Source organism: Scardinius erythrophthalmus, assembly GCF_964197995.2.
Source record: "Scardinius erythrophthalmus genome assembly, chromosome: 10".
In the NCBI taxonomy this organism is placed as follows: Eukaryota; Metazoa; Chordata; class Actinopteri; order Cypriniformes; family Leuciscidae; genus Scardinius; species Scardinius erythrophthalmus.
The window spans coordinates 14,738,659-14,882,837 of record NC_138230.1 but is presented as its reverse complement, the minus strand read 5'-3'; the positions used below and the strand labels follow the sequence as shown (position 1 = coordinate 14,882,837).

Here is a 144,179-nt window from a genome sequence, read left to right as displayed (position 1 = left end):
ACAGAAACGTCCTTGATACCACAATGTAAGATTTCACTGACAAATAGTTAAGTAGAGTGGTTAAGGTTGCTATTTACAGATGCTATTTAAATGTGAGTTATGTGTATTAGCCAAATTTAAAGTCCCCTTTTGATGTCATGGGGGCATGTCAAGTGAATTATGACCGTGGATGTGCATGAGGGGCGCCTACAGTGTCCTTGCAGGTGAAATAAATACATTTACATTTGCATTTATTCATATGAGAATTTTACGTAGTGTTCTTCAAGTGAAAGAAAGATGTGTATTTGTCTTTTTTACTATGTCTAGAACTATTCTGGTTAATTTCATGAATTCTCAGGCAGTTAATTCATGGGGTTATGAGACAGTGATGTCATTTTAATCATAGGCAACAACACACACTGCGTCGTCACGCGTATTATGTGCTATTCTGTACTCAATAAGAGTTCAACAATTTACTCATGAAATTTAAAGGTGCAATGCGCAACATTTCATGTTAAAAATAGCCGTTTTTCTAACCCATACATGCTTAAACAATTGCCTGATGGGCTGAATGAGCCCTTCTCTGATCACTGCGATTGCCTCTATAATCCTGTACAGTAAAATAAATAAGAGGGATTCGGGACGGAATTTGAGACTGGGCGTTACGTCATGAGCGTGCACACCTCTGGTTGCAGTTTCGCTTGTCGCCAGAGGGGGCATAGTTCTGCAAAAACTAATAAAAAGACAATAAAATTTCCCACAATTCGCTTTGGCTCACAAATAGCTCATACCAAACATGTTAAACTCTAGACATGACACTCTTTATGCAGAGAAGACAAGAGATAAGCTATTATTTATCACTATATCAGTATAAAAAGTCATGATTTTCTCTGTTTTGAAGAGTTTTTGCCCAATTTGAATCTGAATGAGATAAAATATTTCTCAATTTATCATTTTTTTATGGGAAACAGATGTAAGTAGAAGACACACATGCTCATTCCTTAAATGAATGCCAATTATTAAAAAGGTCAAGATTTGGCTGGTTAGCCTATTAACCTGCTCGCTATCCTGGTTAGCCTGCAGTGTCACTTGGCATAAATTAGATATCTTTCGAAAGCTTAAAAACTCATGCAATTCATCCTGTTTAAATTTGTGATATCTTCAAATTTTGAGAACAACTTGGTTCGACATATGGCTTTGATTTTTCTAATCATTTTAAAGTCGAAATGATTTTCCAAAATACCAAATTATAATTTTTCCAAATTATTTTAGTATGTTTGCTTTACTGTCAACTTTAAACTTCTATACATTTTTTTTTACACTTTCCTTTTTTTTGAAGTGCTGTCATTTTCTGCTGAGTGTCTTCTTTAGAAAGAGACCAACTTGTATTCCAAAGCATTGTTAAAACGACCATTTAAGTTCGGATCTAAGCTCAAAAAGGGGGGTGACGGTTCGCAAAACGACAGCCTCAGTCACCGTTCACATGCATCATTGCATCTTTTTTTTCAATATTACAGTACAGGTACTGTACAGGTGTTACTAACATCATCTTTTTGAGAAAAATAACAAATAGGTTTGTGTTGATGTGAAGATGAGTAAATGATGGCAGGTGAACTATTCTTTTAAATATTAAACTATTCTGCTGTTGAGATGATTGCAACTTCAACATGCTTGCAGTCCAATCTTTATTCAGTGCTTTCAATGGATCTATGATGTACTGACATGGGTGATGCTCATTTGTATTATGTAGCCTTATCAGACCGACAAGAACGGAGAGGCAGCGAGAAAGAGACAGACAGTGTGCTGCAGTCTTATGTGCTCAGCATGGCAATGGCTCTGGTTTGTGCACTCACTAACCTCTACAGAACCTCTACTTCACCAACACTGACCTGTAGGTGGCGCCAGCAGGCAGAGGTGTCTCAACACGTCTCCAGAAATCCAATCAGCCTATTAAACAAGGTATAATATAACAAATGCCTATTTTTATATTAGCTGTCAGTGACAGTGAATAAATCCTTTATAATTGGGGTCTCAAACTCATTTACATTTATTTATTTAGCAGACGCTTTTATCCAAAGCGACTTACAAATGAGAACAATAGAAGCAGCTAAACTAACAGTAGGACAACAATATGCAAGTGCTATGACCCCTCTCAGTGTAATCTAACGCAGTACATGTTAAATACATATATATATTTTTAATAGAATAGAAGAGAAAGTGTTAGTATTACTGGATCAAGTGCTGTCGAAAAAGAAGCGTCTTCAACCGTTTGACTCAACTCAAATGATGTATGTGCCACTAGCTAGACAGTTTCCACAGGGGACAAATACAAGCGCTTTTAAAAGCTTAAATTTGAAGTACTGTTCAAGTCAGTAAAACATTTTTTTATTCATACTTTTATTCAACAAGGATGCCTTAAAACGACAGTAAAGACATTTATAAAAATCTATTTCGAAGTAGGCTAAACGATGTTCTTTTGATATTTCTATTCATCAAAGAATCCCGAAATTTCCACACACACAAAAAGGTTAAGCAGCACAACTGTTTTCGACATTGGTTATTAACAAATAAATACTTCCAAGTCGGCATATTAAAATGATTTCTGGAGGATCATGTGACATTGAAGACTGGAGTAATGATGCTGAAAATTCAGCTTTGACATTACAGGTGTTATGGAAGCAGACTGGAAGAGAAGGAAATGGAAGTTAACAGGAGTTTATTAACAACACAGAGCGGGAACAGAATGCAGGTAAGTGATATGAACAATGATAATTTGGAGAGCGGTGTGCAGGCGATGAGTGGAATGGTTCTTCTTACAGGTATGATGACTGATCGTGGGTGAGATGGATGAGAGGAACAAGGAACACCGAAGACACTGGAGACACAGAGGAGAGACGAGATGCTGGAGATGGAACACTGGAGAGAATGGAGACTGGAGAATGGTCGTTGGAGCATTTAGGAGATACGGGTTTGGAGATAGCAAGGTAAGTAGTCCTCTTCATGTGAACGAGACTGGACAATGAACAGAGGTGAGGAGTGTGTCATACATGTTATAGTGGTAGTGATGATGGTGATGATGAGGTGCAGGTGTGTCTGATTAGTATTCAGGTGAGGGAGTGCGCTGTGATTGGCTGGTGTGAGAGCCTGGCTGATCTGTAACAACAGGACTATATTACATTGTAAAATATATTAAAATAGAGAATTTATTTTAAATTGTAATCATATTTCACAATATTACTGTTTTTACTGCATTTGTGATCAAATAAATGTCGCCTTGGTGAGCACAAGAGGCTTCTTTCAAATACAGTTGTTATCAAAATTATTCAACCCCCATTGTAAATCACTTTTATTGGCAAAATTAATAGACTTTCAGCTGTTTGCAATGAACAAATCAAACAAAAGTGGTTTGGTTTCCCCAAATTTAGCTTAAAATGCAACTTTTAATTACTTTTATTCAACTCCCTGAAAAGAATTCCTCACAACAGCACTAATCTGCATAACAGGTGTTGTCTCAAGCAAACCTGATGCAACTAATCAAGGGCTTCATTAGTTGCACCAGGTGTGCTTGAGCTAGAACACATGAAATATCTGAACTGGCAAGGTTTGTTGAGTGTCACGTTTGACTGCATGTTAGGAATATTGCTAAGTCAAATGAATTGTCCAAAAGTTAAGAAAAGATATCATCCTTCACAAACAAGGAACATGATACAAAAAGATACCTAAGGCACTAAATGTTCCTAGAGACACAGTTGGAAGCATAGTTCGCAAGTTCAAAGTTAAAGGAACAGTGGTTACACTACCTGGACGGGGCAGAAAAAGGAAGCTATCAACGGCAGGTTCAGAAAAACCCTCTAGTCACTGCAAAAGAGGTTTCAGCTTGCACAGTAAGGCACGTAGTAAACTCATACGTACACCACTACTGACCCAAAAGTACAAGAAAAGTCTGCTCCAATTTGCTCAAAATCATATAAATAAGCCATAGAAGTTTTGGGATTCTGTTCTGTGGAGTGATGAAACAAAACCGAACTTTTGGATCAGCTCTAAGGACAACATCAGCCGAAGGAAGCATATGCTGAAAAGAACAGTTCTACAGTTCTGTCTACAGTTAAGCATGGTGGTGCTCTGTGATGCTCTGGGGCTGCTTTGCATCCTCTGGCACTGGAAACCTGCAGCAGGTGGAAGGCAAGGTGGATTTTTTGACGTATGTGGTGGGAGGAGCAAACTACAGACACAGTGGGAGGGGTGTCAGGCCTCAGAGAGGCATTTATTAAAGTAAATAAACATAAAATGTCCTGGTCTGGGGCTCGTTCTTCGTACGTCGCTAACTCAGTTAGCTGGATTTGATTGTTGACGATTTAGCATGATCTTGGATCGTTTGGTTCTTCGAAGCTCATCCTGGACTTGCTGTCATAGCAACAGCTGCGCAAGCTTAAACCTGCTCAGGAGCAGGCTTATTTCATGTAAACAGGATTAGTTTGCGGCTTCATAAGCGGAGCTGATACGGGAAGTCCAGCGCAGCGCGATAGTGCACTTTCTGAGATGTTTTTTTTTCTCGTGACTCGTGAGATTGTCGTTTACATTATTAAATTGTTGGAAACGCACATTTATTTTCGACTTGTCGGAGTCTGGCTTTAAATACAGCACAAACTGTTTGCATTGCCCTAAGATTATTTGCGAGTGGCTCTTTCCTTTACACTGGAGATGCGGAGAAGTTGATGGAAAGTGCTGTCTGTCGTGTCATTTGGAGTTTACCTGGAGCTTTTAGGTTTAAAAAACAGTTGTTTTTTTTGGCATTTCCAAGCCACTTCAGACCCAATGTTGTAAAGCAGTTTTTTTTAAAGCAAATTTTTTTTTAGGCTATCATCTTTTTTTATGAAGATCATACAATCATGACCATGCCGATTACAGTATGTCACTCAGGCTTCACTAACGTGATTGGTACCATAGACTATAGGCTGCCATCAAGGCCTCAATGAAGGGGATTATGTGAACAGAAAGGGGGTTCACAATGTAAATGTGCAGCCCAGTTACTATTGTGATTCTTAATATTCCAGATTAATAATATTATATCAAATAAAAAAAAGGCAGTTGACAAATCTTCCATAATCACAAATGTGAAAGCAAAAAGGTCAGGATCTGTGCATGACTTAAGAATTTTCAGAGATTCACATTCCTGCACATTATTTGAAAGTGGTAAGGAAAGTTCCACAATTAAATATCAAGCTCACTGTATTACATACACTTATTGATCCTAACAGAACTGCATTTTTTCATAGGTGATTATGACATGTTCCTGCAGACAGGTGTTTTATGACCCCATTCCCTGACCCAAACCAGTTACAATGCAGCCAGGACAAGGGCACACAATGAAATGAACTTCAGCTAACTAAAGGGAAGATTTCAGTGTCTGAAAAGTCTGAGGGTTGCACACCTGTCAGGGCCTGTGACATTGCTACATGTGCCATATTACACAACATTGCCAAAAAAAAAAATCATTAAATGTTTAATAAAAGACAAATATGCTTAGTTCCTTGAGTTTTATTTCAATTGTTCTTTGTAAAGAAAAGCCAGTGGTCAAGTGCCTGCAACAAGATATTAGACACATGCCTCATGCAACAAATAAAAAGGAGAAGTTGTCTATCCACTGCCCACCTGTAGGCCTGTGTCTCCTCTGTGTGTGCAGACTCTTCTGTAGGCCTTTCTATAGATGTGGAATCCTGCAACTTATATTGCAGCCATAAAGCATACAAGTATAAATGAAGTAAAGTTATTTATGCACTTGCAGGTAGGCTATTCCTCCATATGACAGTTATCTGAGAGGGGTTATTCAGTGCAATGGAAACAAATGGACATTACAAGGTCTTATACTTTCTTTCCTTTGGAAAGTTAGAAAATGTCCACTTACTGCACATATTTCAGCCACCACTTTCTTGGGAACAGATACAAGTGTTGGTGTATTATGTAAAAGTGCACAAAAGAGGAAAACACAATGTCATTACAGTGAACTACACTCGGGAAAATGTGATCAATAACTCATGGCAAAATATTTTTACATTAATATAAGTTTATCAGTTTTCACTTTCACAAGTCAAAGCAATTCATCATTACTTTTAATGTGGCCTTCATTTAATGCAGCAATATTTGTACAATTATTTTACAGTGTAGGCTACTAAGATCTTTTCTTTTTTTTCAGCCTTTTTCTTGGTTGCTTTTATAAACAGACAACCATTTATTTAACAGTGCCTTTTATAAAAGAGAAGAGACTATAATATAACTAAAAATTACCATTAGGCTGTGTAGAATATTTTTGTACTTCACTTTTATTTGTTCCCATGTTCTAGTGTGGTGACTCTGACATTACAATGAACAAAGTAGCCTAATTATGCAATTATTAAAATACAAAAAAGGCTAATAAGTGATAAAAACATCTAACATGGCCACTTCTAACAGATTTAAATTGTCTGCTACTTTTTGCCAGCCCTCTCTCCCGGCTTTTGCAGACTTTGTGTTTCCTGGCGTTTTGATTAAACATTAAAATTCCGAATAAACTTCGACTATCTTGCTCTGCTGAGGAGAAAAACTGTGCGTGCTCTTTGGCCACGCTGAACAGCCAATAGCAGCGTTGCTGATCAATGTTTCTACGATCGATACACATCCCCTTTTAAGCCAGCGCATGAACGCGCAGTTATCTCAGATAACTCAATCCAGCGATACTAATCATAAACAACAGATGAGTTCGAAGAACCCAATTAGCCGGATCATGATTAGCACGATGATATCATCTTGGATGTGTCATTTGATCTCGGATGTAATAAGCAACGTACGAAGAACGAGCCCCTGGTGTCCTCGTCGTGTTAGGGAATCATGAAGGATGGGTAGTGAAGAGATGGGATGGGTCCAGGTTAGGGGGCGGTGTCCGGCGGTCGCTTCCCTCTCTCTTCGGTCTGAGGCGCGAGGGGCGGTGGGTTAAGGGACGGGGTGGCACTGATTATAAAGGAGAGGCAGCCGTTCCGTCACACGTATCAGGAAATCCTAGGACAAAACAGCATGCTGTCAGTGAGGAAACTGAAGCTTGGGTGTCATTGGACCTTCCAACAGGACAATGATCCCAAGCATACCTCAAATTCCACCAAGGCTTGGTTGCAGAAGAAGTCCTGAAAGATTCTACATTGGCCATCACAGTCACCTGACTTGAACCCCATAGAAAATCTCTGGTGGGATTTGAAGAAGGCGGTTGCAGCACGCAAACCCAAGAATATTACTGAACTGGAGGCCATTGAATGGGTTAAGATTCCTCAGAAACGATGCCAGAAGCTGGTGTCTGGTTATACATCTTATTTGCAGCAGGTCATGACAGCAAAATGGTGCTCTAAGTAGTACTAAAGATGTTTGCCATGAAGGGGTTGAATAATTTTGAGACTGCAGAAATCATTAACAGTTGCATTTTCAGTTGAATTTGGGCAAACCACTTGAAACATTTGTTGTGTTGAACGATTTCAGTTACTTTTTTTTTTTTAATCTGTTCCCAACCCAAAACTTTTAAATGGTAGTGTAGCCCCAGTTATACAGTTATTTAGTTAAGTGTAAAGTGAGTTAAGTGACTCATCTTTCCCTTAAATCTAGCATGCTGCTCTACAGGTTAAAGATGCTTGAGAATTTATGACTTGAAAATTGAATGTTCCCTTAGCGTTTGCATGATCAAAATATCAGTCTTTGAAAAAGGTCGATTAGTTTAACATTTTTGTCTTATAGTGAGCGCCCTAGGTTTGCTTTTTTTTGCCATTAGTGCAGTTTCAGTGTTTTGTAATTGCGCACATTTAATGCAATTCCACTTTCAATTCCATTGTGAAAGCAAAAAAGAACTGGATTCTTTTTCACTCAATTCATAAATTCAGCATTGATCAGCCATTGTGGATAATGGGCAAAAAGGTTAATAGCCCACCCTGCCCATAATGCCTCACTGCCTCCGCGTGTGCCATCCAAGAGTGTCCGTTTGAGTATTAGGCTTTGTCCTGACGCATAGGAGAGAAAGAGATAAAGAGATTACTGCCTAGCTTCATACAATGAAAAACTCTGTTGTCTGATTTGCTGCCTAGTCATTCTCATTCATGTCATTCTCTCCATTCTCATCTCTTGAACAACACTACAGTACAGATAGCGCATAGAGCGAGTGATTAAAGGTACTTTAAGAGTCAATTCGGGGAGTCACCATAACTCTTACTAAACAAAGGAGAGTGACCTACAGACTGATCAGTGCAGGAGCTGTTAATTAAGGATCAATTACATCTGTAAGTGGATGATTACACAACACCAACAACCGAAGCCATTCACCTGATCCTGAACTTACAATAGGCAGCAGTTCGATCAGGAATCTCAAACGTAATCGGATAATTTGCTGAAGAAACAATACCAAAAATTGTACGGAGAAACACTAATGAATCGCTCTCGCTAATAGCAACATTTCACCATACATTACTGTCTGTATAAGCCTGGTTAAAATATTCTTCTCCATCATTCGATCATAATCTGATTAATTAATGCTGCAAATCAGTGGTGTTGTCAAGGTCATACAGTATGCCGTTATACACTGTATTCTTATTTTTTTCTCCAGGGCTGTTAGCTCCCCCTTTAACAAGCACATTTTCGCTGCGTCCGAAGGCACATACTACAGTAGGTTTTTGAATTTCAACTAACTTCGTGACCATTAAAAAAGTATGTTCTATATAGTATGAATGTGGGTAGTATGAATAAAATTGGGACTTACTACATCTACCATTTTGTTACTGTCACGTGACCTACCTGTGTCAGTTGTGTCATTTCACAGACACTTCCGTGGCTTCATGGAATAGTAAAATGCACACTTCAGAATCTTGGGAGTAGTAGGTCAACTGGAGACTTTTCGCCTTCTGTTTTTAGAATACTATGTATTCACAAAGTCCTTTTAAGACAAGTCATTTCACTCACAAGCGGCCATATTTTAAACACCTCTCGGACATGCGAGCGCATCCTATCTCTTTGAATGGGGAAACAAGCCAAGCTTACAATTAAATTTCATATTTGAAATCACCAATGAAATCTGACAACAACTGTCTCATACATTTTGTCTCTAAATGCTCGAATCATGACAAAAAAAACCTGACATTTTTCAGGCTGGACCAAGCTGAGCGTGCATCTCAGAACACTGACTGTTCAGCTGCAGTGACACGATGACTTTACCAATCAACATTGGCTCATTTCATTTCCATATTGCGTGTTACACTTTCTCCCATTCATAGTAGTACGAGTGCAGTCTTTCTATATAAAGTCTTTGGTATTCAGACATACTACTATGTCGGTGTACCTACTGTTTTTTGCATGTTATATAAAATATTCGATTTCAGAAGATGCAACATTATTCTACCGTTCCCCCGCCCCTGACCCTTACCATATTAAAGGCCCAATGAAATCAAAATTACATTTTTTTTTTGCTAAGTATGTTAGCCTTAAAGGGGGGGTGAAATGCTATTTCATGCATACTGAGTTTTTTACACTGTTAAAGAGTTGGATTCCCATGCTAAACATGGATAAAGTTTCAAAAATTTAATTGCACGTTTGAAGGAGTATTTCTGTGCCAAAAATTGTCCTTCCGGTTTGTCACAAGTTTCGGAAAGTTTTTTTCGAGTATGGGTATGTGTGACGTCAGATGTAACGGAATTTCCTAATATGGGTCCTAAGGGCACTTCTCTGGTAAGATCGCGGGCGCGCGCGCATCCGTAGACCAGAGAAAGAGAGCGAAAGCAGTTCGCCATCAAAGCGCCCTGCCCGGCTTTTGGGAAGCCAATGTCACCAAAGAAGTGTGTTTTTGGTTGCCAGGGCAAGACAACCCTGCACAGATTCCCAAAGAACCCGGCGTTAAGGCACCAGTGGATGGAGTTTGTTTTTCCTGAGCATAAACGGAGTTGTGTAGACTGTTTGTTCCCTGCATTTCGACGATGATTGTTTTATAAACAAAGCCCAGATCGACGGATTTGCAGATCGTCTAATGCTTAAGGATCGAGCAGTCACAATGATAAAGGTTCGGTGAGTAAAACTGCTTCTAATCTATTGTCTCTGTGTGTTGTCACTAGCTCGGCGTGTTAGCACAGCTTTAGCTTCGCCCACACGGCCCGCCTTCAGCCGCTCGGTTTTTTCCAGAAAGACTCGGTACATCCTATCTTTCTTAATATAATATAATAAAACTAAAGACTTTTTGGAGATATGAAGGATGCAATACTACTCTATAGGTACTCAAGATTAACAGGAGATTGAGTGAAAATGAGCATTTCACCCCCCCTTTAATGTTATCTATAAGTCAGTGTGCTCCAATTCAAAACAATGACAAAATTTGCATTTATAAGATATAGCATTCAAAACTTACTCTCACTTCCACAATATGGATCAATGATTTTGATGACATTTGAGTATTGAGCTGCTTGATATGTCCTGTCCTGTGTCTTCCTGTTTCAGTGGAAACGACATCAACACATTGAATGCTGCGCGTTTCAAGGCACCTCAGTGGGCCTTTAAAGTCGGCATGAAACGGAAGTTGCGATTAGTCTTTTCTTCCCTGTTGTGACGTTTATCCAAGTGAACAAGAAAAATATAGGCTGGGACTTGATTTTGTCATCCGAATTATTTTGATTGTTGAATTATTGTGGTTTGCTATGGACCCTTTTCACTGATTGTGATGACATGTTTCCACAGTTATCAACATTGCATCTAATCTAGTAGAGTTTTTCATATTTTAATTATAAAAACATTTAGTATACATTTACAATGCTATAATTTGTGCTATATTACCTTGGCAGTTAATTACATAAAACAAATTAACACTGCTGTTAGAATGTTTTTAATACAACTGCTAAGGGAATTTTACACCATTAATGTAGGTATCTTTTCATATCTGGAATGGAAAACGGTTAAATTCTGTAAAGAAGATATATGCATCTTGTTTCATTGTTTAAACAATAATCAGTTCAGAGTCAGGCATCAAATTCAGTTATTGCTGTCATCACCATTATACCCCTTTCAACATTTTATTTCCCAGGGTGCATTTTCCACAGCTGCAGTCTATTCCCAATCTAATAGAAGGTTCTTTACTTAAACTCCAGAGTGCCTGTGACTGAGGAGGATGTTGGCAGACCACTCTCACTAGACACATGGGATTCTGGTCTCTAGCAAGTTCACTCTTCATCAGTGTGTGCAAGGTACTCGCTCATCCAATTTAAAAGTAGTGCAGCAAGCCCATATGTCCAAAGTTAAGATAGAAATTACTCAGGAACTAGGCTTCCATGCACTAGGTGTAAATGGGCAGATGCCTCACTTGGACAGGCCCCAATCTGGAGCATTATTGGTGATCTGTATGCTATTTGAGACAGTATCAGCAGTCTTTGAGGCAGATTAGAACCAGCAGATCCTCTGGTGGTGTTGTTTAGGGGTTGCCCACTGGAGTTGTGGCATGTTTTTTGCATTGTATATTTTACTTAAATGAAATTTGGAATGATTCATTTTGCAATACGTTTGTATATATATTAATAAATTTCTTAAATTAACTTTGATGATTAAAATTTGGAATGATTCATTTTCCTACAGTGTACATTTCTATATATATTCAGTCTTGCGGTTCAATACTGAATACCTCTCTTTCTTTCGCTTTTTAGGCCAACTGGCATCGGATGTGTGTATGTGTGACTTAGGATTGATGCTCATTATATCATGGATGGTTAGTTGCCAGCGTCCATTTTCACATTGAAATTTCATTGTTACAAATGACAGATTACAGTGAAAAACCAAATGTGAAATAAAGAAACGAATTTTTCCATTTCTTAAAAGAAACCAAGATTGGTCCATATTTACCTCTGCTGAAGTTGGCAACTCTATGGGTGTTCACAGGTCACCTGAGAAGAATCTATTACCAGGATGTTATAACCAGGCTGTGTAGGGTCAGCTGTGGCTAAGTCTAAGTTTAGCACCTTGGCCAACATAATTAGTTTGAAGCAAGGTGGAGATTTGGATTGTGAAACATACTTAGGTACAATTATGGGACAGTATGAGATCAGTCAGTGATCTGGATTTTCACTACATATTTATTACTGCATTTTGTAACCACAGCTAAGGTTTAAACTTAATGGCACAGATGAGATATTTCATAGATATTACAAGTAAGGATAATGTTCATCCTGTCGGTTGTTATCTCAGCATAAACCAAGACAGGGTGATCAGGTCTTGCATCAGCCTGAAGGGGTTTATTCTGAGAAAACAACCGACTGGATGTACATTATCATCCCTCTTATTACATGGCTACTTGCCACAAAAGTAAATAATTAGACACAAAATATTGATCTGAGTCAAAATATTTCTTTAAACACAAAGCTTCCGCGGAGAGAGCAGTTGCTAGCAAGCGGCAAGTTCAAACTACATTTAATAATAATAATAATAATAATAATTCGTTACATTTATATAGCGCTTTTCTAGGTACTCAAATCGCTTTTACATGAAAGGGGGAATCTCCTCAACCACCACCAATGTGCAGAATCCACCTGGATGATGCGACGGCAGCCATATTGTGCCAGAACGCCCACCATACACCAGCTTACTGGTGGAGAGGAGACAGTGATGGAGCCAATCAGTATATGAGGATGATTAGTAGGCCATGATGGACAGAGGCCAAGGGGCAAATTTGGCCAGGATGCCGGGGTTACACCCCTACTCTTTTTCGAGGACATCCTGGGATTTTTAATGACCACATAGAGTCAGGACCTTGGTTTAACGTCTCATCCGAAGGACGGTGCTCTTTGACAGTATTGTGTCCCCGTCACTACACTGGGGTTTTAGGACCCACACAGACCACAGGGTGAGCACCCCCTGCTGGCCTCACTAACACATTTAAGGGTTATGGGTTACGGGTTTAAGAGTTACGGTACAGTCATACCACTTTTTACACAGCATTTCGCCACATAAATAAGTATGCGGGTAAGAGATATTGATTTGAGATGAAACTGATAACTGCATTTGAATGAAACAAGAGAAAGCGAGTCCACAATATTGGATGACATAATTGGTTAAATAACTGTCCACACAAAATATTGATTTCGACTGAGTTTTAATATTTTATTAGCTCACCAAACGCAAAACTTCCATGAATAAAAGCAAGCGTATAGCGCTGCTGACTTCAGTAACCTTCAGTGAGCCTGTGTTATCTGTTTTCAATCAGACCAATCAGAGCCCAACCAATCAGAATCAAGTATTCCACAGAGCCGTGCAATAAAAAAAATCTAAAGCACTGTAGAAGTGTTGTTATTATTATTTTTTTTAAACTAAAACTATTGAAAGTCACGTTTGTTAATTGAAATAAAGCTAAATTCAAATAGAAACCCTAAACTTAAACAAAAATTACAAATATTTCCCTGGCAATTTACTAAAATAAAATAAGTTGAAGTAGCCTACTAAAATTACAAACAAACAAAAAATCAATAAAATTAATTTACAGATGAGATATAGTAAAGATTAGACATTACAAAAAAAAAATAGTTTAAAGCACTGTAGCAGTGTAAAAAAACAACTAAAAGTATATAAAAAATATGTTTGTTAATAAATAATAAACATATTTGGAAGGAAACCTAAACAAAAAGTAGAAATGTTGCTTTTGCAACTAACTGAAATAAAAATAATATGAAGTTGAAGCACTAAAATTCCTAAAACTAAAAATTAAATAAAACAGAGAAAAATATCTAAATAGAAAAAATAAAAATGTACAAAAGCACAAGATTAAAAATAAAATGAATGAACATATATATTCATATATATATTATATATCTTATGCTATGCATAAGTTTAGACACCCATGCTAAAGTTGACTAAAAAGAGGAATAAAAAAACATCTTTTGGAAATTGAAATTAATGCCTTAATTAAAAAAATTAGGAAAAATCCAACCTTTAAGGACACCAATTTTCTTTGTGAATGAATAATGTATCGTAAATAAATAAATGTTCTTCCTTAAAATACAGGGTGCATAAGTTTGGACACCCCTATGTTAAATTCCCATAGAGGCAGGCAGATTTTTATTTTTAAGTTTTTTTTGTTGTTGTTGTTGTTTTTATGATACTATGCATCCTGATAAAGTTCCCTTGGCCTTTGGAATTAAAATAGCCCCACATCATCACATAGCCTTCACCATACCTAGAGATTGGCATGGTTTTATTTCAGTTAGCCTAATAGCTGGTTTGATTTGCATTGAGAGATGATCTTATGGAAAGTACTCCATGCCAATCTCTAGGTATGGTGAAGGCTATGTGATGATGTGGGGCTATTTTAATTCCAAAGGCCAAGGGAACTTTATCAGGATGCATAGTATCATAAAAACAACAACAACAACAACAAAAAAAACTTAAAAATAAAAATCTGCCTGCCTCTATGGGAATTTAACATAGGGGTGTCCAAACTTATGCACCCTGTATTTTAAGGAAGAACATTTATTTATTTACGATACATTATTCATTCACAAAGAAAATTGGTGTCCTTAAAGGTTGGATTTTTCCTAATTTTTTTAATTAAGGCAATAAGTTCAATTTCCAAAAGATGATTTTTTTATTCCTCTTTTTAGTCAACTTTAGCATGGGTGTCTAAACATATGCATAGCACTGTACTGTATATATACATACTAAAACTAAACTGCATTTTTGATATGGTATTAAATCGTTTAATTTCTGTTTAACTTTAAATTGCCTTTATTCACAGTCTTGTGTCACACAACAGATCAGTGTTTAGGAATAGGTAGTTAGGCAAGTACTGTGGTGGTGTTTGTTGCTATTTAGTGTTTTACGAAATACAATCAAAAGAACCATTAAACTTGGGGGACCTTTGGCCCCTTTGTACCCTATAATTTGAGTTTATGACTGTTGGATAACTGGTGACCATCTCAACTCACTATCCTCTCAGAAGTATCTCTACACTAAGGATCTTTTCGCTTTCTATAACCATCCTTTGCTCTTGCTCTCTCAACCACAAGCAGAATTAGTGTGCTGCTTTTAAAAGCTTCTCTAGTTTAAGCATATAATCCATCACATTGGTAACCAGTCATTATTCAGATTCGTATCTGTATCTGTGACCCTAAAATTAAAATTACTGCAAAAATTTTACCCAAACACAATGTTAAGATAAACATCACAGTGAGGCTACAGCAATTTAGGGTATTAATCTCAAAACAAATGTGAAAAATCCTTGATAAATACTTAAAAAATCCACCAGAAATCGTTGTTTAACAACACACATCAAAGCTGCAAAATTAAAAGAGGAGTGATAGAAAATGGAGGGGAGGGATGGGGGGAGTGGATAGAGTTAAAATTATCTTCCCTAAAGCAAATCCCTCTCAAGCTGATCAGTGTGTTTGGAATAGTCTAACTTGCCTCAACTCTTACTGACTGCAGGTGAGGGACCTTTTTTTCGCTCCAAAATAAATAAATAAAAATACAACACTCATAGGCAACTATCTGATGGAGGTGATTCGAAATAACATCAGCAGGTATGGTCCCGATTCTTCATCAATCAGTGTCGTTTAGTGACTGATATAATTGTGGCATTTATTTGAAGGATTAATGTTCATTTAGCTTTGCACGGCAGATATTTTACTTAGCAGATGTAATGAGTAAAACTTCTGTTCAACAAGAATAGCCATATGGTTTTAGGAAAACCTTATAGAGAAAATCTGTTTTCGCTCTTGCAAATATATATTCCTTTATGTTTGTTTTTCTTAGAGAAGGTTTTAGATGTTGATTATATTGGCTAAAAATAGTTTGCAAATGTCTTATAGTAGAAGAATGCATGCATATTTGATATGTCATGCCTATCAAATACACAGTGTTTTTATATTTGTATTCTTGTCAAATGAATATGCAAATAATTGAATGAATCGTCTGATGACTTTAACAGGACTATTCAGTATTTTCCAGTACCGATGGTATCATTTTGCGTTTTCGCTTCACTGAGCTGTTTGCAATTACATAATAGTTAGGTTTAGTCTTTTCTCGCTCTATTTTCTCGCTCTATATACACACAACTACAGCGCTGTTTTCATCTGCCTTATGTAAATATGGAAGGTTTTTTTTGTAAATATAAAACGATTGTGGTTACTGGACGTGTTAGACTTAATATGTCATCAACAAAGGACACTGTTCCTCATTAAGTACTTTGACCTGATACATTAGGTGAACAAATCTCAACTGTCTTTAAGGACACCTGTTCCTGCTAATGTCACAAACTCTGAGCAATGCCCTCCAGGTTTTGGTTACATTTTACACTACAGTGTTCATGTTAATGTAGAGTGATGCTTACGGACAACATAATATGGTTACGTGGATGCTCTATGGAAAGTGTTAAGAAAGTTTTCTTGGACTTAAGGGAGTTTGGCATTGCCTCACATTTGATATAACCAGAAGAACAGTCTTTTAAGCGACTAGTAATGCATACTGAACACTTCTGGATTCTGCATACTGGAATAGTATGGATGATTTGACCTGTGTTTAAGATCATATTCACCTTCTGAAGCTAACCTGAATCCAAATATTTTAACCATCACAGTCTTGCAGATGTCAACTCTTTTTGGTCTCTCTAATGATTCTTGTTTTCAAACAAGAATGACATCCATTTTGTCATTTATTTGTATTTTTTTTTTAAACCAATGGCTTGCTGTGGCTGGATGCTATTTCTGTTTCTTGCTATTTTGTATTTGTTTTTGGTCCAAAGTAACTTAGAAACAGTTTCCAGAGCAAAGTAGGCTACAGTAAAATCGTCACTCTTCCTGATTCACCATTCTTTGGTATTTGAACTTACGTGTTGGTGAAATTTTAACCATTAGTCTACTGTCAGTCCAGAGCCTTAACCTTTAGCCTATCTCCGAATGCTTGCATGCACTCAACCCATGTCCATTTCTTTGAAGATTAAAAAAACCTATAACAAACTGAGTAAAAAAATATGCCTCAAAGATATGTGAATTCATTTAAAAAGGTGAAATCGGGAATGACTAGTGCAATGACGCTTTGTTGGGATTTGTTGAATTGCATTTCAATGAAGAAGAAGCTGATCATGTATACAAGTGCATCCATCACATCTGTTTGTGACATGATACAGACAGATTTAAGGAGCTTAGCAGCAGTCTACATCCCTTCATCTAATTACACTCTTAATTAGCCAACAGACTATGAATGATTCAACAAATTAATTTAAGTGTCCATACAATTAGGTTGAGATACAACAGGACAGGTGATCGTGCGATTCATGAGACAAAGTGAACGTATCCGCTTGGTGATGGCCCATGTTAAGATTCTTTCAATAGTTTCCTTCTTGAAATACTTGTAATAATTCTAAGTGACTGATGTACAAAACAATTCACAAATACACTTGTGCATTGTTAGTGACTGTTCCTAAGAATTAAGAAAGTTTTATGCCTTACAAAATATGAATTTTCTCTGCCTTTAAATCATCAACGCCACCACTTTCAGAGCAGCACACATTTCACTGAAATGTACTGATTAAATCTTATTTTGTATTTTTCCTTTTAATTCTTTGAATATATGTCTGTCAAACGTGCCGCATGCTCATGTTCACTTGCATTTAATCCTAACTGTTTTTTAAAAGTTGGTGCATGTTCAGATGGACATCTTTGTCTGTAGCAACACTGTTTCTGCACTTTGCCCCATAAACTTTGTGTTAAGGAAGTGTGAAAAATTCTGTGTGAAAGGCCCCTAAGAAACACGCCTGGTGGAGGTCTGGTGGACCCTAATTATACAGCTGACTAGTCTGTAAAATCCAACTAAGCTGACAGGCAAAGTGTCCTCTGCAGTCTCCTTGATTTTTCACATTCTGTCTCATTCTGTCTCAGCTCAGCCATGAGCTGTGTCTAGTGATATGTCCGGGGTGGCGTGCCATGCTGCGTGAGAAACACATTTGGGCAAGCCTCTTAGAGACTGCTGGCCACATGTAGGTAGAGTGCTTCTGAATTGGCTCACAAGCGCTAGACTACAACCAAACCAATCCACCATGGCCTTTAATCCTTAGATCCAATTAGACAGTTAACCTTGGGGACACACCAGTGAGATCCCCCTTCCTGTGACGTAATAGATCCTTAGGCCGATTCTTCCAGATCTAAACTTCTTGGATCTTTAACCCATCTATCTATCTATCTATCTATCTATCTATCTATCTATCTATCTGTCTGTCTGTCTGTCTGTCTGTCTGTCTGTCTGTCTGTCTGTCTGTCTGTCTGTCTGTCTGTCTGTCTGTCTGTCTGTCTCCATCCATCCATCCATCCATCAGAGTCGATTCTTTCTTTTGGGAGACAATAACTTTATTTATCGTGCACTTTCGACTTTACAACTTTGCAGACCGTTTGCATCCACTGACAGCTTTATTACACACTGCATGAAAGGGTATATTTTGAAAAACCATAAAAGGGGAACTTTACAGTTTTTCTCAGTCGCTTTGGTGCATTTCTCATAACACTATTTACATTTGCACAACAGTTAATGCAGTTCTCAAAACAATTAGTACAAACTGCAAAACCTAGTTGATAACCTGCAAAAGCGTGTCACTTGCTCAAAATGGATAGCCCATTCCTCAAAAGCAAGTATTTATGTCAATGAAAGTGTCAGTGTCATCAAAATAAAAAGTCCTGACACCATCGTTTATGAACAAGATAGTCAAATGGTTTTGTCGTGTTTTCATTATGACAGTTTACTCTGTAAATGTTTTCCAATGATAAAAGTCAGATCTTGGTGATACTACCTGAAAATGCTCAAGACAGCACTATATACTATTTGCACAGCCATTTGAAAAATACAGTAAAGTTACACATTACTGTATTTATGAGGTAACTGAGTACAAGACACTGAATATGTATGTTTCACATTTTTACTGCATATGCTCTTTGCAATTCTAATTTGTTCACAGCATTGTGCAAAAGAAAAAATACACCATTATTTACAACAAACATAAACTCCCTTTGGGTAGAGCTGTGCACAACTGTACACAATATTGCAGAACATATTGGAACTGAACATACAACATACATGGTACTGTAATCATTCATGCACATCCAGACGTTCCTCTCTGTCTGGTCACATAATTTACAGTAATCTACATCACAGCGAATATCATCTCTTGCTCAATTGCAAATTGTTCAATTTAGGAGACTTTTTCAGGATTTTTTTTTTTTTTAAATGACAAATTTTGACAGCTAGTTCAACATTTTTGTATGTAATGACTCAAGCAATGAAATGATGACTATTAGTTTTATATGGAATGACTATTCAGCATTCACAAGTATAGTTAATTTTGACTGACATGACATAAGCAAATGATAATGTTATAAAACAGCAGAGAGTTGTATGAAAGCAATTGATGCATGTCCAAAAGCATTTGCAATTTGTTGGAAGGAATGAGAAACTGCTACTATGATGTGCACAAATGACTAAATGTTGTGGAGGTTGAACTAACTGTTGTGCAAATGTAAATAGTGATGTGAGAAATGCACCAAAGCGACTGAGAAAAACTGTAAAGGAGAACTCCGGTCAATTTTAACATTGAGCTCATTTTTTTGTAAATTTGGAGTGCTGTCAATAGAGAGAGCAACGACAAAAATCGGTGTTGCCTACACCGTGTTATCCTCTTTTTAAAATTTGCACCCTGTTGACTTCAATGGGGCAAGTTTTAAACCCGCTTTTACCCTCTTAACATCCTTGATGTGTCATTACAAGTGCACAGCTAATGTGATGTTATAAAAATGATGTTATTTCAGCCAGCGCACATACCTGTATTTACATCCTGTTTTCGGTCGAAGTCCATAGTAATCGATTGTCGAGTTCACTCGCGTGATCATAGGTAACTAAACCTATGCGTGTGAACTCGACAATCGATTACTATGGACTTCGACCGAAAACAGGAAGAAAATACAGGTATGTGCGCTGGCTGAAATAACATCATTTTTATTCATATCTTTCACATCTACTGCAGTCAGATTCACCCGTGTTAACTCTGAAGGAATCACTCACATTAGCTGTGCACTTGTAATGACACATCAAGGATGTTAAGAGGCTAAAAGCAGGTTTAAAACTTGCCCCATTGAAGTCAACAGGGTGCAAATTTTAAAAAGAGGATAACATGGTGTAGGCAACACCGATTTTTGTCATTGTTCTCTGTATTGACAGCACTCCAAATTTACAAAAAAATTGACCAGAGTTCTCCTTTAAACAATGTTTAACAGTGAGCTGTGTCTCCATATTTGTTTTGTTTGACAATGTGTGAACTTCATATTGCCTCTGCTAGCACTTCACTTCTAGCATTAGCTTGCGATTCTCTCTATGCATCCTTCATTAGCTACCTCTGGCTGTGGGCTTTTTTTAAATTGCTTGGGTGCTCACATGATTTTGAAAGCCATCGTTCATCATTTGCATCAAGTTCAAGTAACAATAATATGATTACAAAGCCGAGGGGATTTTCAGCTGTTAGCGTCATTCACCTCAGGGCCGCGTCTGGCTCAACAAGACCATGGTGTTGACTGATCGACTCAGTAATTAGAACTGAGATATATGTGATCCCACTACTGCCCCCAAAAAACATGCTCGTTTGTTTTGTTAGAATCATTGTAAAAAGGTCACAGCTTCATTGTGAGTGAAATCTTGTCTTCTAATCTGCAGGGATGCACTATGGCCTAACAGAATCCGGAAATTAAAGGATTACTCATAACTGCCAAACACTGGAGATCTGGTGTGCCAAAGATTTCGTCAGACTGCCCTGGGTGAAAGAGCGGTCAACAAGTCTTACTTCTGCTCTGCTTTGTTGACATGTACATTTATCAACTGGAATGCCTGCGATTGGTGGATTTATAACCGTTCACAGTGGAAATAAACTCTTGAGCTCACAAAAAGAAACAAACACACAGAACAAACAATGCTTTTTCTGGACATTTATTGTGGGTTTCTAAATCCCCTGATTGGTCTCCCTGCATGACCTCCTTTCATGGTGCGCATCCCACTGCTGTGAAGAAGAAAACGATGATGACGAAAAACACAAATTATGCCATCATGTCGCTGCCTTTCTCAGAACACATATACTGGGGAGGGATTTTTCAAGGACTGTATCCACCCTCTCGCTCCCTCTTTCTTCTTCTCCTATTTTTATTGCCCTCGGTTACAGTTAGTAGCGTGCCAGGTTTGGAATATGACTGGGGCACGCAACCCAAACTTGTTTGCATCCCTATCCCTGCAGATGCAGATCCTGGTTGTTTCACACCAGGTGGAGCTTCCCATGGGGCTTCGCATGGGGCTTCACACGGAGCTTCACATGGGCCAAACAGCAATGGCCACGGGAATGGCCATGGGAATGGACATCATGGGCCAGTTAGCAGCCCGCCAAGTAGTCACAGCAGTAGTAGTAGCCGACATGGCATATCCGATGAGGCCAAATCTACCATCCTTCATCTGAGGGAGAGCCTTGTGCGACAGAAGGAGACCATCTTGGATCAGCGAGAGACCATTCGGGAACTGACAGCAAAACTGACTCTCTGTGAGAGCTTTGGGAGAGGACATCATGATGACAGCCATCATGGGCCTTCACATCACAACTCCCAGCATTCCTCACACCCCTTTGACGGCCATCATGCTGACCCACATTTCCCTTTAAACGGGCACCGCAGTGACCATCACAGAGGGAAATCTCCATATCTGGGCAAACATGGAGGCTTCTCCCCAGAACAGACTGGAAAGACCCTGCAGGCCCTGAAGGAGAGGCTGGAAAATCTTCAGGTGGGTGGATTTACAATCTTAAACTGAAATGTAAAGCCTGTAATTTGATTTAAACACATTAGATTGGGTCCGTGAGATTTTTAAAATGTTTTTGATCTTATTTGATCAAAAAAGACTATTGAATTATATTATTACAATTTCAAACAACTGTTTTTGTTTTAAGACATTTAAAAATGTAATTTATTCCTGTGATCATAGCTGAATTTTCAGCATCATTACTCCAGTCTTCATTGTCATATTATCCTTCAGAAATCATTCTAATATTCATTCAGTTGTTCCTCTTAATATTTTTGTCGAAACTATGATTCTTTTTTTTAGGATTCTTTGATTAATAAGGTAATGTACATCCAGCCGGTTGTTATCGAAGAGTAAGCCTTGACATGGAGATCAGGACTTTTTTTAAACTGTCTTGAAATCTTACTTGTTTATCATCTTATTATCCATTACAGTGTGCAAAACAATGAACACAGCAACAATATTACGGTACTTTTAATACTGAAGACCTCCGATTTAATTTTCTATGCTATCAAAAAATACAACCGAGAAGGAAAATGGCAGCAGCTGCCTTTGTATGAACCAGTCCGTGGCGTGAAAAGAGAGACACAAAAGACTCGCAGGCCTTAGATACGGATACCCGGATGAGCTCTATGTTATTCTGTTTTGCTCTTGAAAATGGTTGTTATTGGGGATTAACACACCTCGGAATCAAGCAGTCCAGAGACCCGTGTAATAAATAGATTTAGCATCACATCGCAGCATTTACAATATTTGAAATCTGTCACTTCACTGTCACTTTTGAGCAATTTAATGCATCATTTCCAAATAAAAGTTTTAATTTCCTAAAAATAATAATAATTTTAACGGTAGTGTGCAGTGCATATGTATTTTTATTTTTATTCTTCTAGGAAAGTCATGGAAATTATTACTTTCTAAAATTCCTTGATATTTTTCAACTGCTTGGATTTTTGTTTGCAGGGGTTATCCTGCGTGTCAATACTTCTCAGGATGACATAAGCTCATTTATAGTTCTGTAAAGTATACTTTGGTGGCTTCCTGTGCCAACAACAGATCCTTGAAAAGGCCCAGCCAGGATTTACTTATTAAATTAGCCAGATCCCTACCCTTGTGAGAACACATAAGATGAAAAACAAACTATCTACAGTACAGTAACGCATCACAAGTAGCATGGTTGCAATGCACTTAGAACAGTAAACAAGCCGCCATGTGACACTATTATTGAGTATATAATTCAGTTAAACTAATGATATGCAATTAAACTCTCCCTTTTTAATTGTTCTGTAGTACAGTAATTAATTGCTGACATAGGGTTTGAAGTTGTAGAAATTTCATCCAAGTTTTAACTTAACTCTGTTCTTTAGAACTCAGACACGTTCTTTCTATTTCCCAAAGTGACTTAGATATCACTCCAAGCTTTATCGGAGAGGAAGTGCACACACAGCACGCTGGTGACGGCACTCTACAATGTGATAGTTACTGCCATCAGCAATTAGCCCCATCTGCTTTGATGAGCCAATAAGCGCAGAATGCTGTGGGACTGAGTAAAGCTGGATTTGCGACGACTTATCAAAGGAAAGAAGCTGACAGTGAAGGAGGGGCTGGCTTGTGATGTCATAACACTCATCTGTATATTAATACACTTCCGGTCAAAAGTTTGGGGTCGGTAAGATGCTATAAGAAGTCGCTTATGTCACTAAGGCTGCATTTATTTGATGTAAAAAAAAAAAAGAGTAATATTGTGAAGTATTATTAAATTTTTAAACAACGGTTTTCAATTTGAATGCATTTCCAAATGTAAATTATTTCTGTAATGGCAAAGCTGAATTTTTGAAATACTCCAGTCTTCAGTGTCACATGACCCTTCAGAAATGATTTTAATATGCTAATTTGGTGCTAATGAAACATTTCTTGTGCTGCTTAATCAGTGTTGGGGAAGTTACTTTTAAAAAGTAGTGTTTGCTCGTTACTCGTTACTTTTAAAAAAAGTAATCCGTTACTTTACTTAGTTACCCCATTTGGAAAGTAACTTTTTACGTTACTCGTTACTATTACGTTACTTTTATGTTGCTTGACTTTGGGCAGAACCCAATATCTGTTCCTAAATATGTAGACATAAAGTTATACATTGGAGGACATAACAGGTAATTATTTTTTGCTCTTTATTATAAAAAATAGTATCAATTTCGAAAGAAAAAAAGTCCTTCTCATTGGCGCTGCTGTGTGCGGCAACTTTTATTCTCAGCCGGCTCTGCATCATGGGGTAGAGTGCGACACTCCGCGAATGAGCAGCGCGCCCGCGCCACTTCTCTCCGCTCCGCTCCCCCTATCCACCGAACTTTAAATTTCGGCAACAGCCAATAAAGCGCTCCTGCTCTCTAACACCGGTGCGAATCGCGTCTTGATAGCATAGGACAAAATGATATAGAAGACATAAGCTTAGTTTTCAGACATACGACTCACTCTAAGGGAGTAGGAGAAAAAAAAGAGATTTTGAGAAAAAAATATATATTTTGTTTAAAAGTACACATATTCAAGCTTTCTATATATTTCTCAGGTCTTTGAGAGTATAGCTTATCTGAAAGTATAGCTTATCTGAGTTTCGGTTCATTTACAGTATGGAGACGAGCTCCAGTTCACGCGCTGGTGCCGTCATGATTATTTTGCATGCCATATTTACTTATTAATTAAATTCAGGCAATTAATTGGTTGGTAAAACATTGATTAAAATTAAGATACAATTAATACACAACGAAATTCGTTTTAAAGAAAGTCTTTCTACAAAAACAAACTTAATAAAGTGGTCTAAATCATGTCTGCCCACTCCATTTGTCTCCCGATATATTGCACAAAATTATGATCTTACTCATGCTTTTCACTTTTCATATAATCAACATAGATTAAATTATTTATTTATTTATTTTATTTAAACATAAATATGAAACTAAATAGTTTTCTTTAATTTACTTCTTATTAAATTCAGGCAATTGATTGATAAAACATTGATTAAAAATAAGATACAATTAATACAAAACGAAATTCACTTTAAATACAGGTTTTCTACAAAAACAAACTTAATAAAGTGGTCAAAATCATGTCTCCACACAAAATTGTTATTTAATTTAATTTAAACATAAATATGAAACTAAATCGTTCTCTTCAGATCTCAACCGTTCTCTTCTCTCAAGCGCGCAGCTGAGGCAGTGTCGCTGTCAAATATATCCATGGGAAAAGTAACGTTGCGCCGAATTGAAAAAGGAACTACGTTTCGTTACCAAATTTTTAGTAGTAACGCGTTACACTACTTTTTACCCGAAAAAGTAGTTACGTTACTGTAACGCGTTACTTTGTAACGCGTTACACACAACACTGTGCTTAATACTTTTTTAGACACTGTTATATGATTAATTGATGAATTGAGTTCAGAAGAACAGCATTTATTTGAAATATAAATATTTTGTGTATATACAATTTATAAATATATAAATTTTATGCATCATTGCTAAATAAGATAATTTATGTATTTAAAAAAAAATCTTACTGACCCCAAATTTGTCAATTGTTGTGTATATTGAATGTTAATGATTAAAAGGTTTATTTTCTCTGCAATATACTTGGTCTGTTGTTAAAAACATGGTGTGCTATTTATTTGGTTGAATTTTCATCTATAAATTTAGCTTTTGATTTATGAAATTAAACATTTTAAAATATTTGTAGATTTATATGAAATAATAATAATTATTATTATTATATTATATTTGCATGAGATTGTGAGTCAGTTGCCCGGTTACCCTATTTTCAAGAAACTGTACATTACCGTATTATATATTGTTTTCATTGAATTGTAAACATTGTATTTACAATCTTTCCAAAACTGTATACTGTTGTTTATTGTCTTAATTTTTGTTCTTATAGGCAAGAAATTCATCCAGTTCCTATTCAAGTTCATTGAGAGACCTCCTACAGCGCAAAATCAACACACTGGAAGAACAGCTCCATCATCACTATGACAGTCACTACGGCCACCATGAAAACCATCATGGATATGGTCATCATGAGGATCATCATGACCATGATGACCACCATAATACCCACAACAATAACCACCACGATGACCATCACGATGACCATCACGATGACCACGATGACCATCACGATAACCACCAGGCAAACCATCACGATGACCATCACTCCAGCAACCATCGGAACAACCATTATAATTATCACTATGAACGTCACAGCGACCACCATGATGATCACCATGACAATCATCAAAATGGCCATGATGATCATCATGATAACAACCACCATGATGATCGTCATGATGATGGCCATCATGGTAATGGTCACCATGATGATGGACGCCATGGAAATGATGACCATGTCCATCATCCACAAACCTCTTTCAAGCCAACTGGGCCAAGAGCGCCTGTCCGTGGAGCCCTCAGTAAGCTAGATGCAGTGCTGAGTAACCTTCACCACAAGATTCCAGAACCAGGTGATATGCCCTAATAAGTAGCGTATAGGACAACTCTAGAGAAGTGTTGTTGCAGAATCTTAGATTTTTATTTAACCATTCAAACTTAAGGTCCATTCTTTGATGTTTTGTAATGGTCTTTGTAATTTTGTCCTACCCAAATATATATTGACATTTTTTTGAGGGGAATATATGCATAATATATGTCTGTATACACACTATCGGTCAAAAGTTTGGAATAATTAATATTTTTTAAAATATTTTTAAAAGAAGAATCTTATGCTCACAAAGGCTGCGTTTATTTGATCAAAAACACAGTTAAAACAGAAATATTGTGAAATATTATTACAATTTAAAAGAATTGTACTTAAGATATTTGAAATTTAATTTATTCCTTTGATGGCAAAGCAGAATTTTCAGCATCATTACTGGCTTCAATGTCACATGATCCTTCAGAAATTATCATATTTTGATTTGGTGCTCAATTATCAATAATGATTCTTTATATTATAATTTTTATGGAATTTGTTACTGGTTTGCTCATGACATCATGAAGTGAAGCCACCGTGCCTTTGTGTAAAGTTGGGAATTTACCCTGCTTATTAAAAGTTATGTTCATCTTTATTATAGTAGTGAATATCAGATCAGCTGATGGATGAGACACCTCAACATTTGTATTTGAAATGTCAATGTGTTTTCATAACAGCATGTATTTCAAAGCAGTAAAGATAATGACTTAAATGTTGAAGTGCCCCTATTATGCTATTTTAAAGTTTCCTAAAGTTGTTCTGGAAATCCTACGGCAGGTTTACATGCAAAGGTCAAAAAACTGTTTAATTTCCTCATAATATACATTTGCACATCACCACATTTTCAATGATTCTCAAACGACTCGTCAAATGAATCAATCTCTCTAAATCCCTCCTTTCCGCGAGCTACTCTGCTCTGATTGGCCAGACAGCTCAGTATGTTGTGATTGGTTTACTGCGTACAGCGCACACGTCGAAAACAAAAACGCCCATTGCCATAACAACGTCATCTCTGCTTGTCCTGAGGTTTCCTACACCGTAAGCTAAACACAGTAATGAACAATGACGTTGATTTTACCATATCAATCCAAGCGCGGGTCCGATGATGAAACATTGGAAGAACTAGTTATTCAACCCGAACCTCCATCGCAAGGACGACTCGAGCAGGACGTTTCTCAGTGATACACTAGTCAGTTTGAGGTACATTATGAGATGTTGCAACTGTAATTCCTCACCATCAGCATGAACAAGTGCATGTCCATCAACAAACCGATTATTTTACTTGCACTAATTTATTTACAGAGTATTTTTCTAATATATTGCGGTGAACATGTGGAAACTGTATCAATAACAGTGCATGTATGCAATGTATACATTAGCCGAGCTCTAGCGTGAATGACTGATGTAACATAAACGTTGGTAAAACAGATCTTGCTCCATGCTTAATCTTTCCTCAAAGTAGTAAGAACAACAGACAATCTGCATTAATAGACTCAGTTTTAGGTAACGGTGGCCCACAACTGATTAGCAGAAGAATTTCAGTAAGACAGTAATAACGTGAGTTAACCAGTTAGCTGGAGACCTACACAATATAAAAGTGAAAGAGCTCATCTTTCAAGAGCAAGCGGTTTGCAAATCCTGCATTGAACTCCGAGATTTGAGAAGTCGTCGTCAGTAAAATAAAGGGAACACAGCAAAAGTTTAGGATTATACTGCTGTGATATCATGGTAAAGATGAATTTTAACCACTGATTCTACACATGCTCGTCCTTGGGCAGTGAAAAAAAACTGGCTTTACCTTTACATTATAGAGCACAGCGTCTTCTCGACATGATGCTATCCAGTATCCACAGGAATCAACTGCCGGTTTGAGGGGGTTCAAGTTTTCCCTGGTCTCTGCGCGCGCAATAAATGGGCAGGCAATATGCTAATGTTTCATCTTGACGTCACAACGAATACTCTTGTCTGTGAAAACTCCCAGAGCTCTTTTATTTCTCGGGAGAGCTTGCTCGATCCCCTACTATAGGCTCGAGATGATGGCTTTTTGGCTTGGTTAGTTGGAGACTCTTAATATTCTGCAATATTATTGACTTAAATGCACTGACACTGTTGGATGAGAACTGAACTGCATTTCAGCTGATTAATGACTGTTTACTGTTGTCATTTTAGAGCTGCTTTACAGCTTAATTGCATTCTGTTTGCGTCATTGAAACACTATTTTCCAGTTTATCACTGTAAAGCTGCAATAAAACATTCTTAATTGTATATGTAAAGCACTATATAAATAAAGTTGAGTTGATTACTGGAGGGGCAACAGATGAAAAAGTAGGACACTCATTTTCACACTCATTAGTGATACAGTCCACATACTCTGTCTCCTTCCTTGCAGACCTTTAGGGAAGCGGTTGATATACTTAAATCTCCAAATGATAATGTACTGCAGGGGGCAACAGATGAAAGAGTAGGACGCCAATGGCGATGAAGTTCATTTTCTGCTCTGTCAACACTGCCCACATCGCTTCCCTCCATCTGGGAAGAGTGTTTACACCGCCTCCAAATGAATTGTCAGCAGGATGCCTATAATGAACAGCATTTACCTAGAGGACTGAACAGACATTGTCTATATCTGTTTCTTGTCCCCAGTTGGAGAGGGCGATAAAATACAGGTCTCAGTTTTTAATATGGCACTGACCTGTCTGTAAATCTGCCACTTGACTCTTTCATGGGAAAGTGCCTTCTCAAAACACAAACTCCAGCTCTCGTGCTGGATGGTGGGATGGACTGGGTGTCGCATAAGGAAATGATAACTCATGATTGCTCAACTTAGCCACTCATGTGCCTCCTCATATGAGGAGACCTAGTGCAGGACCTCAAGGCTTTGAGTCCACAGACCTTCTTCAGGTATGCCACCTCAATCCCTGACTCCTAGTTTCTACAAGAAACTAGTCCCTGGCAGTGGGTCAGAGAAAGGCTACGGGGGTGATGGACCCTGGTCACGGCGAGGGATGAATCTCTGGAATGCCGCAGAAAGAACTTTTTGCCTCTCTAATCCTCTCGACTACCCAATCAACAGCAGTACAAAAGAGGCCAGAGGGTGACATTGGGTCATCAAGGAGAAATGTTTTCTTCTCCTCCATCCCTGTTTAGTTCAGACACAGATGCTGCTCTGTGGCAACATTAGCAGTTGGAGATTGGCCAATTACATGTTCCGTCTGCTTCGTGGCATGGAGGTTCCAGGACTGCCTCAGGTGCCAATCCCTCAACATGATCCAGGTCCTTGAGAAGGTCATCCTGGTACACCTGCAACACTGCCATTGTGTGCAGGGCTGCACTGGCCTGACCCTCCGCCGCATAGGCCTTGCCCTCCAGCCGCAAGGTGGTCTGACACGGCTTGGATGACAAGACCGAAGCCTTAAGTGAAGATGCCGCACCAGAAGAGAGGTAGCTAGCAAGCACCTCTTCTACCTGGGGCATCTTCACATATCCTTGGTCACATAACCCCTGCACATTCAAATAATTTGATGGTTTATCCCACAATCTCGACAACTCCTTATGGATATCGGAAAGAAATGGAAGGCTTATGAGAGCATCGATGGCCCATGAGTAATAGTTAGTCTGCCCTGAACGACCTCCTGCTTTTCCAACATCCAGTCTAGACTGAGTCTAGCCGTGGTACAGGTCATCACTTCCAGCAACTCCTCATACGAGGGGCCACGAGAGGAGGCGGTAGATATAATGTCCGGCTTTAACTCCCTCCACATCTAACTCCTCAGATCTAGCCAATAACATGCTTTCAAATTAATCAGAAGAGGCCACAGAGCGGGCTTCCTGATCCAGACTGAGAGCCTTGGAGCTAGCGTTTGAAATCCAAGAAAGAGATGCACACATCTCAGATGCCTACGATAGCTCCACCTGTGACCTCCACGATCTGAGTCACCAAACCGTGAGGCACAGTTGACTGGCTCCCTTCCCTCGTAAAGAGAGCCAGATGGGAGTGGAGCTTCTTCACTGTGAAGCAATCACAGTGAACACAGCCAGCTCCTTCAAGAGCAGACAGTGTGTGCTCCACTCCTAAACAAATTAAACATATATTGTGTGATTGTCACCCATAATGAAATGGGGACACAGCGATGCACACTTTCTAAATGCATGTTTGCTTGTCATCCTAATAATCGTTGAGACAGATAATAAATAAGACTTGCTACACACAGAGCTTTTCTTGAAGACAAAGAAGCCGATGAAGTCTAACGCAGTCGCCCTTTTATAGTCATGTCAGCACGCTGAGTGATGTCACTCAGCCAATAGAATTGTCATCTTTTTTACGCGTGCTTTAAGGCCCTTTCACACTGGACGCGATTTTGACGCACGAATAATTCGCGCGATGGGTTTATTTTTTGATCAGCTGTTTGTGTAATGAGTGCTTTCACACCGAACGCGAATGTGCTGCGGCGAAAAAACGACCTTTATTTTTTTCGCTTCAATGTCAATTTTTTTTTACTTTTGCGGCGACAGAATAGGCTTCAGCCAATCACACACTACAAGGACAACGATTTGAAAGACAATGTGTGGCGTAGCATTGCCAACCAACTCGGTTATCTTGACTGTGAGTATGTTGTGTGATAGTTTTAGTCGTTGTATAGTCCTGTGCTGTGTAGGCTAGCAGGCCAAACTACATTTTGGATAGAAAGCTAACACTATTATCGTCAAAGATATAGAGACAGAGACCGTGTTTACTTTGAACACGTAACAAAATGTAGTGAGACTATTTAGGGCTGCTTTTAGTATACTATTCTTTGTGTGATATCTACAGTTTCTAGTCGAATGATTTTTAACTTACTTACTTCGTGTGTTACATGTAATGTGTAGTTACATTACAAAACGCATTGTGTTTAGTTGAAGACGCAAAAAAACTGCGCATCCGGTGTGAAAGGGCCTTTAGACACCGGCACACACTGAAGGCGTTCTCATAGTGTCAGCAACTGATGCAGCATTGAGTACCCCCCATAGGGAACTTAAGTAGGTCTAATTTTTTATATGGTCTTATTTTTCATGTTCTGAACAGGTTAAATAGTCTTCTAGGAGATCTGTCTTCAACTGTCTTTTGAAGATTTCAGTTGAGCTTTTATATGTTATGCTGCAGAGAAATGAGATCCTGTTTTTTAATTTCTTTATTTTCACCAACAGGTCCAAATAAGAAACCCAAAAATCCTGACGCTTTTCAGATTGGCTTCCCGATGCGCACCAACTACATGTATGGGCGAATCAAACGCACGCTTCTGAATGAGATCTTCGCCCTCACAGTCTGCCTTTGGTTGAAAGGGGGCTCAGGTCCTGGGATCGGAACCCCGTTCTCCTACTCTGTCCCTGGCCAGGCCAATGAGCTTGTCCTGATTGAGTGGGGCAACAATCCCATGGAGCTGCTGGTGAATGACAAGGTAAAGAAAAATCACCTAATTATAAAACAGGGCTTGTGTAATGAAAGATTAATGTCCTGGTTTTGCAAAACACAGGCAATCTGAAAAAAAAAAAAAACTAAACCCAAACAAACAAAAACCATTATAATTTAGAAGTGTATTTAAATAGATACAGTAAAAATCAAATATGTCATAACATTGGACAAAATAGCTAATAAAATGCATTGTATTAAAATGCTAGACAACACAGTTTGGAAAAGGGATCACCAGACTTACACGGCCGATGACCTTGTCCTGCCATTGCAACGGTCTGCAAAGCTCTCTCTTCCTCTTGGCTGTCCAGCCATTGCATCATCCTGCCTAATTAATTAATGGCTTATCCTTGGTTGACGTGTGAATTTTACTGTTCTACTGTTTTTTTAAAAACCGAAACAAGACAGGCCTCTTGACTGTTTACATGCTGTCAACTAAACTGTTTACAACTAATGCTAGCAGCTAATAAGAAATAATGATGAGGTTTGTCAGAGTGCAGACTATTCCACAAGGGAACTTTGTTAAGGTATACAAGCAAAATATAAACATTTAATGGCAAATTAATGTTCTGTTGCAAACAGATTGCAACTGATGATTGCAGTTGGTTGCAAATATCCAACTGGGTCTATTTCTCTCTTTCTTTCTTTTTTGTTCTAAAATATCCTGTTACTGTTTTCTGGAGAAACTTTTGAAATAAATCACAGTCAGTGAGTGAGCTGTCTGGATGATCCAGATTGGATCACAAACTAACGCCGACCATTATGCTTGTCATTTATATGCGAGCTGTCCATATATATATTTTTTTATTTATTTTTTAAATTCATTTATAGAACTCTGACAAGCATTGCTAGTTCTGATTCTAAACAACTGACAGACAACATGGGACATACAGTACCGTGCAAACGTTTGGGGTCAGTATGTTTTTTTTGTTTTGTTTTTTAAGAAATGAATACTTTTATTCAGCAAGAATGCATTAAATTAACCAAAATGACAGTAAAACGATTTATACTGTTACAAAAGATTTCTATTTAAAATAAACATTTCTTTTTTAACGTTTTATTCATCAAAGAATCCTGAAAATGTATTACTTTTTCCACAAAAATATACATATTTATCGGCACAACTGTTTTCAACATTAATAATAATAAGAAATGTTTCTTAAGCACTAAATCAACATATTAAAATGATTTGTGAAGGATCATGTGTCATTGAATTCTGGAGTAATGGCTGCTGAAAATTCAGCTTTACCATCACAAGAATAAAATGGCATTTAAAAAATATTAAAATAGACAAATTGTATTTTAAATTGTAATAATATTACTGTCTTTACTGTATTGATCAAATAAATGCAGCCTTGGTAAGCATAAAAAACGTATTTTAAAAACATCGTCCTACCCCAAACTTTTAAACGGTAATAATGAGTATGCTGAAATATTGCAAGAGAAAATGTTTATCAGCTCAGTATCTGTTAATCTCCATCATCAGACAAGGATACATCATTAAAACTGAACTTAATATATATAAAAAAAAATGAACATGCGAGAGTGTGTAAGAGAATTCCATCTACTATACTAACAAAACAATTGCTGTATTGTTTAAAGATGTACTCTGTTTTTGCCCTCTCACAGGCAGTCACTCTTCCTATTTCTCTGACGGACAGTAAGTGGCACCACCTCTGTGTAACATGGTCCACACGTGATGGCATGTGGGAGGCTTATCAGGACGGTGTGAAAAGGGGCTCTGGAGAGAATCTGTCCCCCTGGCATCCGATTAAACCAGGAGGAGTCTTTATCCTGGGACAGGAACAGGTACATCTCACAGAATCAAACATAAGTGAATCAAAACAAACTCGCACTAACTAACACCCGACTCCTTTGTACCCAGGACACTCTGGGCGGCCGTTTCGACGCCACACAGTCTTTTGTGGGCGAGATGTCGGATCTGCAGCTGTGGTCGCGTATGCTCACCTCTACCGAGATCTACGACCAAGCATCCTGCTCCAGCCACCTCACCGGCGACGTCATCACCTGGAGCGAGTCCATGGTGGAACTCCACGGAGGTGTCACAAAGTATCCGTTCGACCCTTGTCATTAAGGATCTAACCAAAAAGATCGCCTCTACTTAACTTGCAGCTGGAAAGGTGGACAGGTTTGAATCTGGACTCGTACTGCAGCTGCTCAATTAACTAAGCACTTTATTAGTTTAAGTGTCTAAAAATTACACTCAGGATGTCAACAGACTGGTTGAACTTTTTGGTTCACTTCCAGACACTGAAAGCACTTCAGTATCACTACTTTAGTATAAACGTGCAGAAACACTTCACATGTACTATTAAAAAAAAAGGCGAGATCATGTGGACTATTTTTATATCTGTACAATGTCAAGTGAATTACACATTTGCAAACTTCTTTCCTTTTCTTTGGTTGGTTAGACCCATTTGTATTCGCTCTAGCAGCATGGGGGCAGCAGTGAGTTTTAAAGGCCTACATTTCATTTATGCTACATTTTTATAAGCCAGGACTTCAGTGTAGCTTATAACCTGAGGTGCTCTTTTAGTCTTGAAAATCAAGAATAAATTCTGCTCATGTAATTTTTTTTTAATGCATGTAATGTAAATTTGTATTATTGAAAGACGAAAAATGTGCAGGTTAGATTAGATGTTTGAAGAGTTGGAAAAGATGGTATTTTTTCATACGTATAATGACAAGTGATGTCTGTGGGCAGGTGGGCTGCTGGTATGGGTTTACATACAGTACGCACATGCCAGAAAACTAGGAGCTGAAAGAAAACAGTGAGGTGTCCATGGCAACATAGCTTAAAGGGGATTAAAGAGCTGAAGAGCAGTCTCATTTAGACTCTGTCTCTCTTTTCTCTCTATCTCTCTCTTGCTATTCGATTTCATAATATTTAATGCACTTTTTGTGTTTAAACATGCACATCTGTAGCCTATCTGAAGAAATCTATATAAAGAGTACATCAAGTTGGTTGCACCTTTCTTTTTGTTATTCTGTGAATTGTTTTTTTTTTTATTGGATAAAGGCATGTGCTGTAGCCATTTGTGAAAAGTGACATTGAGCAGATCTGTTTCATTATTGATTAATGAACTTAAGTACAATATGGTTTTAAGCATTAGGTTACACTTATATATACATTGTTTTGTGTCATATGGGGCAGTGAAAAAATTTATTTTAATATGCAGTGTTTCCTGCCTACTGTGAAATTTCATTGGTCCAAAAACCGAACGGTGTCTCATTAGGAAATGTGTTAGTCTGGATGTATGAACCCTTCTCAGAATTCATACCTCCAGTTGTTTATTAAAATGCTTCTTCTTATTGTGAATTTAACCTACAATCTGGAGGCATTTATAGATTATGCATTTTCACTATTTAAAAACCCATTTATTGTTTCAAACTTTTTTAACTAGATGGCCAAATGTACATCCCAGAGATAGCCTGAATTTTTATATAACCCACCCCCCACCCTTCCTACCAAAGGAGACTTTACAGATTTACCAGTTAGATAATCGTCTAACCTGACTGGTCAGTTTTATGTATGCATTTGCTTAACTTCGCCTTTGGTGTATATCTGTATCCAAATACACTAATTAGTTTTTTCTTTGTTTTGTTTTTTTTCCTTTCATCTTTCTAATATAATTGGTGTATATAGCAGTTATATGTATATATCATATTTTTACTCATTATTAACAATATGTTTGGGCATGTCTTTAATGCCTGTAAGCCAAAATGTACAAGCTTAACTTGAGACAAGCATGTATTCAATTATTTGTAAATAAAGTAATGGTTTTGAACTAATCAAAGTGTTTATTATTATTATTTTTAAAAGATGTCTTTGACATGGAATTTCAAAAACATGATTCCACTGATTCTATTTCAAATTTCAAGATTTCATCTGTTTACGCAAGTATGATAAATATAAAACAATCTAACATTTTTAATAATTAATAAATAATTATAATAATACTAGTTAATAGCTGATCTAATAATCAATTTTTTTGATATCTTAAATGGCAATTGTTTTTAAATCGTTTTGTTTTTTGTTTGTTTTCATCAGCAATTAAAGAAAAAGTGCAGTAAACTTTGGTTAATGAGATTTTAAAGCTACACTGTGTAACTTTTTAAGTTGATTTATAGGAAAAAAAAAAACCTTGTTCTATCAAAAGTATATGTGCTCATTCATGTGTAATTACTTCCACCAACAAAGTATTCTCGTAAGAGTAAAATCTGCCATTTAGAATACATACGAGCGAGTCGCTCGAATGGCGGCAGCCATGTTGCGCCTCCATCTTGAAAATACAAATTCAAAAAATTCAAGCTTCGCCTTTCGCGTTTTACACTCAGTGACACTGTGACGAATGCAAGGGGGAGATTACTCGCGACTGACGGCAGATTTGAAAGATTGCTGAAGATGGAGGATCACGCCTATTTTCGAGGACATGTAGAGTCGAGAGAGAATTAAAACGGCAACGTGACAGACAAATCAGCAAGACCAAGGTCAATATTGGAGTAACTTTTCCCAGATGGAAAGAGCTCATGAGGAGCAAAGATTTCAAAACGTACGCCGAAGTTGCCTGCTTTCTTCTCGACAGGTAATTCAGCCTATTTGTGTGAATTCGAAGTTTTATAGTTGCTTGTCTAACCATAGCATGATTGTGCATTACGCCAGAACGACCTCTAGTATAACTTGCGTTACTTTTCCTCGCGTCAATGGTGAAAAAGTATTGTTTACCTTGTAACATAAATCTTTGCTGCGACGGATCACAGGTGATGAGTAGTTTTAAAGGTGCAATTTTTTAAGCTATATAAAAAAGGATACTGTAAATTTTAGTTATTTTTAATTTTCTAAAGTAACCTCATCACTTGAAGGGACACTCATGGACGAAGTCGAACTGGAAGCCATGTTAATCTTGGAATAATACGGCCACCGTAGGAGTTAAAACGCCCTCGGAATTGAAAGGAACAGAAACTAATATTCACTGGGTAGTCATATACAATTTCACCACTAGATGGGGGAAAATATCACACCCTGTCTAATACCCTTATTCACTAAGCCTATTATAAATGTTTCTATTTTAGACCGGTCAGGATGGTTTTCGCAGGTAATTTGCGTACATACATCACTCACCAGTGCGGGTCTCGTCATATCCATAAATAGGCTATAATATTTTCATGATTTGTTATCAAAACTTTTTATCTTTTGTCAGATCAACTTAGATAATTAATGTGGTTAAAGATAGCCTAACATAATATTTTGAGTTGCTATTTATTAAACCAATCTCCTTCATTGTATTAACTCATTTTTTTTATTTACTTTAATGAACTCAAAATCTTAAGGCAACCAGGTAACTTACTTTTTTAAGTTAAACCAACAATATTTTTTTACAGTATTGACGCGTGTATGGTGTGGGAGTGGCACGGGTTAGTTGGCACAACTTGTGAGAAAGGTTGACATGATGCTAAATTTCGAATTTCTGGGGAATCGTTTTTTAAAACGCTGAACAGAGGAGAGTCTGCTTGCAAAAAGGGAATGCACAGACAAACGAGAATCAACAGTGGCTTGGCTTTTTTTTAGGTATTTTATTAAGTATATAAATTGCCATATGTAGCTCTCTAACAGAGTTGATTGTAAAGCATTATCTATTTTGAAGGGTCATATTAATCCGCAGTCATGCAGAGCCGAAGCACACCACTAAAACAATGCTCTTCTGCAAAATGTATACAGTTTTGTTTTCTAACCGCTAGAGGGCCAAAAGTTACAAAAAAGAGCCACTCATTAAAATGTTCAGTTTCATGAAAATCTTTCAATAAATGTATGGTTATAGTGTTATTTCAGCACTGTGTTTTAATAAAATGTGATTTTTATTTTCTTCTATTTTAGTTAAAAATTATTTATTAAAGGCAAACCTTGCAGAGTATACAATTATTTATTATTATTATTATTATTATATAAATACATTTTTATCAGAATTTACTAGTACTTTATTACAGACATCACAAATCTCCTCACATCTTGTGCTTTTGATTCAACCATGAGAAATTCATTTGGTCTTTATAACAAAGAATGTTCTTCATAGTCAAAAATTGAAGCTATTATCCATAGCGTCTGCAAATTTTGGGACCAGACACCCAAAATTGCAGATAACCAGTTGCATTGTGTCTGGTCTGGCACCCAGGGGACATCACCTCACCAGCTGGTGCCAGCAAAAACGGCCCAAAGAGGGTCTTCTGTGTGTTATAGAGAATGAAATGCAACAAAAGCCCTTTCCCCTCCTGTCTGTATAAAGGATTAAGTAAAATAATCTATATTATCATATTTTATTCTTTCACATCACTTTCGTGACAGTATTCTCACAACCTCAGCATGCGTTTATCACTGCATTCGTCACTTTTAGGGAATGAATATCAAGATTTCTCCACAGAATCAATAAATTCATAAAGGGAAAAAAAAGCAATTACTCTACTCCATACGTGGAGCCACAGCAGAGGTTTCCTCATGTTTAAAAATAACGGGCAAATGAAAGAAAAAATTTGCATAAGAAGTGGCCTTTTGTTTGCCTGACCTTTCCTCTCTACTTTGCATTTTGATTCAAAGCTCTCAGTCTCAGGGTTTAGAAAAAGCATATGACTAACTAACTGGACACGAGAAAGCCAAGTCAAAATGATTGCAACTATATTGATGATTGTGAATAAATATCGATTTGGCTTCCACATTCTAATGTGTGTTGTAAAAGGAGACAGCTGGTTTCAATATATGATTGTGTGTATAATATATAAAATCACATTTTTTATCGGGATATAGTATAGTGACTATATAATGCATAGCCTAAAGTGTAATTTCATGACTTCTATCAAAAGGAAAACACATTTAATAAAGGTAAAATAATAGTTTGGTAGAAAAATCTTAGATGTCAGCATATTTTTTGAGTGTTCCCTTAAGTGGTTAGTGGCATTAGACCGCAGAGGCTGCAAAGACGCTAATGCATTTTTAATTCTTAGCTATTGCCAGTAAATATGCCAATGGAAATTACTTCACAAATGTGCACACTTCTGTAAGAATTATGTGCACTATTATGAAAGTGTTATTGAATTACAAGTCAAGTCACTTTTATACAAGCTCTAATGGTGCAGTTCCACATTGTGTACTGAGGATGGCGGAAAAGTATCTTTATTGAAATCCCATCCTATGATGTGGCTGAACACTTCTTGTAACACAAAACCATATTGAAGATTTTTTTTCTTCTTTTTCACTTTATATGCCCATTTTGCTTATTTATGAAAATATATCATAAATTTAAGTAATCAATATAATTATGTATTTAAAAAAATAATAATAATCTGGTTTCATTAAATGCAAATCTAAAAATATGGGACAATATTCCTTACCCCAATACTTAATAGCAACAACCTTAATGAACATAAAATATCTATACTTGACTGCATGTCTAAAAAACAATTATAAAAGTTGAATTATGTTTGTAGGACAAGAATATATATAATTGTTAGGTCGCGGCAGGTTGTGACATTAATTTTGGGGGCAAGTTGTCACACGTGTTGTTGCCCAATTATGTTGATTTTTTTTTTCCTCTTTTTGTTCCCTTTTACAACAGAGGCTTAACGCTTAAAAGCTGTTCTAAACACAGATGTTTCAAATACAGAAGTTTACTTGGAATAGTTAGGTGTTTTTTATCTCCTGGGTAAACAGTGGAAATGTTCAAAAACTAACCAATACTTAAACATACAGTTTGTGTATGTGCCTACAAATTAGTTAACTTAAAAAAAAGAAGAAAGAAAAAAAGAAAATGTATCCTCCCTTAAAAAAAGTATGACAACTAGCCCAGTCTCTCTTTTTTTTTATGTTAAGTGGATTTAAGTCAGTAAATAGTTTGGACAGTGTACATAAATGACATTTATAAAGTGATGCAATCTTGCAGTTTTAAAAATCATCCAGAGAAGCCTTGTGACTCCTGCAGTAGAATTTGGGCTGTTGCACTGCAGAATTTGATACTGCTTTGACTCACGTGCCTTTTTGAGGCCTGAATAAACAGTGGGATGTGCCCACTGCTGTTTTCTACGGATATTCGTAATTAAAAAAGAAGAACGTTGAAGAAAATGTATGCCTAATTATTATATCCTTTTTTTACTCTACAAATGAATGTCAGTCAGTCGAAGCCTAGTCCCTGCATCCTTTGGAGTTTGTGGTACCCGGCGCTGCATCCATTTGGTAGCACCCATCAGCTGATGCTCTATCAAGGTCACCCGCGCAGAGCATCATGGGCGTCGGGTATCGGATGCGCTTAGTCCCACCCCACGATCACAATTCGCATCCTAGCCTAAACCTTGCCGAATAAGGTATTCCCGCATCACGAGGCGCTATGACGGAACAGCTGTCACAAGGCGTGATGTGGAATACGCGTCGTAGATAAATAAAGGGGCGTGGACGAGGTTTTACGTGCTCAACCGCCGGTGTTTCGTCAAAGAGAAACGTGCGGTTGGTCGTGTAACCTATTTGCTACGTGTGACGAATGAAAGAATACATCATTGACAGTGCGCAATTTCACTTGACTCCAGTCAGTGCCAGTGGGTCACCGGGATACGTGCACGCAAACGGGTGGTCACGACGCACGAGAAACACGGTAAGGCATCCTCAATTGATGATATACATTTAAATAGTATATTTAAATAGCATGTGAATTACCATAGTACCATGATGCTGGTTATTGTCCTCTATGGTCTTATTTGGTTAATTGTAAATACAGCTTATTCCTTAAAAGGAAAATAGTAGCCTATGACAACGTATTTAATTGTTAACTAATACAATGCACAGCGGGATCAAAATTATGTATGAGACATGTACGTGGGGCTGAAATGAAATGACTAATAAAATGTGTCGTTTTAAAAATATATATATTATGTCAACCAAAATAGATTTGCTGTGAATATTACGAAAATAATTATGTTACACTTGTAAAATGTTTAATGTAAAAAAACAGGTTAATAAGAACATGACCAAACCCACTTATCCAAAAGTGGAGTCAGCAATGTGCAGGAGCACCTGTTGAACAACAGTGTAACTAGATAGGTATATAGATATTTTTTTATTTTTTTTGTTACCTTTTAATTTATTTATTTATTTTGCGTTTTTGCTAAAAGATAAAGGAAGGTGCTTGCAGGGTCATCACAAAAGGGTTGGGGGGAAGGGTCAAGAAAGAATATATTCTCTTCTTCTTTTACATGCAAGTAGGCTACATATTTTTACCCAAACATTCCTTCCAAAACGGGTTTAAGAAATTCATTTTATCACAAAAGTTTGCTTAGCTATGTAACACAACAGTAGGTGAGCGCTTGTTGTAGTTTTATTCAGGATATAATATTGGCAAAAACATAACTGTCATTATAGCCTACATTTTAATATCCCATAGGCTTATATGTCTCTACAACGTTTGTGTTTTGTTTAAAACATGTAGGATACTTGCTTAACTGTGAGGAGCGCTAAAATATGTTGCGCGAGATGATGCGCAACATTGTCTAAAAAGTCGTTGTAGGCCTATAATTCTCACACTGCTTGAAGGACGCAAATTTACAAAAGTTGTACTATTTTTTGCGTTTTTTTAAAGGTAAAATAGTCACGAACAGCATCGCATTTCGGGTATAAGGAGATTGTGTGCCAAACCTCACGTCCACGCGGAATTCATCAATCTTGGACGTTTCCACTCTGGCACGATGGAGGGGGAGAAGGTTAGTCCTGCGATAGTGATCTGTTCCTACAACTCTGCGTGTATTCAAACATGACATTAATGCATTTCACTTGTATATAATGGTATACAAACACAACATAATGCGAGTCATACTATAGCATCCGAGGAATCAATGCAATTACTGTGATGAATGTGCCTACCATATGCTTGGCATGTCTTTGATGAACTATTTTAGCTAAATGCGAATAGCTCATGTGATCTTTGTTTCAGCATTGAATGTATGTCAAAAGTTAATCAATATGATCAATCAACAGTGTCATGCATAATCCCAGTATGTTGCCAGTGTTGTGCTGTTTGCTGTGTGGTCTCATTGAAAAGTATGTTAATGCAGCTGTTTCCCTCAGGATGTTGCTATGACAATGAGGGAGTGGCAGAGATGCTAAGACCTTATTGATTGAGATATAAATGTTTGGGAGAGACCAAGAGAGAGAGGCAGAGGGGTGATGAAGTTGTTTAAATTGGATGTTTATTTAAATCCTCTCAATGCTTTCAACATCAGCAGATTAAATCATTTTGGAGTATAAGAGGTTGTGAGCAGATTAGATGCTTTTTATAAACAGCTGTCTACAGATTTTACGACTTTCCTGAAAGGTTGTCTTGTAACATTACCTTTCTCTCTTTAAAGGGACTGTTTATCAAAAAAATTAAAATAAATTTAATTAAAAGACTTAAAATAAGTCATCATTTACTTACCCTCATGCCGTTCCAAATCCGTAAGACTTTCGTACATCTTTGGAACACAAATGAAGGTCTTTTTGATGAAATCTGACACCTTTCTGTCCCTCCATTAACAGTCTATGCAACTACCACTTTGACGCTCCAAAAAATTCATAAAGAGATCGTAAAACTAATCCATATGAATTGAGCGGTTTCCACATTTTCTGAAGAGACTGGATCATTTGATATGATGAACAGATTGAATTTAGGCTTTTATTCACATATAGACGTTGTTGATCAGCGAACATAAAGAGAAGCTCAACTGAACCTGCATAACACACAAGATCAAACCTCATTGGTTCTTGCGGAAGCTCAAACGTGCTGCGTAAAATACCAGAATGAACCTCATTGGCTACGTTTACATACAACCAAATAATCCATTAGTAATTGTATTGACGGCTCAATCGGACTGAAAAACCTTCATGTAAACACCTTAACTGATCCGATTGAGCTTGATCTGAATGAAATTTCGATTGGATTGAAAGGTGGTTTATTCTTTTTCTAATCCGATCGAGAAAACGTAAACACTTGATCGGATTGAAAACCTGCACATATGCAATGATGTTGAAATAGAGTAATGACTTATGATGCGCGGAACAAGCTGTTGTTCCTGTTGAATAAAGTGGCATATTAATGAGTCATTCTAAAATTCTCCTTTCACTCAGCGTCTGTGAAGTGAAGCAGGACAACGTCCCACCATTCCTTGTTTCGGATTCTCATCCACAGACAACTTTTAGGGTTTAGGGCGCGGGGAGGGGCCCTAAATATAAGCAGCACGCTGAGCACAACACAATGGTTCATATGTTAATTTACTTCAAATTATGACCAGAAATGGATAAATATTAAGTCTGCTGTTTAAAACAAATAAAGAACCAATGTAGAAAAATAGTATGCGCAAACAGCGGGAAACTCTGTATTCGTGCAGTGTGCGCATGTCAAAAAATAGGATATAATGCGACTTGAAGCTTGTGACATATAAACACGCACATCAACCTGATCACATGTTTAGCATTTATGTAAACACTATGTTCAGATTCATCAATCGGAAATTCAGTCCGATTGAAACAAAAGTTGTGCATAAAAAACGTAGCCATTGGTTTCTTGCGGAAGCTCGAACGTGCTGCGTAAAGCCTGTTTTATACTTCTGCGTCAAACTAACGCCGTAGCTACGTCGTAGGCTGTGTGTAGCGCACGTACCCTTCAGCGTACCCTGACGTGCACCTCTCCAAAAATGTAACAGCGCGTCAACTCTACGCGGACACAAGCGCTGTGATTGCATTGGTCTGCTAGAACCCCTCCCTCGGGTTTCACACGCTCCCTCTGCAAGTGTAATTGCGGGTCAACGCGGACAACGACGCAGAAGTATAAATGAAAACCAACGCATTGCCTACAGCGTAGACTAGAGGCTTCGGCGTAGGTCCGACGCAGAAGTATAAAACCGGCTTAACACACGAGAATGAACCTCATTGGTTCTCGCACATCAAATGAACATGCTTGAGCTTCCATTTACCACAACTGATGTGTTAGTTGATGAATGTTTATAAGTGAATAAAAGCCCAAATTCAATCTGTTCCTCATATAAAGCAATTGTGTCTCTTTAGAAAATTTGGATTAAACCGCTCAATTCATATGGATTAGATTTACAATCTCTATGAACTTTTGAAGCATCAAAGTGGTAGTTGCGTGTCAATGGAGGGACAGAAAGCTCTCAGATTTCATCACACAGATCTTAATCTGTGTTCTGAAGATGACCAAAAGTCTTACTGGTTTGGAACGACATGAGGGTGAGTAATTAATGACAGAAATAACATTTTTGGGTGAACTAACCCTTTAATACATTTCCAAATTGAGCGTTTGACTCAGAATGCATTTGTCAGATGACATTTGTTTTGAAACGTATTTCACTGAGTCATCGTGACTTGAGAGTATTTTTTATGAGTGCGGAAGAGAGGGAGAGCGAGCTATAGGAATAATGGGATCCGATTAAAAGGAAATGATGCTATTGATCTACAATTTCAATCTAATTTCTTTCAGACAATTGCATCTAGCTGGTATTGCTTAGATAAGGTCAAATGCTGTGCAAGAAAAGCCCTGCAACAAAGAATCGACCTGCAGCCTTATATCCTTGGTCCACCATTGTATTTATACAGTTTATGGTAAATACTATGAACCCCTTTTGATGTAGTCCAATTTCTGTTGGATTAAGGTCATCTGTGTTGAATGTCTGACATCTCAGCATCACACAGCCCTTCAAAATTCACAGTGTCAGCACTGCTGCCCTAGAAACCTGGAATGTGTATTCGCAGTGTTGTCTTACAGCTGAAGGCAGGGCGTTTTAGGACATGGCTGATTTGTGATGATTAAGATGAGCTCTTTATTATGTTGTTTGCTGCTGCCTTATTTACGTCCCATTATTTACTACATCACTTTAAGCGGTGCGCAGTGTCTACATTCTCTTAGAAGAAATCAGTCCAGCAAATGTTAATGAAAGAATGTGGTTAATAGCCTGTAAACTAGGACTTTAAAGCAACACACAACACAAGAAAAAGCTAGATTAAAATGACGTCTTATAATGTTGTTAAAATGTTTTATAAATGTATGCATAATTTTGTGTTTTTGTAAGATATTTGTGTGATTGGTGTCAATCAGTTGGTGGTCAAAATAAAAAAAGGGAAAATAAAAAAATAGTCAAACTAAAATGGTGATCAACTAGCCTGATTGTCCTCTTATGTTTTACAGAAGCAGGTAACATGCTACCTTCTGTTTTCTTTGTCAACGGCTGTAATTGGCTCCCTGCAGTTTGGCTACAACACAGGAGTCATCAATGCACCAGAACAGGTTAGTGAGTGTGTGTATGTGTGTGTATAGTACCTATCAAATGTTCAAACACACCTACACAGTCGTTTTAAAGTTTATTTATCAAAGAATCCTGAAAAAATTTATCCCAGCTTCCACAAACATATTAAGCAGCACAACTGTTTCTAACATTGATAATAAAATATAAATGTTTCTTGATCACCAAATCGACATTCGATATTAGAATGATTTCTGGAGGATCATGTGACACTGAAGACTGGAGTAATGAAGCTGAAAATTCAGCTTTAACATCACAGAAATAAATTACATTTTAAATTATATTTAGATAGTTGTAATATTTCACAATATTACAATTTGTACTGTAATTTTTTCTCAAATAAATGCTGCTTGGGTGAGACACTGTAACGGTCTTGATATGACATCACACTCTGCTGCGTCTTTTTATGAACATGAATTCAACATAAATAGTAATACATTCAAAATTTAATAATATACAATCTACTCGATTTTACTGAAAACATATGCGTTCTTTTAATTCAGCCAAGAGGTCACGCCGTGACGTATAGATCTTTACTGGTCACACGAATTCTGCTAATTGGACAGGTCAGAGTTCACTGAACGTGAACTATTGATTGCAGTCAAACTTTTCGCATGAGCTTGCGTTTCCAGTCTGACGCAAATGTTTTAATGGAAGTCAAAGGAACAAAATGTGTAGCATGAACCCCCCTTTTAAACAGTAGTGTACTTATTCATCATTCATATCATTTTATTTGGAGTATTCATAAATACGAAAAGTATAAAATGAGAATTATGCATTGACCATTTAAATTGGAACCTTTTAACCTCTTAGAAATTGCGGGAGTTCTTCAACGCCACATGGATGGAGCGTTACGGGGAGCCCATCAAACCGGGCATGTGCACCATTGTGTGGAGTTTTGCTGTGGCCATCTTTAGCGTGGGTGGAATGATAGGATCATTCAGTGTCGGTGTCATAGCCAACAAATTTGGAAGGTAAGTGGAAATTCATCCACTTGCTTGATATAGCAAATGTTGACCGATTTAAAGGGTAGTCCACTTTGAAATAAAATTTTGGTATGTTTTAGCTTACCTCAAGGGTATCCAAGATGTAGGTGTCTTTGTTTCCGCAGTAGTTTCAATTTTTAGGTCAAACCGTTCTTGTCTGTCAGTCATATAATGCAGGTCTATGGTCACCACCTCAAAGAGCATGCACAGAGAAGTCCAAATTAAACAATTCCCCATTGTAAGTACACATTGATGGCCTAAGACATGAAACGAGCGGTTTGTGTGAGAAAAAGAACAGTATTTATATCGTTTTTACCTCTTGTACATAACCACGTCCAAGTGATCTGAGGGCGCTGGCTTAGTCTGCGCAAGCGCCGGAAAGCACCGGAAGTGATCTCTCGCACTTTACAAGAGGTAAAAACGATATAAATACTGTTCGTTTTTTACACAAACCGCTCGTTTCGTGTCTTAGGCCATCAATGTGTACTTACGATGGGGAATTGTTTAATTTGGACTTCTCTTTGAGACAGTGACCATAGACCTGCATTATATGACTGACAGACAAGAACGGTTTGACCTAAAAATATCAAAATTGAAACTACTGCAGTAACAAAGACACCTACATCTTGGATGCCCTTGAGATAAGCTAAAACATACCAAAATTTCATTTCAAAGTGAACTATCCCTTTAAATCTTTTGTGGAAGTCCTGTGCTCTGAAGTCCTGCGCACGGTTTTAAATCTAAAGAAAGAAATTTAAACCTTGTGACTTCTTCCGTGTCAATACTCATAGATTTACAATCTCTGGTAAAGACACATTGAGGTCAGAGCCATGGCTTAGTGCTTTACACATTTTTTCTACTACACTGCACCATGACGCTAATGCTGGCATTGTGGATTTGAATGAATGTTTGACATTTCCCAGTCAACATTATCTCCATCATTTGTCTTCTCTGTTTAATTTGAATCAATACATGTAGCAAATACGTAGGAAATATGTACAGAGAAGTTTAGTGTACCCATTTGTGTTGTTATGCTAAGCAGAGTATGTCATAGTTACTCACAATGGTGCTTTAACTGGAGAGTAAATGCTTTATAAATAATAAAGCAGTTTAATGAAATGAGGTCACTCAGAGTAGAAGAATTGACCTCTGTCTTCCTGTCTACTTATACCCTGTCCGTGTTGTCAGAACATTCACATTCAAGGCAAGCATTCATGTGTGCTCAGTGTCCATTGTTCTTTTTCTGCTTTCTTTCTGTGGCCTCCTCTGTCACCCTCCCTGGTTTTGCCTATTGTTTGGTTTTGTCAGTGATAACCGAGATGAAAAATATGGTAATAACAGTGTCTGAAACATGAAGAATACACAACACAATACACAGTAACTAATACTTATTGAGTATAACATACATTACAAAATTTTAAGCTCGGGCGGGCAGGGGGCAGCAAAGACAGAACTGAACTAATTGACAGATTAACCAAGAACAGAAATCAAAACAAACTGACATCATGAAAAAAAAAATATATATTTCATCAGAGTTTGGTCTGCTACAGTTTGACATGTTTTATTCTGTCATTTTGCACATTTTTGTCAACTAAAAGTATTTAATTTAAGTCAGAGCAAAATGTAATATAATGAATGAATATGACACAAAATCTAAAGGGCATATTCGTCCAAAGACAAAGATTATGACAAAATAAAAGGGTGCATGTCCTCTCTTTCTTGCTGTCATTTTTCTCATTTCCTCTATTTGCTGTTGAATTAGCGTTTCTAATTCAATTGAGCTCCCTCCCTGTCTGCCTGTTTTTCTGTCTACAGACGCAACTCAATGTTCCTCGTGAATATCTTGGCTCTGATTGGTGGGAGTCTCATGGGACTGTGTACTCTCTGCTACTCCTATGAGATGGTCATTGCCGGTCGGCTGGTTATCGGGCTGTTCTGTGGCCTCTTTACTGGTCTCACTCCAATGTATGTTGGGGAAGTGTCGCCCACTCCCCTCCGTGGGGCGTTCGGGACCCTGCACCAGCTTGGTGTTGTGGTGGGCATCTTAATTGCACAGGTAAAGCATTCTATGTCAGCAATTTAATTTGTTGCTATATTACATATTAGTAAGAGACTGGAATTTTTTTATTTTTTTTTATTTTGTGCGTCATGACCAGATGGTTTATAAGAAAAGAAAAAAAGTATAAATTATTTCAAGAGCTTTGTGGCCTCATTATACATTATGTTTGTGCCACACCAAATCCTTGAGGAAATATTCTGTCTAATTAGCAATGCTTTTACATTATAGTAACCTTATAGTTGAATCTGCCAATTCATATTTCAGTTTGCAAGCCTAATTTATCAGTTTTAATGTAATGCTTGTAAATGTTTCAACTTTTTGTATTGTGTCCTTTTCATCTAGATCTTTGGTCTGGAGAGTCTGCTGGGTTCACAAAAGCTTTGGCCTTTACTTCTGTCTCTAACCGTGCTACCAGCCATCCTGCAGTGTATACTGCTGCCGTTCTGTCCAGAGAGCCCTCGCTTTCTGCTCATTAACCGCAACGAGGAAGAAAAGGCCCGCAAAGGTACGAGAGAGATCACAAATGAGCTTTATCTCCACTGAGCTGCAGCCATAATTATTTGAAAAACGCCCCACATGTGCACAATTTTATCAGCACTAAATATCTCAGCAAACGAGATATTACTCAGTGGAAGTAATCGATAGAGCTTAAAATATTTTTAAACTGCATTCATTTCTTTGGGAGTAGTATTGTGCCAAATGCACTTAACCTTGTGTTCCCACTCAATGCTAATTATGTGCTGGTGACAAAATGAGCTAAAACATCTGCTTAAACAGAAGCCCTTTATTAAATAACATATACAGCTCATCATCGACTGGAGCAGGATGGGAAAAAAACTGAGTTATAGTCACATTTACTACATGATTCATTTTACACCAGATGAATGACTAATAGATGCCAGCTACTGTTGCACAGCTTTTGGAAATTCTGTTTGGCAACCAATGGCAAATGGAGAGTCTTCAGGAACCCTGTCACTGTCTTTGCAAATATGTTTTGTTATGCTAGGTTGCGCAGAAATGGCACACTATATATTTAAGTTATTAATTACATTATTAATACAACATGTTTTACTAATATATGTTGCACAAACATTGTTATGACTTCCCATTATGACTTATCATTTCCCCAACATTGTAAAAACATTACCACGTCCCACCTACCATTTTCTAGGACATTCAGTAATGTGTTTACCAAAAAACATTTAAGATGCAGACTATTAGAGAATAACTCATTCACTTTTCTGAATTCAAAATTCATGTTAGAAGAACTGGCATTGCAATGTTTTGTTTTGTTTTGGGAGTAGATACTGACCTTACTTTTTCATTAACTTTATTGATATCATTTGTTGTGAATCTAATGTTCTCACCTCATATTGTTATGAATGAATTAGAGTAAAAATAGTAATAATGGAATGTTTAATTGATTGTCTTCAATAATAATAGAACCAGTGCCATTGCCATTTATGATGTTGTTCAGGTATAAGAATAAATTAGAATTACCCATAATACTTAGTGAGAGAGTGTTTTCAATGTGTGTGCACTGCATCCCTGCATAATACTGCACACAACTTCAGTAAACAGTTTGTTTTATTTTAATGAAAGTCATCAGTGGTCATTATTACTTGCTAAGAAGAAAAGACACAGCACCTATTCTAGCGGACTCACTAAACTAGCCTGGTAACAAGTGTTTTCTGACAGTAAAAAATTAAGATGCAGAAACAATCCCTACTTTGGTATTGTGGTTTACTGTTTCTTATAGAGGAATCAAAAGCTTGAGCCCTTAAGAGTCCCTGATCTTGACAAGAGTCCAACAGCAGCTTTTGGCATCTTCTTTGACATTGATGATGTAATGGTTGCCTTTTCCCCTATAAATCGTCAAAAAATACACACATATAATTCACTTTTTAAATGTCAATAACAGGTTAGAATAATATATTTGTTTTTTTCCTTGTGTATATCATACTATGCATCATAATTTATAATTTATCCAGCATGGAAACATTTAGAATGTTTAGAATTAATATTAAGACTTCTATTTCAAACAAATGCTGATCTTTTGAACTATTCATCGAAGAATCTTGAAAAAATTGTGTCATTGTTTCCACAAAAATATGAAGCAGCTGTTTTCAAAACTGATAATATGAAATGTTTCCTGAGCATCAGATCATCATATTAGAATGCTTTCTGTAGGATCATGTAACACTGAACACTGGAATAATGGCTGCTGAAAATTCAGCTTTACCATCACAGGAATAAATAGAAAGATTAGATTTCTATGGTAAGTCACCAAACCTCCATTATATTGTCCCTCAGCACTGGTGCGTCTCCGTGGTTATGAGGATGTTGGGAAGGACATGCAGGAGATGAAGGAAGAGAGTGCGAAGATGGCCATGGAGAAGAAGGTGACCATCCCAGAGCTCTTCCGCATTGCTGCTTACCGCCAGCCCCTGCTCATCGCTGTCATGCTGCATCTGTCCCAGCAGCTCTCTGGCATCAATGCTGTGAGTGACACCATTTACTTAAATGCATTTGCATACTACCTACTATTTTGAATGTAAAAAAATTGTACAGAATATCCCAAAAGGGAATGTGCTGGAATTGACTTTATATTTCTAGTGTGACAGTTCTCCTCTGGCCAACGAAAGAACATGGTGTGATTATGATTCAGGCTGCATCACAACAAGTCAGAATTCAGATCGGGATCAGTAGCATTCAAAAATTCATCCAGTTCCTTTTGCTTGAAGATCAATTCTTCATGCTGGTATGGAGCCAAAGCTGGCCATAGGGTCTGTGCGGAGGACCTGTCTGGTTCTTGTGGTCTCTGCTGAGGATCTGTGCTGATGACTGTCATGTCGATGAGGCCTTCACAGGGGATTGAATAATAGAAATTGATCATTTGTTATGTGTATGCCAGGTTAAAGAGATGTGTTTTTAGTCTATATTTAAACTGACACAGTGTGTCTGCTTTCCGAACAAGGCCAGGAAGACTATTCCAGCATATGGGTGCTAATTCTGCTAAATAGGAAAAAGATCTACTCCCTGCAGTTGATTTTGTTATTCTTTGTATATTATCAACTGGCCAGAATTTTTAGATTGCAATAGACATGAAGGACTATAGTGTGTTAAGAGCTCGCTCCAGTACTGAGGAGCTAAACCATTTAGTGCTTTGTAAGTAATTAGCAAGATTTTAAAATGTATGCAATGTTTAATAGGGAGCCAATGCATTGTTGACAGATCTGGGCTAATATGGTCATACTTCCTGGTTCTAGTAAGAACGTTTTGGACCAGCTGGAGTTTGTTTATTAAGCGTGCAGGGCAACCACCCAGTAGAGCATTACAATAATCTAGCCTTGAGGTCATGAACGCATGAACTAACTTTTCTGCATTCGTCATTGAGAGCATGTGTCGTAATATTAATGCATATAATACATATTGTTGAGATGGAAAAATGTGGCTTTCAAATGAAAGATATGTTTTGAATGTGTTTAATATGCAATTGTGTTCTCATTTTACTGTCACTTTTCATTCTTTAGTTAACCATTTTGCCTTTTCTTCCTGTTTCTCCAAGGTATTTTATTACTCAACTGGTATTTTTGAATCAGCCGGAGTGACTAAGCCCATTTACGCCACCATAGGAGCCGGAGTAGTTAACACCATCTTTACTGTAGTATCTGTAAGTATTTCACTTTGGGAGAAATCTATGTGTACTGTAACTGTGATGTGTTTGAGATAATACTTCCATTTTATTCTATTCATAGCTATTCTTGGTTGAGAGAGCGGGACGGAGAACTTTGCACCTTATTGGTTTGGGTGGGATGGCCATCAGCGCCTTGGCCATGACAATCGCTCTCTTATTGGTGGGTCCTTTTGTCTGTTTTCATTTTGCTACAGATTCAAAACAGGCCCTGTTAATATCTGGCCATCATGGGAATGTTAATGTCATACCCATACTTTCTTACCTTTGTTCCTGAGCAGAAGGACATTGAGTCTCTAAGCTACCTCAGCATTGCTGCAGTCTTTTGCTTTGTTGCCATGTTCGAGATGGGCCCTGGACCCATTCCCTGGTTCATAGTGGCAGAACTGTTCTCCCAGGGCCCACGTCCTGCTGCCATGGCCGTTGCAGGATGCTCCAACTGGACAGCCAACTTCCTTGTGGGAGTCAGCTTCCCTAAATTGGAGGTGAGTCTAATTTAGATTGACATTTAAAGGTGCAGTAAGCGATTTCTGGTAAACACTGTTAATATTTGAAATCACCAAAACAAACATGTCCCTACCCAAAAGGATTTTACTCCTGATTGGCTACAAGTGTGTTTTGGAGCTTGGTACGATCCAGCATCTTTCAAAAATCGCTTACTTTACCATTAGAATCAATTGCTATTACTTTAATTTTTTACAATACTATGAATACTATAGTAAAGCTATGAATAATTTTGTATGGAAATCCAACTTTCAAATTAAACATTCACATAAAAAATTATTTGAACTTGAATTTAAAATAACTTGAATCTAACCCATTATAATAAGGTTTTGAAATAATTTTCCTATTATAATACATTTTTATCACATGACTACTGGGTTATTGTAGTCTTATTTTGTGTTAAAATGTGTGCACAATATCAGAATTCACTTTTCTTCTCATTGCTTGTGAATTACAGGAGCTGTGCGGGCCATACGTCTTCATTATATTCATGATCCTCCTCATCTTCTTCTTCATCTTCACGTACTTCAAAGTTCCAGAGACCAAAGGGCGAACTTTCGATGAGATCGCCTGTGGTTTTAGTGGGTCTCCGCCTCCGGCTTCCACCTCTGTGGAGGAGGCAGGCAGAGTCGTCGCACTTCCCGCCTCTCCGGTCAAAGAGAAAGTCCCGTTGGTGAAAGCTTCCAAATCTTCCACAGAAAAGGGGTCCAGCTCAAATGATGCCGCAAAGGTGGAAGAAAAACGTAGCTCAGTTACCCAGCCACTGGTAGATTCTAGTAAAGAGGAGAAAAATAATTCCGCCATCTAAAAAAATGGTGTAACTATATAGCTAAATATGATTAAAGCCATGACATGTATCACTGAAGATAGAAATATCATATTAGAGGTTATTTACTGGAAAGAGATTATTTAGGGTAAACAGATTAAGAACAGAACCACAGTGGAATGTCACAGATCACCTAGCTAGATTTTGAAAGGATATGAGAAGTTCATAGCACATGAGCTTATATTATTGTGTAGTTTGACAATTGATGGTTTGGTGCAATATTGATTAGTTTTAAGGGTTTTATCCTTTTATTGCTCATTTATTCCTGTTTGTGAGTTTTTAGTGCAGTTTTAATGTGAATTATCAAATATGACAGTTTGCTATATCAAATGAAACTGAAAAAGGGAATTTTTACATAATTCGCTCACCATTTTTAACTGTCAAACCTCAATTTCTTGCTTTTAGAAAAACCAAAGTGTTTTTCCCTGGAATGATAGTTGGTGATCATCATAATCTAAAGGTTTTTGCACTGACGATGTTCATTTTGTATAATATATAATGTATACACAGATAGGATACATTTTCATTACTTCTAATCACTACTACCATTTATCCAAAACACTTAAAACATCTATTTAATTAGAAGATTAATTAAAATATTTATATTTATAGGAAGTGCTTAGCTAATAAAGCTTATGCCAAGAATAAAATCGCTAGTTTACTGCCAAAAATAATACATTTAAAGAAAAAAACTCTTCAGATAAAGAAGTCACTCATTCATCTAAAATCACAGTAATGGTTGCATTGTAGAGGACGCAAAAGGACCGACCAGTGTTCAATAAATTATACTGTATATACTTACTGTATACGGCATCAATAACCAGACATGTCCACATTTCAGATATCTACGATGAAGATTTTTAGCAAATGATGCGATCAGGGAGGAAGTTTACTAGATTGACCATTAATAATGCTATTGAATTTCCTGTTTTAGTGTACCAGCGTTACATATGTGCTGCACTGACTCACTTTGAGGTTTGACAGAGTAGTGAGAGAAGTCTCACTTGATTTAAATAAATGTCTGACTGTAGTCATGCACTTTCCGACACTTTGTTTGATTCCCTTTCCAAGAGAGCATATACAGTATTTATTTATACATTTATTTTTTACTTTGTCAATAATTTCTGTCATGTAAGTCGAATTGATAGATGCTTTATGCTGCCATCGCTTACGTGTTGCTTTTTTTGTCTAGATATTCAATGTGAAAGTATTTATTAATAAGCACCTTTATTGGCCAGGGGTAATATGAAGAACTGCTTTTTCCCGTTTCCGTGTCTTGTGATCACGTATGTGTTGCACAGAGAGAAACAAACAAAACAAACAAAACAAAAAAAGTGTAAGAAAGACAACATTCCTCTGGCAGTAGTGCACTGCGGTTGTTATTCTAGTGGTCCAGAGCAGCTTTACATTGAGCCAGCCCTCTTCTAACACTTAACTAATTCAACCATCATGATAACTGTTAATGCCTTTCACATACTGTACCTTTACTGTGCATAATGTACACAACACATAGTTGCTTACTGTACAGAGTTAGAAGAGCATCACCCTGTAAATACCTAAGTTAATATTTCTGTGCTGAATGGTGTAATCGATGTAATTGCAAGTCAAAAGGAGTGTCTGCTAAACAGAAAGGTTGTTTTGACATTTGTATATTTTATGGTGGCTTTTCCTGAATGTGTATCAAAATCATGAGTGGTACTGTACAGTTGTTGTATTATTTTGTGAATAAATAGTCTAAATTACTTTGTTCGCCTGTTTCCTAAATGCAGTTAAAAGGATCCACTGATCTATATAATGACTGGATAGCTCATGACGTTCTAAACTGGTTTTAGTGAACCCACCGGAAGTGTTCGAGCGGCCATCTTACGATTCCCTACCAGTAGAGGGCTCCAACGCCCGTTATACAGAGATTGGTAGCTCCGACGGCACTTTAAAGTGTAAAACGACGTTCACAAAAGGATGTAGAAAAACTGCCCACAGGTTGTAATTCAAGCCCTATAAGTATAAATTTATATGCAAAACTGTCGCCCGTGTTGTTTTCTCCGAGGCAAGAGTAATGCTATTAATGTCATTCTATATAGATCAGTGGATACAGGCTACATCATATTTACCAATGTGCAGACTTATAATGTGCATAACAGATGTACATAATCAGTATTTATATTTCTTTCGGACTGTATCTTCAGATAAATTGTCCGAAGGTTCACGGACCCCTTTCAAATCAGGTTACAAGGGAAAAAGTGGATATCAAAATTAGGCAGGGTCATTTGCATCCGTTTGCATCAGTCCGCGTAAATAGACTAACCAATCATAATCAAAGGTGACCTTTGAAGCCAATCAGATCACTCTAATAATGAGTCATCAAGCCTGCTCCTGGTTAACTACAGGCTATGGCTCTGACTACAGGTAAGAGAAACTTTCATATTTAGACAAAATACAGATAAAATCCAAATTATTGAAGGGTTATTATATAACCTCTGCAATCTCCCAGGCTTCAAGATGTTCAAGTAAGTGGAAAACCAAACTGTTGACAGTATTTTTAAGCCGGTGACCATTATGAAGGTGCACTAATGATGACAAAACTTAATAAAAATAACATTAATAAATAGTGTATTTTAAATATATACATCATTACAATGCAAAAACTCTCCGGTTACCAATAAATATATCAATAATATAACTTAAAACCTTATTATTTGAATTAGAGGAATACCGATCAATATATATATATATTTTTTTTTACACTCTGGAGTAAATTTAATTTGATGAATTCATTATGCTGCTAACACATTTTACATTCGACCTTTTGTCGCTGCATTTTTATGCATATGTGTATGACACAATCTACCAACTTGTGCATACAATTTATCTTCTCATTTGCGTTACAATTAAGCTTTATGCCTTTATCCAATGTAACGTCCTGGATAACACAGGCTTTATAAGATTATGGTGTTCTTTAAATTTGACAGAGGTGTGTCACTGTCACTATCTGTCACTGTTGATGAGTGACACATAATATGAACTTTAGACGGCAGCATAGTTGAAGGAGTCTCCATAGCCCGCTTCATGCATGTATTTCTCCATGTCCAGAGGCTCAGACACTCGCAGCACTGCCTGATCATTGGCGCTTCTCTCTCCTGATTGGAGCTTTCTGATCAGATCAGCCAATAAGACTCGCTTCTTTGGTTTCCATCGACAGCAGGACTCGATAATAGAATATCTAGAGAACAAATGTTACTTTGTTAGTTCATATTATAGTGGCCATCAGAATAAAATAGATTAGTGTTGACTAATACGTTTACAGTTTAGACAGTGTCTGATTTAATATAGAAAATGTTGCTCAGGCTCAGAAGTTGTTGTTTTTATAGCGAGTCCCTCTCAGGAGACTTAAAGTCCCCATGAAATCAAAATTGACCCTATTTACTTTGTTAGCGCATATTACTAGTCTTGTGGTGAACAATTAATCCGTGCAAGAAAATATTTTTAAAAAAAAAATTTTACCATGGTAATCTTTAATCAAAATCTGAAAATGCCCCTCCCCTCTGCATTGGAGGACCTTCTCTGATGACGTAGGTTTGAGGAATTGGTTTGGGCAACGCTTAACCACTCCCCTCAAACCGTTAGTCTGCTATGAGCAGAGATGGAGAGGAGGAGCGCTAGAGTAAAACCCTGCCCTCTGTTCAATATTCCGTTTCACTGGGAAATACGTTGTTATCTCTTGAAAACAACACACGTCCAAATGATCTGACGGCGCGGCCGGGCATAGATATAGTCATCGATGTCGCCTTGGCTACGGTTTCGTTCCAATGAACTGCAGTAGTGAAGGCGACATCTAGTGTATACATCTATACCCGCCCGCGCGCGGGTATAGATGTATACACTAGATGACGCTTGGCTACGGTTTCGTTCCAATGAACTGCAGTAGCCAAGGCGACATCTATGAATATATCTATACCCGCCCGCACCGTCAGATCATTTGGACGTGTGTTGTTTTCAAGAGATAACAACGATACTGTTCATTTTCTCACACAAACCGCTCGTTTCGTGTCTTAGGCCATCAATGTGTACTTATGATGGGGAATTGTTTCATTTGGACGATGGGGAATTGTTTTAATTTGGAATCTGTGCTTGTGTTTTGAAACAGTGACCATCGACCTGCATTATATGGCTGACAGACAAGAACGGTTTGACCTAAAAATATCAAAATTGAAACTACTGCGGAAACAAAGACACCTACATCTTGGATGGCCTTGAGGTAAGCTAAAACATATCAAAAATTTATTTCAAAGTGAACTATCCCTTTAAAGGGATAGTTCACCCAAAAAAAGTATTCTCTCATCATTTACTCACCCCCAAGTTGTTCCAAACCTGTATCAATTTCTTTCTTCTGCTAAACTCAAAGTAAGATATTTTGAAGAAAGTCGGTAACCAAACAGTTGATTGGCCCCATGGCAGTCATTTTTTTATTATCCTTACTATGCAAGTCATTGGGACCCATCAACTCTTTGGTTACCCATATTCTTTAAAATATTGTCTTTTGTGTTCAGCAGAAGAAATTCATACAGGTTTGGAACAACTTGGGGGTGAGTAAATGAAAACAATTGTACTTTTTGGGTGAACTATCCCTTTAATAGATGTTATAGTTTTAGATGTTTTGTCCTGAAATGTCTTAGAAGAAATTACACAATTGTTTACATATACAGTATATTTGTATGGAGCAACAAAATTGATGTGGACCATTAATTTGGGAATTTGATGAGAAATATTTAAGTTCATAATGATATATTTGACTTTTAATATCAGACTTTGGGAGGCATTGTGGAGATTTCTTCTTAAACTCTAGAGTTAAAGGAATCTGTATGTGTGTGGAGAGGTATCCTATAGTATAAAATAGCCTATAGAATTTAATAATAATATTAGGGGTAGTGTTTGCATGGTTAGGGTGAGTCTATCGTATTTATAATTAGCTTTATCTAAAAACAGTAGAAGTCTATGATGTAACCTTTACGCTTTTTACATAAAATTGCTTATGTGTGAGAGTAAAGTGACGTACAGTGTATTGGAGCAGTTGGGGGGTTTGGTTATTGTGTTCTCTCTCTGTAAATGCTGCAGAAGTTCGCTGGCCATGATGTTGGGAAAGGGGGGATCTCCTGAGTTTAGAAATAAAGAGGTAAAAATCTTTAGACAACTGAACCAATTTGGTTATTTTTTTCCACAGAAGTGGAACCCAACTACAACCATGCAGCTGTAGCTTTCTCTTTTAATAAGAGTGATTTTTGTCTTATTGAATGACAGGCACACTCACCTAAAGTCACCATCTCATAGAGCAAAATGCCAAAGGACCATCTATGGAGGATTAAATAGAAATGAATACAATGTAAAGATAACATTGACTGAGAAACATTGATTGAGAAAACATTGACTGAAAGTAAACTCACATGTCACTGCTTTGCTGGAGAGGTTGCTGTCCCAACACCTCTGGCGCTTGCCACTTTCTCATTTCCATATCTTCCACATCTTTTATAGAGCCTCCACTCATTTGCCTGCGATATGCCGGACCCAAACCCCACAGCTTGACCGACAGGTCCCGACCGACCAGGACACTTTGAGCCCTCACATTGCCATGGATGTAATTCTTACTATGAAGATACTCCTGGAATTTCAAGGCCGGTTTGTGTCAGAACAAGAACATTTGATCTTGGGTGTGACAATATATTTATTTTACATTGTAAAATCATAAATGCTCCAGTGCTCATGACTGTCCATGATTAATGCATGCCAGAGTCAAACAAAGTAAAGGGCTCGTTTTGATTTATGAAGTTGGCACAGTATGAACTGAAAGCATGCATTGAGTGGCTCATAAAAACTCTCCATTCATTCATTTACATTGGCAGGCTTTCATGACTTGTCAATATGATTGTATACAGTGTATCTTGCAAGCTGATTTGTTATCTAACCAGAGCAGATCCAATCTGAGCGCCCATGGTAAAGATTCGTTTTTCAGTCATGTCACACGGTGCTGCCTGATCTGTGTGGTCCTGTGAAAGAGGGTTACAGTCAGTCAAAACAAAGGTGAGGTTTAAACTTACAGTTTGACTTTTAATCAATCCATTACAAATGAGATCATCAGTAATGACACAACCTCTACATCATTCATTCGCAGGTGACCTCTAGCCTCTAACTGATCAATGCATTCAGAGAGTTAAATGTCAATATTTTACAGTAATTGCAAGACATGTCATGGTTATCTATCAAAATTTTGTGGCTTTTAAATCAGGTCTGTTAGATTTGAGGTAATTTATAGTTTGGGGTCGGTATAATATTTTTATATTTTTAAAAGAAGTCTCATGTTCACCAAGGCTGCATTCATTTTATTAAAAATACAGTAAAAACAGTAATATTGTTCCTGTGATGGAAAAGCATCATTACTCCAATCTTCAGTGTCACATGATCCTTCAGAAATCTTTCTAATATCCTTATTTGGTGCTCAAGAAACATTTTTTACTATCAATATTGAAAACAGTTTAGCTGATTTTTTTATTTTTACGGAAACTGATAAATGGTCATGATTTTTTTTTTGTACAATTTTAAATGACAGTCACTTTTGATCAATTTAATGCATCCTTGCTGAATAAAATTATTAATCTTGCTGACCCCAAACTTTTGTATAGTAGTGTAAATTTTATATATTTATTTATATATAAAACGTGTCTATAAAGATTCTGCATACACGCTAACAGACATGGTAATTTAAAAGCCGAAACACAATTAAATAATTTAAAATATTATAAATATACAAGCACTTAAAAAACATTATTTTATTATTTTATAATTATCAAATGAAATCAAAACGTTGTTCTTTCTTTTTTAGGAAAACAGATATCATCTTGAATTTGTGTCCAATACAATTAACTTTAGGATAAGAATATTCCTTCCACAATACCATTTGTTTTTTTATTATTGAAATAGTATCAGTTCATGTCTGTGATGTGAACTAAACAGGGATTAGTCCCCTTTCACACCTAAATTCCTGTTTCAAAAGGAAATATGTCAAACAGGAAAGAAACCTAAACTTGTTAAGCCAGTTTATGACATATTTAGCCATCTGAAATCTAGTTTCGTCTTTTCCCCCTGCAAGACTGAAAATACAGCATTACTGAGTCTGTACCTGTCTGCACCTCCACAGGAAGCTCAGCAGGTCTCCGTGTTCCAGCTGTTCTACCACAATTGTCAAGGGTGTGCGCACAGTCTCCACCCCCAGTACTTTAGGCAGCGATGGATGCGATCCCAACTCTGAAAGGAAGTGGGAAAACCCCAGAAAGGACTGGATCTCTCTGGCATTGGCTGATTCTGTATGGGGAAAAATTGGAGTAGAAAGTAAGATTGTTCAGTTTATGAACTGCAATACATAAACTATCTATCTATCTATCTATCTATCTATCTATCTATCTATCTATCTATCTATCTATCTATCTATCTATCTATCTATCTATCTATCTATCTATCTATCTATCTATCTATCTATCTATCTATCTATCTATCTATCTCTCTCTCTGTCCATCTATCTCTCTGTCCATGTTTCTATCTATCTGTCCATCCATCCATCTCTCTATATATCTATTTCTCTGTCCATCTATCCATATATCTCTCTGTCCATCTATCTATTTACATATCTGTCTCTCTGTCAATCTATCTATCTATCTATCTATCTATCTATCTATCTATCTATCTATCTATCTATCTATCTATCTATCTATCTATCTATCTATCTATCTATCTATCTATCTATCTATCTATCTATCTATCTATCTATCTATCTCTCTGTCCATCTATCCATCCATCTCTCTGTCCATCTATCCACCTATCTCTCTGTCCATCTATCCATCTACCTCTCTGTCTATCTATCCACCTATCTCTCTGTCCATCTATCCACCTATCTCTCTGTCCATCTATCTACCTACCTATCCAATCCAATTTAGAGAATCAAACCAGCAACATTCTAAATATAGTGAGCATCGATGCTCCATGGTTTTCATGGTGCATTGTGGGACTTTTTTCAGGGAGTGAATGACCGACCCCATGATCAGTGTCCTGACTACTAGGGAGATGACTGAGACTAAGTTATAAAAAAATTAAAGGTCAGATCAGACAGACATAGCTGGACAACTAATAAAAATTGATTTCAAATATAAAATGACTAAACCCTAAACTAAAATTGGAATGAAAACTAAAAATATGAATCCATACTATAAATTATATTAGAATAACACTGATCCAACCTTACCTTTAAGCATTCGTAAAGTGACTGGCTGGCTGTCCATGACAGCTCTGTGCAACGTAAAGTTGTCCTGTTTCACTGAGAAGGTGGGGGCGAGTGGAGAGACCATCTGGAAAGTGCCCGGATGCCTCACAGTGGTGTCCTGAGGTACTGCAGGCTGGGAATTCTGCATGTCATGGTGAGGTTGGGCTGTCATGGGAATAATCTCATGTTCCATTGGGTTCAGCTCTGCCGGAGCTGTTGTTGTAAATCAAAAGATTAAGAGATAAAAAAAATTGTTAAAAGAATTTGGTGTATATTACGACTTGTGTGAAAGACCTTTATATAAACACTTTGATAATTAATGAACTAGATAACCTATTAATAAACATTGCGATCACTCATAAAGGGAAAGCCCTTTAAATAAAGACAGCGATCCTGCATGGCCAGGAAGGCTTATAAATAAACATTGCGAGCATGCATGAAACTGAAAACCTTTAAATAAACAGAATACAACGACTGGAGTATTTGGTGTGTGTAACAAAGTCAGATGCCGTAGCTACCATCAATGCCTTGCAGGTGCCGTCTGTTGCTGTTACGGTGGCTGAATGTGTTATGATGGTGTTGTGTGTCATCTTTTTCATTTCTGTGGTGTCCATAAAGATGTGATGGCTTATAGGAGCATTTGAGCACTAACAAAATGATCAGCGTGGCAAGAAAGGCCACGAGAAATAGCACTGGAATGACGATCAGTTCCACTTCATAAAAAAGTACCTCTGCAAGGAAAATACAAACACAATAGGATTAGAAAGCTGAATTTTATTTGTGTTATGTGCTGGCATGTTTTGGTCACAGATAGAGTTGAAGGTGTGTCATGTAATTGGACACCTGATCACCCTCTCAAGCTTGATTGGTTTAGATTCCTCCCACTTGCTCTACACCAATGACATCACAGTGCTCACTCCTCATTGTTTGCAGCTGCACTGGCGTGAATGATGAGGTTTTTAAAGCTCCAGTTTAAGGGTATGTTTACGCGACAATGATGTACTACAAAAAGTACTAGAAAAGTTTTTCTTTTGTTTTTTCACGTATAGATGACAACGTTGTCAAAACGATCCCCATTGACACAAATCCACGAAAACAAATAAAAACACTGTATTGTGCATGCCAGGCCAGTAGTTGGCGAGGTCACTTTGTAAAGAAACACTACGCGCCTATAGACTGAACACGTCACTGTTTTCACAAATTCATGTTTTTGTAGTGTACACAGAGACAATAACAGTATCGGTTTCAAAACTTGAACTTTGAAACCTGTTTTCAACAGTTTGCATTTTCACTCCCCTAAAACACTGTTGTTATGTAAATGAATCGGCAAAATACATAAAGTTTTCTGCCTTTAGTTGAAAATGGCATGGAAACGGCCCCTTAGATCATTCTAGTCCCTTTCTGAAAGATGGCTGTGACACATCGGGTACATTTACATGACAACAATCTCAATACGGAAAGGTTTTTCATTTGCGTTTTTCACGCACAGTATATAGTGAAAACAATCCCCATTCACATGAATTCATGAAAACGACACTGCATTATGCATGCCAGGCTATGTCACTTTGTAAAGAAACACTATGCGGCTATAGACTGAACACATAATACTCATGCACGTGACATCACTCTTTTCACAAATTCGCGTTTTTGTAGTTTACGGAGACGATAATACTATCATTTTCAAAATATTGTACTTTTAAAGCTGCATTGTGTAATATTTAGGAGGATCTGTTGACAGAATATATCATAATACATAATATCATATACTCAAGATCATATACATAACTATGTTTTCAGTGGTGTATAAACCTTTCATAATGAACCGTTATGTTTTTATTACCTTAGAATGAGCCATTTATATCTACGTACACCACAGGTCCGCTTACATTGAAATGCGCCGACATGTTTCTACAGTGGCCCTAAACGGACAAACTGCTCTACAGAGTGCGTTTCGTCACTATGTTGTTCTTCGTGCAAAGAAGCTAGCTAAAGTCAGCGAATAAAACACTGACACCATGATGAACAAGTTACAATAATATTCGCAATAACATATCGTTTTACTGAATAATTAAAGGAACACGCCGACTTTTTGGGACTTTAGCTTATTCACCGTATCCCCCAGAGTTAGCTAAGTCCAGACATACCCTTCTCATCTCCGTGCGTGCCGTAACTCTGTCTGACGCACCCATCGCTAGCCTAGCTTAGCACAAACACTGGAGGTAAACGGCTCCAGCTAGCATACTGCTCCCAATAAGTGACAAAATAACGCCAACATTTCCCTATTTACATGTTGTGATTTGTATAGTCACAGCGTGTACAAATAACAAGGTCACATGAGACACAGCCATCTTCTAACCGTATACATACTGGGAACTATATTCTCAGAAGGCGAAGCACTGCTACTTCTGCGGAGTGACTTATCTAATTCTGGGGGATACAGTGAATAAGCTAAAGTCCCAAAAAGTCAGCTTGCTCCTTTAAGTAAACATAATTTCTTTAGTTATCTTTGTAAAGAAACCTCATTGCTTAACTGGCTACTCTCTGCTGTCTCAGACGACGACATCTTTTCCCGTCGGCCACTGTAACTTCTGTTGGTTGCTATTTGTAACCTCACCACTAGATGCCGTTAAAAATTACACAGTGCACCTTTATACCCGTTTTCAGGCCCCCACAACGCTGTTGTCTTCTTTGTCTGTCTTTTACTCTCTGCGGTAAAATGAGCTCCTGTCCAGTCTTGCCAACTTTGTTGCTAGATTAGCAACTTTTCAGAACCCTTTACCTCTTTCTTTTTTTGAATGACTAGCTACAATTCTACGTCTTTTTGGGCTGCTGGTAAGAAAGCTTTCCCCACCCTTTTTTTAATTTTACTTTTAAATCTTACTGCCACTAAACTTTTGAATGGTAGTGTACAGAGAGAGACTAAAACTAATAAATTGCATCTAGCACATCACTTACCACAGAGAGAGCCTGGTATGCATGGAAATGTTGTGTTGGTTGAAATAGACATACTGTAAAAAGAAAACATACATATTACTACCATTAATGAGATATGGCAAAGCTCCAACTTCAAAACACTATATGTAAACTGATATCCAGCAATTGAAGTGCAACACTATTCACATGCATCAGCTTATGGGTTTTATGAGTGTAAGGAAAACATCTCTGGCATAATCAGGCAGTGCATGTCTGCAGTTTGGCAACTCTCTTTGACATACAACTAGACTGTAAATGTTCAACATTGATTACCCATGTGGTTTGCTGCATGTTTTGCTGAAAATGTTGTACATTAGTATACTGTATAGTGAGCAAGTCATTTGTATGTTTTCACAATGCTTTTTAATATAAGTCTTAAAGCTAAATTTGGTTAATTTGGACTTATCTGACATTTATTCAGCTTGAAATATATAATCAGTTATGAAGTGCCATCTTATTTGATAAGCAGCTAAATATGTGTTATAATTAAATCATGACAGTATGAAGCTTTTGCATAACACTAGCATGAAGAAAAAAAAGATCAAAACTGGTCATCACAACAATGAAATTTGTGATCAATAAAAGCTTTGAATTTCTCAAGATAAAACTGCCAGAGACATGCAGAACACCAATGTATGTACCTGTACAGTATTTTTTTTTTTTTAAAAACATTGTGACGAGGTCATGCCTTGAACACTAATTATCATCCTTTGTCAGGACATTCTTTCTGTGGCATTTGAGCTTGCGTATTAAACTACCAGACTGTCACTCAACCTGTTCCTCTGCATTACTGTCTTTACATCACAGACGCACCACAAATTCAATCACACACAAGAGTGAATGTGAGCTCTGGATAAAGTGAATTTTAATTCTTGGTATAACTGCTCTAGAATTAGACCAGTGAAAATGTAGATAAGCTTAATTTACTGACCAGTCAATCCTCTAACTCTTTTGAGTTCTAAGTTTTCACACATATATATATATATATAATGCAGTATATTGTAATATAATGTATGCATATTAATATATATTATAAACACAAAAATGAACTTACATGTCATCTCTGTGTGTGAAGAATAATGCAACTATTTCTCATTTTCCAAACTTGGTAATTTCCTTCTTGTCAGAGGCTGTTTTTGCCGTGTTTTATTCCCAAAGTATCTTCTCTGTCCTATCTCTTTGTGTTCTATAAGTGTTGTTCATTGTGTTGTGAGTCAATTGCTTAAATTCTTGCTGCCACACCTACCTCCTACAGCTGTTTCTGTAAGCTCCGCCTTCACCTGAGTTTCTGCCATATATCACTGTACCATAGACAGCTTATGATATGGTGTCTTGTAAAATGTTTTTAAACTATTTTTTTTAACTATTGTAGAGAGTATGATTTCTTTCAAGGAATGTTTAAATACACTTGCTATTACATTTCACAATTAATTACAAAGAACAAGTATAACACATTGAATTAAATGTGAAATTTTGAAGTAGAAAGACTGAAATAGTATTTTCCTGTCAAACGCACTCCAAAATGTTACGGCGTACTACTATTGTCACGAACTGTCAGTATGGTTTTCATTCTCATGCACTTATCATTATTTTCTGTTACAATATGAAGATCCAAAGATGACAATGAGTCAAACAGGTTTCAAATACTAAGTGATTTAATGATAAAATAAATTCAAGCCTGTGCAACAGTGTGCTCTAGACAGAAACAACAACCGACCAAGAACTGAGGAAACAAAGGAACTTGTACACTGATAACAAACTCAAATACGAACAGCTGTGATGATTAAATGAATATCCATGGTAACAAACAAGCGGCGCGAAACGTGAACAAAGACAACAGGAAATAATGATAACCAAACTAAGGGGCCGTTTAAAAACTTTAAAGGTAGGGTAGGTAGGATTTTTGTAAAAAACTTTTTTTTTCAAATTTGTTTAAACTGTCTTTATATACCAATACATAATTAAAAAATGTAAGTGCTCTGAAAAAGAGAGTATAAAATTGAGTGACTGTAGACCTTTTAATCTGCAATAAACACAGCTCATTATTTCCATTCGGGACGAAACAATTGATTGGTTTGGGGCGACTGTCACTCACTCTCGCAACCATGGCTGTTGCTAGATCTGCCCATATGCGCGCGCACCCGTTTGATTTGAGTAGTGCAAGAGAGGCGCGGAACCTACGAAGAGTAAAATTATGGCAGAGAAAGAGCATTCAAAATTCAAAGCACCTGAATATGCAGTCAGCGAAGGCAAACAAGGCAAAAACTACTTCCTCGGACCCTGGTTGCCCGCACTCTTGAACGACCTCCTCTGCTTCGCCCTCGACCCCGGACCTGTCCTCGAACCGACGATGCGGTACTTGTCTCCGGAGCGTAATGTTAGTCCTCATTAGAGTCAACAATGTTTTCATCATGGAAAATCTTACATGCAAAACACCGTATATTTTATGAATCTTACACGAAATTCACCTTCATCACAGTGTAACTGATGGTAATGGAAAAACGTGTATCAATGCAACCTGTTTTTAGCTTTGCCTTATAAATATAGCTCGTTACCTATAAATATAGCTTGTTACCGAATCAAACAAAGTATATTTTAAGCTTTACTAGTATCGATATGCTAGCTTGATAGTGAGTACTAAAAGAAATCTTATTTGTTTATATTTATAGTGATAAAGTTAGGTATTTTATTACATGTGATTCTGACATGATGTCACTGCATGCACTGCGCTCCTTCCTCTCCACTCGTCTCAGGTAAATAAATGCGTCTTCCAGCTGAGCCTGAGCGTTTGGCGTCGCGCATTCATGTGTTTTGGGGGCGTGGCTTTGGAAGGAGCCCAGAAGGGAGGGGGTGGAGTGAATGGAAATAAGGAGCTGTGTTTACAACAGTCGTGAGAGGTCTACAGACACTAAATTTTTATACTCTCTTTTTCAGAGTACTTACATTTTAATTATGTATTGGTATATAAAGACAGTTTAAACAAAATTGGAATGTTTTTTTGTAGAAAAATCTTACCTACCCTGCCTTTAAAACTTTTTATGCATTTTTGCCATTCGTTTACACGACAACGGCGTTTTGGGTGCCTGATAACGCAAATTTTTGAAAACAGTCTCCGTGTAAACAACAAAAACACGAATCTCTGAAGTCGATAACGTCATGCACATGCATATTACGTGTTCAGTCTATAGTGTTTCATCGCCATCTAATGGCCTGGCAGCAGAATACAGCGTTTTTAGTCGTTTTCGCGAATCTGTGTGAATGGGAATCGTTTTGACAATGTTTAGTCTACGCGGAAAACTCAAAGGAAAAACTTCTCCGTTTTAAGCATATCGTTGTCGTGTAAACGTTCCCTAAAAGTCCATGAGAATGAAAGCTAAACTGACAGTTCATGACAACTACAGCCTACATAATCAAGAACATATTTTGAAGTTTGTGGCAGTATTATTTAAAACCATAACATAGATGCTAACAGTTTTATAAATGTTATACTCTTCTTGTCCTCTTATCCAGATTATTCAAAGCTAAAACTGTCTACTTAACTGTACTGTTTAACGTTCGTGTGAACATCACTGATGAAAAGTGCGAATCGGATATGGAACTGGCTGATTTGGTCCTCCCTGTTCACCCCTCATCATGTTTCATGGGGGACGGGGAGTTCCCTTGGCTGCTCAAACCCTTACTGTGCCTCTTTCCAAATGAACAGGTGATCATAGCCTTAGTTTGTTGCCTGGGGTGACAGCATCGGCCACTATTAAACAAACCGGCCTCACTAATTAAGGGGTAGATGGGTTTAGTTTGGCATCTATGCTCTCTTTTTAACTCACAACCTCTCACACACATACACAAACGCATGTACATGCCCCAAGCACATGCTCGTCCTCATACACCCATGTATGCACACGGAGCTCAGTTAGGCAACTTGGACTGCTGTGTTGCACCACATGAGAAGGTGTGTGAGAGAGAGATGTCTGTGCATGTGGAAAACAGGAAAGAAAGATCGAGTGAGAGAACTTGTGCGTGCCCTCTCTCCCTCAGTCCGTGCCACCCCAGGGTGGGAATGCTAAGACAGACAGGCGGTTTATTTTTGGGTCAGTGACAGTGTGTCAATGGCTGCAGATGCGTCGCAAAGGAAGGCTCTGAGATACCAGCAGACCGTGGTCAGTCACCATCTCTGTCTCTGCTCTCTCTCTCTCTCTCTCTCTCTCTCTTTCTCTCCCTCACCTTTTCTTCTTTCTGGTTACTCTTTAGACAGTTGTGAATTGCTGTTCTTCTGTCATTTGAAATCATATGATCTCAAAGATGTTGCACAATCTCTGCATGACTTGTATGACTTGAGTCACTGTGCTGCTGCAGAACTCGCGGGAAAGTGCAGCTGTTTACTCAATCTCTCGTTTATCTGAGGACATCTGTAGTCTGTACTACCTTTTTTTTTGTTCTTTGAATAAGTTTGACAAAAACCCAGTCCATACTATAGCGTGACTTTAAATAGGAGGTTAAATTAAAATGAGCGATTCTTCAATTATGGAAATTTTCTTTTAATCAGTTTTTCTTCATTTCTGTTTTGAGATTGACTTTTGAATTCTCTGCATAAAAGTATTAAAATCAGGGAAAGTCTACTTTGCACTTTTTCTAACAAGTAAAAAAAAAGAAAGTTGAACAAAACCATGATCAGAGAATTATTTCAAGACGTGATAAATGTTTTAACATAGATGACAGATCGAAGTTATAGAAATATTTATTTTCCAAGATTCAAAGACAAAAGACTAATCGAAGAATCGGCCAAATAAACTACAAAAACTACAAACCCATTCAAAAGTGTGGTGGCGGTATAAAAGATTTTTGGAAGAAGTCAAAACAGTAATATTGTGAAATTTTAAATAAATGTTTCTATTTTTATATATTTTAAAATATAATTTATTCCATGTAATCAAAGCTGAATTTTCAGCATCATTACTCCTTTCTTCAGTGTCACATGATCCATCATCCTGATGCTGATTTGCTGCTCAAGAAACATTTCTTATTATTATCAATCTTGAAAACAGTTCAAGAGGATTTGGCATGGTAATGGGTATGACTGTGTTGATATATTTGGTCTTGGCAGAATAGATCTGCGGCTAATGCTGCTGCTGTTATTCCTGCTGCTGCAGAACAAGTACAGGACTTGCTACTGCCAATACTTACATGACACACTACTGTGAGCCAGTAAGACATGCTGTAGCTGTACAAAATAGCATACATGAATTACCCGTAGCACATCTATACAGGTGGAGCTAGGGAAGGTGTAGGATGTCTGAAAGCGCGCTGCACTGCTTTAGCAAATGCTAACCAAGTTTGATAAGCGAGCTCATTGGCTACTGATACAGCAGGAAGTGAACCAATCAGCTGTGCCCTATAGAGAATGATGTGATCGCAAGCAGATTGAGTTAAGGACCTATAAGCCTGCGCCATCTAAAACTTTGTATTTGTGCTGCCATGATGCTTTTTTCTGGAGTCTTTGGTTAATAGAAATTTCAAAAGAACAATATTTATTTGAAATAGAAATCCTTTTTGTTCCTTTTGATCAATTTAATGCATCTTCGCTGAATACATTTGTTAATTTCTTTTATCTATTTTTTACATCTTACTGACCCCAAACTTTTGAATGGTATTGTAAGTGAAAACCCCATTATAAATTATAAATGTGTTCCTTAATCCCAGCCTGTCATAGGAGGGCAGCAATGTGGTCCCTTGAGCTCCAATGGCTGGTGTGATGTCTGCTTTGACTGAAGGCCAGAAGAAATGTATGGGTTTCTTTTACGAGGTTGAACATTTGAGCATTTGAAATGGTGTTGGTAATACATCTTGTTTAGAGTGTAATATAAATAAGGTAGTATTGCTTTCTTAAGGTCATCTTTTGTGAGTCTCTGTGTCACTGTGATTTACTGAGCAGTATATGTTACATTGATTGAATGAGCTCGAGAAAAAGTATGTATCATTGATTGAATGAGCTAGAGAAAACGTGTGTAAATGTTTGATCAATAAGCATATTTTGGGTTATGGGTCACCAAGAGTATACTTCACACTAACAGGGACTTTATTCATTTTTCATTTTCTGAGAGTTCAACTTTATGTAAATGAACAGAGATTCTATGCAGCGACAACTAGTGGGAGTGTAGACTTTGATCACGTGAAATAGTTGAATGTTACAATATGGCTGCTATAGCAACCAACATCACATAAACATCTCAAGCGGTTTAATCACAGTCAGTGCAAACAGGGCTTTAGCCGTATTTACAGTGATATGTTATTTTAGAGCACAGTTCTGGTTGGATATTTTGATTTGCTATTATATTGTCAACCTGAATCTCAATCGTTTCCGGTGGTTTTTTAGTATTATTTTAGGATTCATTAATATTTTGATTTAACTTTTCTTTTGTTTTAGTCATTTTAATTCATTTCAGTAATTCTGAAAGTTTCTGTCATCACCTTTAAGCTTATGTATTTCAGTTAGTTGCCAAGACCACATTTCAGATAAGGTTTACATCTCATACTTAATTTTTATTTTATTTCAGGTTAGTTTCAGTTTTAGTTAAAAAATAACAACACTTCTTGTTCCACACATGCGGCCATTATTTTTTTTTTTATTTTATTTTTTTTTACATTGTATTGCTGAAGTGTACATTTAGCAAATTTAGCTGAATGAAAGAGCCTCAACACAATGGCCAGGCATTTTGGGATATGTTGACAAGTGCGGTCATCACAGCATGGGAAGAACATCTATTTTAGAAGACCTTCAACATAATTACATATGACTTTACATAACATCTGGTGATGACACCATGACAACTGCCTCAAAAGTCTTCCCATACATCCATCAACATGACCAAAAGCACATCAAACACCTCTTCCAACACGCTTTAGCTTCAGCACATTAGCCCTTTCTGATAGGAATTACTTGTTTGTGAATGTGTTCTTAGAAGATATTAAAATCTTTGATAGTGATTTACATGCATGAATGTGTGAGCTGCACACATTGCCATTTGCTGTTAGTGCATGACAGTGTTGTCTGATAATAGGTTTCCAATTTTTCCTTGGGAGTCCTTGAGAGATAGATGAACAAATTGGAAGAAAGAAAGATCCACAGAAAGGTGTATGGGGAAGTGTGACTGTGATCATTGGGTCACACCAAAGCTATTATTAACCCACCGGCTAGTATTACAGGCCCTGGGTAGAAAGGGGGTAGTTCCAATCTATGGCGGACAGGGGGTCAGCAAGGGGGGTGTAGAAGGCCGGAGGTGTAGAAGCAGACTGGGAAGGAGGGGGTGAAATATGGAGAAAGCAAGGGATAACGTACTGTGGGAACGGGTGAAAGTAACTGGATAGATTCGTGGAATGAGAGTGAGAGAGATGTGTTATGAGGAAGAGAGATATACGATAAACCTATCGTCTACATGGGCCCAGTCCAAAGTTGAAAGTGAGCGTTTTAATTCAATAAAACTGCAAATAGTAACGCATACAGAAACAAGTTTAATATCCTCTGAAAAATAATAAACCACAGAGGAATGGTTTTAAGCCAAATACTGTATATTATAAATGTATAGCTTATATATTTCTAAAGTCACAAACGAGATTTAAAGGGTTAGTTCACCCAAAAATGAAAATTCTGTCATTACTTACTCACCCTCATGTAATTCCAAACCTGTAAGACCTTCGTTCATCTTCGGGACACAAATTAAGATATTTTTTGATGAAATCCGAGAGGTTTCTGACCCCCCATACACTCAAAAAGGTACAAAAGCTGTCACGGGGACAGTACCCTTCAAAAGGGTTCTAATATGTGCCATTTAGGTACTAATATCTATACTTTTGGTACCAATATGTACCTTTGAGGGACTAATATGCTCTGTTTAGGTACAAAGGTGTACCTTTTGAAAAGGTACCGCCACAGTGACAGCTTTTGTACCTTTTTTCTGAGAGTGTAGATTGCAACGTCATTGCAACTTTCAAGGCCCAGAAATGTAGTAAAGACAAAATAGCCCATGTATTAATTAACTTCAGATTGGATTGTGTTGGTAATAGGCACTTACCGAACGCTAAAACATGTTTCGTGCCTCTAACAAGTGCTTTCGATCATCTTTCTGATCTGAATGGTATGTGGAAAAAACTTGAGTTTTGCCACAGACTTGTCCCAGCGTCTAGAACGCAACTGAATGCTTTTTCAAGCATCTCCATACTTTAAAAAACACGGAAAACTACTTTTAAACAGGAAATGATGAAATATTTACGTACATATTTACAGCGGGTCTATTTGCACGGGATTAGTATTGCCTGAGGTCATTTTTCCAGACCTTTTTACTGAAGGTAAAAGTCGCCGTAATCTTTACTGACATTGTCCGTAACGATGACTGAGATGGCACATTCGGACGGGACTAAAATCACAGAGAAGCTCTGGTAATTATAGCCCACTTCTCCATGTTAAACTAGTCCCGTCCGAATAGGGCTTTAATTGCAGCAAGGTTAAATGGGGAGCAAATGGACATAATGTGTTAGCCTGACTACGTCAGACTTCCTACTTCCGCTCAATTTTATTTCGCTTCTGTACTCAGTCTGAGATAGCAGCCTATCTTTCAGTTTTCCAGCGGCCTTCGGACGGCCGGGCCAATCAACGAACAGAGGGCGGGCTGAGAGCCGTGACGTAGATGCTGATTGTACCGTGGATGCGTAGATTTACTTCACATAATCTGCAAAAGTCGTTCACAGCCATGTTTACTCCGGTATTTCGCTCGATGGTTTTGTTTTCGCATCATACATGTGTTTACAGTGGAAGTTAGATGCGGCTGAGCATGTGCATAACACACGCCATAACCAAACGTCATGTGATTGGCTTACGGGTAACCAATGATTTTAAACTTCAGACAAGCGCCCCCCGCAAGAAAGAAAACACTTCTCTATTATGCCATGCCAGACTCTGTCTACAAAGCAAAGCGAAGTAGCAGAGTTTGGTATTACCAGGCTAATAATGTATGTGTGGTACGTAAGATTTTTTTTCTCTTACCAAAGCACAGTAACAGTTGAAAGAGTTACATCTCTCAAAATAAATAATTTAATCTGAATGAGTCATCAGAAATTCCAGTCTTGCTTCCTGCACGAACCTACGTAGGTTTGTAACAAATTTGCATAATGCCAGCCTTTATTCTTTATTGGCTGCCCACAAAGGACATCTACTTTGACCCTCAAACACTGTAGTTGTAGCCCAGAAGAGTGGTTGTGGCCCGGAAGAGTTTGGTCCATGTTGTTGACATGTCGAGAAGACGCTGTTTTCGCTGCAAATCCACTTTGCATGCACTTCCAAAGGATGAGAACTCGGGCTCGATTGATACTGTAAAAACGACGCCATTGCTACTGTTCGTATTACTGTGTAAACAAGTGCTGAGGAAGCCTCCGGAGCTGAACTTACACTGTAAGCTGTAAAAAAGACAGTAACATTAGAAGTGCTGTAGTGTTGTCCAGAAAGTGCGTGCGTACGTGCGTGCGTGCGTGCGTGCGTGCGTGCGTGCGTGCGTGCGTGCGTGCATGCGTGTGTGTGTGTGTGTCTGTGTCTGTGTGTGTTTTAGAAAAAATGGTGGGAATGGAGACATGGGAAATGTGTTTTCCAGATGTCTGGATCTTATCCAGATGATTAGCCTATAAATCTAAATATAGACCAGTGGACTTACTCGAAGCATGTCAAGAAGATTTCCCTCTATTTTTGGACTCCCTCTCCTCTGTCACCTTTTGGGTGTTGTTTTGAAGATGAGGGCAATGTCTTACTTTTTTTTTTTTCTGAAGGAAAAAATTATGATGTGACCACATTAGTGAGGAATATTAAAAGCACATAAATAGTTCTCAAATGTACTCTGTTTGGACAAATTTGAAAGGATAACACAGTGGTTTGTCTTGCACACCTGCACTGAAGAGGTTGTGTGTTGGAGAGGGAAATAATTTGACCTGGTAACTGTAACTGTATCATTGGATGTAATATTTTTAATTAATTTTTATTTTTATATTTTCCATTTTAGTTTTAATGTTTTAGTATTTAATTTTATGTGACTATATCATTTTTATTTAGGCTTTAGAAAATTCTGTCATAATTTACTCACCCTCGAGTTTTTCCAAACCTATAAAGCAGTTGATGGACCCAAAGTATTAAAAAAAATACAATAGAAGTCAATGGGGCCCATCAACTGTTTAGTTACTGACATTCTTCTAAATATCTTCTTTTGTGTTCAGCAGAAAAAAATAAATGAATACAGGTTTGGAACAATTTGAGGGTGAGTAAATGATGGAATTTGTGTACTGAATTTTCATTTTTGGGTCAACTATCCCTTTAACTATATTAACCCTACTGAAAGGGCATCCAAACCTTGCAAGGTAATCAATATAGTGTCAGTTTAGGTTGATCCAGGGGGATTATCCGTGTAAGTTGCTTCTCTCGTGTAACAAAACCTTGTTCTTTCTTCCGTGATCAGCTGTATGGAGAGTACAGGGAGCACCCTGGTGGGTCCCAGCGGAGAGAGGCCACTCGCCTTCTGATGGAGAGACAGCGAAAAAAGCATGGACATCACCACCATGGACATTACCACCATCATGGACACCACCATCACGGTCACCATGGGCGGAGTCTCAGCCGAAGTCGCCATCACAGCCACCATCACCTGGAGAGAGGGAGCATTCATGACACACAGGAGGAGGAGGAGGCCCACACCTCCTCATTCAAGAAACGCCGCTCCTACTCCAAGTGCAGAGGTCAATAATAAAGAGCCTTGCACAAGCAGATACGACATATGTTTAAGGTTGGAATCTGATATGAATTATAATGTTTTCCCAGACTGCGTGGCTCGAGTACAGAAGTTCCTCGTCTCTAAATTGGGAGAAGACTGGATCTTTCTGGTGTTGTTGGGTATTACCATGGCATTAGTTAGCTGGACCATGGATTATGCTAGTGCCAAGAGTCTACAAGGTACTACACTACCCAGAATTCCCCACCTTCTCATTTGCTTTATTCTTCTGTTGATGAATTTTGCTTAAATGTTGTAGCTATTTAAAGTCAAATTTAATTTCCCCTGTTCTATTTTTCCTTTAACTGATATATCCCATATTCTTGTGCCACTTTTCCATGTTTTCCCCTGTTCTCATTTCTAAAACTTCTCCAATGGCTGGCATTTGTCTTGCTCTTTCTCTACCGCACGTGCTCCATCACTTCTGTCCTTCTCTGTGTTTCTCAGCCTATAAGTGGTTTTATGGGGAGTTGAGGGGAAACATCCCACTGCAGTACCTGGTCTGGGTTTTCTATCCCATGGTGCTCATCTTGTTTGCCTCCCTCTTCTGCCACCTGGTCGCTCCTCAGGCCATTGGTGTGTAGTCTCGCTGTTCCCCTTTGTTTTTAATTTGATCATTTATTATTTTTCATATACCTTCTGCTTTTTATTTTTATTTTTTTATTTATATCCTATTTATATTCTTTGCAGATCTTTTAGCTTTATAGTAGAGTTTAAAATTCTGTTTTTGCCTCACCTATTGAGACTAAAAAACATTGTTTTGTCCTTATAACAAAGGAATCATTTAGTTATTTTCTGCCTTTTTGTGGCAAACGTCTCAATGGCTGTGTTGGAACATACTCAATTCTTTTCTGCCATTAGGTGGTTGGTGAGTTAATTTTGGATCTTGCCTCTTTATATAATCTCAGTTTTTCATTAAGGTGTCTACATACACTGTGTCCGTCTTTTGGAAGCACCCTTACTGTGTTCTGTGCCCCTAAAACTTACCAGCAACATATTTTTATTTTCTTACACTGCTACTGTAACTGCTTTACACTGTTTACTACTCAACAATGCCACCTCCTGGTTTATCCAATGCAATCACTTTAAAAACACCATCCAGATCTTCCCAACCAGGTTACAGGGAGAGATTTTCTCTGATCTTCTCTGATCGGAAACATTTCTCTGTCAAAAGGTCAGCATGAAACAGAAGTTGTGATAGTCTTTGCTTTCTTATTGTGACATATATCCAAGTGAAACGACTTCTCGAACAAGAAAAATATTTAGGGCAGGACTTGATTTTGTCCATCAGGAATTGATTGGATGATATTTCTATTGGTCATGTTCATGTTAGTGACGGATCGCCAAACTTTCCTCAACGTCATCAGAGAAGAGAAGAGATGTTGCTGAAAGAAGAAGGGAGAGTTATTTTGAATAAAGATCACGAGGGCACATGAAAAAATAATAATAATGATGTGCACAGATAAATAATTTATAATATACTGTAATATTCCATAAAATAAAAATAATTGTCCATTTTGAATGAATGACTTTAAAGGAATTAATCAAAATCGGTTTCTTCAGTTCCCTTTATTTGTTAATTTCTCCACTTATTACAGTTTTCCAGAATTTCAAAATTAGATTCTAAATACTTAGTACTTAAAGAGGTCCGTGTACTTTTTCGTTCATTCATTATTCTATTTCAGAATGAAAGATTAAATTTAAAAAAGGGTGCAGCTTGGATTTTTGTTAAAAAGAAAAAAAGCAGAAATGGCTGTATTTTGTTTTCCAAATTGTTGTCATCAAATAATAGTATTAGAAAATTGGACGACATTTCCGATCGTTTTTTTTATTTATAATATTTATTTGTACGTTTATTGTATTTCATTTGATTGATCCTATCTTTACCCGGAAGTAAATTACACCGTTGTGCGAGTTTTGCTCATTTATATATATATATATATATATATAAATGAGAAAAACTTGGCCACTAAATATTTAATATTCAATTATTTTAATGATCACAATTAAAGTTTTAATTTTATTAAATTGAACAAGCGCAACATTCAGCATTCAAACAAATATTCTAAAAGATGTATTATTAATAATAATGTTATTTCAACATAATATCTCGTTATTTCGACATAATATGTGTGCGTGCAACAAGCAAGATGTACATTTGTAAATCCGGTGACGCGTGCATTGATTTTTATTAATAAACTAGTGTTTTCTGACAGTGTCGAGTGTCGACTCGGCTGCAAAGATGAAGTTGACGTTCGCCATATTCGTAGTGAACGCGCCTATAGAGAGAAATTAACATAATGGATTACATAGGCCTAATCAGAGAGTAGCCTTTTTCTTTTCGTTTTGAATTATTTCGTTTAAAGACATTTCAAGCTTTGTGTATTTGATGTATTTCTCATGTCTGTGTGAGGCATACACTGAGTTTCGTTAAGTTAGGATGAGATGCGCTCCAGTTCACGTGCAGTGCAAGTGACCGCGCTGGTGCCTCCATGATTATATTGTCCGCTTCTTATTTATTAAATCCAGGCAATTGGTTGATGAAAATTTATTTAAATTAAGATACAATTTATACAAAACGAAATTCACTTTAAAGAAAGGCTTTCTACAAAACAAAACTTAATGAAGTGGTCAAAATCACGTCTGACCCGCTCCATGTCTCTCAATATATTGCGCATCCTATGTTACTGGTGCTGTTCACTTTTCATAAATCAACATAAATGAAAAAAAAAAACATTATAATATTTTAACAAATATGAAACTAAATGCGCTTATTTAATGGCTACAACAGTATAGACTCTCTATTTGTACAAATTGCTGCACATTCATTTAATTCTGAATTTTGCACACACAAGTTGAAAGGCATTTGTTCAAATCAAGTTCACAGATAATTGTGCGTGAAAAATCAGATGAGCCCAGAATATGAATCCACAACGTTGAATGCACAATCATTTGTGTTGATTTTTGACCACTTCATTAAGTGTAGATATCTATGACTTCGCACGACGGTGTAATTTACTTCCGGGTAAAGATAGGATCAGTCAAATGAAATGCAATAAACGTACAAATAAATATTACAAATTAAAAAACGATCGGAAATGTCGTCCAATTTTCTAATACTATTATTTGATGACAACAATACATTTGGAAAACAAAATACAGCCATTTCTGCTTTTTTTCTTTTAAACAAAAAACCAAGTTGCACCCTTTTTTAAATTTCATCTTTCATTCCGAAATAGAATAATGAATGAACGAAAAAGTACACGGACTGTATACATAAAAAAAAAAAAAATCACAATCCAAAACCATAAAAGAAACATAAAAAGTCCCTTTTTAAGGAAGTCCAGTATATGTTGGAACATATTTCTGGTTTGGTGTCGATGAAAAAGGTTGGGAAACAAAGCTGCAGATTACATTATGATCAGTTTCATCGGACTTTTCTATATACAGTAGTGTACACGATCCATATTCATTATCATATTTTAATTTGTTTAAAGACTTTTCACATTGATTTTTTTTTTTTATAATTCACAGGTATAATTTCATAATTTTATTGTTTTGTCGGTTTTCATTTCTCTACTAACTCTTATTTTTTCCCTCAGGCTCTGGTATTCCAGAGCTGAAAACCATACTCAGAGGTGTTGTGCTGAAGGAGTATTTGACACTCAAGGCATTTATTGCGAAGGTGGTGGGACTCACTGCTGGCCTGGGCAGTGGTTTGCCAGTTGGCAAAGAGGTTTGATTTTATTTTTGATTTTAAAGTCCCATGTAACATACACGGGGGTACAATTTGCCATTTCATATATACAAAATGCACAGTGATTTGGGCTTGAGTGCCAGTTGTGTCAACTTGACTGGCCTTAGCATTCTAACCTTTAAATTGTGCTATTTTTATGCATTAGGGTCCCTTTGTTCACATAGCCAGTATATGTGCAGCTGTGCTCAGCAAGTTTATGTCTTTCTTCTCTGGAGTCTATCAGGTAAGCAGAAGTGCATGGAGATCCTGTGATGCATATTTGGCATCTCCATTCATAAAATGCTGAATGCTCGTTTATCATCAGGTGGCAGGACAGAGTTTTTTTATTACACATTATTTTTGAGGACAGTGCTGCTGACAATGCTTATTTATCATCCAGGGCATTTATATTACCATGAATTATTACCACCTTCACCCACCTGTACCCTCAACTGTGTCTGCTTGCCTTTGTTTGTATGCCTGTGTCAGTAGAGCCCATATTGTTATACAGACATCCTCACAGTGGGTTGTGCCGTAGGGGTTGGATGCTGTTTTGGAACCCCTCTTGGAGGTAAAGTGCATGGTGCACAGGCATTTTCTAGTTTTTTCGTAACCTTAATCAGTATAAATCATCAACTTTCTGAATAGTTTTAGCATGTTATTGAATATGGCTGTCTTTCTATTTATCAAAGAATCCTGAAAAATATCAATAAAAAATATTACATAAGCTCCAAATCAGCATATTAGAATGATTTCTGAAGGATCATGTGACATTGAAGATTGGAGTAATGATGCTGAAAATTCAGCTTTGCCATTACAGTGTCACACTCTATAATTGCACGACAATAGAGAACCCAAAAATAAACAGTATTTATTAAATCACAACAGAACACACAACGAAAACAATACACACAACCACATTAAACTCAGACAATACAGGATAAAGCACTAAGGTGAACTCAAGGGTTAAATACAAACTGGGTAATCAAGGTAGAGACAGAACAGGTGTGGGGAACTAATTAACAACCATAGAAACAAACTAGTGGTGGGAAAATGAGAACAGGAAACAAGGAAACAGGAACTAGAATTAAACATATACGTGACACAAAGGAATAAATTATTTTTTTAAATATATTATAAAATAAAAAACATATATATTAAATCATCATAATATTTCACAATGTAACTGTTTTTACTGTATTTTTTATCAAATAAATGCAGCCTTGGTGGATATAATAGACTTTCAAAAAAAAAAAAGTCTAACCAACCCCAAACTTTTGAACGGCAGTGTTCCTATTTTATCATCATATTTGTGGTCTTTGGCATCAGAAAGTTTGAAAATCCCTGATGTAGATGACAGTAAACCCTTCTAAATGTTTATTTTGTTTATCCAGGTGTTCTGTTTAGCATTGAAGTTACATCAACCTATTTTGCTGTGAGAAACTACTGGAGGGGCTACTTTGCTGCGACATTCAGTGCTTTTATTTTCAGAGTGCTGTCTGTGTTCAATAAAGATGCAGGTGGGATACTAAATAATATTCCTGAGTGAAAGTTTTAATAGCCTTGAGATGATCATATGTCAGATGAGATGACGTTTCTCTTCCGTTGGTATTGTTTCAGTCACCATCACTGCTCTCTTCCGCACCAACTTCCGCATGGATTTTCCTTTTGACCTGCAGGAGCTCCCGGCGTTCGCCATTATTGGGTGAGAGTGCGGGGGCAAAAGCGTGCCGTTCGTGGTGAGGGCACAATCCTGAAGTGTGTGTGTGTGTGTGCCATACTGTAATCCTTGACACACTAGTTGACCTAAGCCAGAGACAATTTATATGAGACATGCCACTTCCTCAATCCTCAATACAACTATATAAGGAAAACCCGTAACGGCAAAGATGGCGGTTGTATGCACATGTCCCGCCCCTCCCGCTGGAAAGCCAATCATCTGCTTTTAACAGTCAGCAGCTGACCACTAAGGAGCGAATGTACAGTGACGTGACATAACTGCCATATTCAACCTGTGCTTTCGCGCTGTGGTTGGCGCTGAGCCAAAGACGGACGCGCTCAGCGCTTGTCATCTCTATCACAACTGTTCAGTGTTTTAACCACATAATGTTTATTTTAGGTTTCAGACATTTAAATACATATAATTGTTTAAGTGCTTGGCACAACACCGGCATTCTGGATAGAGACGTAAATGAAGTTTGATGTCCTGAACGTGAACCCTTGCGCATGCGTAGTAAAGGTATAACCTGTGGGGAAAAAAGGCATTTTAAACCTTATTTTGGGGCAAAGTCATCAAACTTTTTCAGCGATTTTTATCATATTTTACTGCTGTTTCTATACATGCAGTTTTTATGTCCCAGTGACCAGTGAAAGTAAAGTTCTGACTCTCTGCCCATTCATTTAGATAGGAGCCTGGTCTTGTTAGTCCGAAATAGCTGCCCGGAGGCGTTGCCAAGATGGCGGCCGAGTGGCACGACTTGCCTAAAAGGACTTTGCCTAAGCACACAGCACTTTACATTCTGTATTATTGTCAGCTGACCAAAGCGACCAGATGTTGGTATTATATTTGATTTGTTAAAACATCATCTTTTGCTATTTGATGGAAGTTATTCTATTATACTCTATTGTATTACATAATAATTGTGTTTACATTGATCAGAAACAATTCAGCAATCCTTTTTACTGTATATGTCTAATTTATTATCTTGTCTTCTTATAAAACTGAAAAGGCCAGAATGATTTGGATGGCTAGAATGATGTGATAGGTTTTGTCTTTGTTACTTTTTTACCCGCAGGATTTCTTGTGGGTTTCTGGGAGCTTTCTTTGTTTACCTGAACCGTCAAGTTATCCTGTTCATGAGAAGACCTAACATTCTCACACGATTCCTAACAAAACAGTAAGAGAAAAAAAGCACCAAATGACAACAGACAATATTAGCTTTAGTATTAACTTCTTTAGCATTATTGAGAGTTATTTTGCTGCAATTACAATCTTTCAAATGTGTCTACTAACAAAATATTTGCAATATGTGTCATATTTTCTCTCTCAGCCGGCTGATTTTCCCTGCTGTTGTGACATTAGTGATTACGACACTGACATTCCCTCCTGGCTTTGGGCAGTTCATGGCTGGAGAGGTCAGATTTGGTTAACAATTAACATTACAATTTTGTTTATTGTTATAACTAAAAAATTAGGATTCATGCTATAATGCAGTGGTTCTCAACCAGAGGGCCTCAGCAAACTTCCAAGGGGGCCTCAAGAGGATTTAAAAAAAGAAAAATTTAAATCAAGATTTTTCATATTTTAATTCACCCTCTCAACAACTGTTTTTTGTCTTTGAAGAACATCTCAGTTACATTTGTAACCTTTTCCACATGAGCTGGTAACCGAGCCTGCCCACAAGGCTGTTTATAGGTGCAGATGCTTGCTGAGCGCAGATTGGACTTGGGTCAACCCTGAAGGTCTCGGGATCTTGGGGTTGAATCCATATCCAAACTGTAGAAGAGTTTGGAAGACGCTACACTCCTAGTGGAGTGGGCCCTGACCCCTAGAGGCGAAGCCATTTTGTGCACCTCATAGGAGAGAGTGATAGCATCTGAAATCCAATGTGACACACTGTATGCTGCTTGGTGACCGCATTACCTCTTTTGCGACCACCAAAGCATACCAGAAGCTGAGAGGATCTACGCCACTGGCCTGAGCGGTAGACATTGATCCTCAGAGCACGGACCGGACACAGCAGGCGGAGGCTTTCTTGGGAAAGAAAGGAAAGAAAGCCTGGAAAGTGACTGGCTGAGGAGCCACAGAAGGTACTTTCGGAATGTAGTCCGATCTGGGGTGCAAAATAACTCTTACATTGCCTGGTCCACGCAGGAGGAGGCTACGAAAGGGCCTGGAGGTCTTCTGTCTCTTGAGTGATGTTAATGCTAATAACAGAGCCATATGAGAGTCAGCATTTTTTCTGAGACCGACTCAAAGGACTCAAGTGGGGTTACAGATAAGGCTCCTAGGACCTTATTCTTAATCCTTCTCAAGCAAATCTAGAACAATTGGGAAAATCATGGAAATTCATTGGTTAAAATAAGTGGGAACCCTAAAAACCATTCAGATTTTATCAACATAAAACTTCTGCAATCTTACAATTTAATCCACAGAAACTAGGAGTGTCCACCAATTAAAATAAGTTTTAAAAACAAAACTTTGCCATTATAGCAGATATTGTTGTGGAGAATGGTGGGCCTTGGAGTCACAAAGGTTGAGAACCACTGCGCTGATGTTTATGGTCTTTCATTCAGACAGTCTTGGAATTGTGTCATAGTTTGGTTGGATTTTTGAAATATTATTTGATTTGGTTTTAAATGTGGTTTAAATTTGATGGTATTATTCCACAGCTGATGCCCAGGGAGTGCATTAACTCTCTGTTTGATAACTTCACCTGGACTAAAATATGGGGTTCCTCTCTCCCGCCTGGTCTCGGTCGCTCTGCTGTGTGGTTTCACCCTGACGTCAGCATCTTTGTCATTCTTATTCTCTTCTTTATCATGAAGGTTGGTCCTTTTCAATCTCTTGTTCACATTGTCCTCCATCAATCATCTGTTAAGGTCCTTCTGATGAACAAGCTTTTATTAAAGTAATGGTTGTACTTTATTTAACAGTACGTGCACTTTCTGTATACTTACAGTGCTTTTCACTTTAAAACACTAGAAAAGCACTGCATTGACATTGGCTTTAGTTATCATACCAGTAGCCAGTAGATGGCTTCAACAAAACCTGCTTTTATTCAGGACAGTCATTATCTCCCTCCTTCTGTCATGTTTGAAGCTGCTGAAGCAATCATTTTTCTCTTGAGTAAGGCTCGTACAGGTTGTGCTTGTGCTGAAAGAGATTTTAGAATTAAGGCAATCGTGTGAAAACATTATTATTCATCTCACAGTTCTGGATGTCTGCAGTTTCCACCACGATGCCCATCCCGTCTGGAGCTTTCATGCCTGTCTTTGTATTGGGTAGGTCTTAGGTATTATTCATTTATTGGTGACTGCCATTTATGGATTCATTATGATTTATTTAAGGATCACTTTAACATACTGCATTGTAGTTTTTTTTAACAACATCAAGGAGCTACTGCTGAAAAATAGACTTTTGGCTAACTTGGGTACATTTACATATGAATGTTGATTATCAAAAAATCACTCATTAAATACATACGAAATACAATAAACTTTTGGATCACACTGTAAATGTGACCCTGGACCACAAAACCAGTCTTATGTGTAATTTTTTTTAAATTGAGATTTATACATCATCTGAAAGCTGGATGCATAATATTTCCATTGATGTATGGTTTGTTAGGATAGGACAATATTTGGCCGAGATATAACTATTTAAAAATCTGGAATCTGAGGGTACAGAAAAATCGAAACATTGAGAAAATCTCTTTTAATTTGTCCATTTCTATTGGCGATAGTGCTGCATCCATTCACAAAAATAAATGTTTTATATATTTAAGGTGGGAAATTTACAAAATATCTTCATGGACCATGATCTTTACTTAATATCCTAATGATTTTTGGCATAAAAGAAAAATCTATAATTTTGACCCATACAATGTTTTGTTGGCTATTGCCACAAATATACCCGTGCAACATAAGACTGGTTTTGTGATCCAGGGTCACAAATATGTAAATTAACTTTACACATACAACTCAGCCAACCACATTTAGTTTTTTATTTGATCAGTAATACACTGGGATCATATATTCTCCAACGTTTCTCTTACAGGTGCTGCATTTGGTCGTTTAGTGGGTGAGATCATGGCAACTCTCTTTCCTCACGGTATCCTGTTTGATGGAATACTGTACCGCATCATCCCTGGAGGGTACGCTGTCATTGGTCAGTCATCCTTTCCTCCTCTTCCGATCCACCACTATTTCCTAGTGTTTGCTCATACTGTGTTGATGATGTCAGTCCTGTTCCTGTCCCATCTTCTCATAGTCTCTGATCTTCCACTGCATGTCTCCATACTCTCTCTGTCATTGTCACTCCTGTCATAACCCTGTCTTACAGCACTCCATCTTTCTATCCTGTTACTCTATCAGTCTATTCTTTTCTCTTACCGTGAAGGTGCGGCGGCGCTGACGGGAGCCGTCACTCACACCGTTTCCACCGCAGTGATCTGCTTTGAGCTGACCGGTCAGATCTCTCACATCCTTCCCATGATGGTCGCCGTCATACTGGCCAACATGGTAGCGCAAGGTCTGCAACCATCACTGTACGACTCCATCATCCAGGTCAAGAAGCTGCCCTATCTCCCCGAACTGGGCTTCGGCCACATAAGGTGTGCAGACATTACAAACGTCACCTCTGTGGCTCCACGCATGAGACAAACCATCTTGGCTCACAGCGCAGCCAGGTTACCTCACCCTCGCATGCTGACAGCACCTCAGAGTCCTTGTGATTCATTAGCAGTGGGAGCCATTAGTAAATACACTTGTCAACGAGGGGCGGCAACATGAAGCCTTGGCACCTTTCCAGCTAACACTGAGCCTCTCACCACTCATTAGATTTGGGCTATTCATACCTCTTTATCAAGGACACGCTCTCTGTCTTAATATACCTTTTTGTGGGCTGGAGCAGTGGTTCTGCTTCAGGACCCAGAGTTTACATTGCACATCAAGTAGTGACCCAACACAGTGCAATAACTGTTTATGGTACAAAGAAAAGCAAACAAAAATGTCATTAAAATCCAACGGCGAAGACTTAAAGGCACACTATGCAAGATTTGTACCTTAATATTACAGCTTCGAAATCATTTAGATGGTAAACGAACTTGTAGTAGGGCGAATCATCCTGATAGCAAAGCAGGATGGGACGCCGCTGGCAAAACCAGCAATGCAGGTTTGAGAATCACGACTTGCTTTACGGCACGACGTCACATACATCAATAACATATGAAGCAGCCTCTATGGAAGACACTAGCACGCATTTCATACGTGAATCATGGCACAGTCAACGAAGAAAACGAAGAAGGCGCCGTCGGAAGAGTGCGGAGATGGCTCTGCGTGACTGGTATTTACGACAGTAACGTTAAATACAAGTACTCCACGGAAAAATGGAAACTGCATACTGTGCCTTTAACATTAATATGAAGTTATGAAGTGCATTGGCAATGTGCTAATTGATATATATATATATATATATCACACAGTATCGACTAATAGCTAATTAAATCTTTAATACTTCACATTATGGCACAGATATATTGAGCAATCCATAGTTGTAATATGTTGATTAAGGGTGTAACGATACCTTCATGTCATGATTTGATACATATGACAATACTGAACTCACAATACGATATTATTGTGATACTATAAAGACATATGGTAAAAGGTTAACAAAAAATGTCATGTTGATTAAAATGCTACATTTGGTATTACGTTGAAAATACTTGTAAATGAATAGACTTGGACTTAGGGCTGGTAACACAATGCACAGGACAATGGTGACACCAGAATAAAAATATTCATGATTCTGAAGCTGAATATACAGAATTATTTCAGACGAATAATTTTACACTCTGTCACTGACTAGATATATTTAAAATAATGTTGGCCAATAATGTTTTTTAGTGGTAACATCAGACATTTGGCATAATCAGGACCCACAAATATTCCCCCATTGCATTATTATACATTATATTCAACATTATATATAGTAGTTTAAGGTAGTACTGACACTACAACTCTGTAAACTTGAATTTTTTCTCACTCAGTAATTTAATTTTGGGTGAACTATACACAATACATATTGTCACTATCCACTATACATATTGTTGCGTTTTTGTATTGCGATATATTGTGACGCGATATATTGTTACACCCCTAATGTTGATTAAAACATAAAACACCTATTTATTTTGCTATCATAACTACACACTCTTGTATGGCTAATTGCATTTTATCAATATTTCATATTGTTTGGATTAAGGATAGTTTTTCTTGTTGTCAGAACAGACCTGTGATCCAACAGAGAACCGCCGGTCTAGAGTAATTGAACTTTTTAAACCATGTCTTACCATTCTGTTTCCCTGCAGCCAGTATAATATCTTTGTGGAGGACATCATGGTGAGGAAAGTGAAGTTTTTATGTTCCCAGTCTACATACAGAGAAGTACTGCATTTGTTGGAATCAACTTCTCTAAAAACTTTACCGCTGGTTGACTCAAAAGGTAATGTCACGCAGGCCGTCAAGACGATTTCCTGACTCTAATTAAACCTCTCATTATGGCATTTTCCTAGCTGCATGCAGTATAACTAGGTGAGCGATGTATTTTTATTTTGTTCAAATCAAAGAATCTAAAGTTCTGTTTAGAAACCTAGCAAACTATCAACCTCATGTTGTTACTAGCAACATGAAGTTGCTGCTTTGTAGAATTTCAAATAAGTCACATCCTATACAAGATCTATCTCGACAGTATGTTTGAAACAGAGCCCTAGTGTCTGACATCATTTTAATGCTCATTTGTAACTGGATTCTGAACTCACTTCACCTTCAACAGAATCTATGATTCTATTGGGCAGCATTGAGAGGTCTGAGCTTCTTGCCCTCTGTGATTGGTGGCTGTCCGCAGAGAGGCGGATCCTAATGCAAGGACAAAGCTCGCAAGGTCAGGTGCCTTGTGCCAAAATCAGCTGGGAATCATTTGCCTTTGTTGATGCTAGTGAGAATGAAGAAGAGGAGAATGAAGATGATAAGGTATATGCAAAGAGAGGATCCTACCTATCCTTCCATCCATAATGAAAATATAATAATTAGAAGAATCAAGATTTTTTTCCCTGAAATTTTAAGCTGACAATTTGTACTTACTGTTCTGTGTGAATGTTTAGACGACACCAGTTCAAGAGGAAAGAAATGGCCCTCTGCCTCCACCCAAACCTTCAGAACCATCCACCAATCACACGTCTCCTGGTGAGAAACATAACCAATCCTCTTTAAATCTTTAATAAACCTCAGGCAAGCACTTCTATTGAACAAGCATCTTGAGGCTATATAAGTGATACTCATCCTCTAATCCGCCTCCAACTTTTTAGTTTTTTCTTTCTCTCTCTCCTCCTCTTCTTGCCTAGATAAGGGTCCTTCCCAGTCTTTCGGGAGAATTTTACGTAACTTCTTTTCGTCCTCTTCAGAAAGACACACAGAAGGTCAGCCACAGGTACATTGTTTGTGCTCAAAGGTCCCTTATGAAAACCGTCTCAGGTTACGACTGTAACCTATGTTCCCTGAGAACAGGGAAAGAGACACTGCGTCAGAACGCTATGGGGAATGCTTCCGCGTGAACCGGTGTCTGAAACGCTTATCTAATCATGGCAATTATATTGTGCGGCGACAGCCTATGACATCATCGCTAGTGCGACCCGGAAGTATATAAGGGGAGCCTGGAGAAGATGTCAACAACTTATCATCTGAAGAGACTGTTCAGCAGGCATCCCGAGGCATGGCGAAAAGACGCAGTGTCTCGTTCCTTGTTCTCAGCGAACATAGGTTACAGTCGTAACCTGAGATGTTCCCTTTCAAAAGGGAACTTGCACTGTGTCAGAACGCTATGGGGAATGATCTACCCACGCTGCCATGCTGAGGGGAGTGCATGCCAAATTATGGCTGTGACAAAAAACTTAAAAAAACGGCAGTTTCACTGAAATGCCAAAAACACTCCCCCTTCGGGTCACATACAGTATGTACACGTCAGTGACTTTATTCCCTATGGCCACTTCCCAAGCTATAAGCCTCAAAGAGGCCTCTGATACAATGAAGGCCTACCAAGGCTGCTCAAAGGCTTTGGAAACAACAACTTCCGTGAAAGGGGTTCCTTTAAGAGAATATGGCCAGGGGTCCAAAGGAGTCCCGTCCAGTCACTTTCTGAGGGGGGCATGAAGTCAACCCCACATGCCACCAGGGAGGCTGACCTGGTCTAATTTAATGACCTAGTCTTGCCAACAACCTGTCTGTTTCCTAAACAGAGTCTCTACCATATTTTGCCTCACTTGTGGAGACATCCAATAGGGAGGACTGCAGATAGTGGCAGTGATCGTTCACAGACCGGATAATAGAGATGGGCATCCTGGAGAGTAGAATTCAGCATAGCGCTTTCTACCCAATCCTGGATCTTCAGCTATAAGGTTTACATTGCCAAAACGTAGTGTACTCAGCAGAAGTGCTATTGACCCTTTAAACCAAGGGGAGTACAATCTTATGCTACTATCGAGAAGGCCTACTGTAAGGCCTACTATAATCTCAATGACTCTCTAAAGTGAGAGGAGAACTGCTGCTCTAGTATAAGGTGGCTATCAAGGTGGCCCGAAGAGGGCCAATGCTTGACTTTGTAGTTCTATCTGGAGCTTGACAGAGCGGTGGCCTCAGTAGAATAACTTCCGATAGGGAGGAAGCCATCTCACACAAAAAAAAAAAAGTCTATTAGGTGCTCGGATTAACGGTGGCCTCACTAGAGAATTTTCCATATAGCCAACCTGTTCACTACTACGGATTGGCACTACCTGTTATATAAGCCTGACTACTCTAACATAAGAGGAGACCTATGGGAAGGGTATGCATAGCCTACCTATATATGGGAACTATAGGGCCCTAATTTCACCATCCTATGAAAACCATATTTAACACCCCCTTAATACTTCTTAAAATGGGAACCGTGGCCTATTATTCAACCTTACTAAAAACTCACCTAAAGGGAGAAGACCTACAGAGTTCAACCTGCTGCCATAGAGCGATGGCCTAAACGACATTCACAAAATGGAGGCCTATCATCATAAGAGCGCAAAAGAGCGCACTTACTACTAAACCCAAGGCCAGACCTACAGAAGGGTTCCAAATTGAAGGAATAACTCATAATAGGTCCAGCCTTAAGGCCCTTTCACACCGGATGCGTAAAGAAAAAGCGAAACGAAAAAGCGAATAGTTCGTGTGCGAATAGTTCGCATCAAAACCATTCACATCAGCCGCGACGCGAATTTGCGACGTCTGTGACGTTCAGAGAGCTTCAACATTCCAAAACTTTCGCGCGAATCGCGCCGACAGCTGAGAAAACATGGACACTTCATCATCATCATCATCATCATCATCCAGTCATAGTCATAGCATCCAGTGAAGACGAGCTTTTCATTTTATTTAAAAGACAGAAAAGAAGGTTTTGGGTGCACCCAATCTTACAGAACAGAAAGTCTGAAGGGGAGTATGCTTATGTGCAGTTTTTTTTTTTTTGCGTCTTCAACAGTGCGTTTTGTAATGTAACTACACATTACATCTAACACACGAAGTAAGTTAAAAATCATTCGACTAGAAATATCACACAAAGAATGTATAGTATAGCCTACTAAAAGCAGCCCTAAATAGTCTCACTGCATTTTGTTACGTGTTCAAAGTAAACACGGTCTCTGTCTCTATCTTTGACGATAATAGTGTTAGCTTTCTATCCCAAATGTAGTTTGGCCTGCTAGCCTACACAGCACAGGACTATCACACAACACACTCACAGTCGTGATAACCGGTTGGTTGGCAATGCTACGCCACACATTGTCTTTCAAATCGTTGTCCTTGTAGTATGTGAATTGGCTGAAGCCTATTCTGTCGCCGCAAAAGTAAAAAAAAAATCGACATCGAAGCGAAAAAAATAAAAGTCGTTTTTTCGCCTCAGCACATTCGCGTTCGGTGTGGAAGCGCTCATTACACAAACAGCTGATCAAAAAATAAACCCATCGCGCGAATTATTCGTGCGTCAAAATCGCGTCCAGTGTGAAAGGGCCTTTAGGCTAATGCAAGAAGCGCTTGGGGTGAGAGATTTAAATGCTTCAAATCTGTCAACAGATCAGCCTGGTATGCTTGCAACACCGTCATTGTGTGCAAGGCATCACCAGCCAGACCCGCCACCGCGTATGCCCTGCCATTTAAGCATGCTGTCATATTTTAGTGGCTTAAGAGGCAGGGCCGGAGCACTTAGTGTCGATGCCTCTCCAGCCGTGAGATAGTTCGCGAACATCTCGTCAATTGGGGCATCGACACATACCCTTGTTCACGCATCCCCTCAACATCAGCGATGGCGATGAAAGCGTGCTGTATAGGGGTTCTTCCATGCCTTTCCGATGTTATTGAGTAGATCCGGCAGGAATGAAAGGCTCACGAGAGCTGGAGCTTTATGGCTGGAAAGAAACCATTCGTCAAGTCTGTCACGAGCGGCCTCTTCCCTCACGCGCTCCAATGACAGCAGAAGCCTTGTTGAAGCGCGTTCCATAACACTCAACAACTTAACATACACGGTGCAGGGTGGCTGTGAGGGTTTGGGTTGTATATCTTCTGCACCCTCATCAGCCATCTCCTGCTCTCTTGGGCTGGTTGTTTTTATACACATCAGAGCACTCGCTGCTGGATCAGAGGATGTTAATGACAACACATCCTCATCCTGCAGCTCACTCTCGTGAGTCTCTGAAGGGCGTGAGAGATTAACAACTCTCTCAACCTCCTCAGTGAGCTCCCTCTGAAAAACCCCACGATTGGTCTCTTCTCTGCCTCAGCGTGAGCGGGACCTGAATCGCCTAATACAGATGTCTGTCCCTCTTCCCTCGAGAAGAGTGGAGTTTTCTCAAGGGAAAAAACTCACAGTGGCACAAGCAGATCCCTCAGGAACTGATTGTGCATGCTCTGAGCCCAAACAATAAACACACAAGTTGTGTGTCATCAGGTATCAATATCTTAGACACGGATGCAGACACTTCCTGAAGCATTTTTCACAAGCCATGATTACCTTTTTGAAGTTTTCAGGTTGAAGCGTACAAACAAAACAGTCCCTGAAGACGAAAAAGTTGTTGACATGTTCTCCAGGCTCCCCTTCCGAGTCGCACTAGTGATGATGTCATAGGCTGTCGCCGGCCAATAGGATTGCCGTGATTAGATAAGCGTTTCAGACACCGGTTCACACGGAGGCATTCTCCATAGCGTTCTAACGCAGTGCGAGTTCCCTTTCAAAAGGGAACCGCATGTGTGTGTGTTCCATCAAATGAATGCACTAAATGAATTATTGTCAACATGTATGAAATTTTAATGAAAGGTCGATAAAATGAGAAGAGCAAACATATTGCTAATGGTCTGCATTAATATTCATCAGTGTTTTTCAAGGACGTGTGTGGTTAGAGGGAAGTGAGCGGTCTTTCATAGAATGTGTCAATATGCAAATGTTCATTCTAAAATATTAATGAGTTTGAATACTTGGAACAAATGCACCGTCATCTTATTATTGAATTATCTTGCCATTTTTTTCAACCCAGGAGCCTTATCCTCCACCTTTAACTGACACAATGACACCAGAACAGGTATTACCAATTCCACAATACAATAACAAATTAACTTTCAAGTAGGCATTTAAGCATGAAGAAAAAATTAATTAATTTAGGATCTGCATATTGTTGGATGTTTTAATTCTTATGTAGTTTATAAATGCAGATGAGTTGCTAAACTACAATAAGACATAGTGGAGTTGAAAACTGGTTCTGACTGGTTCACATAGATCAAAGCCTGGGAAGAAACAGAGATGGACAAACCTCTGGATATCGATCAGATCAGAATAGATCCCTCCCCCTTCCAGCTGGTGGAGAGAACGTCACTTCATAAGGTGAGAGACATCCCAACAAAGTCAAGTCACTTTTACACTTTTACACATAATATAGCGCTTTATACAATAGTATAGTGTAGAGCATGTTTTAATAGCTTCACAATAATAAACAGGAAAATAACAGTGTTAGTGTTGCAATATTCATCAATTATGATCATACAGAAGAGTTAATAATAATAATAGTTAAAGGGATAGTTCACCCAAAAATGAAAATTCTGTCATCATTTACTCACCCTCAAGTTGTTTCAAACCTGTATGAATTTCTTTTCTCTGCTAAACACAAAAGAAGATATTTAGAAAAATGTCTGTAACCAAACAGTTGATGGACCCCATTGACTTCCATAGTATTTTTTTCCCACTATGGAAGTCAATGGGGTCCATCAACTGTTTGGTTACAGACATTTTTCAAAATATCTTCTTTTGTGTTCAGCAGAAAAAAACAAGTGTTTTTTGCTAGTTTCAGTCCGACGCAGTTATCATTTTCACGTCCTGCGCCACGTTGTTTAAATAGCAAATGCATTTGCACCCATTTGTGCGCCCATGGGCGTGCTGGTCTGAAAACGAGGTGTGTTCTGGTGCATTGTTGCACAGATGAGACTCTGATTTAACGCATGTAAATCCCAAAACACACCCATTACTCATTATGAGAATAGGGAAAACCCTTTTAGACCATGCTCCTGGCACACCAACCATTTTTCCCATCATTAAACTAGCAAAAGTGGATTCGGACACGCCCTAAGTGAACTTGCGCCGTGCGCTTTAGACCATGCGCTAAGATCATTAAAATAGTTTTAAAGGTAATCTTTAAAAACACTGATAATTTAATAACATTGTTAAATATAATCTAGCAAATCTCAAAATGAATATACATGTTCATACTGTACATTAATTTTAGCCTTTAAAAGTTTTTTATATTTTATTTTTGACAAAATAGTAAAAAGAACACATTGCATTTTATTTTATTTATTTATTTATTTATTTATTTATTTATTTATTTATTTATTTTTAAATTAGGAATTAATTTTATTAAATTTTTTATGACTTTATTTATCTTTAGCTTTTCATCAACTCACAAACCTCAGCTTGAGAAACCCTGGCGTAAATGAAACTTTTTTTTTTTTTTTTTTATGATTATGATGATGATGATTATATAAAATTATCCAGATTCTCAAGATAATTCAGGCTTTTGAAGGTCAATAAAAACTTTACTTTTTTTCACCAGACTCATACCCTGTTCTCTTTACTGGGCCTCAGTCATGCCTATGTAACCAATACTGGAAAACTGGTGGGAGTTGTAGCGCTGAAAGAGGTAGTACCTTATCCATCTGTTGTCATTGCTAGTTATTTGTCTTTTGCTGAATTTGCTTATTTGACTGTTGCTTAATTCAGAACTGCATACTAACATACTAGTCTTACTATTTTTGCCATAGAAAGAGCAGTTTGCTAGTATTCTGTTCCGAATTCAGAATGTTTAACCCTTCTTTCTTCTTCTTCGTCAGCTCCAAAAAGCTATTGAGGGTTCAACGCGCAGTGGAGTGCGCTTGCGCCCCCCTCTGGCCAGTTTTCGTGACACCATTCGAAAAGCTGCAAAGGTGCAAGCCTCTTCCCCTCCATCGTCACCCGTCTCCACCACAGCTCCTTCCTCGCCTCTGTCCGCACCCGTGGTCCCTCACACCCATTCCCCTGGCCCAGCGGCCCCAGTGAAGGAAGGGAAGGAGGAGATGGTGGTGTGGATTGAGGGCGTGAAACGGGAGGTAATTGTGGGGAACAGCAGTAGCACAACCACAGTAAGCAGCAGCAGTAGCGGGACAGGAAGTAGTGACAGTGAGGCAGGAAGTGCCGATAGCAGCCCAACCCTGCCTCCCTCCTCCTCTCCACCCCCCATCCCTCTCTCCACCCTGCAGCCCGTCCCCGAAAACAAAGAGGGTGAAGAAAATGAGGACGAGGAGCCCCTTTAGAACAAGTAAAGTTTGTTTTTCTTGTATTTGAGGTGTGATCCATGTACTTTTGTCCACTTTTATTTTTATATAACTATTTCATGTTTTTTATTCATCGCTCGTTTAAAAGGTTTTAAAACATCTGTTCCTTTGCCCCACTCAATCTGTGTTCATCCTCTCTCTTTTCCATTTCCTCTTCCCCTTTCTCTTCTTTATTCTATTTTTGTAAATAATTTTATTTTCCTTTTTTTCTTCCTCTTTAGAGGAAAAATAAAAATAATAAGAGTAGAGAGTTCTCATCTTATTTTTCTTCTTCTTCCTCTAAAAAAGTCTGCTCAGTTTCCCCCTCCTTTTCTTCTTCTTCTGTGTCCACTTGATCTTTCTCTTCTTTCTCTGAAAATTTCAGTAAACTTTCTGCCTTTTTCTTCCACTTTTTTTTTCTACTTACACCTCCCCTGCTTATTTCTATTTCCTCTATACATGTCTGTAAATAAATGTTTTCTCTTCCACTTGCTCTTCCTCCTTTTTCTCTATTCAAAAAAATCCTGTAATGTTTATAATGTAATGAGATTTGTTATTGAGATTATGGTCAAATAAGTGCTAGATTTTCTTTTCTCCCCAATACTACTTTAAATATTCCTTCCACGTCTTTTCAGTGGGAATCTGAAAACAAAAATGGGAAATGGGTTCCCTTATAATTGCGCCAGCTGCTTCTGTCACGCAGTGCGGGTATATAATGAGCAGTAGATGCAACGCAGCTTTGCATTTCGCTTTGGAGCCGAGCTGATTCATCTTCTGTTCCAGCAGTCTTACTTCTAAAGAAGAGCCAACTTTTCAAGTGTTCTTTTTGGAAGAACCTCGCACCTTCGTGTTGCATGTCACGGCGCGCTACAGCAGGATCATCTCAGAAAAAAAAGAAAGAAAAAGAACCAGCTGTTTTCACAGCTCTGAGCATTTCAGTTGAGTGCCTCAGGGGATTGCACTATTTTCTACTATTCACTATTATTTCTCTTCCCTGCGCAGAGGATCACTTATCTCGGTATGGAGCTGGACTCGGTCAACCAGACTCACCGAGGAGCGCGTCCAGTTGGTGTTGAACAGCTTGAATTCATTCAGACGCAGGACAGCAGCCCCACTGAAACTTTTTTCAGAGGCTCCTGGGACATATGACATCTGCAGACACAGTAACGCCACTTGGGTTGCTTCAAATGAGGTCGCTTCAACACAGGCTTCACGGCCTGGTCCCGAGATGGGTGTGGCAGAGCGGCACGTACCGAGTTTCCATTACCCCGCACTGTCGCCAAACCTTCAGACCCTTCGTTTCTACAGGTAGGTGTTCCACTAGAACAAGTGGCCAGGCATGCTGTGGCCTTCACGGATGCCTTTGCCACCGGCTGGGGGGCCAGGTACAACGGGCATGCAGCTTCGGGTCCATGGATGGGGACTCAATTGTCTCGAGTTGCTAGCAGTACGTCTTGCTCTCAGCCGCTTCAAGGTTCTGCTTCGAGACAAGCATGTACTGGTCCGTATGGACAGCACTGTGACCGTTGCGTACATCAACCAACAAGGTGGTCTGCACTCCCGTTGCATGTGGCAACTCGCCCGCCATCTCCTCCAATGGAGTCAGAAGCATCTGAGCTCGCTTTGTGCCATTCACATCCCTGGCGAGCTCAATCGTGCAGCCGACGAGCTCTCACGACAGCTTACGCTTCCAGGAAAGTGGCGACTCCATCCCCAGGTGGTCCTGTTGAGTTCCTCCGTCACCCCTATGGCAGTCAGACGTTGCGGAGCGTCTGACGACAGGCCTAACACTGGTATGCATTGAGGAACCTGTGCTAGGCTGGGTGTCCATATGTAGCGACCCCATATGTGTAAAATTCCCCGGTACGGCTACCCTGTCGGCTAGCCAGTGTTTTTTCCTTGGCAGAGCCCGCTCTGCCGTCTCTGCCGATGCGCTTCTCCCCTTGGATTAGGCTGGAACCACCCCAGAGACTTCCATATGATGCACTACCCTGCTTGGCTAGTCCATATGTGTATTTTCCACATGTTACCTCCTCGTGGGCAGGTCGTGGCTTCCGCAGCGTTCTCCTTCCCCTAGGAAGGGCACGCTTTCCCAGTGTTATCCAATGTTCTCACTGAGTGGGTCTTGCAGAACATCAGTAGCCAGGACTTCCCGCATAAGCTTCTGCCCCTAATAAAGGCGAGAGAAGTGAGGCTTTTGCAGGGCACTGGAAGGGCCAACAACATGGCGTGTTGGTATAGGGATCCCATTTCTGTCGGATCCCTCCGACGAACGTAGGAGTGACCGACATTAAAAGGGAACGTCTCAGTTACGTATGGTAACCCACATTCCCTGAAAGAGGGAACGGAGACGTTCGTCCCGTCGCCATGTTGTTGTACCATCGCTGCAGACGACGGGTCCCTGGCTCGGCTCCTCAGCGAAAACCAAAGCTACGTTGCACCTGCTGCTCATTATATACCCGCACTGCATGATAGAAGCTGCTGGCGCAATTATCGCATGCCAATGTGCATTGGCTCGTTTAGTTTCTCTCGAAGTAGATTGGTCTCTCTGCGAAGATCCCATTTCTGTCGGATCCCTCCGACGAACATCTCCGTTCTCTCTTTCAGGGAACATAGGTTACCATACGTAACTGAGACGTTTTATATAGCCGAAACATTAACATTTTCCTTGGTGGCATAAATTATGCTGATAATGCTAAATCAGGTTTACATACGGCAGTCTGTGACATTCTTTCAGACCTCATAAAAGCACTTAAAGTCTTCATGCGCCTGGACATTTTCATATGCACCCTTTATTAAAGGGTCTGAACCCTTTTTATATTACCAAAATGAGCAAAAAATTACAACAAATCTAAGACATTTCAAACAAGGAACATTTTCACTGCATTATACTTATGTAGTTTTCAAAAATATCTGAAACAAAATGTGGCCAGCAGGTGGCACATTGTGAACCTTTTCAAAATCTGAACCTACTTTTCTTCTGAAACATATTTTCCTCATGCCCTTTTCGAGTTATACATTTTTAAGCAATTAAAATTCAGGGTGTGCACACTATCGTCTCTTAATGAAACCCCTCATGTCATCTATCAATCTTTTCTCTCAAAACTCTCTCTCAGGTGTCTCTCATGTCTTTAAACCATGGACTCTGCTATTTATGAACAATCTATGTTGGTTCATGTGATCTACTGTCTTCGATTAAATGTTTCAGGTAATTTAATGTGATTTTTGTGTCTGTTTAGTCAGTGAGCTGTCACTTTATTTCCCTCAGTTTTTGCTTGTTTGTTTTTGTCTTATTTATTCATTTATTTATTCATCTGTTTCCCTCTTGACGTGATGAGAAATTGACAGAAAATGTATTATAAAGTAATTTCGAAAGGTTAATGTTGTTGTTTTTGTCTCGTTGTTTCAAATTTGTAGTTTACCTTAGGAGAAAGGACATTTATATATCTACAACCATTCAATCTTGGTATCTTCTAGGAATAAATAACAATTCAATAAACAGTGACAGATTTAAATAAAAAAAACTTTTATGGCATTTGCATCTTAAGATTAATGTCAGCGATTCAGAAAAATACATGTCTCGTCCTCCAGATGATTGAACGATTCCTTCACAGGACTTAACACTAAGGATTTTTCTTTTGGCCTGGTAGGGCCAGTGGTTAATTTTTTTTTTTTTTTTGTGGCCCCACCACAGAAAAAGTAATAAATAAATAAAATAGGCCTAGTTGTTGTCTCCGTTGTTTTTGACCCATAACCTTAAAGGTGCCCTAGAATGTGAAATTGAATTTATCTTGGCATAGTTAAATAACAAGAGTTCAGTACATGGACATGACATACAGTGAGTCTCAAACACCATAGTTTTCTCTTTCTTATTTAAATCTCGTTTTTGAAAAACACCCCTGAAAAACAGGCGAATCTCCACATAACACCAACTGTGACGCAACAGTTGGGATCATTAATATGTACGCCTCTAAAAATTTGCATATGCCAGCCCATGCTCAGTGCCAGGCGAAACTGCACAGCCGAATCATCAGAAGTTCTGCAGGTGAAGAAACAAGCGAGGATCATAGAGAAAATGGCAGATCTATCTATAATCTATCTATAATCTATCTATAATCGGATACCGCTACAGTTAAATTCGAAGTTGTTAGTTGCTCTGCCCATTTCACCGCGGACTGTTTTTCTAACCTGGAACAATATCAAGCAGCCAGGCTTCTCTCGGCGTCTCAAACGGACGAAGGGGGCAATTTCAACTAACGTTATATTCCCACAAGCGGTAAGTAGTGATTTTATTAACGATAATTTACACTGTGTTATCTAGATCCAGCGCGATATTGTTTTTTCCTCGAGAGACATCGTGGCTTGCAGACGAGCGAACGAAGCATGGCAGTTGTTCAGTGTTTGGATGTAACTACAAATGAACACAAAAATATTTTTTTAGCTCCTTCATCCGAGCCTCTGGAGAACCAGTGGGTTATGTGAATTTCTGATGTGTAATTGTTCAAGTCCAGACAGATAATCTTTCTCTCAAAGTCGTTCAACACTGTTTATGCATCAGTAAATCGCGTTGCAGTGATAAGATCTTCATTCACGCGATCGACAGGCTGTCATCTGCTCAATGCTGGAATAGATCTAAATACTTAAAAAACTTACCATGATTCGTTAATCCCGATAGCTGTAATAGTAAAAACGTATAATCGCTGTAATAGTAAATGTTTTCCAGATAGCTCTACATGTAATGCCAGATATTTCATATGCAAGCATGTCAGCCAATCACAGCAGTGGGCGTTTACACTGAAGTCTCACAGCAGACACGCCCCTTCAAACAGAGTGTCCAGATCAGGGTATGAAATCAGGCTAGGAAATATGCCTTTTATTTCTAAATTATAACAAATTTTGATCTAATAAACATACTAACATTATAAGGGCACCCCAGGAAACATTATAAAATAATAAAATAATCCATTCTACGGCACCTTTAATAAATAAAGTTGTGACACCAAAAATTACTAGCTATATATTTCAAATATTGTTAAAGACAAGTAAACTGTCAGTAATAAAATAAGAACAAATTACAAATAGTCTAATTATGAGCAAATACAAATATTTATTTGTATATTTGTTCTATTATAATAGAACAAATATACAAATAAAATAAACACTGCTTTTCATGTTTTTCGGGTACGTCTAAGAGCCATTTTCAGGTATAGAAAATGAATGATCAAGTGTAAAATAGTGAAGAGCAGTGAGTGATTTTCTTTTTCTTTGTCCTTTATTGATAGCCTGGCAAGCCAGACCTACATCAAGATGTTAGGTCTGGCAACTCACCATAGACACGGCTCAATCCGAGGGGCGGGATAAACGGCTGTCTTTCAAATTCCCTCTGCACACAATAGGACAGCCCTTCATCCAACCAGAGCGTTTTCCCAACAGCGGAGCTAACGTTAGTTGATAGATTCAACTTTTGAATCTGGCCGGCAAAACTACGAACACATCTTCCTATTTTAAGAATGACTTAAGTGCCGTTCTTTGCTCTTTTCTCAAAGAAAAGCTTAACTCCAAGTCCTCCAGAGTCGCGGCCAAAGCCGATTCGAAAGACTGTTCGCCAGCAGTCATTCTTTGTTTTCAAGTAGCAGGGAACCGTCGCAACTCTGTCATCATTATGTTAAGCCCGCCCCGCCTACCCTATACACGATGTGATTGGCCTCACCCAATTTAGGTTTTTACAGCTCCGAAAGTCAACGGAGAGTTGCTAGACTACCCTGGCTGCAAAATAAATTTTGTTGCCGCTAGGGTGCGTCTAGATTTTTAGGCTACTTTATTGATTGATTAACATTAAAACAAAGACTGCAGCAGGTTTATTAAGCTGATGTCACTTTAAGAGCTGCACGGATCCAATATACTGTTATACATGCGTTTTCTTTCTCAACTGTTTATGTTTACTTAAGATATAACAGACTATGTTTACTAGGATACTCGCAGAGACCGGCATTTTTTTACGTGATTTTTTTATGAAAATGTCCGTTCCAGCGCATGAAGACATGAAAGGGCCATCAGGCAGTCCTGAGTGTTGAGCCATGCTTCATTAATGGCTTCATCACACACACTTGACTTCTACATCCTTGTGTCCTTTAAAAGGAGCCATTTGCCACCCTTTAGGTGGCTGCATTTTTCTTTTGGATTTTGTGGTTTTAATTATCTTTTGTGCTCCTGCACCATGGCTACGGCACATTACATTCCATGCAGTTAATTTTGGCAAACTTTTGTGTCCCTTCTTTGTTGCGGCCTTTTGAGCCACAGGCTGTAACAAAATGGGGGCTCGTCCGGGACGAACAAGACACTGGGTCGTCACAGTGAGAGAATATTCTTATATATTTATATCCTATTTATCAATCTCTAAATCCATTAACAAATGAGACAGTGCTTCACAATTAGGATTTTATTTACAGCACATTAAAATGCACATGATTTGAATGAGGTTACATGATGACACCGAATGGAGTTGAAGAAACTGCAAGATCGCTACCTATAGCTTTATTTTTTTATTCCTCAATAATCAGAATTTCTTTGTCATTTTGCACTAAATGCATCATATTTCACAGAGTATGACAGAATTATGACTTTGTGACATCATTGCTGTCAGATATTAATGTTGCCATCCTTTGGACATTTCACAAAGAGCTCTTACATCGAAGATGCTAAAGGTGTATTTTCCAAAGAATGTGATTTTGTTCGTTGAACACGAGATTTTTCACTTCTTTCTAATTTTGTCTGGTTTTGAATTTCGATCCAAATACAGCAATTTAAAATGACTCTCCCTCAGCAGATACTAGTCCTACGATGTTCGAAATATCACAACGAATGACAACTTGCAGGCCTCGTTAGTATAGAAAAATAAATGTTGCCTCAGTATTGCATAACGACATTAATCAAAACTCTCAAAATCCTCAAAGAATAGAAATCATTGCTAAACCAAACGGTTTCTAAATCTAAATTAGTGTTAATGTTGCCACATCCAAAACACTTTTTTTTTCTCTCTCTTTTGGAACGTATACAAGTATCGACAAAGATTTAGATGTGCACGCTAGTAGTCGAGGGCACTTCTTTCTGCAGCGGGTATTTAAATTACAGCTTATTAAATAATTAGTGGAAAGCCTGCAAGCACAAACCAGAAAAGCACCTTCTTTTCACTTCTTTCCACAGTCATACGGTCTGTCGTGACAAAAACATACTCTGACCAAACATGTCAATTAGCCCATTACCACATGATTTTACTGAGGTAATGAGTTTATCTCTTTGTATTATGTCAGCTACAGGATTCGAAAGCGACAACTTAACATGGAAAATAGCAAATAGTTCAACAAAACTTGAAATGGATGGATCCATGAGTTGTCTTCAGGATTCCCAATTTAGTTTCCTGTAGTCTCAGACTCAATGGATTAAAAGTATCCAAAGTTTCCTCATCTTTTTGCAAGAGAAGATTGATGGAACTTCCCGGAATAACGATGATGACTCTTCAGTTTTTCTTTTTGTTGTTCAGTGCAAATCAATATTGAGCAGCTCAGCCAGGCAGTACACAAACAGATCAACACAGACATCGATGAAAAAATGAAGTAGAACTGAAAAAAAAAAAAAAAACTTAGGACAGAACTGGGCTGTCGCTAAAGAAGATGGGCAATACATTCGTTTATGTCCATAGTAGTGCATAAGTCTTAGTAACAATACAGTTAGGATGTTGAAAAGGGCAGCACTGTTTCCATTTGGGCAGTATTGTGCTTGGTTATATTAAGAACGAAAATTGTGTGTGGGAGTGTGTGTGTGTGCGTGTGTGTGTGTGTGTTGGAGGTACATAGGGGACACTTCACGCAAACAGCAAATTCATAACATTTTTTTTTTTTTTTTCAGAATATACCTTTAAAGACACATTCATACATTCGTACTAACATACATACAGTACATACATGTTATATATACAAATACATATTGTTTCATTGGCTTTTAGTTTTATTACAAAAATCAATATATATATTATTACTATGTTGATACTGTTAATTCAGTCACTTAAATACTCAAAAAACGCATGCACTTTCTTTTGGTTGAATTGATTTCTCAGTATTGCACTCTTTGTTTTCATTCGCAAGCGGCCTTGGACTTCAGGACTCCCGCAATAAAACGGCTGGAGCACATAATACGTTATATTATAACGCATCATCCCGACGTTTGGTCTCTACATGCGTCCGCAGTTCTGAGAGAACACTCTTTCAGCGTTTATAACGAATAAATCTGTTCCTGATGTAACAGTTTGTACGAGTACACATCTGGAGTAAAAGGGCATATACAATAGCTTAACTGGTTTGATAATTTCACAGACAGTTTCGTTTTTTATGTTCCTCGCTCCGTCCTTTCAGCTGGCCCTCAATTTCAGTTGGTTGCCACAATAACCATGGCCCCATCCTCCATCTCTTCTTCCTTCTCCTCCGGCGATTGGATGAAGCAGGATGTGACCTCGTAGGTCATGTGCTCAGCCATTGGCTGTGCTGGTGCTCTTCCTGGACTCATGACCCCAGCTGGGGTGGAGTCCTCTCTCTGTGTCAGGACGGAAATTACGGATGTCGGCTCGGGTTCAAGGGTAAGTGTTATGTCATCCTCCTTGAGAGAGAGAGAGAGAGAATTTTTTTTTTAAATGATGTTAACATAAAGTGGTGAATGATGTAGAAATGAAATATCCTACCTTGACTTCCTCCTCCTCTTGCTGCTCCGGGATGCATTCGGTCTCCATGACGGATTCCTCGCCGTACACTTCCCCCATGCCCATATCAGCCGTGGACAAGCCCATGTGTCCCATCAACTCCACCTGATGGGGCTCCACCTGAGCCGCCGCCCACAGGTCAGCTAGTCTCGGGTGAGTGGGCAGGCCCAAACTGTGAATAGTGCTGTTGGGCGTGGCTTGTAAGGAGTGTGAGGCGCTGTGCAGTCGATGTTCCAATGACTTCAAGAGAAAGCATGAGAAAAAGAATTGAGAATGTATGAAGTTAATCTGAACTCAAAATAGTAAGCTATTACAGACTTGAAAGTTCCAGTAACTTGAATTAAAAAAACTTAGTTGTCAGAACTTGAAAAACTTAGCTGACGCAACTTAATAATTGTAGTTCTTCAAAACTTAAAAAATTAAGTTGATATCTTCAACTCAAAAATTCTGTGCAGTCGGTTGCCTTGAAAATTTTAGTTGAACTAACTTTTTCTTTTTTACAGTGTGATAATTGGTAAAACACTTTGATTTGACGAAGTACAAAAGTGCATACTGAACATCTTTTATGAGGGAGTGAACTACAATCCCAAGGAGCGTAGCAAATGATGAAAATGATTTTTTTTTTTTTAACTATTGATTAAAATTGTTTATTTTTTTATTATAAAAACAACATATTCTAAGTTTATTTACTGATGAGTTTGTGAACTTTTTAATGTTTTTAAAAGAAGTCTTTTTTGCTCACCAAGGCTGCATTTATTTGATCAAACACAAAGTAAAACAGTAATATTTTGAAATATAATCACAGTTTATAATAGCTGTTCACTATTTACAGTATTAAAAACAGTATTTAAAGATATTTAATCAAATTTACGCTGCCATTATTCCAGTCTTCAGTCAGTGTCTCATGATCCTTCAGAAGTTATTCTAATATGATAATTTTTTAGCATTATCAATGTTGAAAACAGTAATGCCGCTTAATATTTCAGGATTTTTAATGATTTAAAAGATCAGCATTTATTTTAAGATAGAATATTTATGTGACAATGTAAATATTTTAATGTCACCTTTGGTTGTCATCCTCACTGAATAAAAAATTTCTTTTAAAAAAAAATCTTGCTGACCCCAAACTTTTGAACAGTAGTATTCTGCAAACTTCAAGCTAACTAAAGAAGCTAAATGACAAATGTTTAATTTGACTATTTGCAACTTGTTGCAACTGTTTTATAATATATGTGCCATAAAGTTTTAATGAGCTAGTCACATAGTCGATAGTTGTGAAAATGACTTTATAAAGTGAATCTGTAGTATTTCTAATCCGGAACTGAATTGTGTTTTGAATGTGTATTGTTTTCCTACAGTAAGATGTTCCAGAGATTCATCACATGCAAGACGTGACAGTTGCACTCCGTCACCCTTTTCAGTCATGGTCAGTGCTGTTCTCAAAACAGCGAGAACACCGACAGCTCCATCCCGTAGACCAGGTTTTTTTTTATCCTGGTTCTGAGGACCCAACGCTTTGCATATTTTGTATGTCTCACTAATCTAACACACTCAGTTCAGTACATGGAGCACTTTCCTAATGAGCTGGTGTGTTTAATAAAGGAGACATATAAAATGTACAGAACGGTGGGTCCCCAGGACCATGATTTAAAAGCCTTTGACAACACCCGGCTACAAGAGATCAAGTTGTAGTACTCCACATAACTCTGTAGTGTTCCTCTGAGCATGTTAACATGACAGCGTGTGCTTTCTGACCTGTTGGTACTGCATGAGCTGCTGCTGCTGGTACTGCTGATACTGTTGGAACTGCTGTAGGTTGTTCTGTTGCTGCAACGTCAACTGCTGCTGCGTCAGATAGTGGGTAGAGCCGTCAAAACCCTCACCCGAAGCCCCGCCCCCCATGATGTAAGAGCCGGCGGCGGGAGAGGCCATGCCTGAGGGCTCGTTGCTGATTGGCTCCCACGCATCAGAGGAGGAGAGACAGTAAAGGCCTTGGGAGACGTAAGTGTGAGGCCACACGTCCGCAGAGGAATGATGCAACGGCTGGTCTGAAGGACAAGAGGAGAATAGACGAAAGGTCGTAAGGTGAAGTGGAGAATTCAAATGCAGATGGAACCAAAGTGGTATCTGAGAGCATTTCTTTTTATGTTCTAATCCAGGGATTCCTAAACTTTTTTGAAAAAGTACAATGTAACTACGTCACATTAAATTAAAGGGGTACACTTTATTTAAAGGTGTCCGTGTTACAGTGTAATTATACATACAAGTACTGAGTAATATTAATTATCTACATGTACTTACTATAGGGTTAGGTTTAGCATGAGGGTTTGGTTTAGGGTTAGTTGCATGTAACTTATAGTTATTACTATAGTAACTACATGTAACACGTGTAACAAAAACACTGTAAAATAAAGTGGGTTATACTTTATTTTAAGGTGTCATTGTTACAGTGTAATTAAATATTATGTACTTACATATGTACAATGTACTTATTGTGTAACTACATGTTTTTACATTGTACTTACATTTTAAAACTCCTGCATGTAATTACAGCTGTAATTAATTTATGTAATTACATTTGTAATTACACAGTTGACCCTTCCCTTACACCTTAAACCTAACCCAATCCACCACACCTGTCCCCTAACCTTACCCGTATCACACCTCAATAGCAGCAAAAGTGTTTTACAATACAACATGAACACAATAAGTACATTGTACTTATTTTTTGATGTAAGTACATAGTACTTAACGCCACTTAATGTAAAGTGGGACCAAATATTTAAGAACTGAGTAATATTAAGCAACTACATGTACTTACTATAGGGTTAGGGTATAGGATTAGGATTTGGTCGAGGGTTAGTTGCATGTAATTATGCATAACTTGCTGTTATTACTATGGTAAGTACATATAATTATGTAACAAGGACACTGTAAAATATAGTGTTACCATAAAGTGTTACCAGATTATACAGGATAGATAGATAGATAGATAGATAGATAGATAGATAGATAGATAGATAGATAGATAGATAGATAGATAGATAGATAGATAGATAGATAGATAGATAGATAGATAGATAGATAGATAGATAGATAGATAGATAGATAGATAGATAGATAGATCTTTTCCTTTTCTAATACCATTTCCAAAACTATAACAATCATGATTTTTCATCGTTACAATACTCCCGCTACATTAAATCCTCATTATTTTGACATAATCAGGCTGAAGAGATCCATTTTGTTTGGTGCTACACTGCAACCTGGCTTCTTATAGCTCTGACGGCTGAACCTCAGGAAATCCGCTGCTTCGCGATTCTCCCCCATTGCCTTTGGGCCTGCAGCTATCAGGCATCTCTGACACATTTCCACACACTAAATAAAGTGGTGGCAATGCGCTCTAGACCTGTCAAACGGACTCCAAGGCATATCAGTCAAGGCTAGGTAAACAATATAAATAAAATCTGCAGATATATCTAAGAGCTAACATCAGTGAAACAAAGAGGTTTGGTTACGAGTCAAAAAATCCAAACAGTTCTTACTGCAAGAGCGGTTGAATATTCACAAGGTTTTAAACTGCCAGTGAAATAATCAGGCAAGCATGAGCTTAAGAAGTGTGTGCTTGTAATATCTGAGCCGTAGCTTAAACGATTGTTCTATTCATCTGTAGTCAAGCAAAGTAAGCAAAATGACAAATCGTTGATGTAGCATAAAAGAAAACATAGTGCCTTATTAAAACAATGTCTGCATTCTGTTCCGGCACAAGGTGGTAATTCTGAATGACAGTTGTTTGTGACCCTCACCTCTGCTAGTGATGCTCTCCTGGTTAACCTCACTGAGGTGAGCCACGCTGCCCTGGTTGGAGTCCACACAGAAACTGTCTCCATCCATAGAGGTCCAGGCTAAGAGTGTGGCCTCAGAGATGGCAAACTGCTGCAAAATGCCTGCAAAAAATAGGATAATGAAATATACTGGATAAACATTTTAAATATTTACATATTCATAGCAGTTTTGTGGGGCAGCACAGTGGCTCACTGTGTCGCCTCACAGCAATAAGATCCCTGGCTCAAGTCCCAGCTGAGCCAGAAGTCCTTTCTGTGTAGAGCTTGTATGTTCTCCCTGTGTCTGCGTGGGTTTCCTCAGGTTTCCCCCACAATCCAAAAACATGCAGTAGGTAGCATATAGGTGAATTGGAGTAAAATTGTCCATAGAGGTGAATGCGTGTGAGTCCCAAGTCATGTTGGGGAAAGACCTGGAAACCTATTCTGGAAAAATACTGCCAAGAAAATTCATGGTCAGTCTCTCGCGTATGGCAAGAGATGGCCATAGAATCACTAAGAGTCGGATATGACTGGAATTGTCAATGAGAGTGCAAGGATGCATTCAATTGATGAAAAGTGAAAGTAAAGAAAAATATATATCTGTCACGTTTATTGTCATGTCTGCATTGTAATGCACAACTTTGCCTCTCCTTATTATAAAACAACATGCATCCAAACAATTTTAGCCAATGCAATTGGGTTAGGGTTAGGGTTAGGGTTAGGGAGGTTGATTGACATGAATCAACCTCCTATGTCAGTGTCAGTACTATAGCATATTGGATTATAAAAAATAGTTAAAGGACAAGTTCGGTATTTTACACTTAAAGCCCTGTTTACAGATCCTTTCTGATGAAATAGAACGGTTAAGATAAAATTTTGGACAAATGCTGCTGTCCCGAGAATTTTAGGTTTCTTTCGCTTTCCCCCCCACCAGTAGACTGGTTGTATAGGTGCACTGGAACAGTCCTTCCTAAAACGCATTAAACTTTCGTTTACAAAGACGTAAAACTCACCGAGTGGTCAGGGGTGTTCACTGATATGCTCACACAAAAATTGCTGCAAAAGATGCTTTCCAACAGGTGTTTCACCATTCGTTGTAAAACTGTGGACCTATTTTTCCAAACGCCTCACACCCGAACATTCTTCTGTTGAGAGCTTGAATAATAGACACTCCAGCCCAGTTGGTGGCGATAATGCACCTTTGCGAGCAAACCACTGGCATTTTATTGTTTGCGATCCGCCGTAAAAAAAAAAAAAAACAAGAAGAAGAAGAAAACAACCCCTGAACCCCATTTCAGTTTCCGGCGGCGGAGTAATACCGTACCTCACAGCACATCCAATGCAAGTCAATGGAGTTGGACAAAAACTACGACAAAACCTGTTGGAAAGCATCTTTTGCAGCGATTTTTGTGTGAGCATACCAGTGAACACCCCTGACCACTCGTGAGTTTCACGTCTTTGTAAACGAATGTTTAATGCGTTTTAGGAAGGACAGTTCTAGTGCACCTATACAACCAGTCTACTGGTGGGGGGGGAAAGTGAAAGAAACCTAAAATTCTCGGGACAGCAGCATTTGTCCAAAATTTAATCTTAACCGTTCTATTTCATCAGAAACGATCTGTAAACAGGGCTTTAAGTGTAAAATACTGAACTTGTCCTTTAAGTGTGTGTGTGTGTGTGTGTTGTCATGTAGGCTATAGACTGATTGTCTTGGCTTGCATCCATGAAATATTGTAATGTTATAGGCCTACTGCATATTGAGAAAATTTAGATCGGTATTGCACAACAATCTGGAGATGGGGACCCCACCGAATATTGACGGGTATGTCGCACAATGCCTAATGCACAATACCTAAACTTAACTCCCTTACTAACTATTAATAAGCAGTAGGAGTTTATTGAGTCAATAGTTATTAACTATAGTTAATAGTGGGTAGCCTAATAATAGTATTGTACCCTACTCTAAAGTGTGACCGATATTGGATGTGATTTTAATGAGCAATTTGCACTTTTCAGTCATCTCAACATCTTCAGTCAAACATCTCACCCGCTGCCATTCGTGCCTCTTTTTCTCCGTCACTCAAGTCACTGTAGGCGTCATTTTCAAGCCGTCTCTCCCTCTCGCGGTTCAGGTTGGAGCGGCCCGCTCCTCCTTCCGGCCCTGCAGATGGTATACCCCAGCTCTGCCACTCAATCATATGGGCCACGCGACCCTGGGCCATAGCAGTGGGCTTGGTCACTTTGTCCTTCATTGATCTGGAAACCCCTGAAGAGAGAAAAACACAAATCAGCATCTGCACAGACTATACATGGAGCTGCAGAGAGGGGCGAATGAAGGCGGCCAGGCAGTGCATTATGGGATATGTGTCTTTTGATTAATCACCTATAGTAAACTAGTGCAAGGCACTGTGCATGATGATAACTGAATGAGTGATTATGAATGAACTACAGCCTGTTGATTTGATCGATCACGAGGCGTGAGAGAGATACGATTGGTTGACCGTCTTTAGAAATACATTATTCACAAAACTAATGAATTACATGAGATTCAGAAGCTTTTATGCATGTATGAATAATTGGAGAAAAAGAGAAACGTCTAAACATTTCCTTTAAACAAAATGGCTCATTAACATGCAAATTTCTCATCTGAACGGGATGCATTAGTTTAAAACATAAGCCTCTGAATGCAAGAGAGCTTAAAAACAAGGTAGTCTGAGGGTAAACTCGTTGATGTCAAGGCTGCTGACAATGATAAAAACCCCATCTGATGAAGTGACTGCCTCTCTTTAAATACTCTGATAAATCACCTCCATTTGTTCCCGGGGAAAAACAATCTAATGGTATCACTTGAGCACTTCACCCCATTTTCAAGCATTTAAGAAAAACAAGAGAAATACAAAAGATACAGGACATGAAACCAAGAGATATTCAGATACCTACGTTTCCAGAAACCTGTTGTGACAATGAGCAGTATCTATAAAAAACAACACCACAACACACTACTGTCCAACAATTTACTTCACAAAAGAGCACTACACCTCACATAACCACAAAAACACACTACAATACACAGCTGACGTCACACTGAAAGACTGCGTTTCCCAGCAGCAAGCTTGTGAAGATGAATAGTGCACTTACGTCAGGAGTTTTTTTTATTTTTTTGTGAACTCTTGTTGGATCTGACTGGGGATTTCATCAATGGCTAAAGAGGCCATTGACATGCACTAATTAATGGAGGAGGCAGGTGGTGAAACTGGAAAAGGAGGGGGGGACCCACAGGGGCAGCCATGTTGGCTCCAATCGCCATCTCCTCCTCTGGAGCCAACATGGGGTCGGTTACCAGCTACCGAGACAGACACACACCTGACACACCTGTCAGAGAGGACTTAGCCAGAGCTCCAATCCCATAGGCGTTGGAGTTCCGCTTCAGACGGGGCAAAATGGAGGTGGTGTCCTCCACGGACAGCTGGTGAAGGAAGGAAAGAAAGAAAGAAAGAAAGAAAGAAAGAAAGAAAGAAAGAAAGAAAGAAAGAAAGAAAGAAAGAAAGAAAGAAAGAAAGAAAGAAAGAAAGAAAGAAAGAAGGAAAGAAAGCAGCATTAGAGAAGCAGTAAAAGTTCAGGAGGTGGGAGTAAAAATCGATTAAAGCAATAAGCCACGAAAATCACTGTAACACACGGCCTCATTTGGCTTATTACTTTCATTATACAATGGCAATGGCAATGAGAAAGGACACCAAGACCAAGGCTCAATTAATAATTACATTTATTCATCATAATTCATAATAAACAATCCTCAAGTCAAGAAAAATAGTTAATTAGCTTAACTGTGGACTGTTTACGGTTGCTGGCAGCAACTTAAACTAAAAGCACATAAAATGGTTAGTTCGCCAAAAAAGGAAAATTTTGTCATCATTTGCTCACCCTCATGCCGTATTGGTCACGATTTTTAAATACAATGAAATTCAATGAGAATTGAAGCTGTGAAACTTCAAAATGACAAGAAATTAACCATAAGCTCTCTCCATACAACAGTTTTTCTGAAACTTCTGAAGCTATTCAATAACTTTGCATGGAAACAGACGAAAATTTAAAGTCAGCAAGAAACAGAAGATGTGATAGTCTTGTCTACCTTATTGTGACGTATATCAAGTACAACGGCTTCTCGAACAAAACAAAATGTAGGGTGGGACTTGATTTTGTTTATCAGGAATTGATTGGATGGTTGTGGTTTGCTATTGGTCGATCTCATGTGATTGACAGGTTGTCCTGCCCTCGCACCAGAAAACATGTCATCAGAGAAGAGAGAGATGTCACTGCAAGAGGGAAGGGAAGTCATTTTGATTGGTGATTTTTTTATTTATTTTTTATCATGCCATGACTTTACCGTATTACCAAACTCACATTTGCCCTATTTCTCCTTTATTTGAAAAATAATCATGTTCAGTTCATGAGCAAACCATTCTTTTGAGTCTTTACAATTAATAATTTTATTCAGTTCACAATGATTTGGTCACAACGGTTAACAACGTAAATTCAGTTCATACAAAACTATCATATGGCTTCAGTAAACGTGAAATTTAGTGAGTCATACACAGCACCTTTAAGATACTAAAGTCAGCAAACTCTAGTTGGCATTCTCTGTAATTGCTTGGGTAAAAAACAAGTACATGATGCAAAATTGTTCCTTTTGTGTTCCATGGAAGGAAAAAACTCATACAGATCTGTAATTAAACATTTTTAATTTGCTGCATGAATGAGGCCTAAAACCTAGAATCAAGATAGCATTTTTGAACTTCCATTGTCAACGGGTTTTTTTGTTTGTTTGTTTGTTTGTTTGTTTGTTTGTTTGTTTGGTAAATGCTTGAAATATTGTCTGTGGTAAACACAAGCTCTAGATATTTTCATGTTTTATTCTACAACATAAAATACATTACACTGTAAACTCAAATAATTTGAGGTAATCAGTTACAACAATTTTTTTAAGTTAAAGGCACACTATGCAAGATTTGTATCTTAATATTACAGCTTTGAAGTCATTTCGATGGTAAACAAACTCGTAGTAGGGCGAATCATCCCGATAGCAAAGCAAGGGGGGGGATGCCGCTGGCAAAACCAGCAATGCAGGTTTGAGAGGTGGCACTCCGCCAAATCTTGCGAGAATCACGACTTGCTTTACGGCACGATGTCACATCAACAACATATGAAGCAGCCTCTATGGAAGACACTAGCACTCATTTCAGACATGAATCATGGCAGAGTCGACCAAGAAAATGAAGAAAGCGCGGTAGGAAGAGTCAAGGAAAAGAAAACGAGAAACTGAGATGGCTCTGCGTGAGTGGTATTTACGAGAGTAAAGTTAAATACAAGTACTCCACAGTGACTCTAGGGGTCGCTGTTTGACAAAAATGGAAACTGCATAGTATGCCAAATTTTACGTTTAAGCAGAACTTGCAGATTTTTATTTTGTAATCATACATTTTAAGTGCTCTTAACTTGATGAACAATTAACAATGAAACAATTTAACTTACATAAAACTTATCAGTTTTGTGAACTTAAAAGAAAAAGAAAGTTCTAAATACTCATAAAAGTTAATTTGATTGAACTAATTTGTAGAATTTAAGTTGGCCCTACTCAAACCAATTAATTATTTTAAGTGTTAGGGTTTACAGTGACCCCACTCATGATTTTAAACTTTTTCGTGTCTTGAAAAAAGCTATTCCTAACAAGCGGTTAAATGGGCCTACAGAGGTTGCCAGGGACAACAAACGTCATCACACCAAACAGGTAAACTCATCTACTCACTAGTCTGCTTTTACAGCCTTGAAATATTGGTGGTGATGTTGAAGTCATGCGACTGTAGTGTAGTTCGCTTATAGCCTGATTAAGTTTTTACTTAAAGGACAATTCCGGTATTTAGCACTTTGAGTCTCTTTTCTGGTTTGTTTTGGATGAACTAGAGTGGTGGACACAGAAATTTTGACGATGGGTCCTGTCCTGTCTCGACTTTTTGACTCGTTTAGAATCGCCTTTGACCGCTTCAGAGTGGCTGGCTACGGGCATGCACAAACATGTCCTTAAAACAACCCTTAACGTTCGTTTTCAAAACTGTGCAACTCACCGAGTGGTTAGTGGTGTTCGTTGATGATTAAAAACAAATATATCGGCGCAATGTATGATTTCAATCCGTGTTATTGTGGAACTATTTTTTCAGATACCTCACAACCGCATATAAACTTCCGCTCGATATTTGAGTCTGAAGCGCAGTAATATCAAGGAGCATTGAGTCTTCCAACAGAAATCAACGGGATTTTACAAAATGCCCGTAGCCAGCCACTCTGAAGCAATCAAAGGCGATTCTAAACGAGTCAAAAAGTCGAGACAGGACCCATCGTCAAAATTTCTGTGTCCACCACTCTAGTTCATCCAGAACAAACCAGAAAAGAGACTCAAAGTGCTAAATACCGGAATTATCCTTTAAGCGATTGTATTTAGGCTTCAAAATATGGAAGCTTGTTTCCGCCACTGAATATAAACTCACAATTGCTAGAAATAAACGCGCAATTCTGACTGTTCTGACTGTCTTCCTTTTTCGAGACACTCTGCAAGTTTATATCTCACAATTCTGACTTTATAACACGCAATTACGACTTTATATCACGCAATTCTGACTTTATAACACAAAATTGTGACTTTAAATCACGCAATTCTGACTTTATAACACACAATTGTGACTTTATATCATGCAATTGTGAGAAAAAAAACTCAGAATTGTGTTAAAAAGTAGCAATTACCCTTTTTATTTTTTATTATGTGGTGGAAACAAGCTTCCATATCAAAAAGACCGGGTATAGTTGTAACACCTCTTTGCTTCAGCACCTGTAACTCACTGAATTTTTGAGCTTGAGTGCTCAAACTTGTATACAAAGTACCCAAATTTGTTCACTACAAAAGGCACCAATTCAAACCTCCTGAAGAATATCACAGCCCTTGTGAGTCGATGTCAAATACATGGTTTGCCTTTGTTACAACACACCCCAGGGTACAGTAGTTTGTAACACACGTTGGGGTAAGTTGTAACAATTAGACAAAAGGGGCAAAAATAGTGGCCACACCATGCAATATGCTTAAAAAAAAAATTGTAATGAAAAATCGTGGCCAAATTGTAAACAAAACGTCATCATTGCAGCACTCTATTCAGCTAATGTGCAGTCACTTTATCTATTTTAAAACAGCTTCAAACGTGATTCATCCAGACCTTTGTTAGAATTATTCATGACTGCATTTCTACTGTCAAAAACAGTATAGCAAGTAAAATTTGATTTGACACTTCCTGATTCATCTGGTGGCATTAACTGTCCTTTTTTCATTTTAGAATGAGAGCAGATGTCACTAACTCCATGTGAACCACATTGTGTTATCATCTCTCACATCCAGTGCCACCTACAATTCACAAAACAGGCAGAATCTCAGATAACATGACGTGGCCTATCGAAGACAGCTGGCGGACAGCTCAAACCCCCAGAGAAACCTGCCAGTGATGAAACACTGTGGAGTCACAGCAGATATTTAAGATTTGCAGTTTTTGATTTATTATAATACAAACCTTTTAGTGCTTTTCAACCATCATACTATTATGACATTTTTCTTCACAACAGTAGCATCGTACCTGTTCGTTTAAAGTTATTTGGTAATGTTTAGCACAAAAACGTGATTTATACATTGTCCGTGGAACTTTTTTTTCTGAAACGGTTTATAGTTGGATGTTCGTCTAACATTTTTTGAATGTTATTATTTGTTTCAGAATGTTTAGAGAACATTCAAATGTAACATTCCCATAATGTTTGCAAAATTATAAAATGCAATGTTCCCCCAACGTTTATACAACACTTTTTAAACGTTTGTATTTTCATTTATGGTTTCACTTTATTTTGATGGTCCCTTTAACACATTCTGCTGACTATAAGTAAAGTTGCACCTACATGTACTATCATTAGAGTATTAGTAGAGTATTAGTGGACTGGTAGGGTTAGGGTTAGAATAAGTTGCAAAGATACAGACAAATATAGTATATATACTATATAGCATAGCATATATACTATACAGAAAAATAAAGTATAGTCAATAGAATGACTGTTGGAGAACCATCATAATAAATAGCAGAAAGTCTACTAATACTCTAATGAGTGTTAGTTGACATATAGTTGCAAAGTTACTCATAGTCAACTAAATGTTCAAAAGGGACCATTAAAGGTTGTATCAGCGATTTCAGGCCCAAAAAAGGCCCAAATCTAATCTTTCCTAACGATCCGCTAGCTGCCCGCCCCATAAGCACACAAAAACAATTGGTTTCACCAACCACTCAAAACCAAAATAAATAGTGTTCCAACCAATCACCGACAGGGGTGGGTGTTGTGAGGTTTTGCGCTCGTGTTCTCCGACTTCGCGTGTAGCCGTGCTACCTCACAACACCCACCCCCTGTCGGTGATTGGTTTTGGTAATAGAATAGTCGGTGATAGAATGTTTTGGTTTTGAGTGGTTGGTGAAACCAATGTTTTTTGTGTGCAGATCTCAGAACCTAGGCTGCCTACAGACACGCGGCCTTTTGACTGTCTGCTTATGGGGCGGGCAGCTAGCGGATCATTTATGTTTAGGCCTTTTTTGGGCCTGAAATCACTGATACAACCTTTAAAATAAAGTGTCACCTTAATTATTTCAGAGAACATTCAGAAATAACATTTTTATAACTGTATGGGAATGTTATCAAAATGTTTCTACAACATTTTTGTTCTCTCTCTGGGCAGAGAGTAATATGATATAGATTGTTATATTGATTAAAAATTATAAAAGAGAAATAAAACATGAGACACAGAAAGTATAGTATTAAACGCAGAATTGTGTATATCTGACTTACATTGATTCCTTCCCAGGAAAACTCGCCATGTCCTTGCTAGAAGAAATTAATTGAAGAATAGATGGGAAAGATACAGTAAAAGAGAAGAAAAGGCATGCTTTCAGTTAGCAGGAAACAGCAGAAGGCTGAACATCAAGCCAAGTACAGAACACTAGATCTGGAAGAACAACAGATAAACAGAAAGCAGGAGAAGGAGGCGAGATGCTGTTCATCTGTCACGAACTGTTGTCCAAACCAAGATATATCTTTGTATAAACCCTTGTTGCGATATATACAGCTAACATGGTGTACAATATTCATGAATGAAGTACCACCTAGTGTATCCATGTTGATATCTGCCTTAGAAGTCTTTACATGAGGACGACAGCAAGAGGAGATGGAGGCGACTTTGATGAGTAGCGCTGGAGTAAGTAATCCTTGACAACCCAAACATACAGCGAGCGATCGATGGCATTTACACCGCACCCAGCGCAGCGAGACAAACACCGGTGCCAGTACGAACAGCAGTAGCCGCTCATTGTTCATTAAGAGAGAAATCAATATGAAAGGTCAAATGGAGGTCAGTGTCAGAAAGGCATTGGCGTGCCGTGGGGCAAATGTCTGCCCCTTGGAAACTCTGAACAAACTACCGGCACGGTTCGGCTGTTCAGGGGTCGATCGATTTGTTTCCCACCATCTTAGTCTTTATGGGCGCTTCTGTTACATAAACTGTGGAGCTGGCTCCTAAAAATAAATTTTTGAGGCTGGCTTGCAATTACGGCAGCCACCTACAATTTTTCTGTGGGGTGCGGATACAGCTAAATGAAAATTAACATCAGTAAATTAGTTTTCTTTTTCACTGCAGTGAGAAAGCAATTAATGTTTGGCTTCACATTTTAAAGGCATTTCAGGTAGGATTTGATTTCAAAACAGCACTTAGGTCACAATCATTAACCTTTTTATAACTAAAAAGGACGTATGTGGACATAACAGAAATCACATGCTCTGGATGTGTCTCGAAACCTGGGTTGGTTCTAGACCCTTTTTAGGGGAGCTTCAGCTCCCCTGTCTGTCGTCTCAGCCCCCCTAAAACAATCACCTATTTGAACGATCAGGCCAGTGCTGCTTTTTCTGGGTTTTTTAAGTCTTGTCAATATAAACATTCAAGTGATTTTCAGACACTGCGAAAGAGAACTCAATGCAGAACTCGCACGTTGAGTGATAGATCGTTTCAGCGCAGTCGCACACACACCCGAAGCGCGCACTTTCACGTCTTTATGAGCAAATTAGGTCCACTGACCTAATGCGTGAACATTATGGGCGCGCTAGCCAAACGGGATTTAAACTTTGCATTAAGACCCAAGTTTGGCTTGAAGATGAAAAACGTACCAAGCACAATGTTCCCTCACTATTCCTGATTTCTAACGCACTCGCATCGTCCGGCATGGTCTTGCAGCTATCAGGGCAGAAACGAAAGTCAAGAATTGTGAATCTAAAATGTTGGCATGATAAGGTTACATTGGTCAAAACAACAAATATTTAGCCTGCAAGTAAATATCTGAGCAAAAAAAAATCTGTAGTGTTGTTAATATTTTTAGTTTTTTAGTAATTTTAACTTAAATTACATTAAACTGACTTAAAATGAGTTATAACTTATAAAAAGAAGTTGAAAATTGCTGAAACTTATTTTGATGAGTTAAATCAATGTTAAAACATAAGTTGTCATAACTTATTGATCATATTTTTTTTTTTTTTACAGTGTAGTTGACAGTAATACTTGTCAAAGTAGCCTAGGTATACCAATTTGAACTATAAAGCAGAAAGACTGGAATCATTAAATCATTTATAAACATTTATAAACATCACGTTGCGTGATTGTGTAGTTCGCTTTAAAACACGAATTCTGTCATATTCTGTGATTGCTTCTGAAGAGTGAAATAGACTGAACGGAACGTCAAAACATCCCACATGGCCAGATGATACACAAACTACGTTTCTTGGTTGGATAAAGCAAACCAGCATCTCGCTAGTAAAGTTTTGATGGATGTGGATTGCAATCAAGGCAAAGACAATGGCGGTGATGTACAGGATTTGTACGCGTGACTGAGTCCGTTGTATTGATGAGCAAACAAACCATGTGTGCGCTCTCGATGCACTGATCACACATTGTATTTATGCACAGACACATTTCAGTAAATTCAAGTTTCCACACACATTCAGGATAAATTTAGATTTTCGTGTACGTTGCTGTGTTTAGTAACTCTGAATGGATCTGTGTACTGTATGCAGTCAGGTTAAAGGTGGTATCAGTGATTTCAGGCCCAAAAATATTTTTATCACATTCATCTAATCTTTCCTAACGATCCGCTAGCTGCCCGCCGGCATAAGCATGCCGTCAAAAAAACGCGTCTCTGTAGGCAGCCTAGGCTCTGAGATCTGCACACAAAAACAAATGGTTTAGCCAAACAATCAAAACCAAAACAAATAGTGTTCCAACCAATCACCGACAGGGGGAGGGTGTTGTGAGGTTTTGAGCCAGCTTTTTCTTCAGCTCTGACTTCGCTGCAGCCGTGCATGCTCACAAAACTTTACAACACCCTCCCCCTGTCGGTGATTGTTTGGAATACTATTTGTTTTGGTTTTGAGTGTTTGGCTAAACCATTTGTTTTTGTGTGCAGATCTCAGAGCCTAGGCTGCCTACAGAGACGCGTTTTTTTGACGGCATGCTTATGGGGCGGGCGGCTAGCGGATCGTTAGGAAAGATTAGATGAATGTGATAAAAATATTTTTGGGCCTGAAATCACTGATACCACCTTTAAGGCGGTGGTTTTGCCATTTCCGATGTGGTGCTGTTTGGTATCGCAACCTGACTTGTCTAAAATGCAAACAAGCTCTTTGCTGTTGCACTGTACACATACTGTAACGGTCACCAGCTGGAGTGCCCTTGAGATCCACCAGAGGGCACTCCACATCAGACTATTGTCATTCCCTCACAAACTACATTTCCCATAACTCACTGCCCGGACTTGTGTCTCATTACCTTGTCAGTCTCAGCCTATTTAAACCATGTACACTCATTAATTCCCTGCAAAGTCTTGTTTAGTGTCTCTGCATTTCTGAGCGTGTTTGTATCCTGTTTCTCCCATATCTTGATTCTCTGCCTGTCCCCTCGGATTTCTCTCTTTGCCTCAGCCCTGATCTGTTATTGTTCGGATTGTTTGTGTATGACCCTTGCCTGTTATTTGGATTACGTCTTTGGATTACCCTGTTCAATAAATACTGCATTTGGATCCTCAACCTTCTTGTCTCAGTTTGTGACACATACTGTGAATTCTGAAAGGTTTTATTCTGTTTTCGTTTTTCATGGGTGTGCATACATTTCTGAATTATATGGACTTATTATATAATTTGTTTGGTGTCTTTTTGGAGTCTCCAAGTGTCCTTTTTTGGAAAGACACCTAAATTTACCTTTTAAAAAAAGCTTGCAGAACATACAGTTTTGTGCAAATCACCCTTCAATCTGATGATTTACTTGGATGTAGCAAATGATGACAAAATGGACGTGTTTTTCACCCAAAAAGCTGTCAAAAAGGTCTAAATCCTTAATGAAAGTGCATTAAGCAGTGAAACAAGAGTTACAGAATCAGATGAGGGTCAAAATCAGTCAGGAGGATTGTAAATAATAAACCACTGTACCATATATTCCTATTAGATTAGATTTCTCACAGGAAACCAAGTTAGTTATGTAAGCTTGGTAATTTGCTGCTTACTTTTTCAATGTGAGGATAAACACAAGTGTTTGATTCAAACGGGTTTAAAAACACCAAAAAAAAGTCTGTGAAATTCAAACTAATTCCAAATAGGGCCTTCTAATTAACCCTATAATGATTTATTTTAGTGAAGTTTGAGGGCAATTTGAGATAGCGCTAAGCTAGCTAAAGTAGTTATCTGTTGCTACTTAACAACTAGCATCTGATTCTTCAGAGTTTTACATAGACATTTTTTCCTTTTATTATTATCATTCTTATTTTGGCAACCAGCAAGTGGCTTATTGAATTAAGCGATAGGCCTAATGAATGATTTATTATGGTGAGGTTTGCTACGTTTGAGGGCAATTTGAGCTAGCATTAAGCTATCTAGCCTTGTTACTTGGCAACTAGCAGCTGATTCTTGAGAGTTTTTCATTGCTAGGCAACATTTTATGATTTTTATTTTATTTTATTATTAATATTATTATTTTGGCAACCGGCAATCACCTTTTTGAGTGCAGCTCTCTAACACGAACACATGCACAGCACAGACACTGTTTCAATTCTCTCCAGCTATGACACCACCTCTTGGCTCAGCTTCCAAACTCTGCATTGAGATATAAAACATGTCATTTTGGTTTGGATGATACCAGAATCCAAAACAGTAGATTTTGAGCCAAATTCATCTGTGGATGAGTAGAGCAACAAGCCAGGAGCTGATGCCCTTGGGTAGGACGTGAACACGGACGGCAAATAGAGAAGACGGATGAGGCTACGTCTTCCCAGGGGACAATCCCGTTATACGGCAATACTGTACGGTAATGGCCGGGCTCTGGGGTCTGGCTCCCGTGGCCTTGGTGAGAAATGTAATATAATGGCTTTTCAAATACACATAATACCATCATGCTTTCTCTGATTTTCAGCACCAGGGGGTGGCAAGACATGCGTTTGGCACACAGGGGGTCCTTGCGTTAGCTAAAGACTTCATTAAAGTGCCATGAGGCACAAATGTCAGCACTTGGTAGGTATAATAGCTTTGGACAGAAATGCAGACTTCGCACAAGTATCATCTCGGCAAAGGATGTCATTTAGATGTGATCCTTAAAGCTTAAGCTCACAACATGGGACAGAGGTTTGGTGCCCAAGCAAAACTTAAATATGCAAAGTGCTGTAGTTTTACTTACCTGCTCCCCATCTTTCCGAACGGGAACTGCATCCACCGCTGCAGGGAGAGAGAGAGAGAGAGAGAGAGAGAGATAAGGGAATAGGCATGTGGCTTATGCAACCTTTACCGAATAAGCTAAGTCAAACTGACAGCTCCTCTCTACATTTTCTGCTGACATTCACACAAAGACCTAAAATTAGATTAATTATCCATCCAAAACCGCCAGCACTCTGAAGAAGGAGATTTGTAGCATCATGTTTCTATATCGCATCGTTCCTTTAAAATGATAAAAACATTAGTGATTGCTCTGTGTGATGCAATTATGCAAATTATTAGGAGTTGTATTTCAAGAATAGGCTGAAGAGATACTGAATTTGAGATTAACCCTAAAACAAGCATTTATTTTCATTTTATATTCTAGCTTCCTCTAAATTTGCACTTTAGCATCATTTTGATTATGAAATGTGTTGACAGTGTGTGTGTTTACAATGATTCATTCAAACTGACAAACAAGTAATGACATGTAACCCAGTTTCCACTAACATTTCGAATGATGGCCTGAAAACAATCAACCTGTAACATTAGAGATGGCTTAAACACATAAAATTGTAGCATAATGACTATTTTTAAGGCAAAGCAATAAATGGAGCCTCACCATTCAGTGACGAATCTCAATACAGGGCACAATTAAGGCCAACCAGCATTGAAACAATCAAACACATACATGTGGGTGATCGTGCACTGACTGTATGCTTATTTAAAGTTTTTTGTGTTTCAACTGGTTTTGAGAATGGCCCACTTGCTGCTTGTGCTCTCATCTTTAGTGAGAGTAAGGATATGTTTGCAAAGAGAGATAAATGGCTGTACAAGAGAAGTTGTGTAGAAGCCATATAGAGATGGTTTGGTTATGTATGCTAATTGCTAATTGCTAACTGCAGTGATATGCTCCCTCATTTACAGTAATCCAGATTCATCAATTCATTGTTGAATTCATTGCATGCTGTGCAATATTGTTGCTTGTCATATTGTATGATATGAGCAGAAAAGAGTTTGCGTAAAGCAGTATTCACGTTTTGCCTGTCGCTGCCATAATAATGCCTCGTTTCAAAATTTGACATGACTTTTGTTTTTTTGTATGCTTTTTTTAAACAGTATCCAGCATTTCAGAAATAAAAGTCTATTTTTAAAATGCATGCATGCTGAGCATGTCCCACTAAAAGATCCAAGACTGTGATTTTTCCATACGACAAAATAAAACTTTTCCGATACCAAAAAGTGTCAGACAGTAAAATTGTGGCCAAAATTGTGTTGTGAATCTTGTGAGAACCTTGACTGTGCACATGTACAAAAGTATTAATAAATGAGACCCTGCCTAGCTGCAGTTCACATGCTCTCTCGCTCCCCCGTCTCTCTCTATTCAATTTAGTTCTATTTAATTCAGCTCAATATCAGTGAAATTGAGTTGAGCATTGGCTTTATTCATTGAACTCATTTACAAAAGTCCTAAACCGTTGACACAATAGAATAACAATATTGTAATGGGGTTAATCACATCAAAACAGAATGTACCAGTCCTATCTGCATCTGATTTTATTTTTTCCACTCCAGACTGGTCTCAAAATGCATTAATTGCATCCTGTGCATGTGTGTGTGTGAGCGTGTGTCTTTTAATTGCTGGTCTCTCTCTGTGTGTAAGTACAGCAGAGCCTTTGGGCCTCAGGGCCATTTCCTCAATCAACCTAACCCACTCTGGAGAGAAGGATAGAGCCATGCAGAGCAGTGCAGCTCTGGAGGAGACCAATTAACCAGAGTGAAGAGTAAACAGAGAACGACAGATAAAGTGAGTTAAGGTAAAGCAGATCTACTCATAATCAATTAGAAAGGAGACGGTCAGAACTAACATGCCAGAAGAACACATGATGAGAGCAATGATAGACAGACAGACGGACACATAGACAGCCAGGACGGACGGATGGAATTATGGATGGATGGATGGATGGATGGATGGATGGATGGATGGATGGATGGATGGATGGATGGATGGATGGATGGATGGATGGATGGATGGATGGATGGATGGATGGATGGATGGATGGATGGATGGATGGATGGATGGATGGATGGATGGATGGATGGATGGATGGATGGATGGATGGATGGATGGATGGATGGATAGATAGATAGATAGATAGATAGATAGATAGATAGATAGATAGATAGATAGATAGATAGATAGATAGATAGATAGATAGATAGATAGATAGATAGATAGATAGATAGATAGATAGATAGATAGATAGATAGATAGATAGAGATGAATCCCTGCACATCCCAGCTGTCAGGACCCATAACTTTCTAACTGTCTGTTCCACCATGATGTTGTTATGGACAAAACACTTCCACTCATGCAGGAAAACACATTGAGAAAATCCCAAGAGACATGAAGGATAAGCCATCACATCCAAGGTCGCTAAGCGCCACATGGCCGCTGCACTGTTTACCCTGCCCATCTACATTTATGTCTGAATCTGACACTAGGCATTATGAGGGCCCGAGCTTCAGGGGAAAGGAAAGAGAGAGCGAGAGAGATGGATAAAGAAGCAGTCAGACGAGATAAACAAATATCCATGTGACGAGGATAAAAGCTAACGTCAATAGACATTGAACGACGAGGAACAGGAAGGAAGATTCCTAGACACCCAGCATAAGCCTGACGGTCTCACAGAGAGAAGCAGCAGAAGATCTGCATGACCAAGAACCAGATGGAGGAACAACTGGACCGTGGACAATCTGGCTTGACAGATCTCACAGCCTAGAGAACATCTTTGAGATTTTATTCTACAGCTAAAAGGTAGTGAAGAAGTAGGAGAGAGGGAAGAAAAAGGGACAAATATTGGAATGCAAGCTGGAACTCTGACACACGGTGACGCTCACAGTGACTCTGATTAGGAGCGAAGTCCAAGAGGCTGACTCACCTCCAGTACTGAGCCAAAAACACATGGAGGGGGGGAGGGAAAGGAGAGACAGAGACAAAGAGGATGAGAGAAAGACCAAGACACTGAATGGAGGGAGGAACACTATGCAATACGGTATCACAAAGAAAAACGGAGGACAAAAGGAGGTTTAAAATGACACGGAGTTAGAAGACACACAGACAGACTCAGAAAGAGAACCGAGTCTCAGAGAGAGAGAGCACACACTTACAGACCATCACAATACTGACCATCAGGGTGAAGAAGGGACATACATTGGTGTTACATACAAATGTTTCCTAAACAATAAGATGCATTTACACTTGACTGGGAGGCATCTTTAACCCACTTCATGAGGTGGTCTGACTGAGTGACGTCTCAAATGTCTTGAAGGGCATTTAAATCTTTTCATGATCAAGTGCAAATACCTCTAAAGTGCAAAATACTGAGAAATTAGAAGTGCAAAACCTAAGAAATTAAGTGAACACCACTTTACAATCAGTTACAACGAAATGAACAGCAGCAATTACTGTTTAGATGAGTCAGCTATAGTTATTAAAGTAGGACAAAGTCTGGATTGAGAATAAAATGATATGAAAAATCTAATTTTTTATGCTGTGCAAGGCTGCAAAATGAATTTGAGCAAACAAATATCAGCATATAACCATGTAACTTTATATGCTCCTGACAGTTTTGTTTTTATAAATGTAATTAGTTGACCTTACTTAAAAAAAGTATGCAAACTCGTTGCCTCAAAAAAATTAAGCAAAGTAAGCTTAAGATTAGTGAGTTAGAAAAGCTTGTTTATTTTAAGTGTGCAGTACTAAATCAAGTAGTACCACTAGCACGTTTTTTTTATGTTCATGTAACTTAATAGTCATGATTAGTGTTAACTTAGTTTTTTCATTTTGTGTTGATTGCTTGATATAAATTTAACCCCACTTAGAATTACTAAATTCCTACAACTTAACACTTTTAGTTCTGCTAACTCATTTTTCAAGTTCACTTAAATTAAAGAAACCAATTTCTGAGTTAGGTTTACTTTATTAATTATAGCACTGTTCTTGTACAGCATAATATTTAGAATTTCTTAAAAGTTTCCATTATAAAAAAAAATATATATATATTTTTTGTTTAATTTAGTTTTTAGACACATTGACATCAAGAATCAGCCTGTGAATCTCAACAATGGTGACAATTATAAAGCATGTTGCAGTGCATTCTGGGTGCAACCAATCAAAACTCATTCATGGCTCCCATCATGCATTGCTGCATGAATAAATAATGAGCTTATGATCAGGGGGTGATCTGTTTGTCACCATTGTTGAGATTCATATGCTAATTCTTGATGTCTGTGTGTGCCTACATTAAAAAAAAAAAAAAATTTACGTTTTTTTATTATTTATTTGGATTTCATTGAAATGGCTAAAAATATTATCCTGTACCAGGACAGTGCTGTTATAATTAATAAAGTAAATCTAACTCAGAAATTAACTCTGAACTATATGAGTTCAGTGAATCAGGTCAAATGATTGTGAAATAACGATTATGTTAAAACACAACCATCACCATCAGATCACCTTTTCTGTTTGTTCATCTGGCTGTTATAACTCAGGTACAGCAGCCAAACAAAAGGTTAAATTAATGATATAACGGTCAAGAGCCCAACTAAAACAAACACTAATCGCCACAATGGTGGCTTAAAATTACGGATTTCACCTTCAGCCAATAGTGGCTATTGAAGGGCGAGTCTTGGCGTGGCCATATATTGCCGTCTAGCGTAGAGAGGACTGATCTGCGCATGCCCACAGGTCATAAACTTACTTTTTCTAAATGAATCCAGCTCAAGTAGACTGAGCTGGTACGATTTTTCAACCTCAAAGTACAAGTAACTTACTAAAAGTGAGTGTTAATAGCAGGTTGAAAAAAAATGATTAAGGTCAATTTACTATTTTTAATTAAATACAATGTTTGCATTTACAGTGATATGTATACACTGACATATACTGAGAAGTCCCTTATGGTTACCAATGCTGCATATTTTTGATTAGAAATACAAATCAAACAGTTATATTGTGAAATATTATTACAATTTAAAATAACTGTTTTTCCATTTGAAAATATATTTTAAAATGTAATTTATTCTTGTGATGCAAAGCTGAGGTTTTTTTAGCATTATTACTCCAGTCTTCAGTGTCACATGATCCTTCAGAAATCATTGATGCTCAAGAAACATTTCTGATTATTATCAATGTTGAAAACAGTTGTGTAATTTTTTTCCGGATTCTTTCAATTTAACAGTTACTGTTATATATTTAACATGTATGCTCTAAATATATTACAGTCTAACTGATAGTCATAGTAACAAAGGCGTTACACTAAATTTTTTGTGATTTATTATCTGTATGTTGTGATGCCAGTTGGGCATTTCTAACTTAAGCAACATTTTTCAGTTACAAATTAAGTTAAAAGAGAGAAAGAACGAGAGAATATTTTATTCCGTTTCATTGCGATTTTAGAACATTTCTTCACTTGGGATTTAAAACTCACCTCTAAATGATCGGTTTATGAAGTGACCTTCAACCTAATATTAATGGAAATCTTTCAAAGAAACAACTGCTTCTACTGTCTCAAATTTAATTGGAAGGAACAGCAGGTGAAACTGGATGTCAGTGGCTTAAAATAAGGAAAGTCTAGGGGCACCATTAGCATAAAACCTAAAAGTGTCCCGAGGATCAGTTCCCTTTATAGACAGCTCTGGATAGGAAGTGATGGAAACACTTTAGAATACTGTTCCATCATTAATGAGTAACTACACAGGAACAAAAGAGTAATGCGATATTAACACTCTAGTAAATGCTATTAACTAACAAGTAACTCTGATTAACTAATTAGTAAGTATTAGCACTGAGTTGAATGTGGTAGTTCACTATTAGCTAATCAATATCTATTTTTTCATACCTCCAGCGGACTAAGAAGTACTATATACATGTTTATAATTAATGTGAATAATGCATAATATAGGTTATAATTCATTCTAAAGTGAAGATCATAACCCACTAGTAATGACTAAAGTATTACCAAATCCTTCAGAATCAATTTCCAATCAGTATTCTAAAGTGAAAAGCATGATAAGTAACTGAAGTTATTAAGCTTTTGAAGTTTTTGAAAGGTTTTGGATAGTAATTGCTTCTGATGGATTTGGTAACACTTGAGTCATTACTAGTGGGTTACCATCAGTGTTGTAAATAATTACTTAAGTCATTAATGACTGTAATTTAATTACTTTTCCATTGAAAAAGTAAAGTAAGGGATTACTCTTCATTTTTCTGTAATTTAATTACAGTTACTTCTGGTGTTATTGCATTAAATACTGTAGACTATAGAACATTTCTATATTTGGATTTAACATCAAAATTGAATGTTTAATGTTTCACAAAAAAGTTCACAAAAAATGTATATTATTTATTTGAAAGAATTAAAAGAGCAGTTTCATGTCTATCCTTGTAACTGGTTGAGGTTGATATGAGATTTAGATAAATAGTAATAGTAATAAGTAATGCATTACTTTTTAGAGAAAGTAATTAGTACAGTAATCTACTGGTATGGGTAGTTGTTCTGAACAAGGCACATTACAGGAATAATCCAGGACACTTTAATTCAAAAATACTCAGTAAAATTCAGGGAAACAGATTTCTCAACACTTCAACATTGACAAGACAGGACAAGGACTGCAAGAACACAGGGCGTATAAATACTAGACAAATTAGGGCACAAATAAGCTAATTAATTGGACGACTTGTTTAATAAATCAAACAGACACAGACTAGGAAAACTAGGTCAACTGACACGGCAAACCGAACCGAAAACACAATGAAACAAAGTAGACAGAGAATACATGTTACATTATCCCAAAGGAAGGGGAAGAGGAAAAGAAGAAGACAAAAACAGTCCAGGGCAAACAAAACATTCCATGGGTGAGTGGAGGGTGGGAGGAGCCAGGGGGAGCCAGGTGCAGGAGGAGCCAAATGAAAGTCCAGAGTCCAGCCAGGATGATATCCCAGGGCGTAGTCGAGGGAGGGAGGAGCCATGGTAGAGACTTGGCTGACGACACCCTCGGGACGACCGATGGAGATGGAGACCCAGGCAGAGCTGAAAGGATGAAGAGCCCACGTAACATCACTGGCAGGTGCAGGAAGGTGCAGGAAGGCGTCTGACGAGGCCGAGTCAGTGAGACGAGGGAGCCCGGTGGAGCAGTCAGGACGATGGTTTCTGGTGGAGTCAAGGGAGGGGGGAGCCAAGGCGGAGCAGATAGGTCTACAGGCTGCGAGTGATGGATTCGTAGGCTGGAAGTGGAGCCGGGGGAACCTCCTTACCGGGCAGAGCTGTAGAGATGAAGCTCCGAGTCAGGTCATCACAAAAAGGAGTTGGAGATGCAGAGGAGCTGAAGGGAACCAGCGGAGGTGGGGCTGAGGAACTGGCTGATTTGGGAAGAGGAGGTGGGAGAGGGAGGCTGGGAGGGAGCACAGGGAGCACAGGCGACATGGGGCTGGGTGGAACCAGTGGAGAAACAGGAGACTCAGGGCTAGGTGGAACCAGAGTGGAGACAAGGGATACAGGACTGGGTGGAACCAGCGGAGAGAGAGGGGATACAGGACTGGGTGGAAGCAGCGGAGAAAGAGGGGATACAGGACTGGGTGGAAGCAGCAGAGAAACAGCAGACTCAGGGCTGGCCAGAACCAGAGTGGAAACAGGAGATACAGGAATGGGTGGAACCAGCGGAGAGAGAGGGGATACAGGACTGGGTGGAAGCAGCGGAGAGAGAGTGGATACAGGACTGGGTGGAAGCAGCGGAGAGAGAGGGGATACAGGACTGGGTGGAAGCAGCGGAGAAAGAAGGGATACAGGACTGGGTGGAAGCAGCAGAGAAACAGCAGACTCAGGGCTGGGCAGAACCAGTGGAGAAACAGGAGACTCAGGGCTAGGCAGAACCAGAGTGGAAACAGGGGATACAGGAATGGGTGGAACCAGTGGAGAAAGAGGGGATACAGAACTGGGTGGAACCAGTGGAGAAACAGCAGACTCAGGGCTGGGCGGAACCAGTGGAGAAACAGGGGATTCAGGACTGGGTAGAAGCAGAGGAGAAAGAGGAGATTCAGGGCTGGGCGGAACCAGCGGGGAAACAGGAGACTCAGGGCTGGGCGGGACCAGCAGGGGTGGAAGAAACAGGGGATTTACCTCCAAACACCTCAAAAATCCTTTCAGAGTTCAGATATTTTCCAGAGGCCATTTAATTCGCATCCACAGTGGCAGGGTTGTGAGTAGGGCTTCCCTCCATGCCCTCGGACTCCACAAGCACTCCCTCAGTGACGCGCGGTGTTTCTGGCTCACGCACCTGGTCAGACTCTCCGTGAGGTTCAGGCTCACGTGGCAGGCCGATCACAGTCTATGGTGGGCTCTCACCAATCTCCCGTGCAGATAATAATCCAGGAGTCTTTAAAAGTCTTTAATTCAAATATACTCAAAAAACTCAGAAACAGATTTCACAACATTAACAAGACAGGACAAAGACTGCAAGAACACAGGGAGTATAAATGCTGGAACAAATGGGGAACTAATAAGCTATAATTAATTGGACAAGTGTAATGAATCAAACCGACTCAAGACTAGGAAAACTAGGCCAACTGAGAGGACACACGGGTAAAACAGGACAGAACCAAAAACTCAAGGAAACAAAGTGAAAACAGACCATACATGTTACAATAACACTGTTGAAGATGTAATTAGTAGCTAGTAATTAATTACACATTTAAGAGTAACCAACACTGGTTACCATGATGTTCACTTTAGAATACTGTTCCAAATGACTAGAAGGATGTGGTAACACTTGAGTCATATCTTCATATCATATCATACCTTACAAAAACTTCAAAAGCTTACAAGGACTTCAGTCATTACAAGGAGTTATCATGCTTTTCACTTTAGAATACTGTTCCAAATGATTAGTAATTTCTCATTACTCATTTGTTCCTGTGTAGTTATGCATTAATGACAGAACAGTATTCTGAAGTGTTACCAAAGTGATAAGAGGTATAAATTCACTATAAGACATTTAAGAACTTCCTGTCTGTCACTTCCTGTGCCTACCTCAATCACCCTCTCTCCCTTTACTCATCTGACTCTCTCTCTCTCTCTATCTATCTCTCTCTCTCTCTCTCTCTCTTTCTCTCTGTGATTCCTCCTAAACCTTTCAATCATACTGAGCCAGTCACCTTGGACCGTGTCTGTCACCACACAAGCTGGATCATGCAATCACATGCAAACAGCACACACACACACACATACACTCACAAGCATTAGATTGAGTGTGTGTGAAAGAGACAGAGAGACCATCTGTATGTCAGCTTGTCTGACCCTCTTTCAGAGCTTGAAATGAAATCAATACAAAGAGGTATCCCTGAGTAACGCAATAGCTCAGAACAGAACAAACACGTACAGAGAGCGAACCAGTGCAAACATCGACATTAGTGCCAAGAACTGAGCCATCCACCTGATGCCCTCCTAAACACACCCACACAATGTTTCTCACCCACAGTCCTGTGACAGACAAATACATGTGACATTTTACCAATCTATATGTACATTTATTAATTTAGCAGATGCTTTTATCCAAAGCGACTTTGACAAACACAAGCATAAAAGAGTCAACAATATAAGATGTGTCAAATTTCAATAGTAAACCAGAACACTACAAAGTCAGTAGACAGGGACAGAAAAAAAGAGAGAAAATGTTGTTTTTTCTTTTTTTTTACAGAACTATTTTATTACACAGAAGTGTGTGATTTCACTTTCAAGCTTGCCAACACACACTTCTCAACTTGCCTTTTTTATACCCACCCCTGGCCCTGAGACACATATTTGGGACGGAACCACTTGGGTCAGATCATTCATCATTCGGCTACTACAACAACAATACTTTTACACTGCTCTGGAATACTTTTATATTATATATAAATAAAATATTTTTGTATAGTAACGGCAACTAATTATGACTGCTAACTGTATATTTGATGGCATATGTAAGCAATAAGGTACGAGAGAGGCTGTGCGGTATTGTGATTAAGTCATGGCTGAAGGGCGTTGTGAGGCATGACCGGGCATGACCAGAGACTGTAAAAAAGACACAATGCCTTGATTGAACCTTATTGCTTTTATAAAACCGTTAATGTTACCACACAATACAAATATTAAAGGCAAAAAATATGTATCAATGCAACTTTCATGAGGTAAAATCACTAAAAGCCTTCCTTCCGCTGGAAAAAAAATAGTCCCTGACTGTGAACAGCAACAGAAATTACATTATTTCGCCATTAGATAGCAACAAAGACTGTCTTTATAAATGAGTCAGTCAGTAGAGAAAGACATTTATATTGAAAGGACCGAAACTTCTCGTGAACACGGTGAAGCTAGACGCAACTTAAACCCCTTAAGTTAACTGTTAAAAGGACAAAATATCACAGCGGACATTCAAACTGATTTTTTATTATGAATATAGGACTGACCTGAAGGAAAATGCTATATCTAATGTAAATGCAGGTACACTCACTTACTCGATCTCTCACAATCTACTTTATAATGCTTCAATGAACGATATCAATTGCTAGAGGTGTTGTGTAGTGATACATAGAACCATTGGGTGAAGTGGTCATAGCCGTGTTTTATCGTGAATCAGAATCAAGGACTGGAACTAACCGTTTAATAAAAGTAAATATAACATATCATATGTTTCATATAAAGATGTTTGTTTTGTGGAATATAAAGACCATCACCATGAAAGAGTTTTATACATTCAAGTCTATAAAAACTATAAAAGAATTATCTTAATTCAAAAAATTAGGTCTTATCCCTTACCTTACCTGTAAAATGTATACTATTTTAATCCATGATAATATGTTAATGCTTAATACTGACCCTCACTGCTCAAGTACAGAAGCGTATAATTATAGCAAATTCCCAGTGAATATGTTTGACAGCCTATCTAACATAACTTTAATAAGGAAAGCCTGTGAAGTGTTATTTCATGCTTGTTTACCGAAAGGTGCGAGAGGACATTTTAGTTTAATACTTTGATTAGTATTGCAATTGCCCTTTACAGTCTGTCACCAGATTCAGGTATTTCGGTAGTGCCCTTTAAAGGCTGTGCTTGATTCATTACACAATATTGTGAGAGGAACAATAGCTGTGTAAGTGCTTCTACACAGGACTCCAATTAAAAAATCCAAACCTGACAAAAAGGTTTGCAAGTAATATATGCAATGCATTTTACTGTTAGCACTGAATCTCTAAAGGATTTGTGATGATCATTGTAGACTCAGAATGTTTCTATTTCTGGCTGTAGCAACAATTTGCTTTGTGAGCTCATGAAGTCAAGAATAACCAAAAAATCGATAACAGGGCCTTGGTTGAGCCATTAAAAGTGTCAGTGCAACATGTCGACAGCACATAAATTTCCTCAGCTTACATGAAAAGTGTTTGCCTCACTCAAAATAAGGGGGTGAACGACCACAGGCCCATATCAGGCACTTGACCCATATTATTTAGCATGCATCTTGTCCTCTCTCCTCTCCTTTTCGGTCACTGTAAAGTAGACACTATTTATAGCCAAACACACTAAATATGCCATCCACGCTCCTCCCCAGAGCACATAACAGATAGCCAGCTAAATTCAGTGCCACAACTTGAAGAGCAAGAATTTTAAGTCTAAAAAATAAGCATTTCTATAAGAGGTGATCACATTTAGCTCTCTCAGGAGGACATAAATACGGGCTTCCCTAATTACCCAATATGTCCCGCTCTGACACTTTCTGCAATAGCTTTTTATGTGAAAGAAACCTAGACTCCGTGTTCCTGTGACATCACAGCTCAATGACAATCAAAGGTCAAATACAGCGGCATTTCTTTTTTTATCACTCCATCAGCTGCCTGTGTTTGTTTTGATACTGCGCCCTCGTCTTAATGGGCGTACAACATCATAAAACACGTTTAAGAGGAACAATTCTGTGTCCTCTCTCTGTTTGCCTGCCTGCCGTCTCACGGTTACAACAGAATATTAATCGCACCAAAACACCTGCAATTTGTCATCGACGACTGTGTTAAAGCGTACCCATTTGGCGGGAACAGGTGCCCATTGACTTTGCAGAATTTGACCTACATGTGAGGCGCATCCAGCTCCACGTCACACCTGAGCGCTTTTTGCTCGTGAGCGCGTGGACCCTGCACCTCTGATCCTGAAAAACACCCTCTTCAGTTAACCTCTTTGAGCGACGCACGAGCGTACGCGCTCAAACCTGTGAACTGCTGCTGTTTTCACACAAACAGCTCCTGACGTGACCTTAGCACGGTGTCAAATGTGGCGGGTCTTTGAGACCGTACGTTCTGGATATGCATCGAATGCAACCATTCGCTCCAAAAATTCCACTTCAGATCTTTAAAACCGCCGGGTGAGCGGCACCTACCGCATGCAGGCGGACACATACGGATATCAATTCCAGACGCACTAACGGCTCTCAAAAGCAGACATCCCGGCTTCCCATGAGCAGCGTGCCGAATCACTGTCAAAGCCTGGAGGACAAATGGCCTTTAACCAAAAGGTTTCCATAGAAACACACACGTTTTCCCCGAGAAGGGGGATGCTTGCGAGCGGAGCGTTGCCTATCGCTCCTCTACCCCTGGCTGGTCTCCTTTCAACCTGGAAAAGAAAGGCTAGCAAAGCGGAGAGGGTCTTACTGATGGTGCGGGATCCGATACAGCCCATGGTGTCTCAGCGAGGGCCGGTTTGTGAACAAGGAACGAGAGCCACCCTCTCAGCAGACATTCTCTCCTTCTCTCTCTCACTCCTCTTCTTCTCCACGTCTCTGACTCTCCCCTCCTGTCTCTGTAAGGCTGTATGCGAGAGCGAGTGTGTGTGTGTGTGCCTCCAACACGCTCTCGCCGTCATCCACCCTCCCTCCCTCCCTCCTTGGCTCACTGCAACCCCCTCAATACTCTCTGGTGAGACGAGATATCAGAGTTAGTCAGTCACTAAGTCAGTGTGTCTGTGAAACAGGAGAGATTGCTGTGAAATCTCTCGCCGGCCACTTATGTTCCCTTAAATCCCTTTGTAATCAATACAAATGTTTGAAGTATCAAACAGCTGACAGTGACATTGAGAAATGTCAATGACAACAAGAGGAAAGAGCGCTGGTCAGAAGTTGCATGCAATTCCCTGGAGTTCCAGGACTGAGAGGATCAATATCTTGGCTAATCGTGCAGGGCATCTCTTTTCTTGGGTGTTCTCTCCATTATCGTTTGACAATGCGGTGCATCTGTCTTCCCCACCCAACTCTTGCCGCCCCTCCCTTGCTCCATTTTTTCCTGTTGCGCTTGCACTCTCCAAAAGCATACACAACCATCTATTTATCCCTTTTGATACATCAGACTCCCTCTTTGCGTCCTTTCTCACACTCAAATCGAAGAGTTTCGTACATCTATATAAAAACGGTTCATCATGATCGCTTGTCATGTCCAGTGTGTCCGTAGAGATCCATAACCTTGAATATACCCACACACAGGCACACACGCTGTCCAGACTGTACATGCGCACTCTCCCTGCCTCAAGCAAGCAAGGTTCCTTCCTTTTCCTTCTTTTTTTCTAAAACTAATTCTGTCTCTGCATTCAGCCAGCACTGCCGGAAGAAGAAGCTTTGAAGAGGAATGGAGAGGGCTAACCCAGGAGGTGTGCTTTGACTCATATTAAGGAGCATGAGGCTGTGCAGCTTGAATTAGTATTCAGGAGGAGAGAGAGAGGGAGCAAGAGTGATGAGGAGAGGAAAGAAGGGATGACAGGGATGGGAAGAGTAAAAGAACGGATGAAATATGTGTGCGTGTGGTAATATTACAGGGAGCTGTCCCGACGGATGCCGAGGTTGACTGCTTTTCGCTTTGCAAATGTGTTATGAAATGTACTACAATTATCTAAGCATATGTTAAAGTTATGTTTTAAATCAAATCCACAATATAAGATAAACTTTTAATTGCGGGCATTTTGTTTATCCTCATAAACTTACACTTTAAAACACAGACACTTTTTTTCTGTATAGGGACAGAGCAGAGTAAGCCGACTTTTTGCCACGTGACCATATATTTATTTGCATTTAGTTATTTGGAAACTTTTATTCAGCAAGAATTGTTACATATATTTCTGTTTCATATGAATGCTGTACCTTTGAACCTTCAAGTTCATTAAAGAATCCTGAAAAGCAGCACTGTTTTCAACATTGATAATTATAATAATTGTTTCTTGAGCATCAAATCAGCATATTAGAATTATTTTTGAAGGATCATGTGACACTGATAGTGTAAAAGCCTAGGTATATTTCATGTTCCGCTCCGTCAAAGTATACTCCTTTGACCGTGAACGTGGAAAGACGCGTTTGCTATCTATTTTTCAAGCGCTTAAGTCACTCGCACATACGCTGTTGTACACGCACCGTCCTCGTGGACACAAAGGCTGCGTCCATAATTGCATAAGGTGCTTCTCAATACTCTAATTAATGCTTCCTCATTTCCTCGCTCTTCCGTCCTACAGCCCGTGACCCAGAAACCGATTGAATTCAGCCATCTTGAAGGACATCTCAATTCTCTAATTGGACTTGCGAGGAATGAGGTGTGAGGAAGCTTCCTAATGAACTCATGAGCGAGGATATACAGGTTTGTCCTATCGCATCCTAAGGGGGAGGAGATAAGACGTGAGCATGAATAAGAAATGAGAAGCACCCATACTCTCTTGAGTAGATACTTATTTTGAGTAATTACTTATTCTGTTGACATACCAGAGTCAGTTGCGTCGCTTCACCGCCATTCGCAAATCCTCTCCCGTGACCTCATGGGATAGTAAAGTGTCCATCGGATGCGCACTTAAGAATCTCGCTGGAAGTAGTAGGTCATCCGGGTACTTTTTGCCAACTCTTTTATGAGTACTTGTTAATTCGGGCATACTTCTTTTGTTACACTGTTTTTTGCCTACTATATCATAGGGAAGTATGCAATTTTACAGATAGTGTTTTGCAGACATCCACAGACCCTTCTGATAACGAAAATTACGTCACACAGTCAGTGCTTGGACAAAATTGGCTATACTTAGGACTTAATGGCTGCTGAAAATTTCGCTTTGCCAACACAGTGTCACGGTCAGTGGCTATAATGAAGCTTACGACGAAGGAGACACTCAAAATAAATCTTTAATCCAAGAATCAAAATAATAGCCAGGAGAATAATTCGGAGGAAACACAACCACAAACACACTGACCAGGAACAGGCTGGAACTGAGGGCTTAAATGCACAGGCAAACAAAGGAGCTAACGAGATAATTAACATATAATACTCAAATCAATCAGAAACCACAAACAGGCAGGGAACAGAGGAGAACTGAACTAATTAATTGGAATGACTAAATAACTGGAAAGCTAACCTAGAAACACAGACATGACACAAAAACAAACCCAAAACGTGGCAGAAATATATATATATTTTAAAACATGTAAAAAGAGAAAGAAGGTTTTACCTCTACCTCATTACCGCAAAAAGCTTACCCCTCTCTCTTCCTAAATAGTAAGATTTTTTTCTTGTATCAAAAATTGTAGTCAACTCTACAATTATTTCGCAACAAACCTTGTTAGCAAGTTGATTTAACATAGGTCAGCTTACTCAACGCAATCGTCAGACAGTCAAAACACCATGGATAGCACATCAACATACCAACAGCTCCCTAAATTCAGAAGCCCAAAGTGTCGACACGTCGTACTATATAAATGACTCTACACGAATCAATGTCTCAACTTTCCCTAACTCAAAAAAGGAGGCGTATACCTGACACTGAGGGAGATAAATAGAGAGGAAGAGGGAGGGAGAAGGCTCATCCAGACATCACAAAACCAACATTGGGACACCATATCATCATTTATTTATGCGCCCAACAGCTTGCCTGAAGTTACAGGAGGCTCTCTCAAAGGGTGAGTCATCCTTTTCTCATTCTCCCTCCCTCATTCTCCCTCCCTTTCTCCACCCTATCTCTCATTTTCAAAGCAGTGACTGACATCAAATTCACTTTGAGGCTGGGACTTCCTATGTCTTTCTTGCCTGTTTTATGTGTGTTTGTGTATCAAATCATCTTATATGCACCATATAAATTTAAGGTTGCATGCTGTCAACTTAACATTGTTGTTCCATGCTTTTAGGCTACAATACATGCTTGCCACATACTGTCATGTTAATTGCATAACTATAAATAACACTGAACATGTACTGACCTCTCAATGTTCTATAGAAGGCATGATGATGGGGGAAAATGCTCTGAACAATCCCCATAGCAAACTGCAGAACAGCCGCTGCAAATCCGATTTCTTCCCTTTACATTTGCAGTGTGAGTACATCTGACCTGTGCTGTGCTGAAAGAGCTATAATTCAGACAGAGGGCCAGGCTCCGGCCCGGATCTACTGCCCTTGGCCACGATCAATAACTCCATGTTAGACCAAAGTAATTCAGCAGGGTTTTATTCACTCTGAACATTTCTTTGACCCACGGAGAATGTGAATCACCCAGAGATCGCAGACCTGTCACTTTGTACCTGTGCAAGGGCTCTATAGTTTACTTGATCTACAAATGTGTTTGCTTCAAAGGGTAACTGTAATTCGTCTAAAGTGTTTATCTATCTATCTATCTATCTATCTATCTATCTATCTATCTATCTATCTATCTATCTATCTATCTATCTATCTATCTATCTATCTATCTATCTATCTATCTCAACCCAAGCATGCATGTTAGCATATGGGTTTAGTTATAATATAATACACTCACTGGCCTCTTTATTAGGTACCCCTTTTTGCCCACTTTTGCCTTCAGAACTGGCTTAACTCTTCGTGGCAAAGATTCAACAAGGTGTTGGAAACATTCCTTAGAGATTTTGGCCCATATTGACATGATAGCATCAATCAGTTGCTGCAGATTTGTCGTCTGCGAATCTCCCGTTCCTCCACATTCCAAAGGTGCTCTATTGGTTTGAGATCTGTTGACTGTTGAGGCCATTTGTGTAGTGAACTCATTGTCATGTTCAAAAAAACAGTTTGAGGTGATTTGAGCTTTGTGACAGCACGTTATCCTGCAGGAAGTAGCCATCAAAAGATGGGTACACCGTGGTCATAAAGGGATGGACACGGTCAACAATAATACTCAGGTTTAAAAGATGCTCAATTGGTACTAAGGGGCCCAAAGTGTGCCAAGAAAACATCCCCCACACCATTACACCGCCAGCAGCCTGAACTGTTGATACAAGGCAGGATGGATCCATGCTTATGTTGTTTACGCCAAATTCTGACCCTACCATTTGAACGTCACAAGAGAAATCGAAACTTTTCAGACCAGGCAACGTTTTTCCAATCTTCTTGTCCAATTTTGGTGAGTCTGTGTGAATTCGCCTTTGGCTAAGCCACACCCTAGAATGTAGATTGACCAATCACAGCGCAGCCAAGAACGAGCTCCGACAGAGGTCCGACACTTTTTCACAGCGCTCCATTGACTTTAACGCAGGCGTCTCATATTTTTGGTCTCGGCAGGCTATTACCGTCGTAGTTTTATCAAAAATATAGTTAAACGTTGTGCCTGGGGCATTTGTAACACAGATATGCGTTTCCCAGAGAGGTTGGAGGGGGTGTCCGTTTTTTTCCCCTTCCCAAAACCGAAGTCAAATCCTGACAAGTGTCGTCTTTGGATTAAACTGTGTGTGTGGACGTCCTCACAGTAAGCTAAACTCCTCAAGGATCAACAAGCACACTTTTGTGTGCTCTAAGGTACATTTTGCTTTTAACCTTACTGTGAAGTTATACTAGTTAGACAGTTTTATGCTGTTTGTTTTAGCTAACTTTGTTATTCAAGATACTTTGTTATTCAAGATAGGGTAACGTTAACGTTATGTGTTTGTATCTTGAATAACAAAGTTAGCTAACATCCAGCCGCTAGTCAAAACATACAATCCTGACTTAACTTACGTGATAACTAAACTATCGCTAAACTTGCTTGCTAGCACCTCGATTCTTCATTAATTAGGTAGAGAACCGAAATCATAACCTAAAACTGTCTAACTAGTATAACTTCACAGTAAGGTTAAAAGCAAAACGTACCTTAGAGCACACAAAAGTGTGCTTGTTGATCCTTCAGGAGTTTAGCTGACTGTGAGGACGTCCACACACACAGTTTAATCCAAAGACGACACTTGTCAGGATTTGACTTCGGTTTTGGGAAGGGGGAAAAAACGGACACCCCCCTCCAACCTCTCTGGGAAACGCGTATCTGTGTTACAAATGCCCCAGGCACAACGTTTAACCATATTTTTGATAAAACTACGACGGTAATAGCCTGCCGAGACCAAAAATATGAGACGCCTGCGTTAAAGTCAATGGAGCGCTGTGAAAAAGTGTCGGACCTCTGTCGGAGCTCGTTCTTGGCTGCGCTGTGATTGGTCAATCTACATTCTAGGGTGTGGCTTAGCCAAAGGCGAATTGTAGCCTCAGTTTGCTGTTCTTAGCTGACAGGAGTGGCACCTGGTGTGGTCTTCTGCTGCTGTAGCACATCTGCATCAGTCTTCGATGTATTGTGCATTTAGAGATGCTCTTCTGTAGATCTCGGTTGTAACGACAGTTACTGTTGCCTTTCTATCACTGGTTATTCTCCTCTGACCTCTGGCATCAACCAGGCGTTTTTGCCAACAGATATACCGCTCACTGGAGATTTTCTCTAGAGATGGTTGAAAATGTGTGAAAATCCCAGTAGATCAGCAGTTTCTGAAATACTCAGACCGGCCCGCCTGGCACCAACAACTGTGCCGCGTTCAAAGACACTTAAATTACCTTCCTTCTCCATTCTGATGCTCAGTTTGACTTCAGCAGATCGTCTTGACCATTTCTAAATGCTTAAATGCATTGAGTTGCGTTAACGAGCAATTGCACAGGTGTACCTAGTAAATAGGCTGGTAGTGAGTGTAATATAATTTAAAATAATAAACAATGTGAGTAAAATGGCTGAATCTGTGAGCAAATTTTAAACATCAGTTTAAAAAGTATTACTTTAAAATATCTGGCCAACCAATGTTATTTCTACTTGAGTTGTTTGGAATACTTGTACATATAAATACATAGCAGCACATTTCACAATTCAGCTCATGATTGACTTGTAGATTTGCCAACTCAAGAGGGAAAAAGCATTCACAATATAAAGTATTTCGCGTAACCAATGTTTCGTGTCCCTTGATAGTCTCAAGAAGTAATAACGGTGGAAATCAAGTCACTCAAATAATATGATGGCATGCTACCCTAAATGAGTGCCAGGGGCATTGCGATTATTACTCTGTCTAGGAAAGAGTGCTTGTCTTCTCCCTTCTTAATTTGCTCAAGGGAGCATAAATGCTTATTAGCATTGCCACTGTAATTTCTCCTTGAGGGAGACCACAGACAACACCCGCTAAACAGAGTCTTCCCTTAATACTTCATATGATATGTGGGTGTTAGCAAGTCAAAATTATACCAGTCACAGCTAGAGGAAACTTTGTGATCTGCTTTATCTGAACCGACATTTCTTATGCGCCTGCTTAGGTTTAAAAAAAAAGTGCTTTTAAAAATGTAAAGTGCTTTAAGAAAAGAAAAAGCACAAAGAAATCAGCATGCAAATAACGGCTTTTAAATTGTACTTTGCAAGTGATAATCTCGCTAGATCTTAATTACGGTTCATCTACTGCTATTTAAAAAAAGAATGATTCAGCAGCACAGCTGATTCACTGTGGCATGCTTACCAGACAAAGTCTTGAATATATATGCGAATACGAGGCCAAGCAATTTTAAAATAAAGAGGAAGCCTGTTTAGACATGCATCTCGGTTGGAAAAGCAGCAGAAATTATGTTCTTTTGGCAGTCCTGTGAGGTGACATATTGTGCCAGCCCTTGCTTAAATGAGATTGAGTATCCTCTCCATACCGCACAACACAATCTAAAATCTTAACTGCTGTACTGTAGTCTTGCTGTCAGCTTCACTTCGGTTATGTGTTTATTAGGATAATGACTGTACTGGGAGAGTCTGGCTATATAACCACACTCCCTGGAGCTCAATCCCCAGGTTCTCTTGATAAACAGTTCGTAGACTATTGACTATTGCCCTCTTCTGGTGAAAACTACATGCTACATGCCAGGAAAAGCTATTATAAGGCCAATAGAGACTAGATTAATGCTGGTATGGTCATGAACAACACTAAAACAATCTGGCCCTATGGGGCAATACAATGTGATACTATTTAACTATATATATTGGGAAATATGCTCCCCTTAACAACTATGTGGAATTACTTTTAAATTGTAACATGTTTAGATAAGACATTTGAGCTTGTGCATGATTATGATGCATCAGCCAATGTGTTATTAAGGGAAATAATTGTATTTATTTATTTATTTATTTATTTATTTATTTATTTATTTATTTATTTATTTATTTATTTATTTATTTATTGAAATGGCCCCTAGCCTGAATAATTGAATAGGTAATGACAGAAAAAGCAGCAGTAAAAGAGATTCATCTGAAAGGTAAATATATTCTTAAGGGCAGGTATAAAAATATAATTATTTAATTGCCCATATTTTAGTTATATATCATAATATATAAAAAGATATATATTAAAGATATCATAAAAGATATATCATAATAGCAACACTATTAATTTAAACTGGCTGATTTTACTCAACTAGCTTATAGATTTTAATGAATAGCAAATGAATGTACATGATCTAACTCATGCAATAGTTAAATAATAATAACCCCAAGAATTACAATAAATATTAGATAAAACAATAATAACAATAGCAACATGCCACTCGGTGCCTTCAGTTCGGGGTCGGGACATTCTTATCCCAAGTGTCTGATTTAATTTTTTCACAAAAAAAAAAAAAAAAAAAATATATATATATATATATATATATATATATAAACAAAAAGACACAAAAACCTTTAATATTCAATATAATGTATAATATATATATATATATATATATATATATATATATATATATATATATATATATATATATATATATACATATATAAACAAAAGTACACAAAAACCTTTAATATTCAATATAATATAATGTATAAAAAAATATATACATATATAGCCTATATATATATATATATACAGTATATATATACACAAAAAGACACAAAAACCTTTAATATTCAATATAATGTAATAGACCCTTGGAAAAGTAAAATAAGGGATTACTTGTAATTTTTCTGTAATTTAATTACAGTTACTTTTGATGTAATTGCATTAAATACTATAACAATTCTATATAAAACAATAGTGGATTTAACATTTTAACATTTCATGTTAAAATGTATGTTTTTAATGTAACCTTATAACTTAGCAAGAAGAAGAATTTAAATAGTAATTTATGCAATTTTATATTATTTATTTGAACGTATTAAAAGACCATTTTCATGTTTGTATTGTTCAACTGGTCGAGGTTGATATGTGATTTAGAAAGTAATTAGTACCATAATCTAATTACACTGTTGAAGATGTAATAGCTAGAAATTAATTACAACCCCATTTTTAGAAAAGTTGGGGCATTTTGTAAAATGCAATAAAAACTAAATTTGTTCATTCTCTTGAACCTTTATTTAACTGACAAAAGTGCAAAGAAAAGATTTCCAATGTTTTCACTGACCAACAAAAATTTGTATATTTAATGGCTGCAACAGACTCCAAAAAAGTTGAGACAGAGGCAAAATAAAAGTGAAAAGAGTATAAATCCAAGTTAAACAGTTTTAAAACAGTACACAATTATAGCAGGTGAATTAGTAATGGGTGAGGATATTGTGATTGGGTATAAACGGAAGATCCACCAAAGTCGGTCTTTGCAAGCAGAGATGGGTCATTTTCCAAATTTCATGAGAGAATTGTTAAACAATACAAAAATCACATTTCTCAATGCAAGATTGCAAAGAATTTAGGTCTTTCACCATCTACAGTACCATATTGTGAAAAGATTCAGAGAATCCAGAGAAATCTCAGTCTGTGTAGGGCAAGGAGACCTCTGTTGAATGTGCGTGACCTTCGAGCCCTCAGATGGTATTACATGAGAAACCATCCTCCTACTGTGTTAAATACAGCAACATGGACTCAGGAGTACTTTGCAAAACCATTGTCACTTTACACAGTCTGCCACAGCATCAAGAAATGCAATTTGAATCTATGTTACGCAAGGAGAAAGCTATACATCAGTTCTATGCCGAGATGCTGCTGAGTTCTCTGTGCCCGAGCTCATCTCAGATGGTCTAGAAGACAGTGGAAATGTGTGCTGTGGTCAGATGAGTCCACATTTCAACTTTTATTTGGGAAGAACAGTTCTCAGTCCCAAAGACGAAAGGGACTCAGTCCCAAAGTTCTCAGTCCCAAAGATGAAAGGGACCATCCTTTCATCAGCGACAGGTGCAAAAGCAAACATCTTTCATGGTATGTGGGTGCATAAGTGCGCTGCAAACGGTATGGGTGACTTGCATTTGTGTGAAGGTACGTGAGGACGTATATCAGGATCTCTATGATCAGGATTCAGGACTGTACTGAGACATATATTGCCATCAAGATGATCTCTTTCTTGGGAAGCAAGACAATTGCAGGCCTCGTTCTGCATGTGCTACAACAGAGTGGTTTCGTAGACATTCTACACCGGATTGGATGTGCTTGACTGGCCTGCCTGCAGTCCAGATCTGTATCCTATTGAAAATGTATAGCCCAAGCCCATCATGAAAAGGAGAGAGAGATTGACTTGGAGTTGAGATTCCACTTGCAAAACTGCAACAATTAGTATCCTCAATTCCCAAATGATTAACAAAAGAAAAGGTGATGTGGCACAGTGGTGAGTCTCACGTAGCCAGACCTTCAGACTGACGGCAGAAGTTATGGACTCCATCGCAGCTTTCATTGGCCAAGGACCGCCCAGAGGCCGTCTGATTGACATGTAAAGCAACCAATCACAGTTCATTTTGTTCCGCGACATGTTTAGGGGTGTGAAAATGTAACGTTGATGTCTCTACAATAACAGACCAGTGTGTCAAAACTCTTGACATATTTTAAAGAAACTAT

The 144,179-nt window shown here is 38.4% G+C and overlaps 5 protein-coding genes across 14 annotated transcripts; 3 read left to right on the top strand and 2 right to left on the bottom strand.

Annotated features, from left to right (window-relative positions):
• Nucleotides 1-20,685: 20,685 nt before the first annotated feature.
• On the top strand, nucleotides 20,686-35,570 carry LOC308697336 (uncharacterized protein). The gene is made up of 5 exons (XM_081376520.1): nucleotides 20,686-21,792; nucleotides 25,723-26,305; nucleotides 31,498-31,748; nucleotides 33,389-33,568; nucleotides 33,645-35,570. The coding sequence occupies exons 1-5, from the start codon at nucleotides 20,995-20,997 to the stop codon at nucleotides 33,852-33,854; spliced, it is 2,022 nt and encodes a 673-aa protein (XP_081232646.1). The 5' UTR covers nucleotides 20,686-20,994; the 3' UTR covers nucleotides 33,855-35,570.
• An 8,457-nt stretch (nucleotides 35,571-44,027) lies between these two features.
• Nucleotides 44,028-53,154, top strand: slc2a3a (solute carrier family 2 member 3a; the record flags this gene model as incomplete). Its single annotated transcript, XM_081376515.1, has 10 exons — nucleotides 44,028-44,033; nucleotides 44,989-45,087; nucleotides 45,917-46,077; nucleotides 47,905-48,145; nucleotides 48,491-48,653; nucleotides 50,462-50,649; nucleotides 51,717-51,821; nucleotides 51,907-52,005; nucleotides 52,124-52,327; nucleotides 52,804-53,154. 10 exons carry the CDS (start codon nucleotides 44,028-44,030, stop codon nucleotides 53,152-53,154), a joined length of 1,617 nt encoding a protein of 538 aa, XP_081232641.1.
• A 2,760-nt stretch (nucleotides 53,155-55,914) lies between these two features.
• Nucleotides 55,915-65,635, bottom strand: styk1a (serine/threonine/tyrosine kinase 1a). The gene is made up of 10 exons (XM_081375818.1): nucleotides 65,502-65,635; nucleotides 64,430-64,482; nucleotides 61,993-62,205; nucleotides 61,457-61,687; nucleotides 60,341-60,522; nucleotides 59,130-59,210; nucleotides 58,611-58,825; nucleotides 58,478-58,518; nucleotides 58,226-58,322; nucleotides 55,915-56,392 (listed from the first exon to the last, which is right to left on the bottom strand). The coding sequence occupies exons 2-10, from the start codon at nucleotides 64,479-64,481 to the stop codon at nucleotides 56,197-56,199; spliced, it is 1,308 nt and encodes a 435-aa protein (XP_081231944.1). The 5' UTR covers nucleotide 64,482; nucleotides 65,502-65,635; the 3' UTR covers nucleotides 55,915-56,196.
• Nucleotides 65,636-68,410: 2,775 nt separating this feature from the next.
• clcn1a (chloride channel, voltage-sensitive 1a) lies at nucleotides 68,411-95,097 on the top strand. 2 transcript variants are annotated; one of them, XM_081376972.1, is made up of 23 exons: nucleotides 68,412-68,604; nucleotides 74,935-75,211; nucleotides 75,294-75,425; nucleotides 75,691-75,819; nucleotides 78,846-78,979; nucleotides 79,146-79,223; nucleotides 79,472-79,550; nucleotides 80,374-80,499; nucleotides 80,600-80,684; nucleotides 81,775-81,876; nucleotides 82,030-82,114; nucleotides 83,372-83,527; nucleotides 83,914-83,983; nucleotides 84,759-84,869; nucleotides 85,101-85,314; nucleotides 87,073-87,206; nucleotides 87,537-87,733; nucleotides 87,865-87,946; nucleotides 88,105-88,190; nucleotides 92,308-92,352; nucleotides 92,547-92,651; nucleotides 93,874-93,960; nucleotides 94,151-95,097. In XM_081376972.1, the coding sequence occupies exons 1-23, from the start codon at nucleotides 68,554-68,556 to the stop codon at nucleotides 94,607-94,609; spliced, it is 3,024 nt and encodes a 1,007-aa protein (XP_081233098.1). In that variant the 5' UTR covers nucleotides 68,412-68,553; the 3' UTR covers nucleotides 94,610-95,097. The 2 variants fall into 2 exon arrangements, with proteins under 2 accessions (XP_081233099.1, XP_081233098.1); XM_081376973.1 differs by lacking the exon at nucleotides 75,691-75,819 and having other exon boundaries at nucleotides 68,411-68,604.
• A 5,938-nt stretch (nucleotides 95,098-101,035) lies between these two features.
• Nucleotides 101,036-133,949, bottom strand: fam131ba (family with sequence similarity 131 member Ba). 9 transcript variants are annotated; one of them, XM_081375929.1, is made up of 9 exons: nucleotides 133,747-133,896; nucleotides 121,008-121,045; nucleotides 116,096-116,131; nucleotides 110,546-110,648; nucleotides 109,230-109,448; nucleotides 107,165-107,305; nucleotides 105,114-105,406; nucleotides 103,341-103,598; nucleotides 101,036-103,258 (listed from the first exon to the last, which is right to left on the bottom strand). In XM_081375929.1, the coding sequence occupies exons 1-9, from the start codon at nucleotides 133,772-133,774 to the stop codon at nucleotides 103,031-103,033; spliced, it is 1,344 nt and encodes a 447-aa protein (XP_081232055.1). In that variant the 5' UTR covers nucleotides 133,775-133,896; the 3' UTR covers nucleotides 101,036-103,030. The 9 variants fall into 9 exon arrangements, with proteins under 9 accessions (XP_081232055.1, XP_081232056.1, XP_081232063.1 ...); XM_081375930.1 differs by having other exon boundaries at nucleotides 110,555-110,648; XM_081375937.1 differs by lacking the exon at nucleotides 116,096-116,131 and adding an exon at nucleotides 120,331-120,430 and having other exon boundaries at nucleotides 110,555-110,648; nucleotides 133,747-133,876.
• Between the last annotated feature and the right edge of the window lie 10,230 nt (nucleotides 133,950-144,179).

Coding starts and splice junctions, on each gene's coding strand:
- clcn1a (XM_081376972.1), top strand. CDS start 68,554: ATGGCTGCAGATGCGTCGCAAAGGAAGGCTCTGAGATACCAGCAGACC. Junction 83,984..84,758: donor CATGCCTGTCTTTGTATTGG/GTAGGTCTTAGG, acceptor TTTCTCTTACAG/GTGCTGCATTTGGTCGTTTA. Junction 87,734..87,864: donor AGGAGAATGAAGATGATAAG/GTATATGCAAAG, acceptor GTGAATGTTTAG/ACGACACCAGTTCAAGAGGA.
- fam131ba (XM_081375929.1), bottom strand. CDS start 133,774: ATGGGCTGTATCGGATCCCGCACCATCA. Junction 107,306..109,229: donor AGAGGCACGAATGGCAGCGG/GTGAGATGTTTG, acceptor TATTTTTTGCAG/GCATTTTGCAGCAGTTTGCC. Junction 103,259..103,340: donor AAGAGGAGGAGGAAGTCAAG/GTAGGATATTTC, acceptor CTCTCTCTCAAG/GAGGATGACATAACACTTAC.
- styk1a (XM_081375818.1), bottom strand. CDS start 64,481: ATGTCTATTTCAACCAACACAACATTTCCATGCATACCAGGCTCTCTC. Junction 62,206..64,429: donor CATACCAGGCTCTCTCTGTG/GTAAGTGATGTG, acceptor TTTTCCTTGCAG/AGGTACTTTTTTATGAAGTG. Junction 59,211..60,340: donor TCCTGTGGAGGTGCAGACAG/GTACAGACTCAG, acceptor CCTCTTTCACAG/GACCACACAGATCAGGCAGC.
- LOC308697336 (XM_081376520.1), top strand. CDS start 20,995: ATGACCTCCTTTCATGGTGCGCATCCCACTGCTGTGAAGAAGAAAACG. Junction 26,306..31,497: donor CCACAAGATTCCAGAACCAG/GTGATATGCCCT, acceptor TTTCACCAACAG/GTCCAAATAAGAAACCCAAA. Junction 33,569..33,644: donor TTATCCTGGGACAGGAACAG/GTACATCTCACA, acceptor CTTTGTACCCAG/GACACTCTGGGCGGCCGTTT.